Source organism: Capsicum annuum, chromosome 8 (assembly GCF_002878395.1).
Source record: "Capsicum annuum cultivar UCD-10X-F1 chromosome 8, UCD10Xv1.1, whole genome shotgun sequence".
Taxonomy (NCBI): Eukaryota; Viridiplantae; Streptophyta; class Magnoliopsida; order Solanales; family Solanaceae; genus Capsicum; species Capsicum annuum.
Window position 1 is genome coordinate 171,212,849 of NC_061118.1, and position 111,626 is coordinate 171,324,474.

Sequence of the window (111,626 nt, forward strand, 5' to 3'; positions counted from 1 at the left end):
GTTCCTCATCTTCAAAAATCAATAGTAAAATAATTTTCTAACCATGTTAACTGAATAAATTTGGCGTAAACTTGAAGGGAATTAAACGTTTGGTCTTAGGTTACTATGCCATACAGGCCATAGTGCTGATTGTTAATAAGTACTTAAAAGAATTAAGCTTGGTATGTGAATTTGGATTCCATTTGAGAAAATGTTGTTCAATGTCAACTCATTATTCTCTGTATATTATCTGGTCAATTAGTGTGCACTCTGTCAATTGATTTAAGCCAACATGCTATTCTTGAGGATTACTATCCCTTCATTATAAAAATTGCTCACCACATTATAGATAAGCTTCTATATTCTTTAGATATTTCTTCTCTTGATTGTTTCCTATAAAATGAGTGCTGAGGGTCACAGACAAGTACTAATAGACACTGGTTGGTGTTGTTCGTATTTGACCAGAAAACATTGCAGGTCCTATGACCTTCCTAGTAATCTCCAAGTCTTCAACTGCAGTACTAATTGGAACCAGAACAATCTTGTTTTTTAAAATTGTCATAAGAACCAACTTGTATCTGAACCACCGGTTTAGTACTATGGACGATCAGATTTTGTCTAAAGCTCTCAGGATATGCCATCAAAGATTCGCATTTCCTGGTCAATCATTGGAATGCTGACTACAACTTGTTGATTCAACATCACGAATTGGCTCCAACTTGTTGATCAGTTCTTTGTAGTGACCATCAGTGGGACATTCTGCTTTTGTACTAATCCCATCGTCTAATTTGTGTGAGAACTAGTTGCAAGGCAAAATCATGTGACTTCAGGTGCTATTGTCTTTAGCTGGTACCCACATAGTACTCTGCAACTTGTTTTTCGACCTTTAAAAACACATACAAAGAAGTGTTTACCATAACAGCTCTCACTGAAACTTGAAATCGTACAAATCTTTTCTCCACTTCAGGGCCCTTACTAGTTCTTCCCCTTCCTTATTTGCTTATCCATATTGAACTTAACAACCATGGCTATTCGTATGCCTCGTATAATCAAGAAATCCTCTACAACTGGAGATGTTCCAAAAGGCCACTTTGCTGTTTATGTTGGTGAAAAGCAGACGAAGAGATTTGTAATCCCGATATCATTCTTGAGCCAACCTTTATTTCAAGACTTGCTTAGTCAAGCTGAGGAAGAATTTGGCTTTGATCATCCAATGGGCGGTGTCACAATTCCTTGCAGAGAGGATGTGTTCATTGACATTACATATCGCTTGAGTAGGATCTGAAGATATTACATATCACAGTTTTGTAAAGAATAGAATTTCCAGTTTGTACGTTAGAGGAATTAGGAAATGCACATTATTTGCACCATATTACTGAAAATTAGATAGAGGGGGCTACTGTAAACTGCAATAGTAGATCCCAATTTTGTATGTAATTTTCAGTAGCCGATGTCTAAAAGATATACACCACAAATCTTCAGTAAATGAAATTTGTGCAGTTTCATTCTTTAGTCAAGTTAGTTTTCAGTATTCTTGTTTGAAAAATTTCTTTACAAGACTCCATTTTCTCCATAACATGGTAATTTGAGCTTCTACAGAACTAAAGTCTACGTAAAATAACACTACCAACTAGATCAAGCAATGACGACCACCTATAAATTTGTTGTTCAAAGCCTAACACAACTGATTTCCCATAATTAGTCAAATTTGTAAGTCAGTACAACAGTTGTTATTTAGTAGAGTTGAGAATTATAAAAATTGAAAATTATTTCCATCAGCTGAGTCAATCATTTGAACTTTCTTCGCTGTCCCGTGCCTTTTGATACATTCAGAATTAATGATCGTCTTACCAGAAAGAAACAATTACGAGTTCATGCTCTTGACAATTTGAATTCACAACCTTTGAAAGTGGGGGTGCAAGATGCTTACTATCAGAGCAACTTTTTCTTATCATGATTCATGTGCTTTTTGCATGAAATTATAAAAAAAAAAAAATTGTTTATTATATGAATGTGCATGTACTTTTTTCACCAATTCCATTTTTAATAAATCTATAAATTTAAATTTACTAATGGTGCTTATTTCCAACTCACTTCACTAGTTTTGTTTAATATATGTGTGTACGATCTATCTAGTTATACTTTGCTTATACCATATATATCTCCAATAGCCCTTTATCTAATTATCTTGGTTTCTCATTGATATCTACGTCCCAAAATATTATTGCAATTTACTAATAATAAAATTGTTTGGTTCAACTTTGGTCACAATTTTTAAGTATATATTCAAAGTTTAACTCTGATGTAATGTTTTCCCCATCAAATTAACTTATCAATAATTATTTTAGTAATTACATGGAGGACCAGTAGTGCCATCTCTATCGTGATAGAGTGGTATGTGAACCACGCCAAATTCAACTATCTTTATTTTAAGGCATGAGGTGTTTCTCTTATACCCACTTCTTATTCAATTTTATTCAATTAGAAAAACCACAAAAAAAGAACATACATTACAATTATGATTGACAATTTCAAAGTGACTAATAAGTAGTTTAACAAATCTTTGCTTCCTTAATAATCTCAGACAAGCTAGTAGATCCGAGAATTCTTTTATGCTAGCGATATTTAAGATGCTGTAATATTGGTATCATAAGAAAAATTCTAGATACTATTATATTGGCAAGTAAATAGGTCAACATCCTGCTTTATGCATGCATGTAAAACCTATATATATAGCCAAATGAAAAATTATTAGAATATCAAAATTCGTTTGCTCTTTAACACTTTTTTCTTTTTAAGTTTCTTGCATCTTCACAACAATGGCTCAGCAGTACAACCTGTCCTGCATCTTGCTGCTTGTATTTATTTGTTTTATGCATGACTACATGGTAACTACTGCAGCTCAAACCTGGACGAAGCCCGAGATTCCTAGCTTCTCAAAGCCGACGACACCTAGTTTCTCAAAGCCTGATATTCCTAGTTTCTCAAAGCCCACAACACCTAGTTTTTCAAAGCCCGCAACACCTAGTTTCTCAAAGCCAGAGTTTCCTAGTTTCTCAAAGCCCGCAAACCCTAGTTTCTCAAAGCCCGCGACCCCTAGTTTCTCAAAGCCAACAACCCCTAGTTTCTCAAAGCCCGAGAGTCCTAGTTTTTCAAAGCCCAGGACACCTAGTTTCTCAAAGCCTGAGCTCCCAAGTTTCTCAAAGCCATCAACCCCAAGCTTCTCAAAGCCATCGACCCCAAGTTTCTCAAAACCCGCAACTCCTAGTTTCTCAAAGCCATCAACCCCAAGTTTCTCAAAGTCATCAACCCCAAGTTTCTCAAAACCCACGACCCCTAGTTTCTCAAAGCCAGAGTTTCCTAGTTTCTCAAAGCCCACGATCCCTAGTTTCTCAAAGCCCGCGACGCCAAGTTTCTCAAAACCCGAGATCCCTAGTTTCTCAAAGCCCATGACGCCAAGTTTCTCAAAACCTGCAACACCAAGTTTCTCTAAACCAGAGATTCCTAGCTTTTCAAAGCCTGCAACACCAAGTTTCTCGAAACCCGAGATCCCTAGTTTCTCAAAGCCTGCGACCCCTAGTGTGCTAAAGACAGAAGTCCCAAAACTGTCTAAACCAACAATGTCAACTTCACCGTGAGTACTGTTCATGAGCCATGACTAGTGTTGGCTAACGAATGGATTATATCGCATATGGGTGAATTGAAAATGAATTAGATGAATTATATGCGAATGGACAAACTCGTTAGTTTTGATGCGAATAAAATATGGGACGTTGAATGATGGATAATATGAATATCCACATATTACCTACTCATATATTGTACAAGATTGAAGTTAATTTGTTATCAAATTTGTCTTTCTTTCTTTCATTTGTCTAAGCCTGCTTATTACATTGCTTTTTCTCACCCTCTTTGATGTTTCCGAATCCAGAAGCTACAGTTTCTAATTTTTGGTATGAAATTTTTTATGCTAAAACAATAGATACTAGAATTAGACATCTTGAATCAAATAGAAATAAAATTCATTATATATACTCTAATAATTTGGTATTCAGTTACTTTGAAATAAAATAATACATGCGCACAGTGACAAAAAATATAGAGAGAAACTTTGAGTTATAGTATGTCTTTTTCCTGGAAATTTGAATGGAGGGAAAAGTATATATATACTATAATTGTGATACTTTCAATATATAATGTAAGAGTAGACAATTATTCTGAATTTAAGTTCACTACCGAGCTAGGAAGTAACTCAAACATCCCACTTTCCTTTGTTCTACTGGTAGGTTGTGATGGATATTCCATCTTTGACATGTTGCTTTCCAACTACAGACAAAAAGTAGGGCCTTAAGGTGCTATTAATACTTCGACAATTGGTTGGAATGCAAAACCATGTTACTTAAGGTGCTATTGTCTTCCAAGGTGCCCCAAGAAATAACTCTTATTAACTATGAGAAGGACTCTTTGTGTTGTCACTAGCCTATAAAAACACATTCAAAGAGCATCTACCACCAAAGCTCTCAGCAAAACTTCATAAGTATTCAAAGATTGTTATGCTTTTGAGGTTTTTATAAGCTCTTCTCTTCCTTTTCTGCTCATCTGTATTAAAACTAATTAAAGATCATGGCTATTCATATGCCTCGTCTAATCAAGAAATCTTCCACAACCGAAGATGTTCCTAGAGGTCATTTTGTGGTGTATGTTGTGGAGAATCAAAAGAAGAGATTCGTGATCCCGATATCATTCTTGAGCCAACCTTTATTTCAAGACTTGCTCAGTCAAGCTGAGGAAGAGTTTGGCTTCAATCATCCAATGGGTTGTCTCACAATTCCTTGCAGAGAGGACGTCTTCGTCGACCTCACTTCTCGATTAAGGAACTGAAAAAAGCAAACTTTGTTTAACAGTTTGTAGAGTAGTAAAGTAGGATACACAATCTGTACAAGAAAACAATTTTTGATGTTAGACTAGGTAGATTTAGTGAAGCTTTAGCTCCACAGTGACTGATTGTTAGTCCATATCAAAGCATAAATTAAAGCACTTACTTTTTTCTACTTCAAATAACTTGAAGTATTGAATGAATGATGGTTCTATTCAGATGGTACTATTGATTTTTTTTCTCCTTATGACTCTAATTCCTCTCAGAATATTTGTGCCAAAGTCTCATGCATGTGTTGCTAATCATTAAGCCAGAATTAAGTTTAAAGTGGCCTAAACTGGTCACATGTTCAGATGTAAGATTTATCTAATGATCTAAGAGGAGATGTAGGTGAGGAGAATATCTCCTTTTCTTTTCTGTCTTTCCCTCCCAGAAAACAAAGTGGTGGCGAATTCAGGAATTTTATATTAAGGGTACTTAAGTCTTTCTAACTTTATTGTAATATAAATACTCTTAACTTTATCCAATAAAGCATGATACACTGTTACTTGTTTTCAACAGTTTAAAAAAATATATGTTTTCTCCAAAGTCTCCTCATGATATAATTTCTGCAATTAAATTTGTAAGTCAGATCATGTAATGAATATAACTAAGATGGAGGACCATGTGGGAATTTGTTAAATTACCTTTGGGATTCCAGGAAGATGCGTGCATGTAGAAGAGTGAAATAATCTATTAGGCTATGCTACATATAAAGTTGGTCTTTTTATTTCTTAGTTGATTAGATTAATTCTATAACCTCCCTCCCTTCTTCCTTTTCTGTTTCTTCTTCTTCCCTTTGAAGATTTATTACTAGTTTAAAGTAATTCTGATACTTTAAAAATGAACCCTTGTAATGTACGTGCAGTTCGAATTTATGTTATCAACATTCATCTTAATTAACTTTTGATCATATTATTAGAGATAAAAGTTAAAAAAATTGAAAATTATTTCCATAAGCTGAGTGATCATTTGAGCTTTCTTGGTTGTTCGTGCCTTTTTCCATATTCATATTCGTGGGTCATGGCCATTCCGAATTTATGATTATCTTTACCAAAAAAAAATAAAAAAATTATGATTATCAACCAAGGGACTTGGTATATACGCTCTTTTCCATTTTTACTTTACAAAAATGTAGTAGATAAATTTAGGCAAACTGTGGAAAGAGTTTCTCTATAATTTTTTAAAAAAATTTGATAGTGATATTATAGTTTATAAGTAATAAAATTATTTATCATATGAAAGATTGAACACGCATGCGTGAATTTTTTTTCACCAATTTCATATTTAATAAATGCATAAATTAAATTTATTAAAGGTGCTTAAAACCGTGTGAAGCGCAACTCACTTCACTAGTTTTCTTAATATTAAAATGTAAAATCTAGCTAGTTACATATTTTGCTTACACATCTGCAAGTGTCTATTATTGCAATTTACTAATAATAATGAATTAACTTGAACAACATCGATCCCAATTTTTAAGTATTCAAATTTTAATTTTGATTTAACGTTTTCTCCATCAAATTTACTTATCATTAATCATTTTAATATTTTTAATAATAATATAGTACTTAATAAATAAGAGAGACGACATTCAATCAAAAAATGCCGTATAAAGTAAGACTAAGGAAGTTTCTATTTTATTTTTAGAAAAAAAAATATTTAGTCAAAAGTTTAACGACTTTAGGTATTACAAGGGGGAACCAACATTGCCATCACTACTATCATAGAGTGGTGTACGAACCATGTCAAGTTCAATTATATTGGATTAAGACATGATCGAGGTGTCTCTCTTATGCCCACTTATTTAATTTTATGCCTACTTCTTATTTAATTTTATTCAAATAGATAGCAAAAAGTAAAGAAGGATACAAATTAAAATTGTGATTGACAATTTAAAGGTGATTATAACTAGTTTAACAAGTGTTTGCTTGCTTAACAATCTCAAATATGCTAGTAGATCGGCGCATTCCTTTATGCTAGCGAAATTCAAGATACTACAATATGGGTATTGATCCTTTATGCTAGGGATATTCAAGATACTAAAATATGGGCATCATACGAAAATTTCTAAATACTATAATATTGGCAGGCAAATAGGTCATCAAATATTGAAATCCTCCTTTATCAATGCATTTAAAACCTATATATAGCTGCATGGAAAATCATTAGAATATCAAAATTCCATGTTCTTTTAACAAATTTTTCTTTAAGTATCTTACTTCGCAGAAAAATGGCTCAACATTACAACTTGTCCTCTATCTTAATATTTGCCTTTATTATCTACTTTATGCATGACCACATGATAACAACTATAACTGCACGACGTGTCTCCCTAAAACTCCTAAAGCAGATATCCGGCCTCATGTCATGCCATACTCCGAGTTTCCTATTTACACACCTATTTTCTCAAAGCCCTCAACCCCCAGTTTCTCAAAGCCCGAGACACCCAGCTTCTCAAAGCTCGAGATCCCTAGCTTCTCAAAACCCGTGACATCCAGTTTCTCAAAGCCTACGAGCCCCAGCTTCTAGAAGCCTGCAACGCCCAGCTTCTCAAAGCCCACAACACCCAGTTTTTCTAAGCCCGAAACACCTAGTTTCTCAAAGCCTACGACCCCGAGCTTCTCGAAGCCTACAACCCCTAGCTTCTCGACGCCTACGACACCCAGCTTCTCGAAGCCCGAGATCCCTAGTTTCTCAAAGCCTGCAACCCCTAGTTTCTCAAAGCCCACGGCCCCTAGCTTCTCAAAGCCCGAGACGCCCAACTTCTCAAAGCCCGCAACCCCTAGTTTCTCAACGCCTGAGATTCCTAGCTTCTCAAAGCCCCCGACACCTAGCTTCCCAAAGCCCGAGATTCCTAGTTTCTCAAAGCCCATGACACCTAGTTTCTCAAAGTCGGTGACTCCTAGTGTGCTAAAGACAGACGTTCCAAAACTGTCTAAACAAACATTGTCAACTTCTCCTTGAGTAACAATGGTGTTGGTGATGTGTGCCATGACTAGTGCTGGCTAACGGACGGATTAGATCACATATGGATGGATTGAAAAATGGGTTAGATGCAAATGGATAAACTCGTTGGTATTTCATGTGTAAAAAATGGGTTGAACGATGGATAATATGAATATTTATATATTATCTATTCATATATTGTACGAGACTGAAATTTATTATCAAATAAAGCAACCGCGTTCTTTTTCATTTTTATTTTGATAACGCAGCTTTTAATATTGATTTTCTTTCACTCACCTTGATGTTTGCCTTTTTTTTTTGGTCACATCCAGAAGCTATAGTTTCTAACTTTCGTAAGAAGTTTTGGAATTCTAAAACAATAGATACTAAAAATCTAAAATCAGAGAGCTTTGAATCAAACTAGAAATAAATTACATTATATATACTCTTAATAAGGTGGTATTCCGTTACTTTGAAATAAAATAATACGTGCACAGAGTGGCAAAAAATCTAGCCAAATTTTGAGTTACATATAGTTTTCCCTGCAAATTTGAATGCAGGAAAAATATATATAACTCTGATATTTTCAATAATGTAAAATAGTTGACAACTATCCTGGATTAAGTTCACGAGAGAGCTAAGAAGCAACTGAAACATCTCACTTTATTCAATTGGTAGGTATTGATGGATATTCCATCCTTTTCAAAGAAGTGTAAACTGGAAAACCATGTTAATGACAAGATGTAGACATGAAAGTCACAACTAAGCAATATCTAATATGTGATGATTCATGTTTGGGTTACAACTCCAGACAAAAGGTAGGGCCTTAAGGTGCTATTAATACTTTGACAATTGGTTGGAAGGCAAAACCATGTTACTTAATTAAGGTGCTATTGTCGTCGTGGGTGCCCCAAGAAATAACTCTTTAATTATTAGCAAGTCTATGTGTGTTGCCACTGGCCTATAAAAACACATTCAAAGATCATGTACCACCACATCTGATCTCTCACCGAAACTTTGTAAGTATTCGAAGATTGTTCTGCTCATCTGTATTAAAACTAAACGATCATGGTTATTCGTGTGCCCCGAATGATCAAGAAGTCTTTTACAACTAGAGATGTACCCAAAGGCCATTTTGTTGTATATGTTGGGGAGAATCAAAAGAAAAGATTTGTGATCCCAATATCATTCTTGAGCCAACCTTTATTTCAAGACTTGCTTCGTCAAGCTGAGGAAGAATTTGGCTTCGATCATCCAATGTCTAGTCTCACAATTCCCTGCAGAGAGGACGCCTTCATCGACCTCACTTCTCAATTAAGGAACTGAAAAAAAATAAAAAAAAATTAAAAACAGTTTGTATAGTAGTAAAGTAGGATACACAATCTAGATTGCAGAGAATACAATTTCTGATGTATGTTAAACTAGGTAGACTTTAGCTCCACAAACACTAATTGTTAGTCCGTGTCAAAGGATAAATGACTTACTTTTTCTACTTCAAAGAACTTGGAAGTATTGAATGAATGATGGTTCTATTCAGTTAGTATTGAATTTTTTTCTCCTTATGACTCTCTAATTCCTCTCATAGAATATTTGTGCTAAAGTCTCATGAGTTGCTAATCGTTATGAGCCAGAATCAAGTTTAAAGTGGCCCAAACTGGTCACATGTTCAGATGTAAGATTTATCTAATGACCTAAGAGGAGATGTGGGTGAGGAGAATGCCTCTTTTTCTTTTCTTTCTTTCCCTCTTGGGATGGAAAATAGTGACTAATTCAGAAATTTCGTTAAGGTATTCAATATTTATACGGAGTCTTCCTCTGGTTCTTCCCGTCTCTAATATAGAGAATCACTGGATCATCTCATACCACTTTACCTTGACCAAGTCAAACTGCCTAAATTGGTACATCTACATTACGTTTTCTCTATAGCTTTCTATCTAAATTCCAATGATTCACAACTTTCACTTGCAACTTTTCTTCTTAATGCATCCTCACTTAGTTTATTATTATCATTACATAAAACTTTAATTGACTTTTGGATCAGTTAGTGACTTTTTATTATTAAGATTGTGTGCGAACATATATTAAGATTCATGGAACTTATGATCTTAAATATGTCATGTGAGTAAACTAAAAAATTTAAAATTATATTGTTATCTAATATAAAAAGGTGATAATGAAAAAGACGGAACAAAAAAAGCTATAATTTCGAATAGTTCTTTCAAATCAAAGATTTGTATTGTTAATTAGGACAATACATAGTTAAAATGTGCCTCGAATGATCAAGAAGTCTTTTACAACTAGAGATGTACCCAAAGGCCATTTTGTTGTATATGTTGGGGAGAATCAAAAGAAAAGATTTGTGATCCCAATATCATTCTTGAGCCAACCTTTATTTCAAGACTTGCTTCGTCAAGCTGAGGAAGAATTTGGCTTCGGTCATCCAATGTCTAGTCTCACAATTCCCTGCAGAGAGGACGTCTTCATCGACCTCACTTCTCAATTAAGGAACTGAAAAAAAGTACTTTTTTAAAAACATTTTGTAGAGTAGTAAGTAGGATACACAATCTGTACAGAGAACACAATTTTTGATGTTAGACTAGGTAGATTTTAGTCCATGTCAAAGGACAAATGACTTACTTTTTATACTTCAAAGAACTTGAGGTATTGAATGAATGATAGTATTGTAATTGGCCAAATCCATCGATAGCCCCTCAAACTTGTCCCTAAAATTCACTTAGGCCCTTAAACTAAGGTTTGTACCTATTAAACCCCTAAACACCCCCCCCCCCCCCAATTTGGTTCCAATTGAGCATTTTTTGGCCACATCTCATCAGCTTCCAGGCGCGTCTCCAAACGCCGCTAATGTGGAAAGTTATTCCACTTAAAACCCTCCACGTGTATAAACTAACTCCACATATACTTAATGCATTTTAACTTTAAATGGAAAAAATCTCATTCCATGAAAGATTTTCTCTCTCTCTCCCCATTAACTCTCTCTCTTTTCACAACCCTAAATTAACCTTAAATTAACCAAATTTCCACTCAAATCAAAGGACAAATTTGGGGGTTTTCCTCAGATCTTCCTGGTGTAAGTGTTCTTATGATTTGTATTTGTTGAATTTTAGCATATTGTACTTTTTAGGGTTTTGAAATCACTGTTACGCCTATGATTTTGGGAATATTCTGTCTCCTTACTTAACATGCATTAAAGGTTGTATCTTTTAGCTTATTGATGTGTACTCTGGGTATATTCCGTGGTCATTTTGTTAAGTAAGTTTGAATTTTTACCCTTTGTCACAGGTGACGTAATAAATGGAGATAATTTTCACAAAATTGCACCATGGGGGATCCTTTTCCAATATGGGTGTCCCTACATATGTTGCAAGTTGTGTGCCAGAGGTAAGGTACATTGATAAAGACCACTTTTCCATACTAGAATTGTTATTTTATACTAAAGAATAAGGGTATGAAGCTGTTAGGGGATTTTATTATCAAGATGCAGTAACTAATCAGTTCAAGTTGGTTAAAGGTGACAAACATCTCTATGAACTGGTTAAAGATTTAAAACATGAGGACTCTATTGATTTTTATGTCTATCATATTTTAGATGAACCAATTCTTGACCCTGATGGCCCACTGGTTTTTTACCTACACCTGATATTATTGAGTGTGCAGACCTAGAAAGAGAAAGTATTGGTGTTGGTAATAGTGCTAACATAGAGAGGGAACCTGTTGGAGTGGAGGAAGAGAGGAAGACTGATTTAGAAGATGTTGGTGTACAAGGAGGTGATGAGGCTGATGTAGAAGATGTTGATGTATAAGGAGGTGATGAGGCTGATGTAGAAGATGTTGGTGTACAAGGAGGTGATGAGGCTGATGTAGAAGATATCCATGTAGAAGATATTAACCTAGAAGATTTTGGTGTAGAAGAAGGTGATGAGGCTGATGTAAAAGACATTAATGTAGAAGATATTAATAGGATAACAAGTGAGTAATCAGATTATTTGAGTAGTAATTCAGATCTTGGAGATATTCCTTCAGAAGATGGCTCAAATGTTGATGAGGAGTTGAGGGCTTTTAGACAAGAAAGAAGGGAAAAAAATCCAACAACAAAGAAAGAAATAAAAAAGCAAGAAAAAAGGTTGTTGAAACTGAAAAAGTACATATGGGAGTTGTTGGTTGTATAGATAGAGGCTTTGGGGATATTGGTAAAAGTAAGGCTAATAAATATTCTGGAAAGTTGGGTGGAGATGAGAAATATATTGATAGTTCTGATTGTTGGAGTGAAGATAGTGAAGAGATAGATGTAGATGCTGTTAGAGGAGTAGATCTACCTAGAAGAAGGAGAAGCAAGAAAACTAGGTATGATGAAAATTGTGAGTTTTCTGTGTTTGAGCTTGGAATGATTTTTGTGGGTGCAAATTAGTTTAGAAAAGCTGTTGCAGATTATGCTGTAGAGTATAAAAGGCAAGTGAAGTTAAAACCTAATGAAAAACATAGAATAATGGTGAAGTGCATTGCAGCTAATTGCAACTGGTTGCTGTTTGCTTCTACTGATAGGGATTCAGGTGATTTTATTGTTAAGAACTATAACCCTATTCACAAATTATACCTCTAAACAAGAACAAGATGTGTGATTCAAAGATGGTTGCTAGAAAGTTCAAGGACAGAATAGCTTCTCAGTCATACATTAGGATTTGAAAAATTCAAGATTTAGTAAGAGAGGTGTTGGGTCTTTATGTAGGTAAAACTATTTGTTATAGGGCTAAACAGATTGTTATAAGGGAGAATATGAGAGATTGGAAGCTGGAATTTATCAGATTATATGACTATACAGATATGATCAAGACAACAAATCCTGGAAGTTCTTGTTGGATAAAAATTGACAAAGAAACTGAACCAGGAAAGAACCTCTTTGTTTATTTCTATGTGTGTTTTCATGCCTTCAGGCAAGGATAGTTAGATGGGTGTAGGAAAATTATTGGTTTTGATGGATGCTTTCTCAAAGAAGCTTGTAAGGGTGAGTTGTTGGTTGCTGTGGGGAAAAATGACAACAACCAAATGTATCCTATTGCATAGGCAGTTGTGGATACTAAAACAAAACATAGCTGGGACTGGTTCATAAGGTATCTGATTGCAGATCTAAATCTGGGAACTGGTGAAGGCTTGATTGTAATGTCATACCAACAAAAGGTACCACCACTTAATTATTTTTCTCATTACTTGACTTTATTTTCCAATAATATTCCTGTTTTAATAATACTTAATACTTATTATAGGGTCTTGTTCCTGTTTTGATGTATCTGCTACCAAATGCTGAAAGAAGAATGTGTGCTAGACATATTTAGAGCAACTGGCATGTGTACTGGAGAGGAGAAGAGAGAAGGAAACAGTTTTGGAGATGTGCAAAAGCAAGCTTTGAAGTAAAGTTTAGAGAGGAGATGCAAGCAATGTCAAAGCTAGATAAAAAATAAATAACTGAGGACATGCTGATTAATCCTCCTACTTCTTAGTATAGGGTGTCACACCCCTTTTGCGCACTCCAAAGAGATTGTTATAATTTAATGTTCGAAAAGGGTTTTATTATTTAAGTGACAAGAAATGAAAATTTGTTTCAAAAAAGAATTTTATTTATATTTTTTACTCAGAGTCGCCACTTGACATAATCTGGTGTGCCAAGTCACCATTGAAAAATCCTTTTCAAAACCATTCAACTCTTTAAACTGGTTTGCGAACGAAGACTCCAGCTAAGGAATTCTGTTGACCGAGGGGAAGGTGTTAGGCACCCCTCGATAACCACGGTCGCTTGGTAGAGTGTATCGACTATTTTTGACACTAAGAAATGTATAAACCACACAAAAGCACGCAAAACAATCAAACGATAAATAAAACAAAATAATCCAAAATGTAATGTCCAGTCCAATTATACAGTCCAAAAAAAACAAAAATATAAATCCTATTCTAAACTAGTCCTAGGCTAAACTCCGTTGTTTTACCCGATGCCTCGGGCCTTCATCACGATCATTTTTCGCCAACATAGTATATCGGGGCATTTCCCGATGAATAAATACAAATACCTCGGGGCATTTCCCTGCCAAATGAATACACCTTTCAAATACGGTAAACAAGACATTCAAAAAAAAATATTTCAAACATTCCGACAATCCACCAATTCTAAATTTGCCTACCCAACTTACTGTTTGCCTATCCGCTCGACGACATATCACATTCAACAATGAATTAAGATACCATAATATTCACTTTTTACCAATTTTTTGATTCCCTCCCCAAAATTCCTTTTAATCAATCGCACCATTAAAACTAATCAAATTCTTTCATCATACCACCGGAGTCACATCACCAAGCACGTGATCATAACATCAACAACATCAAACAATTACAATCACCTAACACATAATCATAGCCATTTCAACAAAATAAAATAAAGAAGAAAGTACGGGAGTAAAGAGATGGACCTCAAGAGCTTTCGATTGATTTTAATAAGAGAAATAAGAGCCATTCCAAGAACCTCGATAAACACCAATGAAATCTCGACTCTCCAAATCTAAAACCTCAAACCGAGCTTCACCTCAAACTTTAAAATCAACTCGATATCCACAAGTAGCAACCGGACAGATTTCAAGAATAGTGGCAAGGCATTAATATGAAAACCGACCCCAAACAGTTTCGCACCACTCGACGTCGCAAAAGAAAAACCCAAACCAAATTTTGACTGTTTTCACCGGAATCTGGAATGGGGACTCAGTTTTTGGCGATATTTAGTGTTTTCCGAGAAATTTTGGACTGAAACGAGGACTCTTTGCTACGTCGGAGCTCCAGCAAGCTCGGCAGCAACCGAAATTGAAAACGCGACTGCAGCGACAAAATTTTTCGGTGAAAACTCATCCAAATTTCTCTCTCGCACGTTTCCTCTCCGTTTCTATCTCTCAACCTCGAATCTCTCTCTCTCTCGCTCATTTTGATCGGGTCTGGCGACTCTATATGCGTGAGATTTGTTTCTATTGAACTCCAAAAATGGAGGAATCCCTTTTCTGTGTGAGTGAATTCAATCCAAATTGGAAATCTGTGTGGTGATGGGAATTGAGAGTGTGAGAGTGTTTTTGGTCTGTGAATTGTGGGTATGGCGTGTGGATTATTGAAGAAGATGGTCAGTTTTTGTGTTAATGGATTTGTGTATTCCGTGGAGTGTCCTGTGAAGAAGAAAAGAAAATTGGAATGTTCTCCTTTTTTTTTCAATCCCGTGAGGTGTAGTGTATATATTAGGTGAGGGTGGGGTAGTGGGGTAGGAGGGGTAGGGGTTAGGATGTGTTGTCAATTTTTAGTTAGGTGGGTTGTTAGAATATTAGGATAAGACAAAATTAGTTAGGGGATTGTTATTTTTGTTATTTGTGGAGGGATCATCACACGGGTGAGGGTACATGGTAGGATAAGGTAAAAATGGGTAAAACGACATCAGGGAGGGACGAAATTAGGTGTCTACATCATGCCCCCTTTGAATGTAAACACGAAGTGTTTTCAGACAAAGAAGTAGACAGCGAGACCAAATTTTGACCCGACCATTATCCAAAGAAAGAAACATAAGGAAAAATGACAACCGGGTTTTGACTTAAGACATCCCACCTACTCACATTATGAGAGGATCAAGTGACAAGTATCTCCAAGGATTGGAAGGAGGTGAACTATACCGAGTTGGAGAGTCGAGTGAGGTTCCATCGAGGTTCCGGTCCGCGGCTCAGTTATTACATCAAAAAAAAATGAAAATTACAAGTTAAAACATAAATGAATTTACAAAATCCTATCTATACAGCTTCTGTTGGCTCTGGACTCGACTTTTATTACCCTATTCTTCAGGCGGGCTCCTGACTTGCAATTTCTTTCAACTTGTTGTTGGGCTTTCAATTACTTCGCTTTGTTGCATGACTTTTCATTTCTTTACCCTATTCTCCAGGCGGGTTCCTGACTTGCTATTCTATCACTTTGTTGCTTGACTTTCATTTCTTCACTCTGTTCTCCAGGCGGGCCTCTGACTTGCTATTTCATCACCCTGTTCTTCAGGCAGGCTCCTGAAACCCAAAATTAAAACTAGAACGAAAATTATCCCAAACAAGAATTATAATAAAGTAGTATTTCATTTTTGAAAGCGTTGTCGCATTTTCCAGGAGGTTCCTGAATTGAAAGTAAATTCCCGTTTTTCAGGAGGATCCTGAACATAAAGTAAAATCCCCTTTTTTAGAAGGGTCCTGAACATAAGGTAAAATCCCATTTTTCAGGAGGGTCCTGAACATAAAGTAAAATCCCATTTTTCAGGAGGGTCCTGAACAAAAGTAAAATCCCATTTTTCAGGAGGATCCTGAACATAAAGTGAAAACCCATTGATGTGCATTTCCAATGATAGATGAATTAAGTGAAGCGAATTTGCCCCTATATCAACAAAGAAAATTTATCAGTTAAAAACTTAGTGGTGGCTTGCAGATCTTGGCTTCTCAGATATCTGCCCAGCACTCGTTCCTTTTATCTTTGTTCCAAATCGCTAACAGCCCTGTCTTGCCGCATCATAGACCCGGATCCAGATTGAGGGAAATGAGTTCTGACTCAAACAATGGGTTTCCATTTTACCATGCCCCTGAGGTGCACTTTTTTCCCAAATCTGAATGCTTTCACGAATCCAATAGCCTGTCGGTTGATAGACTTCCTTCGCTTCATGTTGAATTACGATCATATTTCTTTCCTGGGCTGTTCCTTGGCTTCTCCTCATATAATTGGAAAGACTGGTAGTAAATTTTGAAATTCTTTCTCGTTTGTTTTGACACAGACTTGACTTAAAATGTAAAGAAATGATGGTGACTTTTATTTTGATAAATGACATAAAAAGACAAAAAGCATGAATATGTAAATGAAAGAAAAGGTCAATGTCCCATATTCAAAAATAAAACTTATCTGAATACGACAACCAACTCCAATGAGTATGACATGTATTTTGGATAGAGCTGTCTTATCTCCCTATCCAAACTCCCCATTTGTTGTTGAGTTCGTGCCTTGGCCGCTGATCCGCTTCTTCAAATCCATTGGACTCATTCATCATATTCGATTGACGACATCTTAAAAGACTTTCGCCCACAAATCTTTTTTTTCTTACTTTTCACTTTTCTCTTGAACTCTCCATCGCCTTACTGTGCCCGTGAGGGTTTTCACCAATAAGACTCTCTCATTTTTGTATTTCTCTCCACTCACCATTGCCTTATGGTGCCTGCAAGGGTTTTCACCAATAAGACTCTCTCATTTTCATTTCTCTCAACTCACCATCGCCTTATGATGCCCACGGGGGTTTTCACCTATAAGACTCTCTCATTTTTGTATTTCTTTCCTGATTTCTTATGCTGAGGGAGACAAGTGGTACTTCACAATGTATCATCATATCCATTACATGCTTAGCCTTAACATTATCAAAAATTGATCTAAAGGACTTTCTTTGGTTGTAACTTGGCTTTTGGTTAAGGTTAGAAAAGATGGTAAGGGGCTCAAATGATACTTGAAGTGGGGGTGGGACTTACAACTTTTGGAATAGACTCAAACAACACCTTAACTCATGCCCCAGTTTTGTTGACTGGGTGAATCTTAAATCTTTATTTGGTTGGACCGAGCCCGAACTAGGGCAGCCTACATATCTCACTCCCGAGAGAGGAGAATCAGGTCGGACGTAGTTCCATCAGCTTATTCTTTGTTCTGATTTGATTTTGATTTTTTTTAATTCTCATTTCCTCGACATTTATCCTTGACTCTATTTTGATTCCAAAAGAGGGATATGAAAGAAAAAATAAAATAAAGCTCAAACGGGTAAACAAGGGATGACACAATGTTTAGATAGAAGAATAAAATGCCTTCATCATATCAATCTTAAAAATGCAAGTACTAAACATGCAACAAACTCAACAAAGGATCAAATATCATACATAGTATCTTTTGACCGCATTAGCGTTGATAGCCATTTCTGCCATTTTGCCTTCAATATCTATCAAATATAAGGCTCCATTGGGCAACACTTTCTTCACAACAAAGGGACCTTGCCAGTTAGGGGAGAACTTGCCTATCGCTTCAACCTGGTAAGGAAGGATACATCTCAATACCAACTGACCAACTTCAAAATTCCTAGGACGGACCTTTTTGTTATACGCTCGAGCCATCCTCCTCTGATACAACTGGCCATGACACACAGATGTTAGCCTTTTTTCCTCAATCAAACTCAAATGTTCCAGTCGGGTTTTTACCCATTCGTCATCATCAATCTCTACTTCTACAATGACTCGAAGAGAGGGAATTTCAACTTCTGCAGGGATGACTGCTTCTGTCCCATACACTAATAAATATGGAGTTGCCCCTGTTGAAGTATGAACAGTGGTGCGATAACCTAGCAATGCAAACAGCAACTTCTCATGCCACTGTCTAGACCCTTGTACCATTTTTCGTAGTATCTTTTTTATATTCTTATTGGCGGCTTCTACATCACCATTGGCCTTTAGGCGATATGAAGTAGAATTTTAATGTGCGATCTTAAATTGTTGACATACTTCTTGCATCAAATGACTATTGAGATTGGCAGCATTATCTGTAATGATCATCTTAGGAATTCCAAATCTACAAATGATATTGGCATGAACAAAGTCTACCACAGTCTTCTTTGTCACTGACTTGAAAGTTACTGCTTCTACCCACTTTGTGAAGTAGTCAATGGCTACTAAAATGAACTATGCCCATTTGATGCCTTCGGCTCAATCGGTCCAATCACATCCATTCCCCAAGCCACGAACGGCCATGGAGCGGCCATTACATGCAACTCAACAGGAGGAGAACGTATCAGATCACCGTGTATCTGACATTGAGGACACTTTCAAACAAATTGAATAGAATCTATTTCCATAGTAAGCCAGTAATAACCTGCTCGAAGAATCTTCTTTGACAAGACATGACCGTTCATATGCGACCCGCATACTTCAGAGTGTATTTCAACCATGATTGTCGAGGCTTCTCTTGCATCTACACACCTCAAAAGTCCCAGATCTGGGATCCTCTTATACAAGATTCCCCCACTTAAGAAAAATCCACTAGCCAAACGCCTAATAGTCCTCTTTTGATCATTGGTGGCATATGCTGGGTATTCTCCTGACTGAATGTACCGCTTGATATCCAAGAACCAAGGTTCTCCATCGAGCTCTTCTTCAACCGCATTATAGTAAGCATGTTGATCACGACTCTGTATATGCACTGGATCGATATAGGCTTTGTCAGGATGTTGGAGCATTGAAGACAGAGTGGCTAAAGCATCAGCAATTTCATTATGAATCCTTGGAATATGCCTAAATTTTACTAACACAAATCGTTGAAATAGCTCCTACAAGCATTGTCGATACGGGATGAGCTTCAAATCTCGAGTCTCCCAATCGCCTTGAATTTGATGGATGAGCAAATCCGAATCTCCCAACACCAATAATTCTTGGACTCCCATATCAACAGCTAACCTCAAACCAAGAATGCAGGCTTCATACTCTGCCATATTGTTAGTACAGTAGAATCAAAGTTGTGCTGTTATCGGGAAATGTTGTCCCGATTCAAAGATAAGAACTGCACCTATTCCGACTCCTTTCATATTGATAGCTCCATCAAATAATAACCTCCAACCTAGATCAACATCTATAACAACTTCATCGACACACGATACTTCTTCATCAGGAAAATATGTCTTTAATGGCTCGTACTCTTCATCGATGGGATTCTCAGCAAGATGATCTGCCAAGGCTTGGGCTTTCATGGAGGTTCGAGTCACATATACGATGTCAAACTCAATAAGCAATATTTGCCACTTTGCCAATAGACCTGTCGGCATAGGCTTCTGAAAGATATACTTCAAAGGATCCATGTGGGAGATGAGATAAGTAGTATAGGATGAGAGATAATGCTTCAACTTCTGTGCTACCCAAGTTAAGGCACAACACGTCCTTTCGAGAAGAGTATACCTGGCCTCATACGCGGTGAACTTTTTGCTAAGATAATAAATAGCCTGCTCCTTTTTGCCTATGACATCATATTGACCCAGGACACAACCAAAAGAATTGTCCATGACTGATAAATATAAGATCAAAGGACTACCAGGTTCTGGGGGTACCAGCACAGGCAAATTTGACAAATATCTTTTGATTCGATCGAACGCTTCCTGACATTCTTCAGTCCATTTTACCGCAGCACTCTTTTTCAGCAACTTGAATATGGGCTCACAAGTGGTTGTGAGTTAAGCAATAAACCTGCTAATGTAGTTCAGTCTACCAAGCAAACTCATCACCTCCGTTCTATTCTTGGGCGGGGGCAAATCCTGAATGGCTTTGATTTTTGAGGGATCCAATTCAATTCCCCAACGGCTGACTACAAACCCCAACAGCTTTCCGGATGGAACTCCAAATACACATTTTGCCGGGTTGAGTTTGAGATTATACCTGTGAAGCCTTTCAAAGAACTTTCTTAAATCTTTAACATGGTCGGCCTGACTTTTTGACTTAATAATCACATCATCCACGTAGACCTCAATCTCCTTATGCATCATATCATGAAACATAGTGGTCATGGCTCTCATGTATGTTGCTCCAGCATTCTTCAAACCGAACTGCATCACTCGATAACAATAAGTCCCCCATGGTGTGATAAAGGACGTCTTCTCCGCGTCTTCATCATCCATAATGATATGGTGATATCCGGCATAACAATCCATAAAAGAGGCAACCTCGTGTTTAGCACAGTTGTCTAGCAAAATATGGATGTTGGGCAGTGGAAAATCATCTTTCGGACTTGCTCTGTTCAAATCACGATAATCAACACACACTCGAATTTTGCCATCTTTCTTTGGTACGGGAACAATATTGGATAACCACATGGGATAGCGAGCTTCTCGAATTACTTTGGCTTCAAGTTGCTTCATGATTTCCTCTTTAATTTTAATACTTACATCTGTTTTAAATTTTCTCTACTTCTGTTTGACAGAAGGGAACGCAGGATCAGTTGGTAATTTGTGAGCCACTAATTCAGTGCTTAAACCAGGCATATCATCATAAGACCATGTAAAAACATCTTTGTAATCAATTAATGCTTGAATCATTCCATCTTTTAGCTGTGGCAAAGCGTGTACACTGATTTTAGTTTCCCTAACATCTTCTTGATCCCTTAGATTTATTGGCTCAGTCTCATTCAAATTAGGATTCGGTTTGTCTTCAAACTGTTCCCACTCTTTGCTTATTTCTTTTAGTGCTTCTCCTTCATCATATTCCCTATCCTGCTTCATTACATCTTGATTAGTTTGGATTTTAAGATCAGGCTGAAAATTCCGCATGCATGTCATGTCATTAGAATCAGCATAAAGAGAACTGTGTAAAAAAAGAAAAACAAAATATATTAGACACGAAACAAAAGGGACATTGCATTTCATTAAATAAAAAGATAGAAGGGTTTAAACATAGTTGCCAACATAACATAAGCAAACTAAAATCTGAATTACAACCCTGAAATAACTCGGATAAACAGAAAGAAAAACAAAATAAACTATCAAAACTCCCTCCTGACGGGGAGAGGAGTGACTTCCCAATTATTGAGTCGGACAGTTGGACCTATGAATTACACATCTTCCATACTGGTACCTTCCCCTGCTTCGACCATATCAACTTCAATAAAAAGGTTCTGACAATCATCAACCAATTCAACTTCAAATTCCACATGCTTCGTGACACCGCTCTTAACAAATGATTCACTGAGTAGTGGCATTGGGCGAGGGAGTGACCATGTTTCCTTTTTCCTTCCTTTGGCTTTCAGCTCTTGTATCATCAAGTCACTACTCCCTGTTATAAGTAGATCATCAACATATATAAGTATAGTAACTATGTTAAACCCATCTTTCTTTGTAAATAAAGAAAGATCATATGGACTTTGTGAGTATCCTGTACTAATCAAGGCCTCAGTCAACTTGACGTTCCATTGTCTTAAGGCTTGTTTCAAGCCATAGAGTGACTTCAGTAACCTGCATACCTTGTTCTCCCCCTGCCTCTAGAAACCCCTGAGGCAACTCCATGTAAACATCTTCTGTAAGATCACCTTGGAGACAAGCATTATGCACATCTATTCGAAAGAAAGGCCAATTGTGAGATGCAGCTACACTAATGACAGCTCTGACAGTTACCATCTTAGCCACAGGAGAAAAGGTATCAGGATAATCCAGCCCCTCTTGTTGATTATAACCTTTTGCAACTAATCTTGTTTTGTATCTCTCAATATCACCATTAGCTTTATGTTTCACCTTATACACTCATTTAGAACCAATAGCCTTCTTGCCAGGTGGTAAAGGTTCTATCACCCATGTATTATGCTGAATTAAAGCATTAACTTCAGACTGCATGGCCTCTATCCATTCTGGATGTTGAGAAGCTTTTCTGAAACTAGAAGGCTCTACTACAGCAGAGAAAGCAGCAACAAAAGTTTGATAAGAAGGGTTAAGATGTTTATATAAGACATAAGCATCAATTGGATATGGACATGAAGAGTTAGCCTTCTTCTGCATTACATAATCCTTATGCCAGATAGGAGGTTTTATGGTTCTTTTTATTTATCTGGTATCATCTGTAGGAGCAGGTGGTGGTACATCTTGATTGTTCTCATTAGCATCTGGTGCATCATCCTCATTGCCCATATCATCAACATTGACTACTTCATCAACAGCCACTAAGTCCACCATATCTTCCTCATCATTCACTACTGTAGGCGTTTCTTCAGAGATTACATCTGCATCATGAGCTATATCAAGTGTAATATTACTAGTGTGATAAGAACCATTATTTCAAGGTGTGTTGGTGGAGGAAACAATGGATGCATGTAATTGTCATAGGTTTCAGCATGTATAGTTGCATCTTTCTTGAAACGAAACATATGCTCCATGAAAGTAACATCCCTGCTAACATAAAATTAATGGGTTTCCAAATCCATGACTCTGTAACCCTTTTATGTCTCTGAATACCCCATAAGGACAGCTTTCCTTGCTCTTGGAGCAAATTTATCCTGTCTAGGTAGAACTGAAGAAAAACGTAGACATCCAAATACCCTCAAGTGATCAATTTTTGGCTCCTTTCCATACAACATTTCATGAGGTGATTTTTCTTTTAACACAACTGTGGGAAGTTTATTAATCAGATAGACAGTTGTTTTGATACAATTTCCTTAATATTTGATGGGCATTATTTTAAAGCTCTAGCAATGTCTAATATGTGTCTATGGTTCCTTTCTACAATACCATTTTGTTGTGGTGTATATGTACATGAACTTTGATGAACAATACCAAGAGAAGAGAATAGACTACTATAACTAGAATTGAAGAATTCTGTGCCATTATCAGATCTTAGAACCTGAACTTTAACACCAAATTGTGTATTCACCATATACAGAAAGTCTTTTAGCACAACCTTGAATTCTGTTTTAAATTGTAACAAACAAGCCCATGTAAATCTACTATAGTTATCTACAACAGTGACAAAATATTGTATCTTATCATAAGTTGGAATCTTGTAAGGTCCCCAAACATCTACATGAATCAGTTGGAAAATATAAGTTGATTTATTTGTACATTCTGTAAAAGATAACCTGCTTTGCTTAGCCGCAGGACAAATTTCACAAGAATTACTAGATTTATTATTTATGTGACTTTTGAGACTTGAAATATGCTCCATTGCTTTGATAGAAGGATGTCCCAGCCTTGCATGCCATAATTCAGTAGAATTTGCATTCTCCACTGATACTGCTCCAATCATTGCCTTGATTTCATCTTTTAGCACATATAAGCCATTTGTTTCTCTACCAATCCCAATTATCTTGCCACTGTAGAGTCCCTGTAACACACAGAAATAAGGGAAGAAGCTAACACTGCAGCATAGTTCCTTAGTTAATTGGGACACTGACAGTAGGTGGAACTTGAAGTCAAGCACATGCAATACATTTTTTATAGTTTTATCACCTAAAATTCTGCAACTTCCTGTGCTAGTGATCTCAGTTTTTCCTCCTGTTAGTACCTGAACTGTACTAAACTTTTCGTCTCTCATGCTTTTCAACTCATTCAGCAACTCTTTGTAAGTGATTATATGGTGAGTTGCTCCGAAATCTATTATCCACTCAAAAGCATTGGGATTAGTTATCAATGTAGCATTACCTGCTAGATTTGCCATGCCTTCACTTAGCACGATTGTGCACCAATTTTTGCACCTGCTGATGTTCTTCTTCAGAAAATCCAAGATGTATCTCCTTTTCTACTGAAGCACCATTAACATGTGGCTTGAAGTTTCCTCTCTGCTAAGCAGGTGACCCTGATCTATAGTTGTTGTTTCCTCCATTCTGGTGAAAGCTACTTGATCCACTTGGGCCTGCCTGACCTTTTCTCTTGCTCTTGAAATCAACGGGATAACCAACAATTCTGTAACATTCCTCAGTACAATGGTTCCTAAAACCACATACCTCACATACACCATTTCCTAAACCAGTTTTCTTTCCTCGGAAAACTTGACCTCTTACGGTCATCATTGTAAGAGGTTCCTTGTTTATATCAATTACTTCTAAAAGCATCTGGCTTTCCTCTTGTATGACTATAGAATATGCTTGGTTTACACTAGGCACTTCACTTTTAAGCAATATATCGCTTCTCACATGACTATATGTCTCGTTTAGCCCCATTAAAAACATTAATAACCTTTGTTGCTGCAGATGTTCAATATAGGGTTTGGCTTCCTCACATCCACATGAAGAAGAAGGTACTAATGCATCAATTTCATCCCACAAATCTCTCATTCTCTAATAGTAATCAGTAACAGAACCTTTACCTTGTTTCAGAGTCGCAACCTCTGTCCAGAGTTGATAAACTCATGTGAGGTTTGATTTATCAAATCGTTCCTTGAAATCATCCCAAACTCGTTTTGCATTGGATGCGTAGACTATCGTGGTTAACAAATTTGATGCAACGATGCTGCTGATCCATGACAATACAACCGCGTTACATCTTTCCCATTGCATCGCTATTCACCTTTGTATGAACTCTTTACACAAGTTCCATCTACAAAACCCAGTTTGTTCTTTACCAACAACGCCAATCTCATTGACCTGGTCCAAAGCCCATAATTCTCGGGACCTGTAAACTTGATTGCAATTAGTACAACACCAGGTGTATCGAAAGCCTGTAAGTATAGAAGGTGATTGTGTTCGAGTGTAGCAACCATTAATTCTGTCATAGTTGAACTAAGCTTCGAACTTTATGGACGAATTGACTATCAAAAAAAATTGTGCAAAAAGTTTTGTTTTGTTTTGATCTAGCTTAGATCTAACCCGATTTGATACCATGTGAGATTTCAGTGCTAAGCTACTGAAATCTCCATTAATGGGGATTTACAGAGAAGTTGTACTCTAGCTAGGAAGGAGAAAAGAAGAGAGAGAAGATATTTTCAATAGAAATTTTGTGTGTACAATTTCCTCATTTACACCTCTATTTATAGACCACTTCAACTAGTGGTGACTAATTACAGCTAATACACAACTCAGCATAACTGCACCACAAACTAACTAACTAACTTTTCTCCTCATCCTTTCTAGTCTCAATAGATTCATGAAACTTATGATCTTAAATATGTCATGTGAGTAAATTAAAAATGTTTAAAGTTATATTGTTATCTAATATAAAAAGGTGATAATGAAAAAGATGGAACAAAAAACGTGGTAACTTTGAATAGTTCTTTCAAATCAAAGATTGATTGAATTGTATTATTAATCAAGACAATACATAGTTCAAATATCTAGTCAAAACGAATGATATATGGGCTGATCAATAAAGAATTTTAATCTTCGAAATTCACTAAAAGCAGTGCAAGAGAAATTATATGAAAATAATTGAATCTTTGAACACTTATTAAAAAATACGAGATGCTTGAAAATGGTCGAAATAACTCAATAGAATGATTGATATGAATATAGCCCTAGATAAAAATAATTTATTGAATATTATGAATAATTGATTACAGAGGGACATTTAGTTGTTGGTTCACAGGTACAAACTTTGTCACTTCATCGTATATTGATGAATTTAAGAAAAATTTTTTTTAAAAAATGAACAAAGTTGACATTCACTTTTACTTCCAAAAGTAAATATTCAAAACTGACTTGTTTCATGTATTTTTCAGAGGCCTAAAGAAGTTTAACTTTACTGAAACTACATCATCATCCAAAATGACTACCAATGGTTTTCTTTTCATGTATAAATTCTTTTTTAGTTGTATTTTATTTTTATAAGAAATTTGTATATTCTCTTTTCAAATTGTAGGAGAGCAAGAAATCCCATTCCTTCATATTTAGTTATACTTTTTTCCTTCTTAAATAAAAGGAAGGTAATTGTAATTTACTCAAAGTTAAAGTGATACTACTCTAACTTGTTATTTTGATTTTATAGAATTTAAAAAAAAAAAAAAAAAATGGAGATAGGAGAAACAAGAGGCGGCGTCAACATTCTTTGTGAAAAGTAGAATTTCTAATTTCACATGACATGGAACTATATGTCAACGTTCTAGGAGACCTTTCATTATTCTTCCTATAATTATTTTGTAATTATTCAAGGTGAAGTGTATACAAATTGGGGAGGGAAACCTAGCGAGAGCTTTAGTAAATTAACTCGTCGGCGACGCCGTCCAGTCTGCCGAAAGATTCATTCCTTCAGGATGGGGCCAGAAATTGGAGAAAACGTGTTGAAGAAATTAGAATACTTTTCCCTGATATCTAAGGTATGTTCTGAATTGGAAGCACATTTAGGGTTTGCTGATAAAGTTTTAGCTGAATTTATAACTGAACTTGCTAGAAATTGCTTTAAAGTTGATGAATTTGATGCTAAATTGAAACGATGTGGTGCTGAATTGCCTGATTATTTTGTAAGAACATTGCTTACTATAATTCATGCTATTTTGCCTCCCAGTGTGAAGTCGAAATCGGAGGAGGAGTTGGGGAAGGATGATAATGGTTCTGAGTTTTCGGCTTTGAAGATTAGAGATAATAGGGATAGGGTTAAGGAATTGGAGGAGGAGATTGAGTTGGAGGCAAAGAGTAAGAAGAGAGATGGGGAGGAAGAAGAACGGGAGAATAGGCGCGAGAGGGATAGAGGTTATAGAAGAGAAAGGGGTAATTATGATGATGGTAGAGCTGAATGTAGGGCTTCAGAAAGGTGTAGAGACGGGGATAAAGATGGAGATGGAGATGTATATGCAAAGGGTTGGGGAGGTGATTATGAGAAAGATGAGGGTGATGATTGGAGGGATAGGAGAAAGTTGAGGCATCATGTGGATGAGCCGGAGTTATATGCAGTATATAAGGGGAGGGTATCAAGGGTGATGAATTCTGGTTGTTTTGTTCTGCTGAATGATTTTAGAGGGAAAGAAGGGTTGGTTCATGTTTCGCAACTTGCTACTAGAAGGGTCGTTAATGCCAAAGATTTAGTTAAACGGGACCAGCAGGTTTTTGTGAAGATTGTCTCTGTTAGTGGGCAGAAGTTGAGTTTGTCAATGAGAGATGTTGATCAGAAAACAGGAAAGGATCGCTGCCATTGAAGAAGAACTCAGGCTATGATGGGTTGACGACAAATCCTTCAGGCATGAGCAATGAGGGTTCCAAGACCAGGATTGGCCTGTCAGGAACCAGGATTACGGAGCAGGAGGATGGAGTTCCATCACGTAGACCACTGAAAAGGATGAGTTCACCTGAAAAGTGGGAAGAGATTCAACTTATTGCTGCAGGTGTCTTGGGGGTGCAGGAACATTTTGATGAAGAAGGGGATGGAATGCTATATCAGGAAGAAGGCGTTGAAGAAGAGATTGAGGTTGAATTGAATGAAGACGAACCCCCTTTCTTGCAAGGGCAGAGTCGTTATTCAGTTGATATGTCCCCTGTAAAAATTTTTAAAAATCCTGAAGGATCATTGAGTCGTGCTGCTGCACTACAATCAGCTTTGATAAAGGAGAGAAGGGAAGTAAGGGAACAGCAACAGAGAACGATGCTTGATTCTATCCCAAAGGACCTCAACAGACCATGGGAAGACCCAATGCCAGAAACAGGTGAGAGGCATCTGGCGCAGGAGCTGAGGGGTGTTGGTTTGTCTGCCTATGACATGCCAGAATGGAAGAAGGATGCTTATGGTAAAGCCTTGACCTTTGGCCAGAGGTGTAAGCTATCCCTTCAGGAGCAGAGGCAGAGTCTTCCTATTTACAGATTGAAGAAAGAACTGATTCAGGCTGTCCATGATAACCAGGTCCTGGTCGTCATTGGTGAGACAGGTTCTGGCAAGACAACACAGGTGACGCAGTATCTAGCCGAGGCAGGGTATACAACGAGGGGGAAAATTGGCTGTACGCAACCTCGTCGAGTGGCTGCGATGTCAGTCGCTAAGAGAGTTGCTAAGGAGGTTGGTTGTCGATTAGGTGAAGAGGTTGGTTATGCTATTCGTTTTGAAGATTGTACTGGGCCAGAAACTGTTATCAAATATATGACTGATGGTATGCTTCTGATGGAGATCCTGATTGACGATAATTTGTCCCAGTATTCAGTTATAATGCTTGATGAAGCACACGAAAGAACAATTTTCACTGATATTCTCTTTGGTTTGCTTAAGCGGCTTATTAAGAGGAGACCTGACCTTCATCTAATTGTCACATCTGCAACTTTGGATGCAGAGAAATTTGCTGGTTATTTCTTTGACTGCAACATCTTTACAGTCCCAGGAAGAACTTTTCCAGTAGAGATACTCTACACAAAGCAGCCAGAAAGTGATTACCTGGATGCGGCTTTAATTACTGTTATGCAGATCCACTTGACAGAACCTGAAGGTGATATCCTCCTCTTCTTGACTGGTCAAGAGGAGATTGATTATGCTTGCCAATGTCTCTACGAGAGGATGAAAGGACTAGGTAAAAATGTTCCTGAACTGATCATACTACCTGTCTATAGTGCCTTGCCTAGTGAAATGCAGTCCAGAATTTTTGATCCTGCCCCTCCTGGGAAAAGAAAAGTAGTTGTTGCTACAAATATTGCTGAAGCTTCTTTGACAATTGATGGTATATATTATGTTATTGATCCTGGATTTGCAAAGCAAAATGTCTACCATCCAAAACAGGGTCTGGATTCACTGGTTATTACCCCGATTTCACAAGCATCAGCAAAGCAACGAGCAGGGCGTGCTGGACGAACTGGACCTGGGAAGTGCTACCGTCTGTATACTGAGAGTGCATTCCACAGTGAAATGTCCCCTACCGCTATTCCAGAAATCCAGAGGATAAATCTCGGGAACACGGTTCTTATGATGAAAGCAATGGGTATTAATGATCTTTTGTCGTTTGATTTCATGGACCCACCTTCCCCTCAGGCTCTCATATCTGCCATGGAGCAACTTTACACCCTTGGAGCACTGGATGAAGAGGGACTTCTGACAAAGCTGGGAAGAAAAATGGCAGAATTTCCATTAGATCCTCCTTTGTCCAAGATGCTTCTTGCTAGCGTGGACTTTGGCTGTAGTGATGAGATCTTGACCATCATTGCTATGATTCAAACTGGAAACATCTTTTACCGACCAAGGGAAAAACAAGCTCAGGCTGATCAGAAAAGGGCCAAATTTTTTCAGCCTGAGGGTGATCATCTAACCTTCCTTGCTGTTTATGAGGCTTGGAAAGCGAAAAACTTCTCAGGTCCATGGTGTTTTGAAAATTTTGTTCAGTCACGATCGCTTAGGAGAGCACAGGATGTCAGAAAACAGCTGCTCTCCATCATGGACAAGTATAAATTGGATGTTGTGAGTGCTGGAAAGGATTTCACAAAAATCCGGAAGGCTATTGGAGCAGGTTTCTTTTTTCAAGCTGCTAGAAAGGATCCTCAAGAGGGTTATAGAACTTTAGTTGAGAACCAGCCAGTTTACATCCATCCTAGCAGTGCTCTTTTCCAAAGACAGCCGGACTGGGTTATTTATCACGAGCTTGTTATGACGACAAAGGAGTATATGCACGAGGTGACCGTGGTAGATCCTAAATGGCTTGTTGAGTTGGCACCAAGATTCTTCAAGGCGGCTGACCCAACAAAATTAAGCAAGCGCAAGAGACAGGAACGTGTTGAGCCTCTTTACGATAGATATCACGAGCCAAACTCATGGCGGTTGAGTAAAAGGCGAGCTTGATATCCTTTTTTTTTTTTGGTTCCATGTTGGTTCAATGAAATTCCCATTGTTTGTTTTTTCTGTAAAAGTAACATAGATTCTTCATCCATTTTGATTTGAATAAAAGTCCAACTGAGTGTAATAGAAAAACTAAATGATATGATAAAATACATGTTACATAGATCCTTCGTCTGTTTTGATTTACCTAGATAAACAAGCATGATATATGTATCAGACTATTAGTACTTAGGATTCTTTAAAATACTCTTAAAATTAATGAAAAGCCCCATGCTCCCATACACTTGTATTTATTTGAACATTCTTGCAAACATTTTACCCTCGGAGGTAGCGGTATGGACTGCGTACATTTTCCCTCTGTGGGACTACACTGAGTCTGTTATTGTTGTTGTTGTTGTATTCCTGCAAACAAGTCGTCGTTACTTAATATAAAAAGCTACATGTTCGGCCTCTGGCTTTCCTAATAAAGTGTGCAGAACAGAGATGGATATTCCATCTTTTTCAAGGAAATGCCTAATGGACAACCATGTTAATGACAAGAATGTCTAGGTGCATATGTAGACATGAATAGTCACAGCTAGGCTACGTCTCTTCTTTAGCAATTAGATTCGATGCATGCTCTTTTCAACTTCAGATTGAAAAAAAAAAAAAGGCAGGACCTTATGTCTTGATCTAATATGGTCTAAAGACTAAAGATATCAATACTTTGACAATTTGCTGGAAGGCAAAACCATGTTATACTTCAGATGCTATTGTCTTCGGTGGGTGCCCACGATCTCTCTTCAGTATCAGCTTGATTTTCTGCGTTTCCATTTGGCCTATATAAACACATCCAAAGAGGTGTCTACCGCCACAGCCCTCAACAAAATTTGAACTTAATCAAAGTTTTTTCTAATTTTGAGGTCTTGCTAGTTCTTATTGTCCTTCTTTGCTCATCTAAACTAAAAGATCATGGCTATCCGTGTGCCTCGTATGATCAAGAAGTCTTTTACATCTGGAGATGTTCCCAAGGGCCATTTTGTTGTATATGTATCCCGATATCATTCTTGAACCAACCTTTATTTCATGACTTGCTCAGTCTAGCTGATGAAGACTTTCGCTTTGAACATCCAATTGGTGATCTCACAATTCCCTGCAGAGAGGACGTCTTCATCGACCTCACTTCTCAATTAAGGAACTGAAAAACAAAACTTTCTAAACAGTTTGTAAGGTAGTAAAGTAGGATACACAATCTGTACAGAGAACACAAATTTTTATGTTAGACTAGATAGATTTAGTGCAACTTTAGCTCCACAAAGACTGATTGTTGGTCGATGTCAAAGGACAAATGACTTAATTTTTTCTACTTCAAAGAACTTGAAGTATTGAATGAATGATGGTTCTATTCATTTAGTATTGAATTTTTTTTCCTCCTAATGATTCTCTAATTCCTCTCATAGAATATTTGTGCTAAAATCTCATGTGTAGCTGAGCCAGGATCAAGTTTAAAGTGGCCCAAACTGGTCGCATTTTCAGGTTAGTCAAAGGCTGAGTAGAATTAAAACTTTATATGGAACTATGCTGCTGTTAACATGCTATGGTTACTCCTCAGTACTTGGGGCTGAAGCTTTTGGGAAGCAAAAGGTCCAACTGAGTGTAATAGAGAAACTTGATTATGTGATAAAATTTACGGTACATAGCTCCTTCGTTCATGTTGATATACCTCGATGAAAAGACGTGACATAGTATAGGTATTGGTAGTTAATACGAATTGTTCAAAATACTCTTGAAATCAACAAAGAACTGCATGCTGCCATACTGGTTGATTACACACACTTGCATTGGAACGTTCCTGCAAACAAGTCGTTGTAACTTAATTTAAAAGCTACATGTTCGGCCTCTAATAAAAAATCTGCACGAATGCATTTCTGATGATCTTCATCTGGAGTACTTGATGTGAAAGCTTTTGTGTCCAATGACCTAACAGAAGACTCACATCTAGCGCGAATATTGGTCTTCGTTGTTCTTATTTGACCAGTACTTCAAAATTTTCTGTCAGGATATATGATAATAGTAATTTTCAAATGCAGGAAACATGGTTCCTTTTGTTCATGTTCTTACATTTAAAGTTGATCCAATTCACATCAATCATTTTTTACTTGAGGAGCTCCTAGCTGGCTGCAACACAAGTTAACAGCATCCACAGGTCAATCTGTCATCATTTATTTTAGTACTTTTGAAACCTCCACTTAAAATTTTTATCCCAGTTATTATGATTAGGCCATCTTTTGGTTTAATTCAGGTTAAGAAGCACCTGAACATCCCACTTACATTGTTCTGTTGGTATGTAGTGATGGATAATCCATATGTTTTTTTTAGAATGAATAATTCCTGGAACACGAAGATAAAGGTAGGGCCTGTTGTCTTGAGCGGATGTGAGCTGAAGTTACCAATACTTTGGCAATGAGTTGAAAGGCAAAACCATGTTACTTCAGGTGCTATTGTTTTCTGCTGGTACCCACATAATAGTGACAAACAGGACTCTGTTAGTCGTCATTGTCCTTTATAACCACTTCCAAGGTGTCTACCTCTACAACTCTCATCGACGCTTTCTCTGCTTTTGAGGTCTTCAGTATTTTCTTCTTTCTTTTCTCATCTGTGCTAAAGCTAAAAACAATGGCTATTCGTATGCCTCGTATAATCACTAAGTCATCCACATCTAGAGATGTTCCCAAGGGATATTTTGCTGTGTATGTTGGGGAGGAGCAGAAGAAGAGATTTGTGATCCCCATATCATTCTTGAACCTACCTTTATTTCAAGACTTGCTTAATCAAGCTGAGGCAGAATTTGGTTTTGATCATCCAATGGGCCGTCTCACAATACCCTGCAGCAAGGACGTCTTCATTGACCTTACTTCTCGTTTGAGGAGCTGATAAAGAAACTTGCTTTCACATTTTTGTAGAACATTAAGGCAGGATTTGCAGTCTGTAAACTTAGGACTTAGAGAAAACAGTAGTTGATGTTAGAATGAGAGATATTACTAAAGTCTGACTTGTTAGATTAGTGAACTTATCTCCATAAAGGCTGATTGTTATTCATGTAAAAGAGATTAACACTTTTTTTCTACTTCAAAGATCAATGAAGTATTGAATCTCTATCACTTAATTGTTCCATTCAGTTTGCGGTGATAAACTTTTTTCTCCTTAAGATTCCATATCCTAATGTCCTCTTTTTGCTTAACGATTTCGGACCAGAATCAAGTATTCCTGAACTGGCCTAAATTTGACCACAATCAGTCACTACATTGCGTTAGTCAAATGATAAATGCACCTGGAATTGTACGTAGAAACTAAGCAACAGTTCAAAAAAAAAAACAGATAATAAATGTTACCATGCTTGCCCTCTGACTTCCTGTTAAAATGGAAAGTTAGGATCGTCCTTACAAAAGGATGAGTCTCTATATTCAAGTTAATCATCCTTAGCTAATGTACTTTATGAATGTTTTAACCAACTAGACTAGAGGAAGTTCCACTAATTAGCTAGTGTTTGAGTGTAATAACCTTACAGCAGATGCACATCTGAGCTTTTTTTTTCTTCTTCTTTGTTCTTATTTAACTTAGAACAAAGAACAAGAAAAAAAAAAGTAGGGTAGAGGGTTAGGGGGTGGGAGTGCATCGGTAACAGTAGGGGAGCGTTCTTTTGTGTCTGAAGTTTCTTGTTTGTGGGGTTGTGTGATGTCTATGGTTTCGGTTAGATAGTTTTTAGTATTATCTTGTGGCTGTAGTATTATCTTGTGGCTAGCGGTGTTAGTGTATTTTGCTTACTGTACTAGTTTATATGCATTTATGTTTTGTGTTTGTTATACTGTTATCGGTCCTAAGTCGGGGGTCTATCGGAAACAGCCTCTCTACTTCACCTGAGGTAGTGGTATGGTCTGCGTACACTCTACCCTCCCCAGACCCCACTATGTGGGAATACACCGGGTATGTTGTTGTTGTTGTTTGTTCTTATTTAACCAAAAGTTGAGAATTTCCTGTCAGGATATAAGATTTTGTTTCATCGTCTCATATCTAGAAAGCTATTTTGACATCACTTTTTACTTAAAGGACCTCCTGGCAGGCTGTTATACAAGCTAACATAGCAGTGTTGACATGCCAAGACTTAGCATGAGGGACCAAACATCTTTGTCAGATGTTGCTGTAAATGTATTTCTTATCTTAGTTGTCGTTGAATTACAAGACAATTATCTGTCGCTGTAATTTGATTAAAAAAAAAATCATGGTTTAGACAATTACTACCCTTTTATCAATTTTATTTCTAAAGATCCTGTGTCATCTATCTTGTTGTGTAAACATTGGGGGACTGCTGTTCTTCAGGCACAATGGCCTTAAATCATATCTATTAGACAATGAGTTGGGAAGCAAAACCATGTGATACTTCATGTGCTATTGTCAATCAACAGTACAAATGTCTATTCACCATTTAAATCTTACATATGATTGACTTGTTTTATCTTATACTAGTAGATAGTAGTTTTTATGTAAGTGGACAGCATCTGGGGTATGTTATAGTCCTAATGGATAGTGTTCCATATACAAATCATCACAAGGCACCATCTATTTTCATGGATTTGATTCTGAGAGATCCTTTGTTCCATGTATGAGAAAAGGGTAGGACCTATTGTTGTTGAACCTATATGAGCTAAAGTAATAAATCATGTAAATTAGTTGGAAGACAGGACCATGTGGTGATTGATATGTCTTTGTCTTAACTGATGTCCAACCCAAATGACTCTTCACCACAACTCATGAGATGTTATGACATGCCAAAGGCTTATATAAGCAAATTTTGAGAAGTTGCCACCACCACAGCTCTCCACAAAACAAGAAAACTACTCAAAGCTTTCCTGTGCTTTCAGCATCTTAAGTAATTCTTCTCTTCATCCTTTACTCATCTTAAATTAAAGATCATGGCTATTCGCGTACCTCGTATAATCAAGAAGTCATCGACATCCCTGGAAGTTCCCAAGGGACATTTTGCTGTTTATGTTGAGGAGAAGCAGAGGAAGAGATTTGTGATACCCATATCATACTTGAGCCTACCTTCATTTCAAGACTTGCTAAGTCAAGCAGAGGAAGAATTTGGGTTCGATCATCCGATGGGCGGTGTAACAATTCCCTGCTCAGAAGACATGTTCATTGGCATCACTTCACAGTTTAGGATTTAAGAATATAGTTGAGATCATTTTTCTCTTTCAGGTCTCAAAATTTTGTATATCCATATTATACAGTTGATTAGTTAGAAGTTCAGTGAGACTTTAGCACCACAAAGATTGGTGTTTTTTGACTCACATAGACTAATTCACTGAATACAGATACTACATTCGTCTCTCACTTATATATTTTTACAATTCAAATAATAGATGTGTAAAATTGGTCGAAATGAATAGTAGAGGGCAAATTTGATCCAAACGAGGGGAGAAAATAATTCAGTTAGAGATAATTTTTCACGTGACACGCCATGTGAAATAATTTGAGAACTTTTTCTACTTTGGTTGTCTGTTAATTGTTAAGGCCAAAGGGGTATATTTGGACTTTTTAAGTAATATCCTAGTCCTTTTTGTCCAGATAATATTACAGAACGCAAATTTAAACCTTTTCGAATAGTAAACAATTATGTTTCCTGGTTTATGTTTAAACAAAACAGTTCAATTAATTATAAGCTAGCACTCGATATGCCCTAGACTAGCTAGTGTAGCTCTGAGTATCCACAACTTTATTTAGTTATTTATTTATTGCAATTAATAATATAATATTTGATCAGATTATCTACAAGGGGAACTTATTAAAACCGAGCATGCCAAAATATGGGTTTGTTTTTTTAATCTTATTTCTTTGTTGAAGTCGTGAACTATTAAATGAAAAGCATTATGCCTTATATTTAAGGGGTATATGCGTGAATCTTAGACTAAGTGTATTTTGATACTAACAATGAATGGAAATGCTGTAAACTAGTCCAGCTCGATGCCTTATACGAACATATTTTAAAAACAAAGGGTAGTTAATTTAGGAAGCTATACGTATATAACCCAACAATGAACATACTTTCTCACCAAAAAAAAAAACATTAAAAGCCTTGAAAAATTCTATAAGTATCTTTTATGGCTGCTGCTAACGGAAATATTTTAGGGGATGGAGGAAGTCAGCTTTCTTTTGGAAGTAGTAATAAAATTCAACTTGTCTGCTTTACAAAAGAGCAAGTATCCATGTTTTTTTTGCTATAATATGTCTCAAAGTATATTGCATCTTTTTTTATTTGCTATAATTTTCGATTTGTTCTTATTTATGTGTATGGTGTTTGGCTTCTTTTTTACAGGTTAGATGACGAAAAGAAGAAGAATAATTGTATATCAATGGCTGAAAGGCTGGGCTTGCCTGACTTCTTCTCTTTAGATGTTAGTACATTTCATCTCTTACTCATCTTTTTTTCCTATATATGTTGTATACAAAATATATCGGTGACAATTATTATATGGAACCTAGAGGAGATCTAATGAGCTTAATCTTTGAGATGCGTTTGAATTTCACCATCTTAAGTTAGCCAATGACTAAGCTGTATATTATTCTCTCTGTTTTATTTTATATACCACGATATTAACTAAGCAGAGAGTCTAATAACATGTTAGACTTTTTTACGTAGGTGTGGCGAGCATCGGTTGGAGAGCTTTTGGGCTCAGCGGTTCTTGTTTTTATGTTGGACACCATAGTGATTTCCACCCTCGAAAGTGATGTCAAAATGCCAAATCTGATAATGTCAATTCTCATTGCAATTACACTCACCATTCTAATCCTTGCTGTTTTCCCTGTCTCTGGAGGCCACATTAGCCCTGTAATTACATTCTCCTCTGCACTTGTTGGACTAATATCAATATCAAGAGCCATAATATACATAGTGGCACAATGCGTTGGTGCTATTTTAGGTGCACTAGCACTCAAAGCTGTACTGAGTAGTCCCATTGAACAAAGATTCTCTCTTGGTGGTTGTACCGTTACGGTTATCACAACAGGGCCTAATGGGCCTGACATTGTGGGCCTGGAGATAGCCCAAGCATTTTGGCTCGAGTTTTTGTGTACGTTTGCTTTGCTTTTTGGTTCACTTTGGATGGCGTATGATCATCGTCAGTCCAAAGCACTTGGGCTTATTACTGTCATGTCTATTGTTGGGCTTCTGGCAGGCATTCTTGTGTTTATTTCAACTACAGTTACTGCTAAAAAGGGCTATGCTGGAGCTGGAATGAATCCAGCTAGGTGCTTTGGTGCTGCTATTGTTAGAGGAGGCCACCTTTGGCATGGGCATTGGATCTTTTGGGTTGGTCCTGGACTTGCTTGTTTTGCTTTCTATTTCTATACAAAGATCATTCCTCCGAATCATTTCCAAACTGATGGATACAAGCATGATTTCTTAGCTATAATCAAGGCGTTGTTTCGATCGGAGATAGTCTAGTTATGTAGGATTATAATGTGGGAAATTAATGTTACAGTGCAGTTAATAATGAAGGAATTATTGTGCTATGAATACTTCAGAGGCATTTTGTCGAAATTTAGTTCTTGTAACACGTCTATCCTTGTTCCACGTTCTATTTCACATAAAATGATTTACTACATTGATTCTCACATAACTTAAAGAATAAATATGCAACTATCAATCAAAAATTGCATTAGCTTTGCAGAGATTTTTTTTCTTTTACAGTCAACTAAACAATATATTAGTGTACGGATCCTTGGGTAATAACATAACACATTTATGGGGCAATAAAATGCCCCTGTTATGCAAGCTTCAAAAAGTAGGGAATTAATAGAGTTAAGATTCTTGCTCTGACAAAAATAACCTAAAAAGTTCCAACTATATTGGAAGTATTAAGAGGATAAAATAGGTACTATAAGAATGTTTTTCTGAAGAGGAATTTCCAATATAAGTCTAAATTTTCTCGTTTATCCTATCTCTCACTCGTCTATCGTGTACCAGTTAGACAATAGATTGCGCCAAAAAGTAGGGTTCTAGTGGTCTTGCAAATGATGTATATGGAGGATGGACGCAAACTGCGAACAAAATCACTATCAACACTCAACAGAACATATAATTTGGATCCTTGTCACTTGTTTAGCTAACGTTTAAAGATTTGCCAACATATTTGCACATTCATCTCAAAAACAGCCACTCATCTCAACTTATTACCATAGCCGGACTCAATATCACAAACTGCACATAGAACAACCAGTGGCACTTCCACTGCTCCATGCATAACCCAATTGACGAGCATGGTTTGAGCAGTACAAAGGGCTTTCTCTATTTGTACAGTTCCTTCTTGCTTCTTTCTCCTCTGGCATCAAAAAGTCGCCAAGCCAGCTCTCCAGTTTTCATTACAAAGTCAACTGGTAGCTACAGCACTCTGTTGTATCCTGGTGATTAAACCTCAAGAAGAAATGACGTCTAGTTTCATTAGCCCTTCTTGCACTCTCCTAATCTAAGGACAAATTGCTAGTTCGAATATTACGCTGTTGATGACTTATTCCTTTTCGTAGCCGTGTCTGGGAGAAGCTCAAACTTGTCTGTTCCCAACTGAAAGGGGATTTGAGCTTTGGCTGGAACCACCTTTTCACAGCAACACCATTGATTCGAATCTTCCCAAATGATTCATTCCCTTGGTAAGGCAGGCCAAGCCTCCTCAAAAGTGCTGCAACTGCCCTGTTGATCCTGTTGACCAAATAAGAAAATTTTGAACGTTATGTGAATCGTGCAGCTCTTAGTATGCTGTATGCAAACCTTGCCAGGAAAAAGAGGAAGGCAAAAACATAAGCTCATGGAAGATAAATCTCATATAGGGTTTAACTTGGAATGAAATGGTTTTCACCTTTCCAAATGGGGCACCCTTAAGCCGAGAGTCTATCGAAAACAGAAAACAGCCTCTCTACCTCTACGAGGTAGCGGTAAGGTCTGCATACATTCTACCCCCCCCCCCCCGATCCCCACTTGTGGGATCACACTGGGGTGTTTTAAAATGGGGGGCCTTTGGTTTTTTTTTTTTTTTGGCCAATTAGTGATATTTTTCATTTTCTTTCGTAGTGCTCGCGATGCAAGAAAAATATTTCTAAAACTAGTAGCTCAGTCGTGCCAGAAATGCAAGACTGGTACCAAATTAACAACATTTTATCAGTCTTATATTTGTCCTTTCTGTGTATTTCAGAAAGGTAAAAAAGATTTTTTGTTTTTGAACTGGATGATTTTTATGTCACATACTTACTGATATGATATATATCTTAAAATAAGTAGTTGCATAAAGAAGCAGTGCAAAAGGGAAATTTCTTCTGGAAAAGAGCTCTCATTACCTTCCGGCAATCTTAATTTTTTTCTCCCCAGTGGGTGTCTGAATATGTGATTGCTCTACAGGGAGTAAAATGGATATGTTTGGTATTTTTGCACCTGCAAGATTTTCCATCATTTCAAGAGATGTTAAACATACAGTAATATATTCTAATAGAGAAGATATTTCCAGTCCTGTAATCCTTCTTAATTCTCTTTCTCTTTTATGATTTTTTATAAGATGATACAGAAGCTTTTACCTTTTTTCCCTTAGCATTAACTACAGTCTTGCTAATTAATCACAAGTGTTCCCTTGAATTCCTAACTACAGTCTTGCTAATTAATCACAGGTGTTCCCTTGAATTCCTATTCTCCTATTTTGAAAATGAACCTTACCTTGGTATAATCTTAGTTCTTACTTAGTTGACAAGCTATAACAATGTAAGTGGGAGCTAAAAAAGAATCAAGGTGTCATTTGATTTTTCCGTAAAAAGAATCCAAAACTGGTATGATAAAATTCCGCATACATTGCTAATGCAAACTTTAGATAACAGCTACTAACAAAGTTAAAGATGTAAAACTCTGCACAACTCTGTACAGTATTTGATCTCTAATAGTATAAAATTTTGCATTACTATATGCGATGCCATATTATATGCAGGATAGAATGTCGGATGAGGAATTCTACTATAAAACTTTGTATTGCTAATAATAGCAAACCTTATGCAATGTATTATTATTATATAATTATATTATGTGCGGGATAGTATCTTTATCAAAAATTATATGTGGGATAGGAAATGGAAAAGATAGTTTATGCATTAGCAATACTCAAGAAAGAGCACCTAAAGACAAAAATTTCCTTTTAAGAAGGCAAAATATTCTTTACCTGCAGCCAAACGATGCTTAAGACTCTTTAGGATGGTCAAGAGATATACCTGGTTAATTTTCAGAAAAATCATAAGAAAAAGAAAACTGTCAAACAAAATACCAGCAACAGAACTGATTTGAAAATGGATTTGAAACCTGTACAATGTATAAGATGATTAGCAAAGGAATACAGATCTTTATGCAGGAAATAGTAATTTTTTAACTTGCTAAATCTTAAAAACTAGTAGGAATCCTGCAAAAGAGGGATAGAGAGAAACAACAACAACAACAAACCCAGTGTGTTCCCACAAAGTGGAGTCTGGGGAGGGTAAGATGTACGCAGTCCATACCGCTACCTCCGAAGAAGTAGAGAGGCTGTTTCCGATAGACCCTCGGCTCAAGATAAAGAATAGTAAACAAGGTCGTTGCAGCCAAATAGGATAAACTCACAATTATTAGTAACTAAGTGCATATGCTAAGACTGATTAAGCTCGTGAAGCTTAAAATATTCTTGTGTGGATACAATTGGGGGAAAAAAATTGCATACTTATTTAGTGCACATTATTAAGACAAGTTTACCTGAGCTGCATGAATATGCAAATTCATCACATCGACAACAATAGGGCTTCCTTTTAAGGTAGTCAAAGGGATGATTCCAAGTGAAGCTGCCTCCTAGAAACAAGAATATATGCAAGATTGATCCACCAACCAACAAGATAAAGCTGTACACCTGATAAAAGACAACTAAGATAGACCACGGACCTCAAGCAATGAACAGGCACGGGGATCATATTCACCAAATCCATCAACCAAAGACCGAAGGTTTGAGCCTTTTGACGTTTCCACAGGTAATCCTAGAATTTCAATAAGTCTTTCTTTTAGGGATGCATCACGAGGAAGCTGTAGGCAACCTAGAACTAGCGATAGCTCCTCCATTGTGGGTACCACACCCGCTACAATTGTTTCCCTGTAGATCATTACGGCCAACAATGTCCTGCAGACCAATTAAAAATTTCATGAGGAAAAAAAGAAAAAACTCCTTCCTGGCCTCATAAAGAGCTGTTTAACCACTTAAGGGACGAACAACTTCTCTGATTCAATGACATGTAATTAGTAAACAAGGAAAGAGACATGAAAGATGTGATAATATATCCACCAGCCTAAACTTCTGGGATTTCAAATAAGTCAGCCACAAATGCTATGAAGTAGTGACAACTATGTGTACCAAGTCTTTTAAGAAAGCCAGCATGCATAATTAACTTTAGTAACATCTTTTATGTTTGGATTAGGCACAAGCAGTCCAGTCCCGATTGAGCCTGAAAGGAATATCCACACAAGAAAAGAATTTTCTTAAGATAATTCCTCACTGTATGCCAATTTTCTGCAAAATATGCTGAATGAATCAAATGACAATCAGGCAATCTCAATACATGATTGTAACAAGATGTTCAATATGGCCTCTTATATCAACTACTTTTACAAAGAAATTGAGAGCATCAGCTAAGAGATAATCTTAAATCCATCTTAATACACCATGAAGTAGGGCCTAAACCTTTCAAAGCTTTTAAAATCCATATTTGATAAAAATAAAACAAAATAACAATAAAGAGGGGTAGTAAACAATCAGCAGAGGCATTTCAGATGGAGATGTTGATCTTAAACATCATGTTAAAGCTGGCAAAGCCAACAAAATCATCACTATAACAGTATAAATTTTCCTTCTGCAATCCCTTCTTAATAGACGTATCAGAATCAGTAGTAAATTAAATAGAAGCATACCATTTACTGTCAAGCTGCAGGCTACCAGAGTTATTAGACAAGACAGGCTCACCAAGAGTACAAGCTTCTTGAAATCTTCTTAAGCACATAGCTACAAAAAATCCACATAATCAAATAATTCTGATGCCCAAAACAAATGAAAAAACAAAAAAATTCATTGCCACAGGAGAACGTAGATACGATGCAAAACTAGTGAACATTCTTGTTATGAAGCACAAGAAAAAACAAAAACTGCAGAAGGCTCATCTTACATTGGCATTATAAGAAGAGAAAGAGGAGCTCACATATGGGATTCACTCACCTAGAAGAAGAGTACGACAGAGTCCCTAGTTGTTCATCTTGTAAGGAGATTGATGAAGCAATATAGGGAGAGGAAGTGGGACTTATATATGGTGTTCATTGAACTAAAAAAAGAATACGACAAAGTCCGTAGGGGGTTTATGGAGATGATTGAAGGTTAGAGGTGTACTGGCAGCTTACATTAGGGCGATTAAGGACATGCATGAAGGAGACAAGGCCCGAGTGAAGATAGTGGGAGGAAACTCAAAGCATTTTCCTGGTGCATAAAGAGGTGTATCGGCATATCCAAGGGGAGGTTCCATGGTGTATGCTATGTGCAGATGACATATTATAAGCTAGAGGTTTAGAGACAGACCCTAGAGTCTAAGGGCTCAGGTTGAATAGGACTAAGATAAAGTACTTGAGTGCAAGTTTAGTGACATGACATATGTAGATGAGGATTGATACACAAGTCAACCCTAAGAGAGGAAGTGTCAAGTATCTGGGATCAATAATCCAAGGAAATTGAGAGATTGGCAATGATATTACTCATCGTATTAGAGCAGGAAGGATGAAATCGAGCCGGTGTAATGTGTGATATGAATGTGTCACCAAGACTTAAAGGTAAGTTTTATAAAGTGGTTGTCTGACCAGCTATGTTGTACACGGCGGAGCATTGGCGACCAAAAACTCGCATGTCTAGAACATGGAAGTAGCGAAACGAGAATGTCCAGATGGATGTGTGGGCATACTAGGAGAGATAAGATTAGGAACAAAGATATTTGGGACAAGATGGGAGTGACCTTCATAGACAAGATCAGGAGGCGAGGTTGAGATGCTGCGAGCATATGAAGAGGTGAAGCATAGATGCCCCAATAAAAAGGTGTGAGAGGTTGTCTATGTGGTATGAGGAAAGGATGAGGTAAGCCGGAGAAGCATTAGGGAGAGGTGATTAAATGGAGCATGGCTCACCAAAGAGAAATATAAGAGAAAAATATTATTGAATTGTTGTAACTATATGACTACATTGAGGCCCTATTTATAAACATTACATTCCAATCTTTTTCCTATAGGACACTACATTACAATCTCTTCCCAAGTAGGATTCTATATGTTATTCCTATCCCTACTCACATTCTAACAGCCCTAGATAGGAGGACATGGAGGTTGAGGATTATCGTAGAAGGTAAGTAAATAATTGAGGATTGTCTAGTTTCCAGTATTAGTATTGTTGTTATTACTCTCCTACTATCTTATCTTCCATTTTATTATTGTATGTTGTTTCATTTGCTTTGTTTATCGTATTATTTAGTATTTTTATTGTTCTCTTCTTAATTATTTTTAGCATGGCTTCTTCCCTACTGTATATTCTTTCATAGTTGATTTTGATATGCTTTACTTGAAGCAAGGGGTCTATCATACACAACCTCTCTACCTTCAAAGGGATAAGATTGTGTACACACCACACTTCCCAAACCCCAGTTGTGGAATTATGGATAAGTTATTGTTATATTCCTTACATTGGCACCACGAGGATACAAATGCCACACTAAGCATTATTCGGTTTTGAAGTAAGTTTCAACTGCTAATGTTGGCAAACAAAAGGCCTTTCTCTCGCTGGGGGCTACAGTGCCATAATACACCTAGCAAAGATTGGCCAAAGGAATGCACTTCCATTCTTTTTGGGTAAGCTGTCCATTTATGGCCACCATGTAACAAGGACATGACCAGAAACTCTATCATTAACTTAAAAAATCTTCGATACATAGAGGTGTCATGACATCATCTTTAATGACCATAGCCGAGGACTATCAGAAACAACCTCTCTACCCCATGAAGGTGGGGTTGAGGTTTGTGTACACACCACCCAGACCCCACTTGTGGGACTAAACAGGGTATCTTGTTGTATTATTTGATCTGAGAATTGCTTGCTAGAAGGGATCAATTGGTGCATAAATGTCCCAGCAGCAAAATCCACCAATTAGCAAGATTACAAGTTATAAAGACCTTCAATGATGGATCTGGATTTTTACTAAAGGGGTTCAAAAAATTAAAATGAAGTGCTTGAGATTTGAACTTGGAACTCAAGGTGAATTTTGAACCCCAAAAACCACTAAGCCAACCTCTAGTCCTGGGTTGAGGGAATTCAAAGTGTCTCTCTCTCTATATATATACGCTAAATTTAACTTTTAAAAAAAAAAAAAATTGAACCTTAAATATACCACATTTTTTGCTGAGCGGGTTTGGGTGAACACTCTGACCCCTCCTAAAGCCACCCTTGAGGCCCTTCTAGGCAATAAGGCTTGGAGGTTCAGAAAATAGGATCAGCCCTTGTGTTTCCCCATGTAAGATGGATTGAACGATAATTGTGTCATGAGCGTCAAAAGGGACTCTGGAAATAAAAGTTCCATAAAATTTTGTTCCAGAAAATTTTGTTCCTTGTCAACCTTAATATAGGTGTTTGTTCTCAGCGACGGAAGGATCAATTTCAATTTAATTTGTTAGATGAGCCTAAAACATACATCATTTTCCACCACCATAAGCATTACTATCTAATAATAGGCAAAGGCATGAGAAGCAGGCAGCTATCCGTCAACATGCCTGCTTATCTGTCTACTTGCTCCGTGATTTTACTATATCATCTCTAATTAATTATTATAAGTTATTTATATATTAAAAAATTAATAACATTTAATAAAAAAAGTAAAATAGACATTTATGACATGTCTGACTCAGCTGCTTCAATCGTAACTTTATTAAATATCACTCCTAATTAATTAATATAAGTCATCTAAGTATTAAAACATTAATAATATTTAACTAAAAAGGTTAAATAAATATAAAATAATAAGTTAACTCTTGATGTTTTAAATTAACTTGACATCTTATATGAGGCCCACTAAGAAATAATTTTCCAAGTATTTTTCATAGTAATTTTGTTATAATTAGTTGTTGTCAGTCATTAAGACATGTCTTCTTCCTTGCTTCAATCGTGATTTTACTATATCACTCATAATTAATTATTATGATCATCTAATCATTATGCTACTTAAATTGAATAGAAGAAAAAATATTATAAATCACAATAATTTAAAACTTAAATTATTTTAAAATATAATTAACTATCAATTTCACAAAAGTTTGGACAATGAAAGTAACATATATTATTTGAGAATTACATAAAAAGTATTATAAATAACAATAGTTAACAGCTGAAAATATAAAAAAAAAATTGTTATATATTTCAAAAAATAATTTGTTATATATTTCAAAAAAGTACGTAAAAAATACTATAAATCACAATAATTAATAACTTAAAAATTTAAAAGATATAAAATATTTGATTGACTTTCGAAATTATATCAATGCTACTTAAATTGGAATAGAAGAAAAGTATAAATCACAATAATTAAAAACTTAAATTATTTTTAAAATATAATTAACCATCAATGCCACAAGAATTTGGATAGGAAGAGTAATGTATATTATTTAAAAATTAATAAAAAATATTATAAATTACAATAATTAACAGCTTAAAATATCTTAAAATACATTAAAAGTGTGATTAATTATCTAAATTCTATTTGTGTCGCATAAATTGACACAAAAAAAATGTATACCAAGCACGTGTTATCTGAAAAACAGTAATATAGGCCCATCGGAATTTTTTTTCACTCTCTTTACTAATTTATACATTTGTAGAGTTTAATTTTGGTCAAGAATTAAATTTTTGAAATAAAATTATATATTTGAATAATAAATCACAATAATTGATAACTTAAAATATTTTAAAGAATATATGCAAAAATTACTCTGAAAAATAAATTTATTTAAATTTTAAATTTCAAAAGATATCACATTAATTGATATGATTATTGTTATAATATTAATTTAGGGTAGATATTAGCACGGGCACCTCGTGACTAATATCCAAATAAAAGGAAAACATTTAACCCCTCTTGGTGATGCTTTAGCACAAGTCAAGATTCGATGATAGCAAAACCAATGCAATGAAAAACTTATAATTCATACCAAGAAGGCATCTGCACATAACAAGGTTTGGGGCAACACCGTCTTTTTTAGCATGAGAAAGAAGCATGAGGCCAACATCCAGGTCATCCTTTCTGTCATGAGATAGGAAAAATAAATGATAAAACTCAAAAACTCAGTTATACAGAAATGATGTATTGGCAGGATAAAATGGCCATAATACATAAACCTCAATGCAAGGGAATCAAGGTATTACTTTTCACTCGCCACTAACAGAGTGGAGTATGTAATGGTGTTGGGGCATAGGCCCACTCTCTTCATTTCTGAAAAAACTTCCAGTGCCTTCTGATATTGATCGGCATAACCTATAACAAAACACATCTTATTAAGGAAAATAAGCAAATGCTTACGAACTGGGAAACAACTTATACAGACGCGTATGAAGTAAGGCCATCCTCTGTTACACACATATTAGGTGTCATAGCGAAAAAACAAGATGAGATCTTGAAAGTCTATAAAGCAGATATTGAAGCTAATTCTGAATCATGAAAGAAACCTCCAAGTGAGCTCTACCAATGGACTGAGACCACTTAAAGTTATTGAATTATGAACCTTTTGAAACTAAAACCAAGCATGAGACAGAAAAACACGAGTGTAGATATTAATATTATGGAGTTAAGAAAAACTTCAGTGAGATGCTGTATGCGGAGAAAATGTTTGAGATGCGACTTACACAATGCAGTTATCAATGCATTCATCATTGAAACAGTTGGTTTTAAGTTGACGCCTTTAATATCCTCATACAATTCTAGTGCCTTCTGCCAATTCTTTGCCTGCAAATAGATTGGAGAAGTGTTTTACAACCAAGTCACATGATCTTGAAAGATATCTTGAAACCAAGTTCATATTCTTGCCTGAGATGCAGAAAAAGAAAAACTAGCAGCATCTAAGAGCATTTGGGGCTAATACTTTCTAGTTGATAGAAAGAAAGATCATGTTTATTGAAATGACCGAGAATAACAGCATAAAACAAGTTCGTTGTGGCAGCATTGAAAGAAAATATCACCTGAATAATTCTAGTAAAATAGTTCCGTATTTTTTATTTAGAAAGAGAAGTGGAACATAACATGACCCACTTTTCCAGCTTGTCCTAATATTTGATCTTCCAAGGAACACTTAATGTCAATCAAATAATGATTTCACTTGACATATCGTTTCTTCAGATTGGTCTTCACTCTTTTAAAATGTCTAATCTGTGGCATTGTGCACCAAATTTAACAAATAAAGGTGCTCTTCAAACTGTTCAACTGGGTAATTCCAAACGTATGAGAATAATGAGACAACAAAATCATCATTTCTTCAATTTACTTCTGATAAAATGTAATTTTATTGCACGCAAAGTCTTTTATGCTACTATTTCATCTTTGCCATTCTGTTATTTTCAGGAGATCCATTTATTCATTACATTCTTATTTTTCTAAAATTAGAAGGAGACCTTGAAGAGTCAGGTTAAAGATACGTATACTCAGGGTCCTTTTTATCCCGTTCATATAAGAACAGAGTTAATATTTAGAAACATTATGATAAGACTGAATGATGTGACCAGAATACAAGCAGTAACCTGAAATGGAATTGTTGAGCAAGTTCAAAAGGTAACAGAAATTCAGATAATCAGAACATAAGTCAGATACCAAATTCGAGGAAGAGTATTTAGTTTAGAATTTTCCAACATTTTCTTGTACTATTCAAGGAAATATAATAAAGGGAGCAAGAGTTTATTAGCAAATTGGTTAAATATGGATCTCTCTCAACTATTTCCCCATCTACAGTGCCTGCACGTGACATTGTGTTTTCTCTTTCATGTTTTTCACTGTTTTGTATTTTCCTAAAAGCTACTTCAGGATTGTCTACTTCTAGGTCCTTTTTGGTAGAATAGTAACCGGTAAGACATCCCTCCATCTATAACTCTCTCTTCATTGCACGTCAGATGATCACTTCTTAGAAGCATTCGCAAATCAAATGCTCAATAAACTACAAAAGTGGCTTAAATACAACTACTATTCATGATTAATAAGACAAATTCATAGGAGATCTAGGAGTCAACATTGAGTCTCAAGATTAACCAACTAAATGCTTACGTAGCTGGCACATAAGCTACTTGGCCATGATATATGAAAAATCAGGAGTGTCTTGTAAGCATAATTTATTTTCAAACTTTTCGCACTGTTCCATATTTTATTTTTTTAATATAAACTAAACTTTGTTATAATGAAGCTTCACTGATCACAAGTTATGGAAATAAAAAAGATGTCAATATTGCACCTGAATTTGAACATCCAAGTTTTACAACATTCTCATTCATTTACAGCATATCCAACTACACTGAGATCTGATACAATTTTGAGACTTAGAGCAGGTAGAACTCATCGATATCAACTTCCAGAGCTAAAGATGAATTTAAACCACAAAAATTGATATTAGATCTCAATCAAAGAGGATGATAACTTTAAACAGACAAGTCCTATTACTCCATTTCATAGACAAGTGGAGACAGAAAGCAGAGGCTTTACATTTGCTTATATGAGTTAATACAAAAAGGAAAAGTGTTCATACATTACAACAGGCTCCCATCAGTGAGCTATATGATATGGATCCCAGATTTATGCCTTTAGTCCTTGCTTCTTCTAGAACTTCAAATGCAGCTTCCAACTTACCTGAGTGTCCTGCCACATCTATCAGCGCACTGATAAACATCTGCACGAATAAAGGAAACTTGAGTTCATTCAAATTTAATTACTTATCTTATCAAAAGAATATACGGAAGTTAAGTAAGAAATTTCAATGGCCAGGTTGTGATTTGATGCTGATTAAATGTTGTAAAGATGGAGACAGATATTGATGCATTACGCTCTGATTTCAGCAACAAGGCTGAGAGGCATGATTTTGGAGATAAGAGGCCAATAAAAATCTGTATTTCAGGAAACCTGACTCGGCTAATTAATCAAAAAGAAAAAAGACTCAACTACACTCGCAACCAAAATAAAAGCCAGAATCTCTCTTGGATAAATTGCCCCAAGGAAGTGCATGATACTTTTACGATAGCAACAGAATTTCTTCAGAGGTTGGGCAGATTTTTTTTATTTTTTTTTGAGCATGTAACATTTGTATTATAAACCAGCACTACCTAAGTGCTGAAACCCTTTACCAAAGTATCTAGTTAAATAATAAAAGCTCCTCAACCTAGCAAGACTCTAAAACTTCTAGGATGTCTTCTGCCTCTACAGGTAAGCTTTTTATACACAAAAAACAAAAAAGCAAAATTCAGTCAGTTTTGATCTATTGTAAAGTTTTGCTTCTATCTTCAAAACTTCTAGCATTCCTTTCCCTCCAGATAGTCCACCAGATGCTAGCTGGAATGATCCTCCAGTAAGCCTTATTCTTTGCTCCCATTCCTGCTTCCTCCCAACTAGATAGAGTGTCAACAATCTTGCTGCGCATCACTCATTGTATGCCTCTGAGATTGATGAAAATCTTCCATAGTTGCTCAGTGATCCTACAATGCAAAAATAGATGTCCCACTGTCTCGGCTGCCTCTCCACACAAGCAGCAATGTGTGACTAAAATTATATTCCCCTTTCTCAAGTTTTTGTGTGTTAGTACAGCCTCCTTTGCTAGCAACCATGAGAAGCATGCCACCTTCAGGGGAAATTTAGAATTCCAGATTTGTTTCCAAGGCCACCTGCCAGATTGTGTCATTGACCTGTTTAGGAGTTTGTATCCGGAGCTAACTTTGTAAAGTTCCATTGCTTTGTTCATTCCACCACATTCTATCCCTCCCCTCTTTAATTCCTTGGAATGATTCAAGCACTTTAAAAAATTCAACCATTCTTGGAACTTCCAAATCATACATTCTTCTCCTGAAGCTTAAGTCCCATCCTTGTGAAGACCACAAATCAGCCACTGACCTATCCTTGCACTGAGCTAGTTAAAAAAAGTCGGGGAACATTTCTGAAAGGCTTCTATCACCTAACCACCTATCTGTCCAGAAACTGGTCTTTCTACCAACATAGACTTTGATGGTGGTGTGGCTTTGCATGATATGCCACCAACTCCTGATTGACCTCCAAACTGTTACGCCATAGGGGTTGGCAGAGGTTGGGCAGATTATGGTCAAACAAACAGAAATCGGAGCAAGAAGGAGAAACAGAGGGTACTTCCCAGAAGAATAGCTCACATTAAATATACTTTTCAAAAAGATAATCCAACGAGAAGATAACGGGTACCCACACTTTGCAGGGAGTATGAAAAGGCTGAAGTAATCCACATAAAGAAAAAAGAAAATAAAACTTCATGAATCAGGTAAAAACTGTTGACAATTACCTAACATATCTTCATCAAACGGACGAGGAAACAAGTATGATCACTACTTTAGCCTATCTTATCTATCTAAGATAAGTAACACTGGATGCCTTATTGAATTTTTCCTCCTAGAATCGGATCTTAACAGCGCCAAGAGCAACAGATATTGATATGCATTAGAAGACCTAAAATGCTTTTGTAACACCTCCGATAGATCTTCAATACAAGCCCTAGTTGTTTCCAATCATTCTTCTATTCATGAAAATTCAATACCAACTCTATACTAAGTCTGGATCTTGCAAACAGTTAGAGGTGATAAACTTTTTATATGCACAGTTTTCTGTTCTGGATTGGTGAACTTTAGAAAAGATTCTATCTAAGAATATGTTACTGCTGCCATTGGCAGGAAAGGCAAAGCTGCAGGAATTCAGTTGCAGTGTCATTAGTCAGGTTTTTCTGCATTCCAGTTTTGGTAAGACTCCAAACTTGTTTTGTGGATTAAGGGTATCCTAAGCTTCCAATTGCTGTCAAACTCGCAGAATTATTGTGGCTTTAGCTTTGAAGGCTGTTTTGGTGATTGAGAATTGGGTTTGATGTCATCATCATCAAAAACCAATTTTTCTTGGCCTAGTCAGCGTACTAGTATCATAATATAGTGAAGGAAAATAAGAATTTCAAGCCATCAAAATCTAAGAAAGATCTCTAGACATGCAACAGAGAGAAATAAGTGCCTCAACATGCAAACACATCAGTTTAAAATTAGTACCTCGTCTGGATTAACACCTTTCTTGGACATGTCATCGTAAATGCTGCGTGCAAATTCCCAATTACCATTTTGACTGCAACAATTTACAGCAATTGTGTAAACCTCTGGGCCCTTGATATCACATTTATCAATCATACGATAAACCTCTAGAGCTCGATCAACCTAAAGCAATTCATGTCAATGGTTAATTATGATGTAGTAGTAGCTGAATGTGGGAACACCAATCTCATTCAAACTAGATATAGATTTAAAGTATAAACATCTAAAAACAGAATGCACATATACCTGACCAGAATTTGCACATGCCTTCATCAAAGCCCCAATAGTAATCTGATCAGGTTCAATTGGTCGTGCTTCTGCTTTCATTTCTGATAAGACATCAAATGCACGATCCACTGCTCCCGATTGACCACAAGCTGTGATAAGAGCATTGAATACAACACGATCTGGCTTCACATTCTACTGAATACAACAGGAATCCAACGTGAGACATTCGGCGGTCCAAGTACATATAGCTTTTCAGTACAATTTGGTAAATGATAAGGTGATGCAAATGAAAAATTAAAGCAATACCCTCTAAAATCTTGTATATGCTAAGTAGATAAAATTCATACCTTAGATCTCATTATACCATAGGCACCGAAGGCCTTGGCAACTTGTCCAGCTTTAGCACAACCATCAATAAGTGCACCATATGTATTAGCATTTGGCTGAACTCCAGCATTGACCATTTCATGAAAAATCTACAACTTCAGAAAATATCAACTCAAAAGATGGTATACAAGGGTGCAAGGATAGGCAATAAGAATCTAAGAAATCATGCAGGTTTACATAAATTCAAAAACAAATTACCCTAAATGCAACTAACGGGAAAAGCATATCAACAATCATAACACAATTATGAGAAAGGTTGTGAATTTGTTTCTCCCCTTTGAAGTACACTCTTTGACGTCTTTGTCCTGTTGGGATGATTACTGAAAATTACAAACGACAATTATGTAATTTTAGATTTTACTAGGGTTACGTTTTCAGCTGCATAAAAATCTCTAAGAGTAAAAAGACTCCTAGGTTTTTGTTCTTTTATCAAGTAAAACAAATTCATTTCATAAATCAAAAGGCCAAAATCGGTCGTATACAAGTAGCATAACAAACAGTAAAGAACCTATAAAAGACACCCAATCCTCTATACAACCTGGGATTACATCGGTACAGCAAAAATAAGTAAGGCACCGAAGACGAACTATCCAAAACTCATTTCTGCCCCTTCAAAAGCTCTCCTGTTTCTCTCTCTCCAAATGATCCACATCCAAGCCAGAGGGACAACATTCCATGCCCTGCTCTTTCTCCTACTTCTTCCCGTTTACCAAACCAACTGAAAATATACCACCATAATCTCCTGGTCAGGCAGCAGTGAAGTAGAAGATGATCAACATCTTCACCCTCCTTGCATAATTAACACCAGCTGATACACACAACCTTTCTTTTCCTAAGGATTTTCACGTCTGATCACCCCTCTAACAGCTAACCGTGAGACAAGGCACACCTTCCTCAGCACCTTAGGAATCCAAATCGACTTTATAGGAAAAGACTAGTGAATGCTGGATCTAAAGTAAGGGTATTAATATGACCAAGCCTTAATAACAACCTAATTGGTATGTATATATGTATCTTTTTCATCTATTCTTTACTAAGTCTACATGGATTCTACTAAATTGCAGGTCTTTCAAGGGTATTTCTCTTTTTAACACCTACCATCACGGTTTCACGCCTATGGACGATGCAACCGGAGGTCGACGTAAGACATAAACAACTCATATTAAACGACCATTTCTCATTTTATCCTCAGTGCTACTTGAAACTTTTGTTGAATATGCCCATCTATGATCTTTGTATGATTGCACATCAAAGTTAATATCCACATTTGCAACACTCATCTTATGGATATGTTAGACCTCAAGGGCCCAACATTCAATCACATAAAAGAGGATATTTAAAGATTAAACAAGAATAAAAGACCTTTGGATGCAAATCACCTATAGGCTATAAATATAACAATTTTTCAAGAGAAATCACAATGGCAATGCTTACCTCAAACATGGTATCAACTTTTCCAGCTTTTGCACAAGTTGATATAAGAGTAGTGTAGAGCTTGCAGTCAGGTTTCAGTCCAGTCTCACGGACAAGTTGAAGCACTTGAAAAGCACCTAAAGTAAACAAAGTAAATTGACCATAATTACGATGGGATGATGCCAGTCCGATACCTGATGTTTCATGTGCTTCGGTTATCATATTATTTTGTCATTCTTATTTTCTCTTATTTAATGTTTTCAGCATGGCTCCCTCACTACTGTATTTTCTTTACATACTTCCTTTATATGTTTTACTTAAGCCAAGGGTCTATCAAAAACAGTCTCTCTATCCTTCACAATGTAGGGGTAACGGTACGTATACACCACCCTCCCCAGACCCACTTGTGCGATTACATTGGATATGTTGTCGTCGTTGCTTTTTGTTACGACGGGATAAAGACAAATGGTGGAATTTTCCAAATAAATTACTGAAAGTTGATTTACAAAGTCTAAGAAAAAAGATAGCATCCCCTTGCACTTTGTCCTCTCACTCCGTGTCGAAGAACCCTACCCAAAACGAGATAGGAATAAGCATCAAGACAAAGAAAACTTACGCTCTAAATCCCGGGAGCTTGCACATACAGACAAGAGCATATTGAACGTGCTTAGAGTTGGATTATGGATAAGCTTGGTGAAACGAAAAGCTTCCTTCACAGCCTTTTGATTTTTACAGACTTGGAAAAAACCAGCATGGTACACCTGTAAAGGGATCTTTAACAAGCTACGAACAAACAAAATTTCAAAAATAGAATATGAAGCTAATATAAGCAGAAATCTCCGAGCATACTTTGTCCATATTCAGTGAACCGTGCCTTCCCATATCTTCAAGGATTTCTATGCAGTCCATCAACCTGCAGTAGGAATTCTCGTGCATAAGCTTGAATGGTATAAACAAGAGCAACAGGCCAAGGATGTCCCATAGCCAGTGGTTACATAATTCTATTTCAATTAATTACACTATTTTGTTATTCAGACACCATTTCCATAGTTTTGCTAGTTCAATCCTGTAAGTCTGGATGTTTTCATCAAGAGCAAACTCTTCGTAAGAAGCAGAACAAAATCCTACCGGAGAACATCTTGACATCCTAAGTATCATTTTTTTAACTACATCATAAATACCTTTTACTACATGCTAAACGTTTCAGAAAATATTATCGATGACAAGCATAAGACCTGTCCAAAGAATGAAGTCAACCTGACAAACAGTAGGTTACCTGCCCTCTCTAAGGAAATGGCGGTAAGCCCTGAACTGGTCGGATGGATGAGGTCCATCACACACTTGGATCCCCTTTGGATTAGGAATCTGTAAATGTTTTGTGGCACCATTGTCCGGTAGAATACTCTTTTCCTTCTTAGTGAAATGCTGCTTTCTTTTCACAAAGTCCTTATTGTTGAATGGTCCTTCTTTATAACATCCATGAGGCCTTTTCTCCTCAAAATCCCCTGGAAAATAATTAAATCTTGTCAAAAATTAATATTGAAGGACACCAAGGGAAGAGCAAACAACAACAACATACTCACTGTAATCCCACCATGTGGGGGCTGGGAGGGTATAACATACGCAAACCTTACCAGTTACCATTACCTTGAAGGCAGAGAGATTGCTTCCGCTAGACCCCCGGATCAAAGAAAAACAGTGCAAAGCAGTACAGAAAAAGAAGTACGGAAATGATGAAGCCATGGCAAAATACTATAGACAACGAAACAAATTATCCTAACCAATAATCGCAACAGAATAATACGATAATTGAAGTACAAAAGAGAATAGATAGTAACAAACCCAAAAGACAAGAAACTGCAAGAGTAATACTGCGACTACTAGTACGACTAATAGAACAGAAGAATAAGCGAGAGAATGCTTAACAATTCTGAAGGAGATGTATAAAATTATGATAAAATGGAATGAAGAGGTTGCATTCTTTCCATAGGACACCCTACTAAAATGTGAATCTGAACAGATGCTTTACCTGCTCGTACTGAAAATACTTTTGAGGGGGGTGGAAAGGCGCCAATCTGTTGAAAAGACGCATGAGGAGTCAATGCTTCTTGACCATTTAGACCTTTGGTAGATGCGTCAAAAAACGAGTAAAGCTCTTCGCGTGCAGAGTCCCTGAAAATTAGATTGTGGATATTCACTTCATCCTCTGTGACAAATTTATGGGCTTCCTTACATCCGTCGTTCCTCATGAGTTCCTGGTCAATTTTCTTGGTTTTTTCAATTGTTTTATCGATGTTAATTTCAGGAAACAAAGCAACACTACGCTCTGAACTGACTTCCTCTATAGTCAGTATGTTACTCATTTTAGTTTCATGCAGATGTTCCTGCAGATAAATGTTATTCGAATCATCCACAAAAGAAGATGGTACTGCATCTGATTCTGTGTGTAAAATACGTCCAGGTGCTCTGACTTCCTCCGTAGCCAATATGTTACTCATTTTAGTTCCCTGCAGATTTTCCTGCAGATAAATGTTATTCGACTCTGCCACAAAAGAAGATGGTACTGCATCTGATTCAGTGTGTGCATTAGGTCCAGCTGCTCCCAAGATCAAAGAGCCATTGGAACTAGGAGCCAACTGATTAGTATCCAGGGACTCAATTTTGTTGTTAATGAACGTTTGTGTCAAATAGGTTCCACCATGTTGCAGCTCATCTGTCGCCCCATCCTCACACTCATTGCTGACTTTGGTTACTTCCTTCACTTGGGTTTTCACAGCTTTCTCCTCCTGTATGTTTATAAGAGCAAATACATGACGTTGAAACCAGTTCATCGCATGTCTTATTTGTTGCCGCAAAGCAAGAATTAACTCAGCTGAAATCTATGAAAAGCATGGACATCAGAAATATGGTCATCTTGAAGTAACTCTGGTAAAATTGAAACACCTCTTGCTAATGTGTTGGGAAAAAATTAGTCTTACTTTAAGTACCAATGACTAAATAATTTGTCTTGCTATAGATGTCAATGACCAGAAAAATTCAGACATAATATTTTCAATTTCTATAGATCTATTCAACAACGACGAGCTGAGATGGTAGACTCCAACCTTTGCAAGATGACTACTAAGACCAAGAACCTGCCTGAAGAGAAAACATAGTTCTAGAGGTTGTGCGCCGTTCAGTTTTCGTACCTCATATACAATGTACTAACTTCCACGACATTTCTAAATGACATTCAAGTATCCCATGGGAATTAATTGAATGATAAATGAAGTAACTCAAAACTAGAAAAAGAATTTAGAAGATGGTGAAAAAAAGAATTTAGAAGATGGCAAACCAAAACATTTCCAACCTTTGGTAGCCCCGCTAAGTTTATAGACTTGTTTCCATGTCGAACTGTTTTATTTAGTACTTAGTTGCTTCCAGGAAAATTAACCACACATCACGATTTGCATGAGTCTGTTGTACAAAAAAACTAGAAAGCATGAACTACCACATGTACAAGTATTAAGCTTTTCGCTCTTTTCTTATTCCTGTAATAGTTAAGTGTTTGCCTTGAAGGATATTCAAACAGCACATAGTAGTAATGACAATCTATGTAAAAACTGTGAGAATAGCATTTTCCTATGGACATATACGCTACAGTTTGTTCATGACACTTTATATTTTAGAACATTCTTTCAGTACATTATTTTATGTAATTCTCATGAATTTTTGTAACTATACATACACGTAAACTTCGATGTACAAATGATTATAATCTATGTCAAATGATGATAACAGAATTTAGCCATAGACATCTACATTTTATACTACAAAATGTTACATGTACAACACTAGAATGGCTAAGAAGTATATAGACTCGGACACATACGCATTTCATTCTTACTGATATCTAGCAACTAAACTGAACTAATAAAGTTATACACCGAGTAATTGCGAGGCTTACCACTTAGAAATTGTCAGCTCTTTCAAAAAAAAAAACGTAACAGTGAACCGGTAGTGCTATAATTTCAGCTATATAATACATTAATTTCTATCCAGATTATATATTTATATTATATTGATTACATTGTATGTTTCATGTATGCACAGGGTAGCACTTACCTCGTTGAACTTTGCATTTCTTTTGGAAAACTCTAAAAAGACGACCGTGAGAGCAGAAATAGTGACAACGGATGCAACAACGACGACCGTTTGCGAGTCAAGAGAAGCTTTCAGAACAAATCTCGAAGTACGAGCACCGAATTGAAAGCCTATATTTCGACATCTCCATCGTGAACGAAGACGAGGAGGAGGACGCAAATAATGAGATGAACCAGAGAGGAATTGGTGAGGAAGACGAGGAGGGATCGGAGAGCAAGATAAGAGAGAAAGCGCGCGAGGTTTTGGAGAGAAAATTGAGTCCATGGAAGTGGAAGATAGGAAAGGAGTGAATTAAAGGAGTATTTGTTCATGTTGAAGATAGAGTGACGACTGGATAGGAAGTTATGAACTGACGCCAGGAACGATGTTGCTTACGTCGTCTGTTGTGAATCCAAATCTGAGCCGTTAGAAATATATCTTTGCTTTTTACCTTTTCTTTTGTGAAAAAACAAATGAAAAGAAATTAGAGTTTTTTTTAAAAAAAAAAAAAAAAAAGGGAACCGTGTGTGTGTGTGTTTTGTGGGGTGCCGCGGGGGAGGGGGGGTGTTAAAAGAAAATGGAGAGGGGGATTGCTACTACTTTAGAAAAGAAAAATGAGTAGTAACTAGGATAAAACTTCTTTTTTTTGTTTCTCGTGCAATCTCCTCGAACCCAAGTATTCTGATATGCTGAAATAGAGTGACATACAAGTGTATAGATATATGTATCATGTATGACGTGATACGAGCACATTTAACCTAATTCGTGCTACACTATAATCCGAACTACATAAGTTACACTAATAGCTTGGATAGATCTTATGATGCATGAGAAGAAAACTTTCATGTATGGATGATATCTTGGAGCCCATCGCCGAAGTGAAGGCTGACACGCCAAAGTGTTCGGTGTTCAAGAGCAAGTCATTGCTTAAAGTGTTTGGCGATCAGGGCCAAGCTCAGCACAAATCCATGGACGTCAAGATACCATTTAGGCAGTCAAGAATGGGCTCTTGTGGGTATTTCTTTAATAGTAACTTTTGATCTATTTTTATAATAGGTTATTTGTGTAAAGACAGTAATGATAAAATATATGTCTCTAACTTATTTTCTTGCTTAGACTTGGCTAATATTGCTCTTGATGGGTGTAGGGTGGAATTCTTTCAGGAACGATTATAATGTTACTGAGATTAGTTGATGTGTGGATTTCTCAATGATTGACTGGAAACTCTTGTATCTTGATTTTCGTAATTGAGTTACTCGTCTGTGTTTCTCAGTTTCTCTAAAATCTTATAGTTACGGCCGCCGTTCACCGGGGCTTCGGTCGCCGGCTCCCCTGTCATCAGGTCACCAACTTCCTTGACCTTCCGGCACTGGGCAGGCGTCGGCCCCCATACATGGTCTTACGACTTTGCGGAGACCTGTGTTTTTGGTAAACAGTCGCCCGGGCCTGGTCACTGCGACCCCCTTTGTGATGTGAAGAGGCACCCCTTCTCCCGAAGTTACGGGGCTGTTTACTAAGAAACTTTAGGGTGGATTCTAACGAAGGGGGGGTGTTCATATCTAAGTCCTAACTAGAGCCTATAGCAGTACGAAGTCGCTTACGCCGAAGGTCGATTGAACATGTTCGGGTGCATACAAATGGCGGGTTTGACGGACGAATTCATTCCCATGTAGATAAATACAATAGATGGAAACCCAAGCAAGTAGCAAAGCGCTCGCTTTTGAGTGGTTTCAGGGGTATTTTCGTAATTTTTAGGGGCATTTTCGTAGTCTTTTCTCCCTTGGTTCAATTATGAACTTAATTGAACCCTTTTTTCTTTACTTCCCATTTATCTTAATTTCGTGTTTGAATTCCGCATTTTAGATTTCGATTAGCTTTAACCCCAATCGGATCGTTATCAACATGTATCTTCAATGATTGTTATCTTATTCGACTATATATTGCACGTATCCTAAATTGCACCAGATTATATGTTGTATGTGTATATATGTTTAGGTCTTCTTCTTCTTTGTACATGTCTTTGTTGTATGAGTGAAAGACAGTGGCGGAGCCACCTTTGCTCCGGAGGGTTCATCTGAACTCCTTCGACGAAAAATTATTATGTACATTGATACAATGAAAGTAAGTGAATACATATAACGTAATTGCATGTGATTGTGGCAACATCACTTTACAAAGAAAATTAAGTGGGAAGTGACAAAAAAATCTTTAAATTAAAAATGGTGACAACTTTGACCAGCTAAGGTCAAAGTTTTACTTAAATTCTGATTAAGTTAATTGAGGTGTAATGTGTAATTTTTAAAAACTTACAAATTTTTCAAGTTCTCTAACTCCAAATTTAGAATTTAGAATTTAGAATTTTCCTTTTTTTTCTTATCTTTTCAATCTTTCTTTGTCCCCATCTTTTTTTTTTCTCTCTCTCTAAATTTTCATCTTCCTCCATTTTTTTTTATTTTTTTTTCATTTGTTCTTCTTCTTTTTTTAAATCTTAATGAATTATTTAAAAAAAAAAAAAAATTCTTTGAAAAGAAATTTTTTGATTTCCTTTAAAAACGAATGAAGAAATAATTCAGAAAATTCAGCAACTACGAAAGTTGCTTCAGCAACTACGAGAGTTGCTACAACAGTTACGATAATAGCTGCAGCAACTCCTATTAATTTGTGCAACAACTTCGATAATTATTGCAGCAACTACTATTAGTTGTTGTAGCAACTTCGACAGTTGTTGCAACAACTTCGATATTTACTTAATTTATGAAAAAAATGTGGTTGGAAGAGGAGCCCACAAAAAAGTGATATTTATGATAAAATGGGAGGTGATGGTGTTGGTGATGACGTCGAAGAAGGAGATGACATTTGTTTTGGTGTTGATTATGATAATGGTGGTGACGGAGAAAGAAGAAAAATAAGTGATAGTTGTGTAGAGGAAGGAAATCATGGTGGATTTGAAAGAGGTGTCAATGGTAGTAATAGTGATAGTGGAGGAAGAGGAGGTGGCGCGGCAGCAGCGACAAAAAGGGTGTGGAGGAGTGGTGGTAGTGGTGTAGGGATCTTTGTGTAAATAATGAAACTTAAGGGTTTTAAAATTAGTGTCATTAACGCTAATCTTAAAATTGTCACCCCTACTCAATATTTAAGATTTGTGTCACTCTTTTTTTAGTTTTAAAACCTTTTTGTCACCCTTAATTAATTTACACACATGTGTTGATACAATCAGTAGAGCGAATGAATACAAGTGATACAAATTGATAATAAATTGGGATTGTATTCATGGATACAGTCTTACTGAGCAAAAATATTGAAGCTATTAGCAAACAAATACAACTATTAGACCAAAACAATAGCTACGAATGAATGGTAAATAGACATGGACAAACTATAGTTATATCTCAGGCTATAACCTGTAGTTGTTTATGAAAATTTCTCTTCTGTAATTAGACGGCCCAAATAAACTGGGCCATAATTTTCCCAATGAAGTGGACTACACATTACATGAAGCCCAACCAAAAAAGAAAGGTCCAAGTCTGTTATCAAACTCTTCCACCAGCCAACTTCCACAAACAAACAACGCCTCAAACCCTGCGAATTTGGCCGCGATAGTCTTTCTTCATACACTAAAAACGCACTGTATCCTCCTTTACTATTTGCAGTAGTAGTATTTGTATAATGGCGGGAATGGATATTGATGGGCAGGTAGAAGAGTCTGCAAGGCGTGTACAGGTTCGGTTCGTAACGAAGTTGAAGCCTCCTTTTAAGGCACCTCCCACTTCCATTGCTATTCCGTCCAACCTCACCCGATTTGGCCTCTCTTCCATTGTCAACAACCTCCTTAAAGCTGGTAAATTTTTCAGTTCTAACAAATTCTGCTTAGTATGAATCTTCTTAATTTTGTTAAGTGGAATGTGAACCATATAGCTGACCTCAACTAGTTTGTGACTCAGGCGTAGTTGATTGTTGGGAGTTACGTGGTACCTGTTGCTGGTGGCAGGTATCACGTGGAATTAGTCTGGTGCGCGAAAGTTAGCCCAGACACGACGATCATCAAAAAATAAATTTGAATTGTTGTGAAAATGGTTCCTTTTTTGTTGTATATAAAGCTGGTAACTTTTAGTTCTAACAGACCCGCCTAGTATTAGTTTTCTTAATTTGTTGAATGGAATATGGATCATATAGCTGACCTCAACTAGTTAGTGACTTTGAGGTAGTTGATTGATTGGTCGTTGTAAGTTTGAATTGTTGAGAGTTACCTCGTACCTATTGCTGGTGTGGGAGGTGGCAGGTATCCTGTGAAATTACTTGAGGTATGCGAAAGTTGGCTCAGACACCCCGCTGTCATCAAAAAAAAATAAAAATAAAAAGTCTGAATTGTTGTGAAAATGGTTCGTTTGTAGATAAATAAGTTTCAATTATTGAGGATGCTGCCGCATCGTTCATACTATAATAGATTTTTTTATGTAATAATGAACTCATGTTAATTGTCAATTTGGCTTAATTGACTGGCTTACCCTAAGTTGCGCGGACTCTTCACTTTCAATGTTGCTCCCGTGTCGAATTCTCCATAAATAGACTACTTTGGGATAATCCGACATGCACCCTTTGACATTTTTGAAGAGTCTGAGCAACATCCGCTTATCTTACTTGTTTAAGCTATGAGCTTGTAAATTGCTTTAAATGGGTATTTGTTAATCTATGTTGATAAGTTAATGGTGCCATAATTGAGCTACTTTATCCTTAGAAATGACTATCAAAATGTATATTGTGTCTAAATTTGGGATCAGAGATAAAAGAGTCATATGTCATATTTAATTAAATAAATGACCTGCTCTCGTGTACACTGGACAAGCACCGTATTTTCATATTTTCGTATTTTCATTCTGCTATACGTGTTTTTACTAGTACACTTACCTTTTTGTCATTTGATTGTTATTAGGAAAAGATGACTGGAATCCTGAGCCTTTTGATTTTCTCATTGATGGAGAGCTGGTACGCATGTCACTTGAAGAGTTTCTCCTTGCCAAGGGCATCTCAGCTGTAAGTTTCTTTTTATCTTTTTATGCTTGCAATTGTGTCTCTTATTGGAGTTTTAGACAACAACAACAACAACAACAAACCTAGTGTATTCCCACAAAGTGGGGTCTGGAGAGGGTAAGATGTACGCAGTCCATACCGTTACCTCCGAAGAAGTAGAGAGGCTGTTTCCGATAGACCCCTGGCTCAAGATTTGTTGGAGTTTTAGAGTTGTAGAAAAATGCAAACATATCTCGTATAATTTGCTTTTGCACGTCCCAACTCCAAAATATTAGAAGTTCGGTGTCAAAATTGTAGGCAGTGTAGTCCTATTAAATGATCAATACAAAAAATTGTAGTCAGTTTAGTGTAATGTAAAAACATTTTCTCTCCGAAATGATAAAGATGGTCGACCGGTACTTATGTTTGAAATAATTGTACGTATTCCAAAAAGATGTACATACCTGAAGGTTCTAGAAGTACTGCTAGTCCGTAATTCTAGTTCCTTCCTATTTGTTTCTCATAGTTCTCGTTCAGTATCCAGAAGTGGCTTATTTTCAGGTACAAGCCATTGAGATTTTTGACAAAATGCTTTAGTTATGTTATTAGACATATATTCAGTGGCTCTTATACTCCTTTTTTCCTATATATTTACAGGAGAAAATATTAGAGATTGAGTACATTAGAGCTGTGGCTCCAAGAAAACAAGAAGAACCATCTTTGCATGACGACTGGGTCAGTGCAGTTGATGGTTCTAATTCTAAGTAAGCATGAGTGTGACATTTGTTTTTCAAGAATCTTCGGTGCGATCCTTGTAATATTCTCCGCCTTGTATATATTTCGTTGTTTAATATATTTAATATTTGGTGCGTGTATGCTTCTAAAGGAGCTTATTTACTGAAAGAGAATATGGGCTCATCCCGAAAAAAAGAACACAGAGCCTGCATAATATAACTAAATGGAACGGTTTCATGTCTCTGGCTATTACATCTCTGTACCTTATACTTGTGGCCTGTTGTCATTCATTCCACTCGTAGATATCTTTTATACACTAGATTACTGAGGACAATATTGTTGATATTATTACATTGTGCTGCTTTTGCTTCAAGTGTTTTAGAGTTAAGTTTCATCCTCCATGTGTTTTTTTCCCTAAAATATTGGATAGTGTCAGTTAAGAATGTAATAATGGTCCTCTTTCACATACAATGAACTATTGCCTTAACTGACAAGATGTGCATATTTGTGATCTGTCAGGTTTGTTTTGACTGGATGTTATGATGGTCTAGGAAGGTAATCTGCTGATTGTATATTCTCTTGCTAATTGCATTTTTTTGGTTCAGAACTCAGCTTTATTTATTCTTTCTTTTGTTATTGTATCAACCTAACATTTGATAGTGCTAATCAGAATATGGAAGGCTGCCGGATCTTGTACACATCTATTGGAGGGCCATAGTGGTGCAATTACTTCTGTGTGTGTTGTCAACCCAAGAGGTACCAGAGGGAGATTGTTTCTCCTCAGTTGCTCTTTTTCTAGCATTATGCCTCACCGTTTGTTGCCATTATCATTTATCTGTGACACCATGTCCATACTGTCACATCACCTGCTTTTGGTTCCTTTTCCGGTTAATATTTCTTGTTGATATCCATTCTATTAATCCGCCTTGCAATGCTGAAGTACACTGGATATCAAAAACTTTTACCAGCATGACAATCCTGTGCACATATAGTTTGAATTTCTCCTAGATATCTATTTCTCTGTGTTTCAGTCCTTCCACAATTCTGTCTCTCTGCTTATCATATTTATACCTTTTATTTTCTTTAGTGGCTCAAAACGGTGCAGATCAAATAGTAGCTACGGCTTCCAAGGATAGGACACTGAGGCTCTGGAAGGTAACATGATGTGCCTGCACTACTTATAACTCACTGCCTAATTTGTGATCTTTCTTTAATTAGTATTTGTTTGGCTTAAAAGTTTGATGCAGATGATTCTTCGGATCAGATAAAGAGGATTAGAGCCTTTAAGATTTTAAATGGACATAGTGCTTCTGTTCAAAGTGTTGCGGCAAATAATGCTGGAGATATGGTCATGCATCTCTTCACTTAATTGATCATTTGAAGCTTTTTAATTATGTAATTGATTATAAGAACTTTTACTGACTCCCTGTTTTTATGTGTTGACAGCTGTGTTCAGGGTCCTGGGATTGCCAAATAGCTCTGTGGCAAGCAAATGGCTCAGATACAGCTGATGTAGTTTCTGTCAAGAAAAGGAAGAAGGATGCTGAAGAGGAAGATCCTCAAGTAGAAGTATGACTACATTTCTTCTAATCTGTCTAGGTTAAAGACAGAAAAATATATCTATTTCATACCGCATCCACGGCCTGTTTGTTAAGGATAAAGTGTCTGTTCTAACTTCTACTTTATCCAAAAAAAAAGGATAATGTTTTTGTTCTCAAATCCAGTGAAAGGAGGAAAGAACAATTTATGGCTGTTGTTACTATTTTGATTTTGAAAATTTTGCAATGCAAGGGATACACGTAACAAAACAATCTACTTAAATACTTTTTTTTTGCAAAACCTCTTCCCTGAACCTCTACTTTGCAACCCTCTCCATCCTACCTCTTGTATGCCGCACCTATCCAATTGTCCCACCCTTCTTCCTGCAGCGCCTCCAGCATTGTATTGCTACTCCCCCGTTCCAAACTATGTGACATAGTTTGATCTTGGTTCTCTCTCTCTCTCCCTTTTATATTGTTTTCTCTTTTCGTTTAAAAAGATTTCTTAATGTTTGTTATCCTTATCTTGTACTCAAAAATATTTCTGTTACATCTTATGCTCACAGGAGGAGGCTAAATCTACACTTGTAGGACATACTCAATGTGTGTCTTCTGTGGTGTGGCCACAAGATGAAACAATCTACTCAGCATCATGGGATCACTCTATTAAAAGATGGGATGTTGAGATGGGCAAGGATTCATTGAACCTGGTGAGTTGCCATCTCTTTCTTCTGTTCTTTCAGTCACATCTCTACTGTCTGTGCATTTAGGCTAGTATTTCCTAAAATTAACTTACATGTAGATTGGGAGAGGCAAAATAGATTTCAACTTGCAGAATATGAAATTATGAAAAATTTGTGGAAGTGGTAGGACTTACATATGCTATTCCTAGTGATATTGCTTTCACTTTCTGTCAGAGATAACATTTCCTTTTAGCAGTCAACAATCATATTTTTAAAAACTACACCATCTTGAAGAAAAAGATACCTCCCATCATGACAAGTAGCTGGTTTTAAACTTTTGTAATGTCAAGGTGTATAGTTCTTTTTTTAGTCTATTGTGTTGAGAGCTTGAAACTTTATTGCCTTAAAAGTATGGATAATGATCATCTTCCTCTTCAACAGTATTGCGGCAAAGTCATTAATTGCCTTGATATTGGAGGTGAAGGTTCCACCCTTATTGCTGCTGGTGGTTCTGACCCCATTCTTAGGATATGGGATCCTCGCAGACCAGGTTTCTTTCTTTTCTTTCCAACTTGCAGAAGCACTTCTAAACACCCACTTGAACTTTTATTCCCCGTCTCTCTGTGCTTAAATGTCCGTTCTCTGTGTTTATTAATGACCTTACATCGCACATTGATATATTGAAAAAAAACTCTTTCATTTATCACTTAACAGGTACTTCGGCTCCTGTCTATCAGTTCTCATCACACAGTTCTTGGATATCCACCTGCAAGTGGCATGAAAAGTCATGGTTTCACTTGGTTTCTGCATCGTATGACGGGAAAGTAATGTTATGGGACTTGAGAACTGCGGTTAGTACTGCACTTTTAACGTATCTATTATTTACTAGTATGACTTTTTATAAACACTTACATTTTCTGTTTCTGGGTAAAACAATTTGTATTGCAGTGGCCTCTTGCTGTCATTGACACTCACAAGGATAAGGTGCCGAATTTTGCCTTCTAAGATTTAGTTTAAGAGTATTTTTTCTTCTCCTAAACATCAAGCTGTCAATACAGGTATTGTGTGCGGATTGGTGGAAAAGTGAAAGTGTAATCAGTGGTGGGGCTGACTCGAACCTTTGCATCTCTTCTGATGTTTGTGTGTTGTGATGTAGAGGTAAATTACTCTTTTTGGAGCAGAGATTCGTGACCAATTATTTTTCATCACTTAAGTTCGGTGGAGTAGGATATTATGTTATTAGAAAAAGGATTAGATGATGATACAGCAGATGTTTATCTGTATCAGAGTTCTGATTGTGGACAAGGTATACTCAGAGACTGATGGTTGATGTGTTTTACTAACAACATATTTGAAGCACTCATATTTGAAGGGAGCCTACTGGTAATGTTGTTGCCATGTGACCAGGAGGTCATGGGTTCAAGCTTTGGAAATAGCCTCTGGCAGAAATGCAAGGTAAGGCTGCGTACGATACACCACTTGTGGTGGGACCCTTCCCCGGACACCGCGCATAGTGGGTAGCTTAGTGCATCGGGCTGCTCTTTTTATATTTGAAGCACTCAATCCGTTGATTGATATGACAATTGTTTACTTGGCTAATTTATATGATTTAACATTTGTTCTTTCAGGATTGATCTCCCCTTCCCTGCTGCAGAAGCGACTGTGCTCCAAAAGATTGATGCAATTTTACTAATAGAATTGGTTGGGCCAAACTGAAGTTGTGATCATTTACTTCCAGAAACAATTTTGTCTGTGCTAACTGGAATTGGTTGTATCATATCTTCCTGCGAGTCCGAGTGAATTGAAGCTGTATGTCTTAGTGTACCTCAGCAGTTAATTACGAAATTTGTACCCTCAAGCAAATTGGTTAAGAGTTCCTTGAAGCTCTAAGTCGATCGTTATATTACAATTTGAACGGACACATTTTTAACCACTGAACTCATATTGGGGAACACAGATTTCATATGTTATTGAGTATCTGCAAGTTATCACCAAGAAATGTAGATTCGTCTATTCTTAATTAAAGATTTCATGTTCGAACTATTATAATGCAGAACCTCTTCAGTGGAAACGTTTAAGTTAAATTTTGCTGTGAAAGTGGAAGACAAATCCACAATTAAGCTGTATGCAATCAGAGCTCGTGTCAAAAATTTACGCGAATCATCGATCCATTACTCTTTGCTAGTCCAAGTGTCCAACTCGCAGGAATCAAAGCCCATGGAATCCAAAACAGCTCTGACCCGGCCCACTAAACTCTAAGCCCTGGCCCACGAGAACCAAATTACGTGTACACTACGGTAGTCGTGCCCCGTAAAAAGTGGACACGCGTCACATGTTAAAGGGCCCAACAAGCGACAACCCACAATATAAGCAAAAAAAAAAAAGTTTCAAATCGCATGAGGTCACAAAGACTTCGTACAATTGCCACCCTAACCGCCCCAGCTGTCCCGACCACACAGAATAACATCTTTTGACAAAATGGTTTTATTAGGAATATTAGGTTCAAAATAGTTTGCTAAATATCAACGGAGCCGTTTTGATTCTATTAGATATGCAAAAAATGAGCATATTTGGTATACACTAAATATTACAATTAAATTCAATTAATACTGTTGAAGTTTTTAATTAAAAAATATGATCAAAGATTCAAAAAATGTAACATAAGAAACTACATCGAAAAAAAAAAATACTCTCCGTTTAAAAAAGAATGATCTACTTTTCTTTTTAATCCGTTTAAAAAAGAATGATCTCTTTCCCTTTTTGGCAATACTTTAATTTCAACTTTCCACATAATATGTTTAGGACCGCAAGATTAAAGAGTATTTTGATATATTTGACACAACTTTAATTTAGGGCCACAAAATTTCAAAATCTTTTTTATTTTCTTAAATTTTGTGTCAAGTCAAAATATGTCATTCCATCTCAAAAGCTGCATCAAATTTTTAAAACAAATTCAAGAGTAACATAAAATACCAAATCTGTACTTTCAAATGTGAGTTTTTGGTAAATATTTCTCATTTCCCCAATTCAAATTAAAATTTAATTTAATAAATATATGGCAGAGAGTTTTGCAAACATAAAATAGAAGATTAAAATTGCTCAAGTGATATACTTTAAACTTAAAAGGGGCTTTTGAACCTACCACCAAAATAAGAGGTCATTTTCTCACTTATCATTTCCTCTAGAACTCTCTTTCAAGAGAAATTGGTCTGCAAATGAACTACTACTCATAATAAGTCATAATATACATTGATTTAAGACGCACCTTTTTGTTGGAAGAGAAGAGAAAAAGAAAGTTGGTCACGGGGAGAAAGTGAAGTGTGTTGACAAAGAATTAAATTAAAGGGTCTAAAAAATGGAGAAAAATGAAGAGATGAAGATGAAAAGTAGTGAGAGTCAGGTGATGGACGGTTCAGATATAATGAAGTTAGTTGGAAATGAGAGAGTGTTTAGTAACTTTGTAGAACATAAGTTTCAAGAACTTGACACAGACCAAGACGGTAAACTTTCAGTTAAAGAGTTACAACCTGCTGTTGCTGATATTGGTGTTGCTCTTGGTTTACCTGCTCAAGGTTCTTCTCCTGAATCTGATCATATCTACTCTGAGGTACTTTCATTTCTCATTGCGAAATCTATTTGCCATGGTCAACTTTGTATTTATTAGTTTAGTGTAAACATCGCATGCGAGTAATTCTTTTTTGTATTTGGTCATGCTTTTGTTGGTTTCTTTGAAGTAGTAATCTTTGCCTTTCTCGCTAAAATACCATTTTTGAAACAAGTGTCGGCCGAGCGGAACATTGGATTGAAGGTAAAACTTATATCCTAAACCGGCCGGTCAATTTGCCCGCAACTCAACTATTTTTGTATGTCTATTTCTATTAATTGTTAGTAAAATAAGCGTATGAGTAACTCCGTCCATCAAGACTTAAATAAATAAGAAGAAATTAACTAACTGATTTAGTCACAACTGAATTTTGAACCTTGATCTCTCGTGATTTTTATCCATTTTATTGATGCTAGTACGCATTTTTAAACTAATCGACACTTTTCTTTTTGGTTATCGTAAGAGGTCAGATGTTTAATGAATAGAGAGTGCTCTAGCTGAGACAGCGACTCAACTGGACTTTTGTGTCTGTACTGTTCGTTTATTTTCTCCGTTTTTTATTCGAGGGTTCAACTTTTCATATTTTGCATTTTGTCTCATTTGTTTTACTATTAAGATGAATTTGGTTCCATTTGAACTTAAGTATTTTTAGCATTGGATATACATTACGTCCTTCGACAAATATCTGGAATCTACTACGGAAGAACAGTAAAAACTAGTTTTGGGAACAGTAACAGTAACTAGGATCTTGTCATTCAAGTTGTTCTGTATTTGATAGTGATGGAGATTGCCTAGAAATGTTCTACTTTTTCACTTTGTTTTCTGAATCTGCTGAAAATGATGAGATGAACATACATAATTTAATTGATTCTAATGTCTTTTACACTGTCAGCGCATAAAAGTTGAATTTTTCTCTAAATCCAGAATTGTTTTTGTTACCCTTTTAATTAGTTGACTTGTTGTGACATAGGTTCTTCAAGAATTCACACATGGAAAGCAAGAGAAAGTAAGCAAGACTGAATTTAAAGAGGTTCTTTCAGATATTTTATTAGGCATGGCTGCTGGTCTAAAGAGAGATCCAATTGTACTCCTTCGTATGGATGGCGAAGATCTTCTTGAGTTCGTTAAAAGTCCTGCATTCGAACCAGAGACGCTTTCCCTGTACTCTGAGTTAGAATTGCCTGATGGATCCCTCAAAGATTACATCATCAAGACTTTTGAGAAGCTTACGGTTGATCAAGGGATGCCTCCTGCATCAGACTCATGGGTAGTTCATTTATTCTCTTTAGCGGCTTCCATTCGGTCTCGCTATAATAAATTTTACACTATTATATCAAATAAATTTGGTAACTAGCGAAACGTGACAAATTTCACAGTTACAAGTAAAAATTTTAAGCTCAGTGTGTGTAGAGGCTAAGGCCGTGGATACATGTGATTGCTCACTGATTCATAAATTTGCTGGTTACTAGCCCCTATAACCTCTTTGTTACATATTTATGTTTATGACCAGTTCTTTGATTTGCTAATTAGTAGAGCATATTACTTTGTTATTATCTTGTGTCTGTAGGTTATGAGTAATGTCGTGGAGCCAGTTGTTGAATCTTGCATTGGAGCATCTAATGAGCAACCTGTTACACAAGAGACATTTTTGGCTGAATTTAAGAAAGTTGCGGAGAGTGCTGCTCAACGTCTCAAGGAGCAGCCAGTGATTGTTGCTCACAGCGAGAACACATTTGATGGAAGTGGAATTAAAAGACTATTGTCTAACAAGTTTGAATTGGATAAGGTATGTACATATCATCCATGAGGTTCTCTTCTGGACCTAATAATATATAGTAACATATCTTACTACAAGAACTGAAACTTCCATAGGGACTAAAGGCATACAAGAAGTGGAAAAGTGACCAAAAAGACTTTCCTAGTGGCCTGAGGGCCGTCATATTCTTGTAGTTAGTTATCCATTCTTCTGACTTGTTGGTTCTCTTTTTAGTGGTACTTAACCTTTGTTGTTTATCTATGGTGCAGACGCTGGATTCTGCCTTAAAGACTATACCTAGAGATAAGCATGGGAAGATCTCCAAGGAATACCTACGAGTTGCACTCGATGTTCTTGCACCATCAGCTGGGTTACCTCCCGTTGGTGCTGTTGACCAGGTACTTGTTAACTAAGGATTAACTTATATGCAATAACAATAGCAGCGTTTTTTAACATATTGTAACAAGTAATCTACCTTGTTTTCAAGTTACTAATGTCACATGTAGTTATCTTTCAGTGTATAGTAGGTGAACTCGTCAACTAATAGATCACATTTTTGCTTCATTAAAAGTTGGCCTTTTGTGCGATAACAATTAATTTTTTCTTGTTTTCAAGTAACTAATGTCAAACGTAGTGATCTTATCAGTTATCAGTATTCAGTGTGTAGAAGTTAAAACTCGTCGACTAACAGATAACATTTTTGCTTTATTAAAAGTTGGCCTTGCGCGTGATATAGTTGTATGTATCCCACGTGTTTGCAGATGGACAACGTCATAAAAGAAGTGTGTAAAATGTTGGATGCTGATGATGGGAAGATGGTTAAAGAGGAAGAGTTCAAGAAACTGTTGACAGAAATACTGGGCAGTATGATGCTGCAATTAGAAGGAAATCCTGTTTCGGTGTCCACAAACTCTGTTGTGCACGAGCCTCTTGCTTCTGCCTCTACCCTCTTGCAGCCTCCTCCTAATTCTGAGATGTAACTGAGCTTATGGAATACAAAAAAGAACAATAAGGGATGTATGATGTAAATTTCTGTTAGGAATTAAAGGTTGAGAGATACTGCCTTACTAATACCGCATTGTTGAGTAATCTTATTCTCATAGTACTTTAAACAACTTGATCATCAACTATTGACAGAGTAATTTAGTGAGTACAAACTACAACTGCATTCGAATAAATCATAAGCACAGACTATCATCATACTTGCTACTCCCTTCGTCCCCATTTACATAAAGGTGTTTGATTACATAGCTAAGGAGAAATAGGCGGCGGAGAAATTTCCGATAGCGAATTACTTGACTTGATGGATGGAGGGTGATACAAGAATTACAACGAGAACACGAAACACACTTCAAAATCAGTCCACAAGATCAAAGATACGAGGACTCTTTTGAAGACCACACTCGGATTCAATAAACAACAACAAGAACACAATGTATTGATGTGTTTATCACCCAAAAACAGCTAACAACAAACTATGTTAACAACAACAAGATGAAGAACAACAACAATGGAACAAGAAGTCACGAATTTGAATTACAAGAACACAAACAAACGATTACAGCATAAACAAAATGGATAGATAGTTAGACCTTGGTTGGTATAATCTTAAGAATCCAAGAATATGGTAATCTTGGACCCTTAACACTACACACAACGGTTAACCTAAATCTTGGACCCTTAACACTACACACAACGGTTAACCTAACTCCTACGTTGACACAAGAGGAACTTTACCTCCTCTAAACACCAACGTCTCAAGCCAACATTGCAACACAAGTGATATCCACACTTGTTGTCCTCATTTCGGTGTGGTGGCTATTCCAAGCCCCACAACTAAAGGTGTTTCATGTTTCAAGTCTTACATCAATGAACAACTAATGAGAAAAAGACCTAAAATGTTCTATTTATATTCTATTATAAGACAAGGCAAAATGACAACAATGCCCTTAAAGGGTGGGGTGGCCATGAAGAGCATTTGGACCCAATGAAGTGACCAAAATACCCTTAATGAAGATGACCAAATCATGACCCATTAAGTGTTGTTCAAAACCGTGAGTCCTCAAGTTTTCGATGCTCCAAGCAATCTTCCACACACGGCCTTGCTTGTGCTCAAAATGGATCTTCCTTGCATATTCTTGTGCCCTCGGGGTGACCAAGTCTTGAGCCTTTAAATGATGACCTCCAATCATGTCCTCGAAAATTAAGGTAACCATTTGACTTGTATCAGAGGGAGAGCCCTCCAACTCAAGCACGAAATCAATGTTGGGAAGCCCGTTCCCACCGCGCTCACTGCCCGACTGGCTTGCCAGCGGTAGTGGGAATTCTGTCGTTTCCTACTCAAAGACTTGGTTGGATGCGGGATCTACTCTACGAGGAGCGGTATAGACTCCATGTTGCCTCCATTTTTTGGCTAATACCGTCTGGTATATTATTTTCCAAGTAATTCTTCAGCTCACCGATAGGTATTACACGCTCCAAAAAGCCAAAATGTCTCAAGTCGGCAGGCAGCCCTCTACCATCTATCCCATTGCATTCCATCGTCTCGTATTGTACTGTGCCTTATCAGACCAGATTCATTCAATTGAACCCACACTCAAAGGAGGACCACAAGCTCGGGGCTCGACGAAACAGAAAGTTTCAGCATGTTGTTTACCGGGAAGGATCGAACCATGGGAACGAATCTACAGGGCTATCACCTTCTTTGGCAAGATCTTCCAATCTTTTCACAATTACAGTTCACTGCGCTCGCTTTTTCGTTGTGGGTTGCTTCGTGCAAGACATTGGTTAGGACCAACGAGTCACACGACAGGTGCATGATCTACTTTGCACGAAAATTTGTGGTCTTAAATATATCATGAATTTTTTCGTAGTTATAAATCATTTCAGTGAGGGTAGAACAGAACGTTTGAAGTTAATTTATTACAAAAAATGAATAGATGTCATTCTTCTTGAAATGAAATAAAAACAAATAGTGTTACATAAATTGGGATGGAGGGACTACTACTTTGTGAAAATAGATGCACATTAGTATAGGTATATGTTACTAAATTTTTTCAATCAAATATAAAGGTGCAAGCACATGTAAAGGTGTATTTATGAGATGGCGAAGAAAAATAAAACTCAACTATAGACTATAATACCACTCTCTCCGTCTCCGTCTCAAATTATATGAGTAGTTTGATTCGGCAAGGAGTTTAAGAAAGAAAAACTTTTGAAATTTGTAGTTTAAAATAAGTCATAGATATTTGTGTCACTATAAATCATTTCATTAAAGGTAAAATGAATATTTTAAAGCTAAAATGTTGCTATATTTATTTTTTTCGGGATTGATCAAAAAGGCAACCGAGGAGTAATAGTTTCACAAAGCCTTTTGATTGTTCAGAATGTTGTGCGATGCTGCGTTTCTGATTTTGACGGGATAGATGACATACTTCACCTTTAACCAAAGGTCTAAAGCCGAAAACAATAATAATGTGGAATTTTGACAATCATGATCAAATATCTGTTTTATGTTCCAAGATCAAGATTCCTGTTTTGTCTGCAAGTGTGAGGTCATTCTGTGACTCATACATGAATAATAAAATATTGATAAAGGAGTAAGTCAACTATGTGATTAGAGTTGACATTTGGAGGATAAATAGTAAACTTTGAATTTATCTATCAATAAAAGATGTAACCATTTCATGTTTACCTCGAAATCTCAGCTAAACAAAAGTTTAGTTATTACATTGGAACTTCTGAAAGGATAACTCATGCTTTGTTTAACTTTCTTGCATATTGCATGTTTGCCTCCATACCAAAAGGATGTTGGAAAGGACAAAAGGTCCTTGTGAAGACATCTTTTATTGGTTAAATACGCAAATATCATGACTGAGTAGTTAAATACTCGAATATCATGAGTTAGTAGTTAGTTAAGTATCTGAGAAAAAGTTCCATAGTCTAATGTGTTTTGTCCTTTTTGAATCTGTCTATTAACATTCTGTTGATATTTCCAATGGTCTTCTGCTTTGTTACAACCAAACATTGTGGATTTAGTTCCAAGATGGACTGTTCCACAAACTCTTAGAATCTTCTTTGCTACTATTATCAGCGGTGAATTTATAGGCAAATGGTGCTCTTGGTTGAATGTTGAGTTGTTTACGTTGAGGACTAGGGATTCTACTTCTGAAGAACTATATCTCTGTCCCAAATAATTGCTCTTTCAGAAAGGATCATGGACTTGATCAGTTTTGGCCCAGGGTGGTTTCCCTTGATATTGGTTTTGATAACTACTATGTGCAATCCTTCAGGCAACACTCTTTTCCTTTCTTCTTTTTGCTTCTATTTTGCAAATAGTAAATATACTAGCCACTTGTTTCTTTGTTAAGTTGGGTGCTTTTTCTTAATTCCAGATTGCTATGATCCTCTAGATCCTATTGGAAATATTGCAGTTACCTACGACATTGTTAGGTGGACAGAAGATGGTTACCAGGTCAGGAAATTAACTCTTAGAATTAGTCCCAATATTTAGTATTTTAATTGAGGTAGATAGACTTCATCAATTTTGGGTTACGTTTTGGGATTGCGTAGGGTCCAACATTCATTTTGTTAACACGATATCAGAGTCATTACCCATGCTCGTGTTACAAGGCCTGGGTGTGCATTCGGGAGGGGAGGGGAAGGTTCACCTCATGAGCTAGCTTTTGAGGTTTAAGTCCAAGGTTCATTTTCTTAGTAGTATCATTGAGGCCAAATTTTATATATGTTGATCAGTTTATATTAGTAATTCGTTGCTCTCTAACTTGACTGTAATGCTTCAGGCAAGGATAACTATTCAAAACCACTATCAGTATAGGCACATCGAGAAACCAGGCTGGCAACTAGGTTGGGCATGGGCAGCTAGTGAGGTTATTTGGTCAATGTCTGGTGCTTTTGCCACTCAACAAGGGAATTGTTCAAACTTCAAGTCGGAAATTCCACATTGTTGCAAGAAAGATCCTATTATAGTCGACCTCGCACCAGAAGCTCCACCAGAGAAAAGATCAGATGGCTGCTGTCATGGTGGATATCTTGCTGCCTCAGCTATTAATCCTTCCAATTCTTTCGCATCCTTTGAGATGAAAGTTGGAAACTTGAGGGGCAATTATACAGCTCACAGGCCTCTAAATCTCACTCTAATGGCTCCAGGACCTGGTTATACTTGTGATGAATTTGTGGACACAGATCCAACAACATCTTCGGTTATAGAAGGACAAAGACAAGAACAAGTAATCAGTAAGTATTCTATTTGGAAACTTATACTACTAATTAATTAGTACGGAGGAAGTTGAAGAGCCATTTTATGGAACAACAACAACATACCCAGAGTAATCCCACAAGTGGGGTTTGGGGAGGGTAGTGTACGCAGCCATCCCCCTACCTTGTGAAGGTAGAAAGGTTGTTTCGGATAGACCCTCGGCTCAAGAGAAACATATCAAAATTCAATTGGTCTAGCATTGCAGAATACCCTCATTTTTTAAGTGTTCACTGTAAAGTATTAGATAGGCCACTAAATCCCTTTTCTTCTTTGTTATTGCATTCAGGGACATGGAAATCAACATGCACCTACTCAACTTTCTTGGCCAACAAATCGCCAACCTGTTGTGTTTCTCTTTCAACATTTTACAATCCTGAGGTGACACCATGCCGTTTGTGTAGCTGTGGATGTAAATTAGCTGACAAGGAGGCAAAATCATGCATTGGGTTGGTAACTAAGCAAAACAGCCTTTTAGTAGGATGAAATACATCTGAAATACTTCAATTTTGACCATTTTGCATAGATAACTGAGATTGTTGTGGTTTATATACGTGGAACAGACAAAGCTCGTCATCACCATATGAGCGCGAGCTACTTCAGTGTACTGATCATATGTGTCCACTACGGGTTCACTGGCACATCAAGAAGAATTACAGGTATCATTGGAGGGTGAAACTGACCATTTCCAACTACAACTTACGTAAAAACTATTCCAACTGGAATGTGGTAGTCCAACATCCTGGTTTTAGCCATCAGGCAACTGTCTTCAGCTTCAACAACACAATGCTCCCTACTGTTGGTGTCCCAGGTATTTGCTCTATATTTAAGTCATGCTACAGTAATTGAACTTTACCAACTGTGACGGAAAAATCAAAAATAAATTTTCACATTTAAGTAACTATACCACTACAACAGTAAGTCACAAAACTTTACCAAAGTTACATTGATGAATGATGCGCAGGTTCTGCCGTTATAGTGAGTAAAACATAATGCTAACTGACTTTAATGGACAAAGTTCAATTACTTTAACATGGCATGAAGTAATAATATAGGGGATAAATTTCAGTGATTAAACGTGACATCTACCCGACTATCCCAACTCTGATCATGAGCGATTAGACTAAAATGCCAATGTGTATGGTGATATGTGAAATCAGGATAGAAGAGATACCTCTTTTTGCGCCTTTAATTGTTAAATCAAGTTTGTTTTTCACTTGTTCTTATGTGATTAATGTTAATGCAGATGAAGTTGCACTCTTCTGGGGTTTAGACTTCTACAACGATGCATTGTTGCAAGCTGAAGAAACACAAGTAGGATCTGTGACGACAGAGATACTTTTACGTAAGGACATGAGCTCATTTACACTCAGTAATGGATGGGCATTTCCAAGAAGAGTATATTTCAATGGCGAGAACTGCGAAATGCCCCTTCCACAGATTTTCCCTATGCTTCCAAATGGTTACTCAAATGTAAAACCTTGTAGTAGCCATCTTTCTGTTCTACTATTGATATATTTGACTTACGAAACACTTAACTTCTGGTCCTAGATCAAGATTTTGCATCTTCCACCTTATGATTACCTTCAGTATCCCACCTCATGAGAATCAACTTCACTGCTCCTATTGGTATGCCGAAGGTGAGAAATCATCAATTAAATGATACAAATGAAAACGAGGCCGTGAAAACAAGGACCATTGGTTGTAATTGGCTTCTGTTCTTGTACCAATGTGTAAACAGATGGCTAACCAGCATCCTGTGGTTACATTTATTTTGTCTTCTCTCATTTGGGTACGCGGAAAATAAAACCATTTCTTGTAAAAGCCACATAAGCGTATCAGATTCACCAGAGGAACTCACAGGTACTACGAGAGCCCTCTGTCCCAACTCCAACTCCCACGCATCTAAGAAGCTTACATGGTTCGCCGGTTCCATAGAAAACTCTCATTTGTTGAAGCTGGTTCTTGAAGTTAAAGGGACAGGATACAACGTTTTCCATTTGCAAATTCTTCTGCCAAAATTTCCCAGTGTGACTTTTCCCTTCATGCACATTTCATCACTGTGCTACCTGACTAGGTTCACTAAATTTATGCAGAAACATTTTTTGTAATGTGTAAACCTGTTCAAAAAATAAAAACAGTTTTACGTGTTTAATTCAAAATGAATTAACGTTGAGTATGGAACCATATATTGCGGGAAATCTCTTGATGGATAGGTCAAATATTTTAGAATTAATATAAAAGTACAACCTAAAATTGTTTGCAAACTTTTTATTTGTAGAATTAATATTTCAAAAAAAGACTTTCAATAAGAAGCATCTAAAAAACGAAAAAAAAAAAAAAACTCTACTGTTTCTATTCCGTCATTTCTAATTCTTAAAAATAATTAAATAACTTTGGAGAAAATAAAAATTATATAATAGTAGTATAGGTATAGTGCCATTTCAAGCAATTTATCATGTCAAAAAAAAAAAAAGAAAAATGTGGCATGAATCGAAACGAATAACGTATTTTTGCTTGGTTTAATTGAATTGAGACATATATTAATCATTAAAGTACAAAATGTAGATTCTTCCAGATTTATTAAAAATGATCGACAGCAACTTGCCTAATTTCAATTGGATCTTTTGTCGGGTCGGTGAAACATATGGGCCCTTTTAATCCACATTTTTAGTTAAAGCCCATCGTACTAATTACCAATTCCATTCTCAATTTCTCAATTGAAAAAAAAAAAAGAAAAAGTAAAAATGGCTCCTCCTCACGGTGAAAAGTCAACAGAAGTCAAGGAGGAGCCCTCCGCCGTTTCCTCCGTCGATAACCGCCCTATCTCCACCATCGTCTTCATCATCGGTAAAAAAAAAAATTTGAACTTGCTCTGTTTGCTTTATACGTGTAATTGCTTCGTTAGATTATTAGTAAACGAAATCGTGTTGACTGTAAAACTTTTTATCTGTGAAATCGTCAGCTATGCAAACGGAGGCGTTACCGCTTGTAAACAAATTTCAGCTTACTGAGGACGTTGATTCCGTGTAAGCTTCCTTTGTTCTTATTTGAAATGAAGAAATCATGTACAAATTACTGCTAAAAAAAGTTAGAAATTTTGCCTTTCTCGTTTGCGTTTTCGGGTATTAGTCTCTTATCTATCAAAAGATCAAGTATCAGAGAACTAAATGCATCAAAGTTTAGTTGTTATTTTGGACATGACTTGTTCAGTTTTGAAATATAATCTACATATTTTAATAGATCACAATTTCATAGCTAAAATATTCATTAAAAATGTCGAAATATGTAAGCAAAGGTAAAAAGAATTTGTCTTTTTTCTTTTGAATTAGAATGATGAGTATTCACTTAGAGATTATTAAACTAGACATGTGAAGTAAACAACAGTAGTTGAAGAAATGAAAATAGTAGTTATTAGATAAGTTTTGAGCTGGTATATTTTTTAGATGCTAGAGCTTTGACCAGCAAGAACGTTTGTAGCTTGTCTATTGGTATGCCATATATCAATGCTGATTTACTTAATCAACTTTGTCATTTAGGTAATTAAAGTTTTAAGCTTTATAACATTTATAATTTTGGAGAAATAACTAGTGACGAGTTGTCCTGGGCAATAAGAGGGAGTCATACATAAAGAAGATTATAGCATGTGACGAAAGATTGGAATAATTTGCAAATAAAAATATCCATGAAAAGTATGTTTTCAATGTGACAACAAATGTTGCAGTGTTTACTTATTGAATCATGTGGATCTGGTATTAGGTTGCATGTTAAAAAATTTAGCAAGATTATGATGTGTTGCTATGTATTAATACTATTCAAACTGAAAATATTTTGAGGATGATTCACATGATTTAGAAAAAAGAATGATATTATTCGAAGATAAGTTTTGTAAGAGTTTTTGCCTTGTTGGATTCTTTCAAAAGATCTGGCAATTTTATTGTTATGATGGCCAGGAACCTCTAAATTTCCGTGTTTTCAATTGTAAAGTGACAATACTTGGTGGTTTGTTCTATTGTCTCTTCTTGGATTTAATATCTGATGTGCCCAATGCAGGTTCCCAAAGGGAGTCCCTTGGGTGCGGTTCTATGGTAATTACAAGGGTTTCGCCATTAATATTGTCTGTCCTGGGAAAGACCCAGCATTGGGTAGGGTGTTTTGATCTTAACAATATTTGCTTTGCTGTTTTCATCTTATGAACGTGGCTGATTATATAACAATGCATGAGCATATTGTTTCCATATTTGAGATAGCAAACTTTATCATCAGTAAGACGGTAACAATCTTTTTTTTTTTTCCTTTGAAGTGTTAGCAGGCTGTGTATTGCCTCATTTAGTGGTAGGACATAGTTTCACCAACTAGTTCTTACAACTTTCAGAAGGGGAATTTTCTTTCATGTTTGTGTGTCTTCGTATATATCTTGAATTGTTTATATGTATCAAATCTAGTTGTGTCCTAAAGTTTGTCGAACTAACTTATGAATGGTCTGACACAGGGGTCGATGGTGTGGGCACGGTTTCTATATCTCTTGTGACATATGCTTCTGTCCAAGCATTAAAGCCAGACCTCATCATAAATGCTGGCACAGCAGGTGGATTTGGGGTATGATTTGTGCTATAGATCCTGATATAATCTCCCTTTCCTCTTTCGCTGATACTTTGTCTTCCTAATAATTTGTCTCATCTCTCTTATTTGGTGCCAATAAGATTAATTGTCAAAGGAAAAGGGACAACCTTGTTGGTACTGGAAGATTTCAGGACTGATTAGTTGAAATTTTCATTTCTAATCTCCTCTATGTTGAGCAAACATAAGTTATTCTTTGGGTATGTTATTTCTTACACGTTTACTTATTTTCAGGCCAAAGGTGCTTCAATTGGAGATGTTTTTCTTTCATCAGAAGTTGCTTTCCATGACAGAAGAATACCAATCCCGGTAGTGTTCATTTTCCATCCCCGCTGCATGTCTTTTGTATTCCATTATTGTTCAAGAAACATATGGAATGTGGGAAACTGGATCAAAGTTGACACTTTTTTTTGATAAGGTAGATATAGATCTAGATCAAATTTGACTCTAGGTTGACAAACTATTTACCTTTGCCTCTATGCCCTCTAACAAGAGATCACAATTCCTGTTATTATTGTGGCTAAACTTCTACAGTTTACATCTTTTCCGGTATATTTACTGGACATGGTGCTTCTACTGTTTTAAGGAGATGGGGATTGATAACCTAGTGAAAGAAATCCCTGATTATTTACTGGAATCCTCAACTGATGATTCACCTAATTTATGATTTGATATTTTTTTGTGATGTCATGGACGACAAGCTAAAGGTCTTTGGGTTCTCTCATATATATGTGTAGGTATTTGATATATATGGAGTTGGTTCCCGGAAGGCTTTTGCTACACCCAATCTTCTGAAGGAGCTTAACCTGAAGGTAAATACTGTTCACCTGTGCAGATTAAGAACCAAATGTAATTAGCTCATGGCTCACATTCTTTGATATCTATCCTTGTGTATGGCTGGTGAATGTACTTTATTAGATTGTGGTTTTAGTTTCTTTGTCGTTAAGTTAATAGATAGTGCACCGGGCTGTCCTTTTTTAGATTGTTCTTTGTCATTCTGTCAAGTTGGATTTGGGCACGTTGTGTCATTAATGAACAGATTTAAACATACTCCACCTCAAATCCAAACTAATTTTTGTTGGTTATATGAATTCTTAACACCCATTCCTCTCCATTTTGATTCATTTATATGAAACCTTCTTTTCTTGGATTGGTGAGTGATATCTTAATGTGAAAAATGGTGCTGATGTTCTATCAGATGTGGTCTTTTACTATATCATTAAGTGTTTCCATGGTCAACGTAATGCCAATACCTGTACTCTATCTGCTATCTTCTTTCAGGATACTACACTTGAGTATTGACAATCTAGATAAGATTTACCAAATTAAGGTACGGTAATTTTTCTTGTTTGAGAATGAGAAGTAACATACACGTGGTAACTTTTCATGCAGTGATGTCCACCGGTTCACATGGCCTATAGGATATACAACAACAACATACCCAATGTATTTCCACACAGTGGGGTCTGGGGAGGGTAAAGTGTAAGCGGACCATACCACTACCTCAGGTGAAGTAGAGAGAGGTTGTTTCCGATAGACCTCCGGCTCAGGACTGATAATAGTATAACAAACACAACATAAAAGTATATAAACTAATACAGTAGGCAAAATAAACTAACTCTGCTAGATAATACAGTAAACAATACAACCACAAGATAATACTATAAACTATCTATTTTAAATCATAAACATCACTCAAACAAATTACTCCTCCCCTACTGTCACAGACGCACCCCTACCCCCTAACCCTCACCCTAATCCGCGTCCTCCACACCTTCCTATCAAGGGTCATTGTCCTCCGTAAGCTGTAACTACTCCATATCATGCCTAATCACCTCCATCCAATATTTTCTCGGCCTGCCTCTACCCCGCCTAAAACCATCCATACCCAAACTCTCACACCCCACCTATAGGATATAGTTTAGCAGTTTCTGTAATTAGGTGATTTGGATGCTCATGAATTGGAATGTGAAAATAGGAGTGCATGATTTCCTTTAAAAATATTTTCTTTCAGAAAGTGTATTAATGATCTGGATTTTACCTGATGTGGTTGAGAACCGTGTAAGACTTTTGGCTTACATGCCTTTTTGTCGACCTTGTTAATGTCCATGCGTACACTTGCTTCCATCATCATTGTTTCCCGACTAGCTTATAGTGCACATGTACTTGGAAAGACATTAGTTCTACTTGGGCGTATTCTAATAGCATTGAACTGTTTCCTGATTAAAAAGACATTTAATTTAATTTATCATGAAATTTCTCTCTTCTCATTTCAGGTTGGCAAGCTGTCTACTGGTGACTCTCTAGACATGTCTCCAGTGGATGAAGCAGCTATCGTTGCAAATGATGCAACAGTTAAAGACATGGAGGTAATGTCTAAATTTACGATGATAGCTTTTGTGAGGACTTGGAGAAACTAATCCCCCGCACATTCTGTAGTCTATTTCTGGTCATTTTGTTCCAACTATTGAGTGGATAACGCTGTAGAGGTTGGTCAAATAATGTTATTTTGGCCATTAGTATGTTCGTCTAGGATGCACTTATTTTGAGAAAATAGTATCCAAGGGTAGTAACTTAGCTCCACACACTTAGTAGATTATATAAACTCTCGTCTTACGTTCACCTTTTAACAACAACATACCCAGTGTAATCTGGGGAGGGTAAGCTGTACGAACTTTCGCAATCGAGAAATATCTACTGGCGCACGTGCTATTGGAGAACAATTAGCCAATGTAGATTTACGTTTGGGGAGGGTAAGCTGTACAGACCTTACCCCCCTACCTTTGAAGGTTCACCTTTTCAATAATACAAGTTAAATTGTTCTCTTTCAGGCATGATTGATGGTACTGCTAGGCATGGTATTTGCAAACTCTAATCTCAAGCTGAATTGTGCCTAGTGTTCAATGTAGCTTTCATTTTTTGCCCTCTAATTCAAGACTGAAATTTTACGAACCTAAGTACTGTGTTCATTTAGCCTTGCTCTCTTGTTAGGGTATGCATTCTGCTCGTTTTTCTGATCCAATGTATTTTTTGGGTTTTAGGGAGCAGCCGTAGCTTATGTGGCAGATCTGTTGAAAGTTCCTGTCATTTTTCTGAAAGCTGTGACAGACATTGTGGATGGTGATAAACCAACACCGGAAGAGTTTTTGGCAAATCTGGCAGCAGTAACCGCTGCACTTGATCAAACTGCCACCCAAGTAGTTGATTATATCAGTGGGAAATGCTTACTGGAACTGTGATCTAATCTTTTTTCATCCTGTGCATGCTTCATTCTTCCGGGAAATCTGGCGGCTGTAACTGCTGCACTTGATCAAACTGCTACCCGAGTAGTTCCGAGTAGTTGGATTACATCAGTGGGAAATGATTGCTGGAACTATGATCTAATCTTATTTCATCCCGTGCTTCTTCTGTGGGAAGACCATATGACATCGTGTCTAGGTGATTTTTAGACTTCTAGGCAGTGAGAATGTTACTTTCCTTAGAACTGCATACTATGTTTCTACATTGCACTGGCCTCACAATGTTCCAACTAGTTTCTCTTAACGTACCTACTATTCTGAAACTGTTGTAAAACTAATGAGAATTGAGTTTTAAAATTTATGGAATTTATAGTTGGGGAAGAGAGTGGTGTTCCTATACAATAGTGGTTTTAATGAAATTATCTGCAAAGCACATGAACTATGCTTCAGCCCCTGAGGTCCAAGGTTGGATCAAAAACCTCCGTTTGCTCTTTCCCATTGATAATGAGTTCGTTTAATTTTTCTAATTTTTAATATCCTGATTTTAATTTTCTTAAAAGATGATTCTCGACTTTAGTATAACAATATGAATATTAATGGCATAGTATTATGGATGACCGATTATGAGTAGGGCAAAAGTCCCAACTCATAGAAGAGCCTAGGCTGTAACATATGTAAGGGAATGGTGTCTCTTTGTTGTTGCTTAAGGTTGCAACTTCAACTTCTTACCAGAATGCTACCAAACACGTATCAAGACCAGCGTACTAAATTGAGATGGAACTTTTGGACTTGCCAAAATCGTGAACATCTTGTTCCTCAACTAATCCCATAAACTCCATAAATAACAATATTTGAGCCCCTCTACAGTTTGATGATATATCTAAAACCTTTGTTCAGCTTAATTTATCTAAACATAAACTATTTAGCAATGTGTGTTATAAATAGAAAGTTGTGCACCTTCAAAGGGGGCAAGTAGTGAGTCGAGTACATGGGGAGATTGGAGAAGATGGAAGGCAAGAAGGAAATTAACTCCGGAAACGCTACCATTCTTGCTCTGGGCAAAGCCTTCCCTCACCAGCTTGTCATGCAAGAGTTTTTGGTTGATGGCTATTTCAAAAACACCAACTGCGATGATCCAGAACTCAAGCAAAGGCTCACTCGACTCTGTAATCTTTTCATTTCTTTCATCCTTTTAACCGTAAACATCTCAACTATATTGATTAGGAATGGAAAATAGCAAATCGGGACACTGTTAACTGGTTGAATTGTTTTTACGTTACACAATTTTGGTTAATCCTCATATCAGGTCAAGTTAGGTACAATGCCAATTTTCTTAACAAGACGTTAGAGCCAGACTAATGAGTCCGTTCATGTTTCTTGTTTTATCAATATAAACCCCCACATTATATTGTCTACGCACCAGATATCCCCTTCTAGGTGTGCGGTTGGGTGGATGGGGATGTTAAATGTCGCACATTGGTTGAGAGAATGTTCTGTTGTCTTGTATCGGACAATTTTTCGTCTCATGATCTAACTTTTGAGATCAAATTGAAAGCCCAATGCCCATTTTCAATGTCTTTGCACTATATAATAGCTACGCCATGTTCATGATGACATGAACCCGTTGTAAGTTTGTAACGACGACTTAGTACTGATTTGAGACCTTTAACTTTGCAGGCAAGACAACTACGGTAAAAACGAGGTACGTGGTAATGTCAGAGGAGATCTTAAAGAAGTATCCTGAGCTAGCAGTGGAAGGCCTTCCAACAGTAAAGCAAAGATTAGACATATGCAATGCAGCAGTTACAGAAATGGCAATTGAAGCCTCAAAATCTTGCATCAACAAATGGGGAAGGCCACTTTCAGACATTACACACGTAGTCTACGTTTCCTCAAGTGAAGCTAGGCTCCCAGGAGGGGATCTATACTTAGCAAAAGGACTCGGTTTAAGCCCTGATACTAAACGTGTCACGTTGTATTTTGCTGGTTGTTCTGGAGGAGTTGCGGGCCTTCGTGTTGCTAAAGACATTGCTGAGAATAATCCAGGGAGTAGAGTCTTGTTAGCCACTTCTGAGACAACTATAATTGGGTTCAAACCACCAAGTGTTGATAGGCCATATGATTTAGTTGGAGTGGCTCTTTTTGGTGATGGTGCTGGAGCTATGATAATCGGCTCCAACCCGATTCGAGATATCGAAAGGCCTCTTTTTGAATTGCATACTGCTATTCAGCATTTCTTGCCTGACACAGAAAAGATCATTGATGGCAGGTAATGTTGGCAAATTGGCCAATCAAAACGGATTAAATCAATAAACGAATCATGACCCAACTTCCCCTCCGGCCCCCTCGCCAAAGAAAAAGGTTCTTGGCTCAAGATGCATGGGTCAAACAGCGCCAAGTTTTTAACTTTTCAGATTTACCTTTGATGACGTACTTTAATAGCCACTAAAATGTCATGGCATGTTGTAGATAACAAGCTCTATACGTTTTTCTTTAGTAACTCCCTATATTTTTCTTGAATTATTAGTTTAACTTCTTTCAAATTTCTCTCTCTCCATATTTTTGTAGAGGGGCATAACATAACCCGTTTAAACTTGGACAGATAACTAAAACAAAAAGATTGATTTTGCCACCTCTAAATTGCAGGCTTACTGAAGAGGGAATTAGCTTCAAGCTAGAAAGAGAACTACCCCAGATAATTGAAGACAACATTGAGGATTTCTGTGACAAGTTAATAAGTAATTATACTGGAATAAATGATAGAGAATACAACAAGCTATTTTGGGCAGTTCATCCAGGTGGTCCTGCTATTTTAAACAGGCTAGAAAAGAAGCTGGAATTGTCACCTGACAAATTAAGTGCAAGTAGAAGAGCTTTGGCAGATTATGGAAATGCAAGTAGCAATACAATTGTGTATGTGCTAGAATACATGTTGGAGGAGAAAAGTGACAACAACAAACAAGATTCTGATTGGGGATTGATTCTTGCATTTGGTCCTGGAATCACATTTGAGGGTATTCTTACAAAGAATCTGACCAGTTACTGACCCTTGAAATTTTTTCCATTAGTCAATGAAATAAACGATATGTTAAAAGAGTACTTCTCTTGCTCTTAAGTTTATTGTTATTATTATTGAAGTTTTTTTACTGTCTATTCTATGATCGATATAATTTGTTTAAGAGGAATGAAGTCTCTTAGAATTACTCTTCAATAACGTTATGCTAAATTTTGAATGTCATTCACGTTTATGGTTACATAATTAACTAGTAACGTCGTAAAACAAACTTTTATTGACATCAATTCAATTAAAAGCTAAAGATTATACTCCCTCCCTTTTAAAAAAAAATGACCTACTTTCATTTTTAATTCGTTTCAAAATAAATGATCTTTTTTCTTTTTTGATAATATTTTAATTTCAATTTTACACGTGACATGCTTAAAATCACAAAATTGGAGGGCATTTTGGTATATTTAACACAATTTAAATTTAGGACCACAAGAATCAAAAATCTTTACTTTCTTAAATTTCGTACCAAGTCAAATTAAATCATTTTTTTTTAAACCAAGGGAGTATTACGGTTTGACCTTCTTGTGTGTACTGTGAGGTTTTTATTACTATTCGTAAAAGTCCACAGATATATATATACGTACTCTGCTTTAGATGGTTATGTGAAAAAGGGAACATGCAACAAAACTATACACAGACAAACTTCATATTTTATTCCACACATCTCACATAATAATACAAATATTACAAACTTTATTAACCAATGAAGATGATACAATTCCTCAAAAACAAATTAAAAGACAAAAGAAGTAGGATACGTACAGACATTTAATGGATTTTGAATATTGATACAATACCGACGGACCGAGCAATATATATACTACAACAACAATAACATACTCACTGCAATCCCACGAGCAGAGTCTGGACCGAATAATATACCAGTAAAGAATAGTAATGAGAAACCAATAAGTAGGTAGCAGAGGATATTTTAAGGGCATTTGCGTCTGTTGCCGTGAGTAGTCATATTGGCATAGCAAGGGCAAGTCTGAGTGTTGCCAGAAGTGCCAGGAGGAACACAGTTGCATCTAGCACAGCAAGTTCCACATGCCCTCTTACACAATCTTGGCCTTGACGATAATCGGCACCTCGCTGAACACTTTCCCCCACAATCTGAACATGTATATTGTCGGCGTATATAAGTTAAATCTTCCTTTAAAAAAAAACAAAAACGTACAGTCTATTTGAAGAAGAGCGTAAGTTTACGCTGATTGTATAAACAATACTGTGTGCATATATACAAAACTTATTACTCCCTCCGATTCATTTTATGTGTGATCATTTTTGCTTTTTTGTCTGTTTCAAAAAGAATGTCATCTTTCCTTATTTGGTAACTATTTAAAAATTCAATTCCACTTTTACTCTTATTGATCCCACTTATAAGGCCACTTAATTAAAAATAGTGATAGCATATTTTTTAATAAAGAACAATTTGGTAAAAACTATCAAGTCTTACTTATTTTTTAAACTTCGCGCCCAATCAAATCATGACACATAAAATAAGACGGAAGGGGCAATTTTTTTTAGAGTTACCTTATACGAAAAGCTTACTAACAGTATGATAATTTAAAGTGAAACAGGACATTATAAGTGGAAAAGGGGCTTTGTAAAGAAGGTGACAAAATGTTATATGGGCATCGAGTATAATTGTAGACTGTAGTGTCATAGCACATAAAAAGTATTTCTAGCAGTATATATAATAAAATAATTTGAAGTGAAATAGGACAATCGAGAATAAATTGTATATAATTAAAGGAGGTGATAGAATATTTGTATGACATTCGAGAAATTAATATTGCAAAACAATACATATATATGTAGCATACCGATTTTCTTGTAGGAATAAGCAGCTTCAGAAATAGCATTGCTGGCCTGCAAAAATCAAATATCATGAGCTGAATTAAACTTGAAAATTATTAAAGGAAAACTAACTTTGTAGAAAGTAAAAATAGATTATTTCACATATTAAAATTAATGAAGATATAATGACACTATGATTCGAATTATAACCTCTTGACTACTCAAACGTTCTCTCTTTAGAACATAAAAATTAAGTACGTAACATGAATAGTGAACCAAATTTGCTCTTATTAAATTTTAATTTGAAGTAAAATAAGGAGTTAATAAAATTACTTACAACATGATCAGTTTGAATAGATTGAACTTGTTCGAGAAGGAGCAAGGAGAGAAATAATGAAGCAAGGAGAGCTTTAGAGATGGCCATTATTGGAAATTTGAAATAATTTTAGAAAGAAAAGATATTTGTCTACAATATGATAAGCTTTAATCTTTTAGTGTGACTTGTGAAATTTGATTTGTAAAATGGGGTATTTATAGGGGGGAAAATAGTGGAAGTGTGTGAGTTCATGTATATGAGGACAAATGGACAAATAAAATAGGAACACACAAAGCAAAAAAAGGAATATTATTACTTATAAAATCAAAAAGAATAAAGACAAATACGCGGAGGGTATCAATTATCATGCATGAGATTTTTTTGTACGTAAAGCTTAATGATACTCTCTTCGTCGTGGTTCTTTTTTACATATTCCTTAAAAATTTATCTGTCCTTTTTACATGTTCCTTAAAAACATTAATTAGGAGAAGTTTTTAGCTATTTTATCTTTGATATCTGAATAATTATAACATCGTTCCACTGCCCACAATTGAAGTGTTTGTACGTATTCTTCAAGAACAATTACTATAAAAGATATAATGAAAAATCAATTAATTTTAGCTTGAACTTCTAAAGCGACAAATAATGTCAAACAGGGGTGGCATTACTTCATTAAGAAAAAAGCGACCGTCTTAGGCCCCTAAATTTGAGGGGCTTCATTTTTTAACACTAATAAATTATATACTTTTTTTAGAACAATATTAAATATTATTTGGAGAAAAAATATACTTTTATATAAAAAAGGAAAGAGTTATTAAAAAAGTTTGATATATCTAAAATACTATGTTAAAGAAAGATTAATGCATTGATTATATGATTAACAACAACAACAACAAACCCAGTGTATTCCCACATAGTAAGGTCTGGGAGGGTAAGATGTACGCAGTCCATACCACTACCTCCGGAGAAGTAGCAAGGCTGTTTTCGATAGACCCCCGGCTCAAGATAAGATAAGTAATCACAACCGTACAAAATGCATGGAACAAGATGGCAAGACATAAAAACGCCCCTACAATGGAAAGTAAACAAAGAATAGTAGGCACTCGTAATACAGCATGCAACAAGGTAGCCTAACAAGAGTAATACACCAAACAGGTAATACCCTACCTTACCTATCCTAATAGTCACTAGCCTTCTATCCTAATATGCGTCCTCCAATCATGTCCTCAGTAAGCTGTAACTGCTCCATGTCTCGCCTAATCACCTCTCTCCAATATTTCTTTGGCCTACCCCTGCCCCTCTTGAAATCATCCAAAGCAAGTCTCTCACACCTACAAACTGGCGCATCTGTGCCCCTCCTCATCACGTGTCCGAACCATCTCAAACGGACCTCCCGCATCTTGTCCTCCACCGAAGCCACTCCAGCCCTCTCCTGAATAGTCTCATTCCGAAACCTATCCCCCCTAGTAAGACCACACATCCAACGTAACATCCGCATTTCTGTCACCTTCAATTTTTGAATATGAGAGTTCTTGACTGACCAACACTCTGCTCCATACAACATGATCAGGCGACTGCCACCCTATAAAATTTGCCTTTAAGCTTGGGCGGCACCTTCTTATCACATAACACCGCCGAGGCGAGCTTCCACTTCATCCATCCCGCCCAAATCCGGTGAGAGACATCCTCGTCAATCTCATCATTCCCCTGAATCATGGACCCGAGGTACTTGAAACTATCCCTCTTACACACCACCTGAGAATCCAACCTTACTACCACCTCGTCCTGCTCCCTCGAGCCATTAAACTTACATTCCAAATATCCGGTCTTGCTCCTACTCAACTTAAACCCTTTAGACTCAAGGGTCTGTCTCCACACCTCTAATTTATCATTCACTCCTCCCCAGGTCTCGTCAATTAAAATCACATCGTCCGCAAAAAGCATACACCAGGGCACCTCTCCTTGGATACGCCGCTCCATAACCAAGGCAAACAAAAACGGGCTAAGAGTAGATCCCTGATGTAATCCTGTCAAGACCGAAAAATGCTCTAAATCTCTTCCCGCCGTCCTCACCTGGGTCTTAGCTCCATCATACATGTCCTTAATTGCTCTGATATACATCATCGGGACCCTACTCACCTCCAAACATCTCCAAAGGACTTCCCTAGGGACTTTGTCATATGCCTTCTCCAAGTCGATAAACATCATGTGCAGGTCCTTTTCCTTTTCCTGTACTGTTCCACCAGTCTCCGCACTAGGTGAATTGCCTCTATCGTAGAGCACCCGGACAAAAATTCAAACTGGTTCTCCGAAATAGACACTAACCTCCTCAACCTCCACTCGACCACTCTCTCCTAAATTTTCATCGTGTGACTCAATAACTTAATACCCCTATAGTTTTTGCAACTCTGAATGATTATATAATTAAGTATCATATAATTTTAAAAATAGAATTTATTTAAAAAATTATTTTTTTCTAAAAAATTTAAGGTGTGTTTGATTTCGATCTTAGGCCACTAATAAGTTCGAGCCGCCCCTGATGTCAAACTACTATTTTTAGAGATTACGACAAATAATTTAAGTTGGGGGAGTAGTAGGTAAATGAGTACACTACTAAATACAAAAGGAATTTGATTAATTAGTAAAATACTTTCTCCGTTCTAAATTACCCGTCCTAAATTTTTTAATTTGATTTTTCATTTTACCTATCTTTTTTTACTAATCAAGAAGATACAAAAAAAAATTTATGTTTTACCCTTTGCATTAATTATTTTATCTTTAAATTAAAATATAAATATCATTTAATAGGGATATTATAATAAATTAGGTATTTTATTAATTATTTTTCTTAATTAATGTGTCATCTCAATTTGAAACGGATAATTTGAAACGGAAGGTGCATCTAACAGCATAATCATAGAGTTTGAAATTATTAGTACATCTTCCAAAGTGTGTATAATTGTTGTAGTAGGTGTACAAAGGGAACATATAAACTATAAAGTCTCAAATGCTTCATTTCATGTACTTAATTAAAACAAGTTGCTAATTAATTATATTATCCTTGGTCAAATTATAACTCAAGATTCTATCTAACTACCCTTGTTTATCCGTGATGACTTTTGTGTTAATATTCACGAGTTGAGTTTAATTTGCAGTGAATATACGTTTTCTTTTAATGAAAAATCCACCTATAATGTAACGGAGTCGGGATTTTTATAAATATTCAAAATATAAAAAAAATTAAATGCATGAAGAAGCCAAATTAAAGATAATAAGTTAATTCCATACCAGTTTCAACCTAAGATCAATTAAGGTACAGTGTAAAGTCCAATAAGTATTTTTGTCTGTGCGGCGCTGATCGAGGAACGAAGAATTAGTCTCACGGCTGTCAGTTGAGACTTGGGAAACCCAAAAAAAGTATTTTTATTTGTGCAGTTTTACGGAGAGCCAATTAACACTCTTTCATCAAAAAATTTACACCATGTATTATATTAAAATTTTAAAGTACATATTTAATATATGTTGAATTTCAATGACTTCTTCATATAATTATTTTTTTATTTTTCTTCATTAAAATCTTGATTCGCCTCTAATTTTTACAAGATAAATAACAAATCATTGTAGTTTCACATGAAATCTGAAGTAAATTGAGAGTATTCAAATTATCTTTATCTTATAAAGATAAAAAAATTATATTTGATAGATACTCGCCATTAATTCATTACGAGAAAAGGGCATCCATCTTAATCCTTAGAACACAACTAATAAAGCTATAATATGACAACACAAAAGTTCCATCTTATACGAAAACGCGTTTGGACCAGTGGTTGAAGTTGATCAAATTAATGCATTGATATTTGTTCGTGTTAATTTTCTTTTTAGTTCATTTTTAAAGGATCTTTTTTTAAAAAAAAAATATTTTTCACATAGTTAGCATCACAAAATTAAAGATAATTTGATATATTATAAATACATAGGAGTATATCATAAGATGTTTAATATTCTAAACTCTTTAAGTTAAATCAAAAGTAAGCCAAATAAATTAAAAAACGGAAGGAGTATTTAGGATTTTGGGGAATTGTGCCATTATTAGTACTACATAGGAGTAAAAGATAAGAGCATTGATTTAATAATAAGTCAAAAGCAAGCATCCTGATCCTATAACAACAACTATTATAAATGTAAAGTAATAGTAGGCTAGTAGCTTTTTTTGTTGTGTAATGTGATTACTGTGAATGAGTTAGGCCAACAGCTAGCATCTTGTGTGCACTACAGCTGTTTGTATTCTGGACTATCCTTTTCCATACCACCAAAAAAAAACAAAAAAAAACAACTCCAATATTCCAATTAAACTTTAACACTTGGAAACTTCTGGACTCACAAATTACAAAAAATGATAGCAAGGCAACAAAAAGAATTAAAAGGAAAAAGGACAACGATGAGGAGGAGTATTTTGATTTTTACTTAAATAATACTACTTCTGTCACATTCATTACATCGCACATTTTAAACAATATTTGGATTATAAATAGATAGTCAAATTTGACGAGGCAACTTCTTAAAATGCACCACACTGGTAAATACTATAGCAGTAACTCTTAAATAAACTATTGATTTGAGAAAAAATAAGAGTCAACTTGAGCTGAGGGTGTAATGTTTATGTATACTCTTCTCAGATTCTTTTTGTGAGATTATGTTGAGTAATTATGTTGTTGTTGGTTAAGAATTAAAACAAGTTTCTCATCGATACAATATCTGTAAAATGATTTATTCTGTTTTTAAATGTCTTAAAACAATATAGGACCAGTTGGCTGCTATGTAACTTTGATTATCCTCCCTTTTCCTTGGCTTTTGAATTAATGGAATGACAAAGATAAAGCAAAAGTCCCTTACCTAATCAAATGACCCTGTATTGTTGGAAATATATCTGAAAATAGATTACATACTAAGGGCAGAGCCAAGGACAGACTTGGTTAAAAAGAAATTTGGTCAGGAAACAGGCAATATGCTATGGTAGGAATACCAAAGATTTAAATGCATGCGCACAAACAGTGGTGTTAATCCAAACCCCGTAACACTGTTGATAACATCCGATGCATACACCAAACTAATGTTATTTATCATAATTAAGTAATTAAATTAGGTAAAACACATGTTAATCATTAACATGAAATTTAACTTCAAACACATGACAAGCATGTATTGACTTAACGTATACACCGAATGCGTTTAAGTTTTAACCCTACTTTAGTATTGCTATTTTAGTGTCTGTATCATCCTAGAAGTCCTTTCAATTGTGGAATTTCATGAAAATTTCCGGCCCCCACCGCTGCACACCGTATTATCTGTGTGATGGAGTGAAGATCTATTATTGCAGATTTCCCTCAGTAAAAGTTCATCCAAATGAAAACCACTATGACAGAAACGAACAAATTATTTCCCTTTCTGACATGACCATCTTGAAAGGGAAAGGAGGGGGGGAGGGGTACATTCAGGGGAAGCTGTGTCAGAATCCTTTATCATTCATTGTGGTACATTAGTACATAAGTACAAAAATGAGTACGTATCCAAAAGCCATATGTTAGTGCTAACTGCTAATGAGGTAGTAAAATAGTCTATGATAAAACAGAAAATCTACTACTTATATAATTATATATAAGACAGTGCTGACTTCACATAAGGTGAATGCCTGATTTTGTCCTAGACAAAAGCTGGGACATTCTAGAGAGACTCAAGATAAGCAAAATAAAAGGGACAAACGAATGTGAAACTTCTGTCCATAACTAGCACAACCATCAGTTACACGACCCCAGAAGGAAGGCGCATTACCAGCTGTCCACCGAAAACACTGCAATGAATAAGAAATGTAAAAGGTCATCGTCAATACAGAAAATGAGGAGGAATGCCAGAGGATAAGAAAGAGATGGACATGAGAGAAGCTTATTATACCTTTTAACATAGTAGTAACAGAAGTCTGCTAAGATAAAGGTTTGAACTATTTCAGATATCAGAACCATAGAAGGCCATAGACCATGACCCAATGCTACCAGCAAATGGCCGCGACTATCCAAAACCTGTCACAAAGCAAAGAAGAAAAAATATAAGGCTGTTAGAGCTAAATAACATGCTAAAAAGATCCAAATGTGTGAATATTTGCCCAACCAATACATTCCGACATTGACTATGATCGTACATCAAACATTTTGATCAACCAATTAAAAAAAATAATTGAACATCCCTAATGAATTCCACATAACAAAGTGAATACTTAGTATCATCACAATGCAATTCCTTCCCAGGCCAACTACTGGAATTCCATACAGTACAACTTGGCTAGCTAGCAAGGAACATGAAATCAGAACATCATATCAGCTTGTTAATTTTTGTTCAAAGAAAACCACATCAGGTCAAATCATAAAATTTGGCATACACCCATGAACTACGAATGACAGTCAAATAAAGTTATCTGACCAGTTTTAAAATCCAATCACTACAAAAACTGCGAAGTTGCAAATCAAACCTGGAGAACCCAATGAGCGCAGCTTAAGAACCTAGCAACACCCAATGAAAATACATAATGAGCTGTGAATGGCTCAACTATCTGTGTACAAAACAACAAAATGGTGATGTCAAAGGCAAGCAAAGGAAGTTCACCACAGAACCAAAAAAAATGGGAGAGGGGGGTTGAGAAATCTGCATTTCATAAATGATAGCATGCAACTATACCTTAGTGTTTTGCATGACACGAAGTTGAGGTAGCACAGAAACTGCCTCCAAGTAAACACAGAAAGCCCAGAACACTCTATTGACGAAGACATGTGATGTAGATGGATGAATTAATAAAGCTAAGGCAGCACAAGGGATCACCTGCAGAAAACGGAAAAAGGAACAAATGCTTTCTTTCTTTCTTTCTTTTTGAGAAAAGGTAATGTAAAAAAAACAAATGCTTTCTTTCTTTCTTTCTTTTTGAGAAAAGGTAATGTAAAAAAAACAAATGCTTTCTTATTAAAATGAAAAGAGAAAAAAACTCTGCAGAAGGTAGCGTTACAAGGGTCATGCAAACAAAATAATAACAAAAGCAAAGATAAATAATGACACCAGCTGCTTGAAAGAATCAAAGACATTTCAGTGTTGAAATTAAGATAAAACTGAAACCACCGACTCCATTCAGAGTTCAGAGAAAATTATATGAAATTGGAAGATTCTTAATCCCGATTCCTAATGACTCATCGTCTGAAGGGTAGCTTCTATAGCTAGCCATGGCAAAATAAAAGCCTCACTTCACTAACATGCTTTCGCTAAACTGAAAAATAATCTATAAACAGAGTATTACTTCAAAATGCTTACAAGCAAATAAAGCAGAAACCAATAACAATTTGAGTGGCTTATGAGTTTAAGCTTTCAAATTTGTCTTACAAACTATATAAATAATAGTGGAAGAGAACATTAAAATGATGGTTGAAGAAAAGCTAGATACTATATCAATAATAGTGGAAGAGAACATTAAAATGATGGTTCAAGAAAAGCTAGATAGAGGAAACATAACATCAAAGTTCAAACTTTGAATCTTAAAAACCATGAAAGTTGGTAAAATAATTTTTTTTAGTAGAACACTATCAAATTATTCTAAAATAGAAAGAATACCATAAAAATGGGGAGGAGAAATTAGAAGATATGCGGGTATCAAATATCAACATTGGATAGTATTTGAGGTTTAAGTGGGTCTTCGATAAATCCTTTACTTTCATTATCAAATGGAACAGAAAATTGATAAATTAGTGAAGTGGATGATCAAAATAGATAGAAAAGAAAGAACTGCAGCTGTACAACTAATAAACATATTCCAGGTTATTTTTAACAACTGTGGTGTCTGGGCCAACTTGTGCGCACCTCAACTAATACCATGGGGTACCCAGCTACCTCCCAACAACACCAGCTACCGCTGTAGCAGATAACTCTGGGTCACCAAGGCAACAGGTACCTGGATAACTCTAGTCACCGAGGTTTGGAATAGATAAGCAGACATCACTTAGGGGTCGTTTGGTTGGGAAATTGTTATCCCGGGATAACTAATACCGGGATTAGTTATCCCGGGATTACCCAGGATAACTTAGGATAACTTATCCCACCATGTATATGGGATAAGTTATCCCATCGCTATGGTGTAAATGGTGGGATAAGTTATCCCACCATTGATTAATCCCTCCAACCAAACATGGGATAAAATGATCTTTTATTTTATCCCGGGATTACTTATCCAAGGGATTACTTATACCTCACACCAAACGACCCCTTTAGTATTATTTTTGGCTCCGCTGAAAATTGAACCTCATGATTCTCAACTACTTCATTAATCGCTAAGTCGCACCCTCGGGTGCAAAACGCGCTACTCAGGAAGGTAAGTCATAAGAATGTGTGGCCTAAACTTGGAGGTAAGTTATAACATATATATAGCGATTGTTAGACTGATTGTGTTGTATGGGGTGAAGGGTTGCCAATCAAGAATTCACACAGTTGATGAAGGTAGCAGAGATGAAAATGCTTATATGGATGTGTGGACATACCACGAGAGACGAGACTAGGAACAAAGATATACAGGTCAAGGTGGGAGTGGCCTCTAGGTTGAAAAAGATGCGGAAAATGAGGCTGAGAGGGTTCAGGCATGTGAAAAGGAGAAGCCAAAATAAGCCTGGTGGGGAGGTGCAAGAGGATAGCGGTGATAGATTCGATTAGAGGCAAAGGTATATTGACGAAGAATTTGAGAGAGGTAATTAGACAGGACACGATACATTTTCAACTTATCGAGGAGAAGCCCAAATAAGCCTAGTGGGGAGGTGCAAGAGGATAGGGGTGATAGATTCGATTAGAAGCAAAGGTATATTGACGAAGAATTTGAGAGAGGTAATTAGACAGGACACGATACATTTTCAACTTATCGAGGACATGACCCTAAATAAGAGAGCATGGAGGTCGAGAATTAGGAGACGGTTAAAAGGTAGCCAGACATTTTCTACCCAATGATAGAGAGAGAGAGAGCAGGGTCGTAGTCTGGAGCACCTATTTGTTCCTCTACCAGTATTATTATTATTATTGTGCTAGCATTATCTTATTCTTATTACTATGGTTGTTTCTTCTATTTTGGTTATCTAAACTGTTTTTATCGGCACTACTTTTCTTTTTTACATATTTCAAAATAGCGGTTTACTCTATTATTACTTTCAGTTGAGCTGAGGGTCTATCGGAAACAACCTCTCTACCCCAGGAAGGTAGGGGTAAGGTCTGCATATACCTCACCCTCCCCAAACCCCACCTATGGGATTATAGTGGGTATGTTGTTGTAGAAATAGCGGAAAATATGACACGAATTGAAAACGTGTAAAAGTTAATACCAGCACATTTTTCTGATATAAATTAGAAAGTAGGTCAAACAACCCTTAATACAACAACCTTTTTATATGTCAAAAAGTTTAAAGATGTGTTTACTTTAACTTTCATCAAATGTTATCTTTGATTACCCCAATCACACAACTAAGTACAACTCAAGAAGAACTTTGAAAAAATGTATACACAAGTTGTTTGTTACTTACCACGTAATAGATTAAAAAATTGTCTTTGTCCTCCATGTAACTTGATCTAAGCTTAAAGCGGATCATATAAATAACCCATAAGGTTGTAGCTAATGTAGCTAAATCAAGTAAGGTGTGTATATCATATTCCATGACAAAACTGCAATACAGTCTAACAGCCAAAAACATAGCAGTGAGCTCCTGGGATTTGAGTGAAAGCCCTGCAATAATATTCATCAGAGTTAATCAGAAACAAAAAACTGAGACATAGGATTGAAACAGAAATAGAAGGCCAACGTTCCTAATAAATGTTCCAGATTCCACACCAAAATCGAGAAACAGATCCCTATTGGATAAAAAATTGCACCTTCTAAGAAAGGAGGATAGATGAAAAGAAATCTCAAAACCAAATTTATCCGGATTCCATAAAAATGTTCAATTTGGCGGGTTAGCGTGAGGTTATTGATGCAGTTATGCACTCATTGAATAGGAATCCATTTTCCGAAAGATCCTGGATTTCATACTTTGGTGGGTCTCTGAGATCAGAGATCCTGAATATGACCTATGTTGAAGGAATATCGATCTGTAACTTTCAATATTTTGGACTAGTCTCTCAACTTAAATTCACTCTAAAATGGTACAACAGAAGCCGCAGCACTGCCTACACGCTAACTAGCTTCCAATGTGTTCTCTAGCATTGATTTATTAAAGGGAAGCTAAAATGATCAAATCATATAAATTTTAGTCTTTCTTTTCTTCTTTCTTCAAGAAATTGCAAAAGAAACAATTCGTACTTTTATAACTCAAGATGGAAATAGTTCTTTAAATGTTACTCCAATTTCAAATGACGACCTTTAACAAGCAGGGAAGTCGTGAAAAAATAGTTTGTTTGCTTTACTCCATCTCAAGAATGTTGTTTTCCAATTTCAAATGACGACCTTTAACTAGCAGGGAAGTCGTGAAAAAATAGTTTGTCTGCTTTACTCCATCTCAAGAATGTTGTTTACTTCCTCTTTTGTTCCAACTCAACATATTGTCACTTCCCTTGGTGAAAATTCTTTTTTACCCGCTATTAAGATAAATGTGCTTGTTCAAAAATAATATAGGATCCATTTTTGTTCCAAAAAGAATATTAAACGGGTCTGTGTGATCTTTCATAACAGAAAATCAATCCGTCAACGATTAACAAAATGTTCAGTATTAAGCTATCCCCATTCTGCCCTTCTACTTCCACCATCTCATATTTTAATTGTTTCCAACGAATGTATTTATTTAAGAAAACAAAAATCCTAAGGATGCACATAACTAGTGTAGCCCATGTTTACTATGCTAAGAGACACCATCACCAGCAAGAACTCCAAAACTGAAGCAAGTGCTCTAGCACTTCTTCACACTCACCTCACAGATCTAAAATTGATAGCCATAAGACGACATACTTCAAACTAACGTTAACAATGAAAAAAAAAACTAGCAAGTTGTGCAGCTACCTCATCTTAAACTACAACAATGATTGCACTCTTAAAGAACACAAGGCACCAAAAGGAAAAGTCAATACAGGTTTGTGGCTATCGCGTAATACTCCACCTAAGAAACTGGTGAATCTCACAATTCACTAGTCACATTCAAAATATTACAGAGTCCAACAAATCAACGCCACTCAATAAAATATAAAATAAAAATGCCTCTCTCTTAACCAAAAAGGGCCTAGTGATCAATGACGTGGGTTGAGCACCGTGAGGTCACAGGTTCAATAGGTTCAATTCCCAACCGAGACAAAGACACTAGGCGATTTCTTCCCATTTGTTCTAGCCTTGGACAGGAGCTACCTGATAACTGTACCCATTACTGGTGGGAGGTATCACATATACCGAACTAATATCAAAAAAAAGGGCATACCTTATGACCACACCAGATAAGATTCCCTCCCCCTTTCCAACACCTTCCTACTCTTCAAACCTAAAAAAAACCATAAATCCGAAATCTAATGCAATCAAACATCGCCGAATCTGCTATGAAAATTCATAACAACACAAAATTAAGTAACAATCCCTCAATATCTTCACTTCAAGTTTCGAATCCAACAAACAAAACCCTAGAATTCATCAGCCGTTGTATTGAAAGAGACAAAGCTCGCATCTTTTTGTACTAAAACGTATTATTTCTACCCTAAATGACCAATGAATAACCCTAATCAAACCAATCTGCTTAGATCTTCCAAAATCCAGGTAAAAAAATCAATATTTTCCAATTCATCAATTCAATAAACAATTAAAAAACATATTTTTAACATTAAATTACCGGCACAAGTTTTTTCCTTCATAAGCTTATAGATAAGAACGGAGATTCCAATAGAATGAACAGCTTCAGCTGCGACGAAGAGATTGTCGTGATCGTGTACGATGGCGCGTAGCAACACCAACGCCGCCATACCGGTAATGACGGCAAGAAAAGCCTTGACCTTCGGCGGTTGCCGGCGGACCCATGTCGATACGACTTGGATCGGCCTACGTGTCGTCCTCATATTGATTTGGAGTAATATACCTAAAATTCGACGATGAAATCTAAGATTGATGATAGAAATATTAGGAAGAAGGAAATTTTGGTGAAAATAAAATAAATTTAGGAATCAAGAGGATGTTGTTTGGAGTTGGACACCACTAACGGGTCGTTTGGGTAAGTGTATTATAAAACTAATGCATCCATTAGTTTAATTTGTATTAGTAATACCTTGTTTAATATATTTTTGCATTTTATGTATAACTAACATTTTATTATATATTAAGGTGTGTAATACTAATAACTCAAAATATATGATATTAGCAATGCAATGAATCCAATACATGCATTAATATAATTAAAGATACTATTATCTCATAAAAAAATTTCACATTCTTTCTAACATATATATAGAAGATATTTTTATATAAAAAAAAATTAAGAAATTATTTAATTCATATATTTAATACACCAAACCAAACACTGCATAAGAAAAACACAATCATAACTAATATAAGCATAGTTAACACAAGCATTACTAACACACCATATTTTATATTATTCTTATACACTCTACCAAACGACTTCTTAGCTCTAACTGAGGTAGGTAGGGAGAGTTTGGGTTTTTAGACGATTTTAAAATTTAATTTAATAAAAATAATTATAAGTCTCAAATAATTAAAAAAAAAGAAGATATTTTTAATGACTAACCAAAAATGTGAAAATACTACCACACAAAGTTTTAAAATATATACTTTAGATCCACCCTTATTTTGGCCTCTAAATTTTAGAAAATACACTTTAATTCGTATCAAAAAAAAATATGAGATATTTAATTAAAAAAAATAAATTATATCACAATCTTTTCAAAACAAGCTGATTTTCTCTTCTATTCCGTGATTTTTCGGGGATATTTTGGCTAACTAATAGTCTATAATTTATACTAATATATATCAAATGGCTAATCAATTATTAACAAATGATGTAGTTGAGCAATTTATGATACGCTTCATGAATTTATCTAGTTTATATATATTGTGGGATCGATTATTGACAAATGATGTAATTAATTAGAAATCATATTTATTGATAATTAACACGAGTTGATTCATGATATACTTATCCATAATTAATTAGACTAGAATCTATGTCGGAAAAGTGAAAGATTTAAGAATAATAGAAAAAAATTGAAAGTTTATGAATAACAATGGCTAAAGCGGTGAGGATCCTATCAATTATGAAGTGATTTTTCAATGAGCGTCAAAAAATTTGATTGAAATAAGGCCAGAAATTTGATCGAACATTAAAAAAAATAGAACCTTTTTAATTAAAAAACAATCATTGAAATTATATTCACAGTTTGAAACTCAATTATTTCGGGTCAACCCTCGTCAGACCACCACTAGCCAGTAAATAGATCCCCACTGTTTTTCCACCATCGCCCTCTCTTCTCTCAACCTCCACCTCCATTAGCAATCAAACAACCCGGCAACCCATCTCCTACATTAACAAAGACCCGACACCCTCCCCTCATTTTGAGTTTCGAGCAACCAACGTTACTTTTTCAAAATAATTAATTAATTTTTTCCTTCAATTTCATCGTAAACCACAACCTCCTCCATTAGAATACACCCTCAAGATGTCACATCAAAAATTAAATTTTTTATACATTATTGCACTTGAATTTTCATCTGCCTAAAAAGATAAAAATAAAATAATTCAAAAAAAAATAATATGGAGCTCAAAAGACTTGAAATCGAAAGATGATATATTTGATAACAACAAATGAAAAGTTTTTGGATTGGGGGAGAAGATAAATCTAATGAAAAGATTTAGAATTTGAGGGGGGGGGGGGAGTAAAGAGAGATACAATTAATTAAAGGTATTTTCGAAATAAATAGAGGGCAAAAAGTATTTAAGAAAATATTGAAGGGTGATAATAACTTTTTAAAAATAGACTCATAGCTCACACCTTTATATTTTTTCTTCTCAAATCCTAAAAAATAAAGCAAAAATAAAAGAGGTGCTTTCAAATTTAAGTTTTAAAAGTCTCTTTTTTCAAATCTTCTAAATTAAGTACCTACCTTGTGTTTTTTTTTGTGAGTATAACTATAGAGAAGTAAAATTAGAAATTACTTATTTTTACTTATCAGACCTTTTACATGATCTTTAAAAAATAATAGTTGACACTCCTTTTATTCAATAATATTTGTACAGTATAGTAAAAATAAATATCTAATAATATTTATTTAATTTTAAAAATTAATGTATAATTTACCTATTTTGTCCTTTCTATTTCTATTTATTACTCAATATAATTTTCAAGACATTAAATTATTATATATTGAACGAATAATATAATAAATTATCTCTATTATTTACTGATTTTTAATATGTGTGTCAAGTCAATAGCAAACAAGTATTGTTAGACGAAGAGAGTATCAAAATTTCATCATGTTCATATTGCTTGATGTTTAATTTTCCTTCTTGAAAAATAAAAATAATTAATATTAAGCATAAAATATAAAAAAATATTTTTATTGATATGTTAAAAGAGAATATCTATTTTAAAATAGTGAACAACTAAAATAAACTGAGAGTAAGCAATTGCATAGGACAACTAAAGTGGACGGAGAGTAAGCAATTGCATAGAAAATCAAACTCAAAAGATATGGACCCTTTTTGGACCAATATTAGATGCAAACTAACTTGGATGAAGTTTGGGTTGAAATTTCAAACATGTATAATTTTTTGATAATCAAAACAATCATAATAACATTTTATATTAATAATAATTAGTTTAAAAGAATTGTTACAAAAAGAAAAGATAAAATGGTCAAAAGACCCTTAAGCTTTGTCCCAAATTTCAATTACACACTTAGGGGTTGTTTGGTTTACGGTACTAAAGTTAATAATCTCGGAATTAAATAAAAATTTGAACTACTCGTTTGGTTGTAAATCTTTGGGATAACTTATCCCCGGACTAATAATTAGTCCCGTGATAAGTTATCCACCCAATTAGTGGGATAACAATCCCAAGACTATTTTTTTTTGGTATAAAATTATACAATGACTAAAATATCCTCAAAATCCATGATTTCATTTCACACATCTATTTATCTATCTATCTATCTATCTATCTATCTATCTATCTATCTCTCTTTCTCTCTCTCTATATATATACTAGTATTTTAATTATGAATTTTAATAAAAGTTAAATACTTAATAATTTTGACATAAATTTTATATTTACATTAAGAACTTATTAGTAATATATAATAATTTATCAAAATTTAAATCTAAAATTCAAAATTCTTATTCCATCATTATCTCCAATTATTCGCTTTCATTGACCCGCCTCACATAAAAATATCAACACCATTGTTAAATTACATATTTTAAATTAAATAGTTTTTTAATCACTTAAAAATTAATATGATATATACAAAATGAATTTTAATATATTATATGAGTGATATGCGTTTAAATGAAATGAAATAAACAATAAGTCCTCTTTTACTTTAACAAACTTAAGTTGGAAGTTTTTATTTCAAACTAAATAAGATGTAGTAAGATTTTTCCTAAACACATACGGCATAATTATGGAAAGGCACACACAAAAAAATTAAAGCTAAATAAGATGAAAGTTTTATTTTTAAAATACACACGATATAATCATAAAAATGAGCACACACAAAAAAATTAAACTAAATAAGATGAAAGTTTTATTTTTAAGAATAAATATTTAAAGCTTGAAAACAAATTATATAAAAAAGAGTTAAATAAGATGGAGGGTACTTTTGTAATCACTTAATTTATTCTTATAAATTATACCATGCATATTACTTTGAATACAACAAATCAAACACTCAATAAAAAATAATCCCAGCATAACTAATACCAGTATAACTTATCACATTATAACTTATTCCATCATAATTAATTCCATCATAACTTGTTTTCAAACCAAACGGCCCCTTAATCTTCACGGGAGTCCTATCACCCCCCTGAACTATTTAAAAATGAAATTATTACACCCTCAAAAAGCCACAACCACATCTATGTGGACCGGTGAAACTCACGCGCTTGACACGTGAAAATTTTATTAAATTCCTTTTTTTTTATTAAATTTTTTTAAAACCCTTCCTCCTATAACACTTTCTTTTACTATGCTTAGCGTTTTTCTTCTTTCATGGTTGCCATTATCCACAGCCCCAACACCACCCCAATCCCTTTATCCCTTCTCCCTCCACCACCCTTTAACCACTCACTTTTCACCTGCACTTCAAGCTCAACAACTACCAAGAAAACTAAGTTTAAGCAAAAATTCTCTTTGTTCCTCCAAAATCCTTCATCAAAATCTCATTTTGTGCAACCACTTTTGACCCCTCAGCAAATTAAGGACTCTAATGTGTGTAGAAATTGATAGTAATAGCATTGATTATGCTAATTTGCTTAGTGTTTCTGTTAGGTGTGGTGATGTTGAGCCATCGAAGATTGTTCATTGTTCAATTCTTAAACTTGAAGAAGAGGATGTTTATTTGAAAAATGGTTTAATTGGAGCTAATGTAAAATTGGGTTACTTGAATCTTGCTGAGAAGGTTTTTGATTCGCTTTGGAGCCCTGATGTTGTGTCGTATACTGCGATGATAGCGAGTCGGATTCGACAAGATAGATTACAGCTGGTTGGGAGAAGGTCTTCGAAGATGACGACGGGGGCTGGTAATGGTGGCGGCAGAGGTGCGGTGGAGGCCATAGTTGAAAGGATTGAAGATTTTGGAGAGGTAAAATGGGAAAAGAGTGGACTGTGGACAAAGTCAAATTTCTGATTTTCTGATGCACCGTCTGTCTGACGGATGTGGTGGAGAAACCATCATTCCTCGACACTACAATTGTCGCAGATGGTAGGAACGACAAGGGAGATGGTGGGGAAATTATTGTCATTTTTTAATATTAACAGAGAATTAGATTTTCAAAATGTCATAATTTTATATACAAATTGAAGAATCATAATTCAAGAGTAGTTAAGGAGGAATTCTGAAATTTCATGGTGAATCCGTTAGTGGCGATGGCGGCGGGATAGTGGAAAAATTTGATATATATTGGAAAAAAGAAAAAGAGAATAATAGTTAAAATTATATATTTTTATGAAAAGAAACATTAAAAATTAAATTTTATTACTTATTTTTTGTGCTCACTCTCTCAAAGAGAGTAAAACACACTTGCTTTACCACATAAGTATTCAGGGAGGTAAAAATTTTAGTTTTAAATAGTTCAGAGGGATCATAGGACTTCCCGCAAAGCATAGGTGTGTAGTTGGGATTTGGGATAAAGGTTGGAAATCTTTTGGCCATTTTCTCAAAAGAAGAAATAAGTAAGGTTCAAGTAGTATTCTACACCACACGAAGGTAAGTCTAAGATGATTCTTAGAGGAGGTCTTGGAAATAATTTCACATTTTTAGGATGAACACAAATTAATAAATAAGAAATTTCTTATTTTTCTATAAAATATCTTTTTTTTCATGGAAATTCAACTTCAAATCTTTTGTCCATCTTCAACAAAACAAGTGTATGGCAATATCTAAATATTTTTTAAAAATCTCTCCCCTTGCTAGAGGGAGAGGAATAACTCTCGCTCTTGCTCCATCAACACCTCTTACTAAATAATTTTATGATTCTTAAAGTGTGTGTGTTTGCGAAAGTTAGAATTTTGAGATGAAAATGACTAAGTATGAATCAATAAATAATTCACAAACTTTTCTGTCAATCGTACGGGAACAAGAATGTGCAAGGTTACGAACTGATTTCAAAATGTCGACAGTTTGATGAGCCGTGAAATAAACATTGATCGATCATGTTAATCGTAAAAAAGGATCAGCAAATGTGCAAATCAAAGTTTAGTCCACGGACCTTGAATCCAATTCATGAGTCGTCCATCAAGGTTCTGCGAATATGTAATTCAAAATGACGGATTGACAAAAGTCATTCACAAGAAGTATAGTTCCAACCTAAAAGTAGAAGATGACGGCTTAATTACTTCCAACTTTTAGGATGGAATTGTTATGTCCATAATTATTTTGCTAGATTTTCTTTTGATGGTTAGGCATTATTACTCTTGTTACGTACAAAGATAAATTATAATTTTCCTTTCTCTTTCAGAATGTATGAACCGCTCTTCATTGCATGAGCAAGAATCATTTATCCGTCGATCACTTAATATAAACATACTTATTTATTTTTTTTCATAATATGGATATCGATTCATTGAGTTTAACCATTTTTATCCACATCAAATATGGATTGAACTGAATATATTATTCATTTTCATCGTACTCATTTTAGATCAACTCATATCTGACTCACCCACCCATTTGCCACCCCTTTGAATCAAGACTTCTGGATCACTAAATTGATCATTTCTTTGTATGTATGTACCTATGGACAAGTAACGCCTTCTAATTTCACATGTTTCAGAATGCTCCGACAAAAAATAAAAAAAATGAAAGGTTCAAAATTTTATATAAGTAAAGAACAAAAGAACTACAAATGAATACTTCCTTCACCAAATTTATGTTGGTTTAAAAATAAATGAAAAAAACTTTTGAAATTGGTGTTCTGAAATAAGTGCAAGATATTTGTGTAACTATACATCATTTCACACAAAGCAAACATAAAATTCGTCTCAAAGCAACAGTGCACCGTCAAGAACAAGAAATAACAATTAAAGAAAGGAGTAGCAATTCTTTTACCCTTAGAATCTCTCTGAAACTTTTCATTCCAATTTTGGACCTGAACTGCATCATGAACCGTCTCTTCTCATTCCTTCACCTGAACTGCATCATGAACCATCTCAAAAGAAACATCGAACTAAATATTTCAGTATTCAGAGAATTGATAAAACACATCATATTTTCACCCATCGGTGATTTTATCACATTAAACACCAATTTTCTTTGAGTTTCCTCCAACTTTACTACCTTATTAACTATTGGATCATTTCTAAGTTTTGACTATTTCTTGACATCAATCTTTAATTTTTTTTTCAAGAATTTGATGTCATCTCTCAAGTTTTTTATTTTTAGTGCAACTTCAATCAAATGTTGCTCTTTGGACTTTATTTATTCAGAAAGTGGATGGCATTTGGTCTTCTTCACTTTCTTTACAACAAATATCTTCTTCATAAATCTGAACAAAAAAAAGAAAAGAAAGAAAGCCCGTCGAAGAATACTAAATTTGAGAGGGAGAGTTAGTTATGAGAAATATAGTCAAATTTGTGCCCCTGAACTATGAAGGAAAGAAATAATATACGCTCAAAAATATCCCTCCATTATTTTTGACTCAAAAATACTCTATTTTTTTTATTCAAAAATATCCTTCACTTTAATAGAGCTACCAAACACACCACTTGAAAAAAGATTGTCACATGTCCAACCCATGTCAGTATCTCATTTACGTAAAAGTGCCAAAACTACCCTTGAACTATTCAAAATAAAATAAAAAAATATCTCCATTTTTTTTTTAGATCAAAAATACCCTCTCTGTTTATTTTTTGACTCACAAATACTCTTACTTTAATGTAGTTCTACCCAACACACAATGTGAAAAAAATTACCACATGATCGGGCCACAACAGCATCCCATTTAATACCCAACCGACCCACCTAACCATAACATCACATTTAATACTTATACGCGATCCGTCTTCAAAAAATCTGACACATCTTCACTTAGACTCTCCCATATTCTTTTGACATGATAAAGACCGATCAAATTTTAACCTAAGTACAAAGGGTTTTCTTTTCTCTCAAAATTCCTAATCTGGTCAATTTTTGGGGGGAAAGTTCAAATGAAATGTAGGGTAGATCTATCTTTATACTTTACTTATGAAGACGGGTTGAATGTTTTCAAGATAGATCAAGTACGGTTATTAAATGAGTTGTTGAGTGATTCGGCTGGGTATTAAATGGGATGTGTCGTGGACCGGCTATGTGACAACTTTTTTTCGTGCAATATGCTTGGTGGCATTCCATAAAGTGAGGAGTATTTTTGAGCCAAAATATAAATGAAGGCTATTTTTGCTTCATTTTGGATAGTTCAGGGATAATTTTAATCCTTTTACGTAAATAAAATGCTGACGTGGATTGATCATATGATAACTTTTTTTACATGGTGTGCTTGAAGGCACTTTATTAAGTTGAGAGATATTTTTGAGCCAAAAAATAAACGGAGGGTATTTTTGTGCCAGAAAATAAGTGAAGGATAATTTTTGCTTTATTTTAGATAGTTCGAGATAGATTCAATTTGGTAAGGTGGATAACTACTATGACACAACTATTTTTCTATTATATAGAAGAGATGGTTTCGACCACCTCTCATTAATTACCAAAAAAAATCCTCCACTCCCACTTAATTACATACCATGCCTCAAATATAATAATTTCATTGTTTCATCTTAATGGTTTAAATATTTAATATATTCTATTAATCTATATTAATTAACTATAACTACATATTGGAAGTAAATTTTATTTATTTATTTATTTAATTGACTATCATGTTCAAAATTAATTTGTTACCACGAATCGCAATAATTAATAATTTAAAATATTTAAAAGACATATAGAAATTTTACTGACTCTCATTATTTTAGTAATGCCACATAAATTGAGATAAAAGAAAAAGTACTGCAAATCATAATAATTAACAACTTAAAATATTTAAAAGATATATAAAAATTTTAGTTGATTCTCAAAATTGTATCGAAACCACATAAATTGGGACACAAGGAGTAAATATATTATTTGATAATTACGTAAAAATTATTATAAATCATAATAATTAACAAGTTAAAATACTTTTTTAAAAATAGATAAAAGTTTTATTCAACTCTCAAAATTTTATCGGTGCACCATAAATCATGACAAAATAAAAAGTTATATTAATTAATTACAAATAAATATTTATAGTAAATCAATTTTATTATTTTAATTAACTTTTATATAGAAAATTAATCTTTTTATTTATTTTAGTAAATTTAAATTTTAAAATTATTTTTTTCTTATATAGAAATACTAATATTTAAAATTAACTTTAAATTTTTAAAGTACAAAATTAATAAATTTAATTTAATAAAAAAATTTCTAATGAATATTTTCTTAGAATTTGTATTGGGTCAATATGTATCAAGTTAAAAAGAAATAAACAAAAATATTTAGTAAAATTTTGTTATTGTGAAAGATAAATATATCCAATAATGTTTAATAATATCATATTTTGCATATGCAAATATAACATCCCGTATTTAATAAATATACTATTTCGGTGAATTATCGATGATTACTATTGGATATGATAAAATTATATTAATTTTTATAGTAATAACATAATCAATCGCTCTTAATTAATTATTATGAGTCATCTAGGTATTAAGAAAATAAATAATATTTAATGAAAAATAAAATAGACATAAAATGCGGAATTAACTCTTAATGTTTTAAATTAAATTTTTGTCTTTCGAATGATGATCTTACTATATCACTCCTTATTATAAGTTATTTATATATTATAAAACTAAGAATAACAAAATGATATGTCAACATAAAATATTTGATTGACTATCAAAATTATATTAGTGCCGCATAAATTGGGAAGGGACAGAAGAAGATATAAAGCAACATATATGATTTGAAAATAAAATAAAAAGTACTGTAAATAACAATAATTAATAAAAAAAAAAAATTGACTGATTTCTGCTGCTTCAATCATGATTTTAATGTATCACCCGCAATTAATTATTATAAGTCACTTGTGTATTAAAAAATTAATAATATTGAATCCATGATATTTTAAAAAAAAAAAACTACTACATATACTCAAAGGGCAAAAGAGTAAAAACACACAAGAGATAAGTGTAGATAAATCAAGAAGCACCAAATGGATTATTAACATTTGTAACATTCAACACATTTCTAAATGTTTTCAAATTTTTCTTGAATCAACACATACACATAATAAAAATAATAAACAATAAATAATAATAATTACATTTTACTATGTCATATCTAATTAATTATTATGGTCATTTAAGTATTATGCAACATAAGTTGAAATAGAAAAAATATTATAAATCATAATGATAAAAAATTTAAATTATTTAAAAAATATAATTGGCTATCGTCGACACAAAACTCTGGACAAGGAGAGTAGCATATATTATTCAAAAATTACATAAAAAGTATT

General features: G+C 35.6%; 13 protein-coding genes and 1 pseudogene across 17 annotated transcripts; 11 read left to right on the forward strand and 3 right to left on the reverse strand.

The window, feature by feature from the left end:
- Positions 1–864: 864 nt before the first annotated feature.
- LOC107840516 (auxin-induced protein 15A) lies at positions 865–1,492 on the forward strand. The gene has a single exon (XM_016684399.2). The coding sequence runs from the start codon at positions 1,004–1,006 to the stop codon at positions 1,262–1,264; it is 261 nt and encodes an 86-aa protein (XP_016539885.2). The 5' UTR covers positions 865–1,003; the 3' UTR covers positions 1,265–1,492.
- An 811-nt stretch (positions 1,493–2,303) lies between these two features.
- Positions 2,304–3,849, forward strand: LOC124886509 (DNA-directed RNA polymerase II subunit RPB1-like). Its single transcript, XM_047395190.1, has one exon. The coding sequence runs from the start codon at positions 2,799–2,801 to the stop codon at positions 3,615–3,617; it is 819 nt and encodes a 272-aa protein (XP_047251146.1). The 5' UTR covers positions 2,304–2,798; the 3' UTR covers positions 3,618–3,849.
- A 3,251-nt stretch (positions 3,850–7,100) lies between these two features.
- LOC124886510 lies at positions 7,101–8,041 on the forward strand (annotated as a pseudogene).
- Positions 8,042–26,220: 18,179 nt separating this feature from the next.
- LOC107840517 (probable pre-mRNA-splicing factor ATP-dependent RNA helicase DEAH5) lies at positions 26,221–33,250 on the forward strand. The gene is given in 3 exon segments (XM_016684401.2): positions 26,221–27,493; positions 27,496–31,628; positions 32,183–33,250. Coding segments are annotated over 2 exon segments (3,486 nt in total). The 5' UTR covers positions 26,221–26,628; the 3' UTR covers positions 30,117–31,628; positions 32,183–33,250.
- A 1,667-nt stretch (positions 33,251–34,917) lies between these two features.
- Positions 34,918–35,486, forward strand: LOC124886513 (auxin-induced protein 15A-like). Its single transcript, XM_047395194.1, has one exon. It carries the CDS (start codon positions 35,063–35,065, stop codon positions 35,318–35,320), a length of 258 nt encoding a protein of 85 aa, XP_047251150.1. The 5' UTR covers positions 34,918–35,062; the 3' UTR covers positions 35,321–35,486.
- A 767-nt stretch (positions 35,487–36,253) lies between these two features.
- Positions 36,254–37,596, forward strand: LOC107840518 (probable aquaporin TIP3-1). Its single transcript, XM_047395658.1, has 3 exons — positions 36,254–36,360; positions 36,469–36,547; positions 36,793–37,596. The coding sequence occupies exons 1-3, from the start codon at positions 36,254–36,256 to the stop codon at positions 37,594–37,596; spliced, it is 990 nt and encodes a 329-aa protein (XP_047251614.1).
- A 579-nt stretch (positions 37,597–38,175) lies between these two features.
- LOC107840520 (pentatricopeptide repeat-containing protein MRL1, chloroplastic) lies at positions 38,176–58,048 on the reverse strand. Of its 4 annotated transcripts, none has more exons than XM_016684404.2 (19): positions 57,668–58,048; positions 55,593–56,442; positions 54,840–55,068; positions 54,413–54,476; positions 54,180–54,336; positions 53,585–53,700; positions 52,111–52,239; positions 51,782–51,955; positions 51,497–51,658; positions 48,985–49,125; positions 47,105–47,204; positions 46,628–46,736; positions 46,414–46,505; positions 42,103–42,193; positions 41,086–41,317; positions 40,903–40,995; positions 40,343–40,391; positions 39,480–39,573; positions 38,176–38,847 (listed from the first exon to the last, which is right to left on the reverse strand). In XM_016684404.2, exons 1-19 carry the CDS (start codon positions 57,968–57,970, stop codon positions 38,613–38,615), a joined length of 3,420 nt encoding a protein of 1,139 aa, XP_016539890.1. In that variant the 5' UTR covers positions 57,971–58,048; the 3' UTR covers positions 38,176–38,612. The 4 variants fall into 4 exon arrangements, with proteins under 4 accessions (XP_016539890.1, XP_016539891.1, XP_016539892.1 ...); XM_016684405.2 differs by having other exon boundaries at positions 54,180–54,324; positions 57,668–58,043; XM_016684406.2 differs by having other exon boundaries at positions 55,593–56,349; positions 57,668–58,032.
- A 3,177-nt stretch (positions 58,049–61,225) lies between these two features.
- On the forward strand, positions 61,226–67,586 carry LOC107840521 (ribosome biogenesis protein WDR12 homolog). The gene is made up of 14 exons (XM_016684407.2): positions 61,226–61,523; positions 62,616–62,716; positions 63,350–63,456; positions 63,947–63,982; positions 64,098–64,183; positions 64,515–64,582; positions 64,665–64,775; positions 64,874–64,996; positions 65,532–65,675; positions 66,090–66,198; positions 66,363–66,499; positions 66,597–66,632; positions 66,707–66,806; positions 67,277–67,586. Exons 1-13 carry the CDS (start codon positions 61,352–61,354, stop codon positions 66,797–66,799), a joined length of 1,323 nt encoding a protein of 440 aa, XP_016539893.1. The 5' UTR covers positions 61,226–61,351; the 3' UTR covers positions 66,800–66,806; positions 67,277–67,586.
- A 1,061-nt stretch (positions 67,587–68,647) lies between these two features.
- LOC107840522 lies at positions 68,648–72,079 on the forward strand. Its single transcript, XM_016684408.2, has 5 exons — positions 68,648–69,255; positions 70,223–70,519; positions 70,820–71,038; positions 71,278–71,406; positions 71,770–72,079. Exons 1-5 carry the CDS (start codon positions 69,004–69,006, stop codon positions 71,986–71,988), a joined length of 1,116 nt encoding a protein of 371 aa, XP_016539894.1. The 5' UTR covers positions 68,648–69,003; the 3' UTR covers positions 71,989–72,079.
- A 2,420-nt stretch (positions 72,080–74,499) lies between these two features.
- On the forward strand, positions 74,500–78,482 carry LOC107880030 (COBRA-like protein 1). The gene is made up of 6 exons (XM_016726954.2): positions 74,500–75,300; positions 75,403–75,482; positions 75,811–76,264; positions 76,573–76,732; positions 76,847–77,094; positions 77,530–78,482. Exons 1-6 carry the CDS (start codon positions 75,225–75,227, stop codon positions 77,832–77,834), a joined length of 1,323 nt encoding a protein of 440 aa, XP_016582440.1. The 5' UTR covers positions 74,500–75,224; the 3' UTR covers positions 77,835–78,482.
- Positions 78,483–78,863: 381 nt separating this feature from the next.
- LOC107840524 (5'-methylthioadenosine/S-adenosylhomocysteine nucleosidase) lies at positions 78,864–84,523 on the forward strand. Of its 2 annotated transcripts, XM_047395195.1 has the most exons (9): positions 78,971–79,133; positions 79,249–79,312; positions 80,337–80,428; positions 80,776–80,882; positions 81,138–81,212; positions 81,641–81,715; positions 83,180–83,272; positions 83,735–83,761; positions 83,945–84,086. In XM_047395195.1, exons 1-8 carry the CDS (start codon positions 79,031–79,033, stop codon positions 83,738–83,740), a joined length of 615 nt encoding a protein of 204 aa, XP_047251151.1. In that variant the 5' UTR covers positions 78,971–79,030; the 3' UTR covers positions 83,741–83,761; positions 83,945–84,086. The 2 variants fall into 2 exon arrangements, with proteins under 2 accessions (XP_016539895.1, XP_047251151.1); XM_016684409.2 differs by lacking the exon at positions 83,735–83,761 and having other exon boundaries at positions 78,864–79,133; positions 83,945–84,523.
- Positions 84,524–84,662: 139 nt separating this feature from the next.
- LOC107880032 (type III polyketide synthase B) lies at positions 84,663–87,241 on the forward strand. The gene is made up of 3 exons (XM_016726955.2): positions 84,663–85,308; positions 85,820–86,411; positions 86,789–87,241. The coding sequence occupies exons 1-3, from the start codon at positions 85,131–85,133 to the stop codon at positions 87,186–87,188; spliced, it is 1,170 nt and encodes a 389-aa protein (XP_016582441.1). The 5' UTR covers positions 84,663–85,130; the 3' UTR covers positions 87,189–87,241.
- Positions 87,242–87,839: 598 nt separating this feature from the next.
- LOC107840525 (snakin-2) lies at positions 87,840–89,570 on the reverse strand. The gene is made up of 3 exons (XM_016684410.2): positions 89,347–89,570; positions 89,036–89,081; positions 87,840–88,322 (listed from the first exon to the last, which is right to left on the reverse strand). Exons 1-3 carry the CDS (start codon positions 89,431–89,433, stop codon positions 88,141–88,143), a joined length of 315 nt encoding a protein of 104 aa, XP_016539896.1. The 5' UTR covers positions 89,434–89,570; the 3' UTR covers positions 87,840–88,140.
- A 5,259-nt stretch (positions 89,571–94,829) lies between these two features.
- LOC107840526 (ER lumen protein-retaining receptor erd-2.2) lies at positions 94,830–101,600 on the reverse strand. Its single transcript, XM_016684411.2, has 6 exons — positions 101,190–101,600; positions 98,913–99,112; positions 96,052–96,192; positions 95,846–95,926; positions 95,275–95,399; positions 94,830–95,173 (listed from the first exon to the last, which is right to left on the reverse strand). The coding sequence occupies exons 1-6, from the start codon at positions 101,410–101,412 to the stop codon at positions 95,125–95,127; spliced, it is 819 nt and encodes a 272-aa protein (XP_016539897.1). The 5' UTR covers positions 101,413–101,600; the 3' UTR covers positions 94,830–95,124.
- Between the last annotated feature and the right edge of the window lie 10,026 nt (positions 101,601–111,626).

Bases quoted from the DNA above. Each gene is read 5' to 3' on its own strand.
- LOC107840516 (XM_016684399.2), top strand. From the start codon at position 1,004: ATGGCTATTCGTATGCCTCGTATAATCAAGAAATCCTCTACAACTGGA.
- LOC124886509 (XM_047395190.1), top strand. From the start codon at position 2,799: ATGGCTCAGCAGTACAACCTGTCCTGCATCTTGCTGCTTGTATTTATT.
- LOC124886513 (XM_047395194.1), top strand. From the start codon at position 35,063: ATGGCTATTCGCGTACCTCGTATAATCAAGAAGTCATCGACATCCCTG.
- LOC107840518 (XM_047395658.1), top strand. From the start codon at position 36,254: ATGGCTGCTGCTAACGGAAATATTTTAGGGGATGGAGGAAGTCAGCTT. The intron at 36,361-36,468 runs GTTTTTTTTGCT...TCTTTTTTACAG, and splicing joins ACAAAAGAGCAAGTATCCAT to GTTAGATGACGAAAAGAAGA. The intron at 36,548-36,792 runs GTTAGTACATTT...TTTTTTACGTAG, and splicing joins CTGACTTCTTCTCTTTAGAT to GTGTGGCGAGCATCGGTTGG.
- LOC107840520 (XM_016684404.2), bottom strand. From the start codon at position 57,970: ATGGACTCAATTTTCTCTCCAAAACCTCGCGCGCTTTCTCTCTTATCT. The intron at 56,443-57,667 runs GTAAGTGCTACC...TGCTTTTCATAG, and splicing joins GAAATGCAAAGTTCAACGAG to ATTTCAGCTGAGTTAATTCT. The intron at 40,392-40,902 runs GTAAACTTGTCT...AAAATTAACCAG, and splicing joins TGCATATTCATGCAGCTCAG to GTATATCTCTTGACCATCCT.
- LOC107840521 (XM_016684407.2), top strand. From the start codon at position 61,352: ATGGCGGGAATGGATATTGATGGGCAGGTAGAAGAGTCTGCAAGGCGT. The intron at 61,524-62,615 runs GTAAATTTTTCA...GATTGTTATTAG, and splicing joins CAACAACCTCCTTAAAGCTG to GAAAAGATGACTGGAATCCT. The intron at 64,776-64,873 runs GTCATGCATCTC...ATGTGTTGACAG, and splicing joins CAAATAATGCTGGAGATATG to CTGTGTTCAGGGTCCTGGGA.
- LOC107840522 (XM_016684408.2), top strand. From the start codon at position 69,004: ATGGAGAAAAATGAAGAGATGAAGATGAAAAGTAGTGAGAGTCAGGTG. The intron at 69,256-70,222 runs GTACTTTCATTT...GTTGTGACATAG, and splicing joins CTGATCATATCTACTCTGAG to GTTCTTCAAGAATTCACACA. The intron at 71,407-71,769 runs GTACTTGTTAAC...ACGTGTTTGCAG, and splicing joins CCGTTGGTGCTGTTGACCAG to ATGGACAACGTCATAAAAGA.
- LOC107880030 (XM_016726954.2), top strand. From the start codon at position 75,225: ATGGACTTGATCAGTTTTGGCCCAGGGTGGTTTCCCTTGATATTGGTT. The intron at 75,483-75,810 runs GTCAGGAAATTA...GTAATGCTTCAG, and splicing joins GGACAGAAGATGGTTACCAG to GCAAGGATAACTATTCAAAA. The intron at 77,095-77,529 runs GTATTTGCTCTA...ATGTTAATGCAG, and splicing joins CCCTACTGTTGGTGTCCCAG to ATGAAGTTGCACTCTTCTGG.
- LOC107840524 (XM_016684409.2), top strand. From the start codon at position 79,031: ATGGCTCCTCCTCACGGTGAAAAGTCAACAGAAGTCAAGGAGGAGCCC. The intron at 79,313-80,336 runs GTAAGCTTCCTT...TGCCCAATGCAG, and splicing joins ACTGAGGACGTTGATTCCGT to GTTCCCAAAGGGAGTCCCTT. The intron at 81,213-81,640 runs GTAGTGTTCATT...ATATATGTGTAG, and splicing joins ACAGAAGAATACCAATCCCG to GTATTTGATATATATGGAGT.
- LOC107880032 (XM_016726955.2), top strand. From the start codon at position 85,131: ATGGGGAGATTGGAGAAGATGGAAGGCAAGAAGGAAATTAACTCCGGA. The intron at 85,309-85,819 runs GTAATCTTTTCA...TTAACTTTGCAG, and splicing joins GCAAAGGCTCACTCGACTCT to GCAAGACAACTACGGTAAAA. The intron at 86,412-86,788 runs GTAATGTTGGCA...TCTAAATTGCAG, and splicing joins GAAAAGATCATTGATGGCAG to GCTTACTGAAGAGGGAATTA.
- LOC107840525 (XM_016684410.2), bottom strand. From the start codon at position 89,433: ATGGCCATCTCTAAAGCTCTCCTTGCTTCATTATTTCTCTCCTTGCTC. The intron at 89,082-89,346 runs GTAAGTAATTTT...TGATTTTTGCAG, and splicing joins CTATTCAAACTGATCATGTT to GCCAGCAATGCTATTTCTGA. The intron at 88,323-89,035 runs GTATGCTACATA...ATACATGTTCAG, and splicing joins TTATTCCTACAAGAAAATCG to ATTGTGGGGGAAAGTGTTCA.
- LOC107840526 (XM_016684411.2), bottom strand. From the start codon at position 101,412: ATGAGGACGACACGTAGGCCGATCCAAGTCGTATCGACATGGGTCCGC. The intron at 99,113-101,189 runs GTAATTTAATGT...ATATTATTGCAG, and splicing joins GAAGGAAAAAACTTGTGCCG to GGCTTTCACTCAAATCCCAG. The intron at 95,400-95,845 runs GTTTGATTTGCA...GCTTTGTGACAG, and splicing joins GCGCTCATTGGGTTCTCCAG to GTTTTGGATAGTCGCGGCCA.